The sequence below is a fragment of the Hemiscyllium ocellatum genome, chromosome 31 (assembly GCF_020745735.1).
Source record: "Hemiscyllium ocellatum isolate sHemOce1 chromosome 31, sHemOce1.pat.X.cur, whole genome shotgun sequence".
In the NCBI taxonomy this organism is placed as follows: Eukaryota; Metazoa; Chordata; class Chondrichthyes; order Orectolobiformes; family Hemiscylliidae; genus Hemiscyllium; species Hemiscyllium ocellatum.
Window position 1 is genome coordinate 20,956,735 of NC_083431.1, and position 144,179 is coordinate 21,100,913.

At 40.4% G+C, this 144,179-nt stretch overlaps 2 protein-coding genes across 2 annotated transcripts; both read right to left on the reverse strand.

The window, feature by feature from the left end:
• Positions 1 to 8,101: 8,101 nt before the first annotated feature.
• blmh (bleomycin hydrolase) lies at positions 8,102 to 103,444 on the reverse strand. Its single transcript, XM_060848091.1, has 12 exons — positions 103,270 to 103,444; positions 99,638 to 99,835; positions 92,055 to 92,164; positions 90,783 to 90,936; positions 87,251 to 87,339; positions 82,577 to 82,669; positions 61,216 to 61,371; positions 59,923 to 60,081; positions 52,199 to 52,266; positions 42,765 to 42,882; positions 38,895 to 38,964; positions 8,102 to 12,127 (listed from the first exon to the last, which is right to left on the reverse strand). The coding sequence occupies exons 1-12, from the start codon at positions 103,277 to 103,279 to the stop codon at positions 11,979 to 11,981; spliced, it is 1,374 nt and encodes a 457-aa protein (XP_060704074.1). The 5' UTR covers positions 103,280 to 103,444; the 3' UTR covers positions 8,102 to 11,978.
• A 22,590-nt stretch (positions 103,445 to 126,034) lies between these two features.
• Positions 126,035 to 142,686, reverse strand: tmigd1 (transmembrane and immunoglobulin domain containing 1). Its single transcript, XM_060847771.1, has 6 exons — positions 142,608 to 142,686; positions 135,416 to 135,694; positions 128,555 to 128,839; positions 127,302 to 127,405; positions 126,500 to 126,718; positions 126,035 to 126,115 (listed from the first exon to the last, which is right to left on the reverse strand). Exons 1-6 carry the CDS (start codon positions 142,684 to 142,686, stop codon positions 126,035 to 126,037), a joined length of 1,047 nt encoding a protein of 348 aa, XP_060703754.1.
• Between the last annotated feature and the right edge of the window lie 1,493 nt (positions 142,687 to 144,179).

Consider the following 144,179-nt stretch of genomic DNA (forward strand, 5'->3'; position numbering starts at 1 on the left):
CTATACAACTATTTCAAAGCCTGACCTTTTTTTTAGGAGTTGATACAAAAGTGTGAGGGTGGAGGTCAGGTTACGTATGAACTTTCCATAATAATGCACCAGCCCAAGGAAAGACCTGAGCTGCTGGACAGATGTGAGAGCCAGGGCACCTTTGATTGTCCTCATTTTATTTTTTAACAGGTGTCACCTGGTCTTGTTAACTCTGTAACCCAAGTAGGTCACTTGGTGGGGGAGCCTGGAACAAATATTTTCCAAGGCATACGACCATTGGGGTTGGTGTCAATCAGCCTATGAGGGTAAAATCAGAAACAAAGCACTTTCTCAGTAATGTGATCATTCAGCAGTCACAGCACCAACAAAAATAACATTTGAACAGAATTCTTCAAACATTGGCACATGGTAATTCCTGTAATGGAGGCCAATGGAATGTCTCTGTTAGGATTGTATCTATCATTGTCCTGATCCAGCTGCCCATTCAAGCTTTTTGAACATACAGTAGCAGATCGTGCATGTGGGAGCAATAATGAGAACCCCTCACCCAAACTCCCACAGTACCCAGGAAAGGCATCATTGAGCAGAGGTGAAAGGTGTGAGTGTTTTATGATCCCAGGTGAGAGATGGGCATCTCCTGCAGACTGTGGAACCTGGGAAAGTGATTGCTACATTCACAATGAAGGTGAATCTTTCTATCCCTCAAGACATTGCATGTAGGATTAATTTGTAATGTTGAGTGAGGTAGTCAAGAGTGCTTGAGGGCAAGATGTTTAACCAATTCTGTAAGATGCTGCATGAGGCTCAAAGACAGCATTCTGCGATAACAGATGCCCTTCATATTTACTGGGTTGGTGTCTATTTAATGCTATTTCCTGTTGAAGGGTCTCGAATTGCAGAAAGTAGAGCCCTGTCTCTCAGAAAAAGAAACACACTCTTCCCATTCCCAATGTGGTGGCAGACCATTCTTATTTTTATGGCTCATTTTGTGATTAGGATGAAGATGAATGACAACACCAGTAGTGTTTGACAGAGTGAATCTCAGGCTCAGCCTCTTAGGCTACACGTCCCTCTCCTCCCCAAACCTCCATGTAGCTTTCTTCCTTGCCCCATTGTTTGATCTTCCCAAGTTCTCACCCAACATATTTACTTAACTTCTCATCTTGCTTTTCACTATTGGAGCCCTGGGTGTAAAACTTAGTCATGTGCCACCCCAACCCCCTCCCCCACCCTGCCGCACTACAACAAAGCCAGGGTAGTGGTGACAATGACTTCTCTTGCTGTAACTTCTGTCATCCCATGATCTGTCATCATCTTCCTGTACATGTTGGGTTTCCTTCACCTTCACAATTATTATTCCCTCTGCATCCTAGCTTGCTGCCCCCAATTTCCACAAGTGAATTCTCCAATGTCCCCAATGTAGCAGTGAATCCTGTGAACCCCCTAGGGTTTCAACTCCCTGGATCAAGTGGGGCTCAGCCCAGCTCACCATCTGGGAAAGACAGCCTCAGCTAGTGACTGAACAGACCTGTACCACTAATCCAGACTGGTTGAACTGGACCTGCAGGACTGGCTGTGGACGACCCCCTGGACTGTAAACATTCAAACTCTGACCTTGAATGCCCCAATTGTCCAAGCTCTTGGGCTGAGATCAGTCAATGTCTTTGATGTACTGTGCCATTACTGTTGACGAAAGGCAGTTACTCATGACCTGACTGAAGACTGCTCCTCCGACACTTTGAGACATGGCCATTTGGTTGAAACACATTCTCAGTGTGTACTTGTCACATACACTGCTGGCACATGCTGGAGGTGTGACATTGACTTAGCATAGAGCCATACAGTAACATGTCCACCCTTTTGACTACTGATAACTATAACAAGCTGCCTGGCTTTGTGTCTGCGTTAAAAGGCAAGTGAAACTGTAGGAATGCAAGCCTGTAAGTTCCAAATGAGGCAACAAAGCGCAGGACAAGGCACGGTAGAGATGCTGTGAACATCCAAGTCACAGCTTAGTGAGTGAGCACTAAGAGAGGATGCTTGAGATGAACCTCAGTCATATTCATAAAACAGATGTCTCTCCCTGTGCACAAAGTTGTTTGACAGCAGCATTACAGTGAATGGTGCTGGTGCACTGCAAATGATAATATTGAGGTGGAGAACACCTGAGTGAGTTAAAGATATGCCATGAGGATGTAAATCAGATACCCTCCCTGGTTTCCACTTTGGAAATTGTGGCTGTCAAGATTCTGTCTGACAGGAGAGAGAATAGAAACTACATTTCAGTGATTAGGAGAGATTAGATATGAATAGCAATCACGTGCATACAAATAAGCCTTTCACTACAGGTAGGTCCCCTTATCCGGAAGTACAGCATTTCCAGGAAACATTTCGTAAGCCAGAAATGGCGTAAGGGGAAGGTGAATGATTTATATGGGGAAAAGTATCGCTGTTTTTTATAAAAGCGAAAATCCTCTTCAGATTTGCGAAAACAGGTGTTAATGTAGGTCTTTTGTAAAAGCGAAATTGCGTAAAGCAAACATTCAAAAAGTGGGGGATACCTGTACCGAGATTCACATCTCACCGCTTAAACCTTGGCAACACAATTATGTTACTTTCCTCGAGAATCTTATTTTCCCAAATTTCACAAAATTTTGCTATCCGACTCACCATCACACATGTTGCTCAGAGATGGACAAAGTTAAGCCTTGTATCTTATTTTATTGAAGGTAAAAAGAACAAGTCACTTCTTGAAAGTTTGACAAACCTTGCAAGCATTTCATACAGTTCGTGAAGCACTTTACAAACTTTTTTTTCCATTCCCGCTAACCTAATGCAGAAAAGGATGCGATAACGTGCTCTTTGACAAACAGGTCTCTTCATTTTGTTTTTACAACTTTTAATTATGAACCTGTAATTCAGCAGCAGGCGTACCTGCTGGTACCATGGTGCAGAGGCAAAGCTGATCAATAATAGATGCTGGCAGTGTATTTTTATTGCTTTGAATCACTTTGGCCACTTTGAAGAGCAAGCAACTTATTGCTTTCCTTTTCTCTGAAATGTAAAGAAAGTGGTGTTTGTAGTTTGGCTTCTTGTGTTTAACATTGTGCACATGTTTCAAAAGCTCATTTCTATGGAAGAGGTTTTATGAAAGTGACTTAATATTGGCACAGATAGTTGGAATGGAGCTCTTAAATTAAAAGCATGAGCTGGCACCCTTCCAAACATAAAAATAGTCTTACATTTTACGTTGCACCTTTCATGACCCCAAGACACCACTTTTATTTTAAATCCAGAAGTGCTCTTACACACAAGTGAACTGCTTATTCCCACCACCAAATCACTATGACCTAAAGCACTTGATCTTTATCCTATTTTTGGTTTTTATACTGTTTATAATCAGAAGTGTTCTTACACACAGCTGAATTTTTTTCTGGCCCCAGCACTGTGACTATTTTTTTACTATTAACCATTGCCAGTCAATTAAATACTTACATGTAAAGCCTGTTACAGGCAATGCTAACCATGAAAGGGGAGGGGGAAATTACTTTCCATTCTCTCCTTTTGGGCAAGGAAAAATATCTTCGTGAATTGGGTAGCTCAGGGCCCTCCAGGACTTTCGAATTGGCACAGGTTAATCACGGAATGTATTCCCCTTGACTTCCTTACAAATATGGTGCACCGAAAAACTGAATTATTCTATGAAATATGGCTGTCAAGGGCTTTTATCTGGTTGTGGTAGCGGTTCTGGCTGGTCCGGGGGCCCCCGGGGGGAGGAACCCCATATGAATGTGGGTTTATTATGACTTGATGTTAACTCATTCTGAGCATGTACTTCATTATTTAATTACTATGCTTTTTTGTGTAATGTAAGCTATTCTATTAAATGCTTTGGTTATTTGTAGGTTAGATTAGTACTCAGAAGTTTAAAGTAGGACTTTATGATCAGTAGGACTTTAAACTTCTGAGTTGGGGGGAGGGGAAAGTGAAAGCGACAGGGAGTATGGCGTTAAATGGAAAGATAAGCAGCAGGATAGCATGTGTCCAGGCGGATTTAAAATTGAGGCAAACTGGGAATGCAGAAAAAAGCAAGGATAACATAGGACATCTTATGACTTCCAATATCTCTAATGATAAGACAGTTAGCATTAAGGCACTTTACCTGAATGCTCACAGCATTCATAACAAAGCAGATGAACTAATGGCACAGATAATAGTGAATGATTATGATGTGGTAGGCATCACAGAGACTTGGTTACGGGGGGGGGGGGGGGGGTCAGGACTGGCAGTTAAACCTCCAAAGTTTTTCAACTTATCGAAAAGACAGGGAGGTGGGCAGAGGGGGTGGGGTTGCCTTGTTAGTTAAGAACAAAATTAAATCTATGGCACTGAATGACATAGCGTCGGATGATGTGGAGTCTGTGTGGGTGGAATTGAGGAACCACAAAGGCAAAAAAACCATAATTGGAGTTGTGTACAGACGTCCTAACAGTGGTCAGGACCAGGGACGCAACATGTACCGGGAAATAGAGAAGGCATGTCAGAAAAGCAAGGTCACATTGATCATGGGAGACTTCAATATGCAGGTGGACTGGGTAAATAATGTTGCTAGTGGATCCAAAGAAAGGGAATTCATGGAATGCTTACAGGATGGCTTTTTGGAACAGCTTGTCATGGAGCCCACAAGGGAGCAGGCTATTCTGGACCTAGTGCGTTGCAATGAACCAGACTCTATAAAAGATCTTAAAATAAGGGAACCCTTAGGAAGTAGCGATCATAATATGGTAGAGTTCAGTCTGGAGTTTGAAAGAGAGAAGGCAAAATCGGATGTAATGGTGTTACAGTTAAATAAAGGTAATTATGAGAGCATGAGAGAGGAACTGACAAAAATCGACTGGAAGCAGAGGCTAGCGGGGAAGACAGTAGAGCAAAAATGGCAGGAGTTTGTGGGTATAATTGAGGACAGTATACAGAGGTTCATTCCCAAGAAAAGAAAGATTATCTGGGGAGGGATTAGACAACCATGGCTGACAAAAGAAGTCAGGAAATGTATTAAAGAAAAAGAGAGATCCTATAAAGTGGCCAAGAACAGTGGGAAATCAGAAGATTGGGAAGGCTACAAAAACAAACAGAGGATAACAAAAAGAGTAATAAGAAATGAGAGGATCAAATATGAAGGTAGGCTAGCCAGTAATATTAGAAATGATAGTAAAAGTTTCTTTCAGTACATAAGAAACAAAAGACAGGCAAAAGTAGACATTGGGCCACTTCAAACTGATGCAGGAAGCCTAGTGATGGGAGATAAGGAAATAACAGGAGAACTTGTGGGCGGCACGGTGGCACAGTGGTTAGCACTGCTGCCTCACAGCGCCTGAAGACCCGGGTTCAATTCCCGACTCAGGCGACTGACTGTGTGGAGTTTGCACGTTCTCCCCGTGTCTGCGTGGGTTTCCTCCGGGTGCTCCGGTTTCCTCCCACAGTCCAAAGATGTGCGGGTCAGGTGAATTGGCCATGCTAAATTGCCTGTAGTGTTAGGTAAGGGGTAATGTAGGGGTATGGGTGGGTTTCGCTTCGGCGGGTCGGTGTGGACTTGTTGGGCCGAAGGGCCTGTTTCCACACTGTAAGTCTAATCTAATCTAAACTTAACAAGTACTTTGCGTCAGTTTTCACAGTGGAAGACATGAGTAATATCCCAACAATTAAAGGAAGTCAGGGGGCTGAGTTGAGTACGGTTGCCATTCCAAAAGAAATAGTGCGAGAAAAGGTAAAAAGTCTTAAAATTGATAAATCTCCTGGCCCCACTGGGATACACCCTAGAGTTGAGAGAGAGGTGGCTGAGGAAATAGCGGAGGCATTGGTTGAGATCTTTCAAGAGTCACTGAAGTCAGGAAAGATCCTGGATGATTGGAAGATGGCTGTTGTAACCCCCTTGTTCAAGAAAGGATCAAGACAAAAGATGGAAAATTATAGGCCAATTAGCCTAACCTCGGTTGTTGGTAAAATTCTAGAATCCATCATTAAGGATAAGGTTTCTAAATTCTTGGAAGAGCAGAGTCGGATTAGAGCAAGTCAACATGGATTTAGTAAGGGGAGGTCATGCCTGACAAACCTGCTGGAATTCTTTGAAGAGGTGACAAGTAGGTTAGACCAGGAAAACCCAGTGGATGTGGTCTATCTAGACTTTCAAAAGGCCTTTGATAAGGTGCCACACGGGAGGCTGCTGAGCAAGGTGAGGGCCCATGGTGTTCGAGGTGAGCTACTGGGATGGATTGAGGATTGGCTGTCTGACAGAAGGCAGAGAGTTGGGATAAAAGGTTCTTTTTTGGAATGGCAGCCAGTGACGAGCGGTGTCCCGCAGGGTTCAATGTTGAGGCCACAGCTGTTTGCATTATATATTAATGATTTGGATGAAGGGACGGGGGGCATTCTAGCGAAGTTTGCAGATGATATGAAGTTAGGTGGACAGGCAGGTAGTACTGAGGAAGTGGGGAGGCTACAGAAGGATCTAGACAGTTTGGGAGAGTGGTCCAGGAAATGGCTGATGAAATTCAACGTGAGCAAATGCGAGGTCTTGCACTTTGGCAAAAAGAATACAAGCATGGACTACTTTCTAAATGGTGAGAAAATTAGTAAAGCCAAAGTACAAAGGGATCTGGGAGTGCTAGTCGAGGATTCTCTAAAGGTAAACATGCAGGTTGAGTCCGTGATTAAGAAAGCGAATGCAATGTTGTCACTTATCTCAAAAGGGTTGGAATATAAAAGCAGAGATGTGCTACTGAGACTTTATAAAGCTCTAGTTAGGCCCCATTTGGAGTACTGTGTCCAGTTTTGGTCCCCACACCTCAGGAAGGACATACTGGCACTGGAACATGTCCAGCGGAGATTCACACGGATGATCCCTGGAATGGTAGGTCTAACATATGAGGAATGGCTGAGGATCCTGGGATTGTATTCATTGGAGTTTAGAAGATTAAGGGGAGACTTAATAGAGACGTACAAGATAATACATGGCTTGGAAAGGGTGGACGCTAGGAAATTGTTTCCATTAGGGGAGGAGACTATGACCCGTGGACACAGCCTTAGAATTAGAGGGGGTCAATTCAGAACAGAAATGCGGAGACATTTCTTCAGCCAGTGGGTGGTGGGCCTGTGGAATTCATTGCCATGGAGTGCAGTGGAGGCCGGGACTTCAAGGCAGAGATTGATAGATTCTTGTTGTCTCGAGGAATTAAGGGCTACGGGGAGAATGCTGGTAAGTGGAGTTGAAATGCCCATCAGCCATGATTGAATGGCGGAGTGGACTCGATGGGCCGAATGGCCTTACTTCCACTCCTATGTCTTATAGTCTTAGTTGAGTTTTTTTGTGGTTGTTGTGTTTTGGTTGTTATTTATTTAATAGCATATTAGTGTTTATATTTGTGTTATTTTGTAAGTTTGTAAAAAAAATGTTAAAAACATTTCCTTTTTCTTCAATATCTATATAAAAAAAAGGTTAGGGGGAAGTGGGGAGGGACTAAATCAAAATGGAGTTGGAAGGAGAAATAAATCACTGAACCCCCACGGTGCCCAGCACTAAAGGGATCGAGACCTTGATGGACACCACATGCTCCCTCTCCAAAGACACCCGGGTATGAACATAATTATGGAAGAGAAGCGGACAGTCCCAAAAGCATGTTCTTTCTTTCCTTCATACCCAAATGCATTTTACAGGTAGGTTTGTAACATGTTAAACCTGGCAGCCGTTTTGCCCAGATCAGTGTCCCACAAAGAGCAAATGATATAATAACCAAAACGTCTGGTTAATTGATGGTGGTTTGGTCTAACAATTGGCCAGGACACCATTGGCAACTTGTGCCTATTTTGTTGCCATGGGAACCTTTCATCCACCTGAGAGCACAGCATGGGGTTTGCTTTAGAAGTGCATTCAAAAGTGGTTACACAGACAACCTGTATTTTTCATCTATTTAATTGTCCTTTACCTTGTAAGTTGTAGTACATCTTAAATTGAAAATGTTTTTCAGTATATTGTTGATCTCTATAATTTAATTTGAAAACTGGTTAATTGCGATTTTTAACATTGCATTTCTCAACAATAAATGATCAAATGCTCTTTTATTCAACTTGCTCCATTTGTAAATTTAATTCAGCGAACTTGCAATTGAACAGTTGAAGCATGATAACAAAATAATCCAGGGGTTCTTGTGGTGCAATTGTAGTGTCCCTCTCTCTGAGCCAGGATTGCCAAGTTCAAGTCCTATTGCTCAAGGGGTATGTTTTCACATTTCTGAACAAGTTAAGACACCATAACATGGGATCTGTGCAGCTCATAACAGAATCACACAAATTTGATTTTAAAAAAAATTAGGGGTTCATGTGAGGCAGTCCCAGGTTCCAATTCCACCTGCCCCTGAGATGTATAATCATCTCTCCACGGGTTAATATATCTAAATACCTAACCAAATAACCACAAGGCAGCTATCTTGTCAGGTGGTGAGCGTTGGTTAAAAAAAAATTCGCACACAAGGCCAATTCAGTTATTATAGTACAGCCAACTTTGTTTTAATAGGCACCTCCATGAAATGGCACTCTTGATAAAGCGGCAAAACATAGAACTGTGATGTTTACTGTTTCATCGTTATCTCCACAAAGTCCAAATGGTCAGCTAAGAGTGCGATTGAGAAAGCTCTCTGCACTAAGTTTTATTTAAGGCAGAGTTGCATTATTATTTAAGTGATGTAGCTGTAAATAAACAGTAATGTGTATAACCATTGCATTACATTTCTATTACTGTTTTTACATTGATTATATGGGCTCTTGGCCAACTGGAATATTAGATCAATTGGCCTACTCCTGGATCTTGGATGTGCCAAGAGACTTGAGAGTTTAAGGTAAAGAGAAGAATTCCTTGTGACTAGTTAATGCTTCAGAAGAAGGCTTGCAGTTTTAAATGGCAACAAAATACCAAATAAAAACAGGTAGAAGTTGCTATGCCTAGCTTTCATCTTTATTCTAGTACTTCAATAGCAATGTCATGCTTCTCATCTTTGTCTCTACACACTCTAAACAGCACCAACATTTATACAAGCATGCACAGTATGGAACCTGCTAGTGTGGCAATCTGATTGTCAGATTTCCTATCTTGTTTCCCCAAACTCAGTTTCTAAGAACGGACTTTTATTTGCATCACATTAAAAGTAAACAAAGAATGACACTCTGCAATCCATTGGGACAACAAATAATTCCAAATGAAAGCAAAGGGCAATTCCCATGTCGTGAATTCCAGAATTCCTGTTGCACACTTCAAAGAGGATGTCAGGTAGAGGTAGGTAAGGAATTTGAAGGTGCATCATACACGATCATTTATAACCATCCAAGCAGTTGGCTTAATTACGGCCTTAGCAGTGACCAGGAACAAGATTTCTCACCCTCCCTGGGAGCTGAGAGTCATTGCCCTTGGAAGATTCAAGGAGAGGGGAAAGAACAATGACCAAAGAGTGAATAAATGGTGAAAATTGGTAGAAAATGGTTGTTTTTTTATATATAAAACATGTTTGACGGATTGGAACAAATTCTTTTGTTACAAGTTCAGACCAAGAGCAATACAAAATGTGGATGTGATAAGATATGAAACAGCATGGATGTGGGGGATTGCCAGTCAACTAGAGATAGGAACAACAGTTGGCTCTCCAGGGAATGTCCCACTAGTATTATATATGCCACTCAGCAATTAGGAGACCTCTAATAGAAGACGCTCCCAGGGCAGAAAAAGTGCTGTTGACAGGGAGCTGCCAGTCGATCAGAGGCCAGCAGCTTTTTGTGCTCAGCATTGTCAATGGGGGAAGCGTTCACGATGGTCAACAAAAACCCAGAATCCCAGAGCCATCCAGATCAGAGGTGAGTGATAGTGAGAAGGATTTTGCAGACTGGGCGTTGTGGAAGGTGGGGGGTGGTGTCCACAGTAAGATGTAGCATTCAGCAGGCCTTCTTCGCTTATAGATCCTTTGAGCAGGCAGCGAGTATCATTTGCACAAAGGACTTCTAAATGCACCCAGGAGGCCAGAGGCAGACTGCAACGGCTTGCTTCTTGTCCTTTCTGTCACTGGGTTAATAATAACAGTGGCAAGGTGAGGCCTTTAAGTAGTTGGTAAGTGCCCATTTATAGGCCTCACTTTGGCTGCAAGATGGGAAGTTGTCCATGGGTCTTCCCACCGAGACTTAATTTTGGCAGAGGTGGGAAGACAACAGAATGTTGCTATGCCACCCTCCCACCTCATAACATGTCCTTCCAGTTACAGACACACCATAAAGAGGGGAAAATGTTCCTCACCATGCACATTCTCTTTCGGGAATATTTACCAGAATGCAGTTACAAAAAAACAAGGCATGGTCATTACCTGACATAGACTTATCTCATGGTTTAGAATAGAGAAACACCAACTCAGACATAAAATGGCAGCTTTCATTGCATCTGCCTCACATTACACTTGATCAGAGATGACTTGATGCAGTCGCTGGGTGCTTGTTCTGAAACATCTTTGTTCCTTCTCTTGAGAAACATAACAAATCTAATTAACAAGCAAACAATACACTGGAGGCATATTTACTGAAAATATTGACCAGTTTTTGTCAAAGTTGTAAAAGGATGCAATCTATTGAATGACATTAAACATTAGGACAACAAAACAGGAATACAAATAGTCATGTGATGGTATGGAATTTGAGAAAAAAATACACATTTTGTCAGTCTTTCATTTTGCACTCATTAGGACCATTCACAAGAAATATCTGTGGAAAGGGAAAACAAGATTTAAACTTTAGGAGTGTGCTGACTGATTGACAAGGGGATTGGTACTTCCATGGGCAATGCACCAGTTAATGGTGACTAACAGCCAACTGCTGAGCTTTGTTTATATTTTACACCAAGAGGGTGCGTCTGACTGGTCAAGACACTGACAAGGAAACATAGAAACTCAGACCATTTGGCCTTTCAAGTCTGCTCTCCCATTCAATACAGTCGTGGCTAATCTTCTACCTCAATGCCATATTCTTGTTTCCTCCTCATATCACTTCACGCCTTTAGAATCCAAACATTTATTGATCTCTTTCTTAAATATATCTCAGAATTGTACCAGAGAATGGCTGCTATTTTTTTGAGTTGAAACCAATGAACCATATGCACGTGTTTTTGCTGTCTGCAAAGTGCAGAACCGTGTACATTAATATTTGTAGTTTCCAGCACGTAGCAACTACATTGCAGATCTGACTGACAATCCTAAATTTTAGGATTAATTCTTGCACACGCAATTATTTCATAAATGTTATCCAATCATATCTAGCATTGGAAACCATTTTGGGGTTTTGTAAGCACATGCTGGTCGGATGTGCTCAGTAGTTTGCTGGCAGTGAATGGCTGAAGGGTAGAGCTGCTCTGTTGCAACAGGCAAGGAACAATCGAGGATTGTCAATTAATTGTGCAGCGTGGTGCACTTGCGCAGGCTGAAACGTAGGTATATTAATATACAGGGTCTTGCATTTTGAATGTATAAATACATTGTATCTGTTTCAAAACAATTCTCTTGTTGAGTCAATGCCTTATCAGAGTAAACTTTCTTGGTTTAAAATGTAAATAAAGCGTGGCAGTTAACTGTCAATCATCATCAAAATAGTGCAATCCCCACGCTGTACAGTCAGAATCCACTTACCAATCGATCAGCATTCTCCTCTCAAACAGTTTATTGTTTTCCCTTTGCATTGGTATTTCTTGTAAATGATGCTGATGATGGCGAGATTAAGTAGTTTAGGCAAAATGTGTCTTTTTTCTGAGGAACACTTCTGTGAAAAGTCAACAATTTTGTTTCTTCCAACGATCGTTCACAGTAGTGAGAAGAAAGTTCCAGCTAAGTGTAAGAATGAATATATTTTTCTTCGTAACTTTAAAAGATTTGCTTGTGTAATGTAAAATCATCCTTGTACAACATCTTGGGTGTTCATGCCAGAGAGCCCATTGGATCCCAGGCTGGAAGAACTTTGGGTTCCTGCTCCATTATTTTCAAAATCTCTGTTGATACATATTTTTTGTCCACAACCACTTCGAAGACGTAGTCAGTGAACCAATCGTCCAATAAAACCAAGTAACCTTTCAAAACAAAAACAGGTTAATCAATCATCTGGCCTGAGAACTATTTGCTGTTGTGAGACAGCAGAGATTGTTGAAACTCATCTCATCATGTACACATCACGTTTACATATTATGGAATTTATTGACTGTTTCTTCTTGCTTTCTGATTTTCTGTTGTTACTTCTTGACTGATACTTTTTCACCTGAGATACCACTTATCAATTGCTCATTTATATAAATTCTTTTAATTTAAAAACCCTAAGTATGTGCATATTCTGTTGCTCTCCTGTCATCACCCAGAATTAATTAGAAGGTAATAGTGTGGAAATTACTGTGACTGAAGTTTGGTGCCCCTGGACTTCATAATCTACATCACAGGGTGGTGAAAGAGTTGGCTGTAAGACAGTGAATGCATTGGTGGTCATCTTCCAAAATTCCAATGGTTTCTGAAGATTGGAAGGATACACATGGAATCACACTATTTTTGAAAGAAAGCAGAAAGAAAACTGGGTTGACAGTCCAATAACCTTGACATCAATGACTGGGAAAGTGCTTAAATCTCAATATTTCTATGTTGAGATGTGTTGTGATACACATATGGAGCAAGTAGGACTTGAACCAAAGCTTCCTGGTTCAGGGCTAAGGACACTACTAATGCACCACAAGAGCCCTTATATATCAGAATCTATTTACAAAGCATGTGATAACTGGACATTTTTAAAAATGACAAAATTCGGCAGGGTCAATATGGATGAATGGAAAGAAATCCTGTTTAATAGACATTGGAGTTTGATGGATTTGTAACTATCGGAACAGATAAGGAGGAGTCAGTGGATATGGCATGTTAGGATTTTCAGAATTCTTTTGATAGGGCCCACACAACTGAAGCATGATATTAGGCGTACATACTTGCATGGATTGAGTATTGCTTAATGGAAGGCAAGTGCAAGAATAAATGGGTAATATCTAAATTGACAGGGAGCCCCAGCATTTTGCAGTCAATACCAATGACTTATTGGAATGTGGGAACCAACTGTAATATTTCCAAGTTTGTTGACAACACAATACTGGGTGGGAATGTGAGTTGCGTGGAGGATGTAAAGATGCTTCAAGGGGATTTACACAGACTAATTGCGCAAAAACAAGATGGAAATTGAATATAATATACTTGGACGCTCCGATTCATGAGTTATGAAAAGACAACACTAAAGTGCAGTAAACAGTTAGGAAAGGAAATGGTATATTGCTCTTTATTGTTAGAAGATTTGAGAACAGGAGTTATAGTGTTTGCTGCAGTTGGATCAAGCCTTGACGAGACTGCAGCTGGATTAGATTCTTACAGTGTGGAAACAGGCCCTTCAGCCCAACAAGTCCACACCAACCCGCCGAAGAATAAACCACCCAGACCCAACTACCTCTGACTAATGCACCTAGCACTGTGGACAATTTAGCATGGCCAATCCACCTAACCTGCAAGTCTTTGGATTGTGGGAGGAAACTGGAGAAAACCCACACAGACACAGAGAGAATATACAAACTCCACACAGACAGTCACCAGAGGCTGGAATTGAACCTGGATCCCTGGCTCTGTGAGGCAGCAGTGCTAACCATTGAGCCACCGTGCCACCCACAGTTATTGTGTCCACTTTTGTTCTCCTTGCCTAAAGGAGGAGATAATTGCCATAGAGGAATTGCAACAAAAGTTCATGAGACTGACTGACTTCTGATTCTATTTAACAATTTTGCAGGTTTCAATGAGATCATCTTCCGTTCTTCAATACTTTAAGAGAATACAAGTCCAATTCTCCCAATTTCTCTTTATAGGATATTCTCACCATCCTGGGAAAAGGTCTGATGAACATTTGATGCACTCACTCTATTGCAATATCTTTTCTGAGATAAAGGGACCAAAACTGCACACAGTGCTCCAGATGTGATCTAATCAAGCTCCTATATAACTGAAGTAAGACTTCGCTACTCATACTCAAATCTTCTCGCAATCAAAGCTACCATCCCATTAGCCTTCTTAATAGTGTGCTGCATCTCCTTTTTTTTAGCCTTCAGTGAATTACTGACAAGGACACTTAGGTCTTTTGTACATCTACACTTGCCAGCCTCTTACCATTTAGGAAATACTTTGTGCATCTGCTTCTCTTATCAGAGTGGATACCCTCACATTTTTTCCACATTACATGCCATGTTCTTGCTCCACTAAACATGCCCAAATCTACCAGAAGCCAGCTCACATCTTCCTCACAACTAATATTCCCACTTAGCTTTAGGTCATCTATGCATTTGACACACTACATTTGGTCCCTATCTCCAACTCACTGATATAAATAAATGAATGAATTTAATGGGAAATTTAATATGGTTCCTTTTTTTTCCTAAAAGGCATTGCAATCCTCAAAAATAAAAAGGAGAATTTTAATTTTTAATACCACATTCACATGCTGTAGAATTTAATATTACCTCCGAAAGGCAGGCTGCAGCCTTTTGTCATGTTTCATAGTTTTTCATCGCAAACACAAATTATCAATTGCCTATTGACCACTGTGCTTTAAAACTGAGGTACAAAACTACTTTCGAGTTTTGGACTCCCCTACTATTGGAAAATACCTTGGGCTATTCACCTTATGTATGCCATCATGATTTTATAAACCTGTATAATGTCACCCCTTAGCATCCTGCATCCAGGGAAAAAAGTCCCAGCCTATCCAGCCTCTCCTTATGACTCAAACTTTCCAGTCCAGGTGACATCCTTGTAAATCTTTTTTTGCATCCTTTGCAGCTTAATAACACCCTTCCTATATTATTCTATTAGTGAAGAAAATAACTGCATTCTACATGAATATTTCTAAAATCAATTTTTAAAAAGTGACCATCTGAGCAGCCATTTTGAAATAGGAAAATATTTTTTATCAAAACTTAACAGCAGTTCATTATTAGCAAACCAATAGTTTGCTATATTAGTTCCAGGGCACAGTTAAGATTTTTCCACGACAGAGAAAATGTAATTTTGAGAGTTTCTAAAAACAGAGTAGTTCTCATCTGGAACTTGGCTTTTGTTGTCAATTCCTATGTAGGTTTGCCAAAAATTGAAAACAGGGTCAGTTGTGATACTGAAGTCAACATTCCTGCATCTGTTCTCTCAGTTAATATTCCAGCTATGTAAACGACACACATTTATTATACAATAGGTGTCAGCTTTTACAGTGCAATGTGAACAAAATGTATTATATATTGTTAAATAAAATCTTCCAGTTTTCCAGCAGTTACAGTTTATTCACACACAACTACTACTGTATCATGGAATCCATTCAGAACAGCTTCTGTTGGTTTTACTGTTGGCTCCATGTATTTATTTTACTGTGTTTTTTCTACTTAGAACACTCTTGACTGCAAAAGGAATATTTTAAAATATTGCATATTTTCAAAACTTTGTTACAGCACCTGTTAGAATCTAATTCAATATAATTTTTACTGCTAATTATCAAATCACTTTACAAAAAATAATTAAACAGTGCCTGTTTGCAAATCTGTAGAGCCTATTTTTCAATTACAAGACTGATTTGTTTCTCATTTGTTTTATGCTTGTGATATTATCAGTGAAATATAACTCAGAATACATTTAGTTTGTACAGTTAGGAGAGTTCTGAACAATACTTGAGTAAGAAAGTAAAGTTTCCCACAACATCATGGGTATGCATATGTTTGCAGAGAAAGTAGTTAATTGAAGCATAATCACACCTTTGAAAAGAAGTCGGATTGGTAGCTATTTACAGAGATTTGGAGAAGAAAATTAGCATTCCCTTAAGTATGAGATCAATATTAAAAAAATCTTCCATTTATATACCTTTCATAAGTACAGCCAGTAGAACAGCTTGAAGTGTAGTCAATGCTGTAAGGTAGGAAATGCAGCAGCCAATTTGCACATAGCAAAGTCCCACAAATAGCAATGTGTTAATAGTCAAGCTGTTTTTGAATAATATTAATTCATGTTGAAATAGTAGCCAAGCAACTAAGAATAACTTCTCTTCTTTAAAATGATGCAATGGGACTGCGCTGAAAGATAACATTACCAGTGTACTTTGATTCTTGTGTTCAAATTCTAGAGTGGGATTTGAAGCCTTGACTTTCCTTGCTCAGAGCGCTGAGAAAAATTATCAACTGAGCTACAGCAAGCACCTAATTAAATCACAAACACTGAGAGCCCATGTTAGCATAATCTGGCACTGGCTAGAGAGGTCTTTGTAGATTAAATGGGCTTTTTGCACGATTGATGTTAGAGCTGGAAAATGCACCATTTTAAATGTAAACATTACCTATTGACTCTAAGCTGTAATATTTTTAAGCCAAAGCACTGGGTTCAAAGAGTCCAACTGAGACACTTGCAAAACTTTTTGGATTTTTATAATATTATTTTAAACTTGTGAAATAGTTTGTAACAAATTACTTGTTAGTTATCATTTTTAACTGATGTTCGAAACTTAATTTGAAGTCTATTTGGAAGTAACAGTTCTATTTTTGCTAGGACTGCGAACCATCACTCTGTCAAAAGTTATTTATGGGAAAAAAGCAAGAGTTTTTGCACAAATTCTCCAGCATTTGGATTTCCTCCATATTGTAATTAGATAACTTAATGGAAGAACATTTATCAAGTTTGACAGTAACGATTCACTCTACTTCAACATACAAATAAACTAATTCCCAGACTAAACAATTGACTATCTACTGTTTAAGATCTAGCTCCTCCATGATGCAACAGAATATGAACCTAATGAAGAAAATGTCAGAAATAACAAATTGGTTATAAATCATAGCTGTTACCACTGATCTGATATCATTGTCAACAATTGTATTTGGTGACATTAGTGTACTTGGGGAGCTGAAATAATCAATGCAATAATGAAATAATGCAACCTGGTGTCAGATAAACTATAGGCATACTTCAGCCATTTTATTATGATTGGAGAATTTTTTTTTGTAGTGGATCAGTAGTGCAAACAATTTCAACGCACTCAATATTATTTTCTTCGGAGCAGCGGCCCCATCTATTACTGCTAACATCACCACATCCCGTTGGGACATGTGGAAGTCCTAGTGCAGCTATGTCGCTATGCAGCTGACTCTGTGCAAATCTCCTGAGAAGTTGAAACTTGCTGATGGGTGATTCTATGCCATCAGGAACCATCTTGAAGTAGTGCCCAACTCTGGAGATATTGTAAAGTTCTGATTTACTTCCCTTAAAGGGTGCTTCTGAGGGATTACTTTTAATCTGAAAAATTTCCCTGACTGCTTGTAGAGAGAAACTATCAAACATTTATTCATTGTTTCAGGACTGCGTCCCTATCCTGGTGCTTGGTAATCTAATGTCAGATTCCCTGATAAGGTTCATGTCTGAGCTGGTCGTGGGGGTGATGTATTGGTTTCAGGATTCCGTGGTGATCTTTGGGCCTCTTCTGTTCCTTGGGAAACTGAGCTGCAAGTTTTAGGCAGGAATAGGAGCAGACAAAAGCCTGGAGGTGGGGCTGGTGGCTGGAGGGGAGAGGTTTGGAATCTGTGTTTAATTCAGAGATACTTACGCTTGAACTGTCCTAGTGGCAGTTATAGAGTCATACAGCATGGAGACAGACCCTTTGGTCCAACTATTCCATGCTGACCATAATCCCAAACCAAACTAGTCCCACTTGCAGCCCCATCCCTCCAAACCTTTCCTATCCATGTACTGATCCAAATATCTTCCTAAATGTTGTAACAGTACCTGCATCCATCACTTCCTCCAGCAGTTCATTCCACATACAAACCACTCTACATTAAAAAAAAGTTGCCTCTCATGTCCTTTTTCAAATCTTTCTCCTCAACTTAAAAAATATGCACCATAGTTTTGGACTTACCCACCCTAGGGAAAAGAACTAGGAAAACATTGTTGGTGTGGCTGAACCTCAGTACAGTTAACTTTCTATTTCCTGTGGCTTTGGAGAGAAATTAGGACACTACTGTCCTCATGTGACTGTCCTGTCCCTGTTGTAATCCATTACAGGTTTTCAACCAAGTTAGTCATCTCTCACTCTCCCCTCGTCTATGTGAATGTTCTGGTTACCTTGACTACTCATTGGGCCATTAAGGAAATTGGCTTCTTTTCATCCTTCATCAGGTTGTTGTGGAGGAGCAGCGCTCCGAAAGCTAGTGCTTCCAATTAAATCTGTTGGACTATAACCTAGAGTTGCGTGATTTTTTTACTTTGTACATCCCAGTCCAACACTGACATCTCCAAATCAAGAATGGGTCCGAACAGCTAACCTAAAGAACCAGATGGATTTTGACAACAGTTAACAATGTTCACATTGTCATCATCAGGATTCCACAGTGTGTTAAGAGTTCTGCATACCCCCTCCATTGAAATAATACGCTGCTTTTCTATTTTATTATAGTTACAGTATACTCCATTATACTACAAGCTTTTGCCCACTCTGAACATATCAGATACATTTACAGATTCCTTATGTCCTCTTCATAACCTACGTTCCCACTTCTCTTTGTGTCATTAGCAAACTTAGCAAGAATACATTTAGTCCCTTCATCCAAGTCATTAACGTGAATTGTAGATAGTTCTGGTTCCCTGGCACTCCACCAGTAGCAACTTGCCAACCCAAAACCAAGCCCTTTATGTTTACTCTCTTTTTCCTGACAGCTAACTAAGTCTCCATCCACAGCATTATGTTATCAACTGCAGCATCAACTTATTTTACATAGTAACCTTTGTGGTACTGTATCAAATACTTTCTGGAAATCTAAGTACAGCAGATCCATAAGTTCCCACTGCCCACGCTGCTGGTTAATTCCTCAAAAAGTAAAACTTCATTAAGTTCATCAAATTTCACAAAACCATCAAAACAAAACAAAATCAGCTGCTGCCACATTACACTAAGATTTTCCAAGTGTCCTGCTATATCCTCATTAATAAAAGATTCCAGTATTTTCCCTAGGACAGAGCTTGAGCCAATTGACTTGTGTTTTTCTGATTTCTGTCTCCCCCCACTTTCATGAAGGAGGAGTTGTATTTGCTATTTTCCAAAATGTAAGAATTTTACAGAATATAGAACATTTTGAAAAATTCAAACCAATGCATCCACCTATTTTACAAACTGCGAATGAAGCCCATCAAGGCCTGGGAATTTATAGTTCGAATAATCTTCCTCAGCAGTGGCAAAAAGGGTTTAATGCAGAAAAGTGTGAGGTGATTCACTTTGAAAGAAGTAACAGGAATACAGAGTACTGGGCTAATGGTAAGATTCTTGGTAGCATGGATAAGTAGAGAGATCTTGGTGTCCATGTACATAGATCCCTGAAAGTTGCTACCCAGGTTGATAATATTGTTAAGAAGGGATATGGTGTGTTGGTTTTATTGGTAGAAGGATTGAGTTTCAGAGCCATGAGGTCATGTTGCAACTGTACAAATCTGTGGTGTGGCCACATTTGAAGTATTGCATAGAGTTTGGTCACCGCATTATAGGAAGGATATGGAAACATTGGAAAGACTGCAGAGGTGATTTAAGACCATCAGACATAGGAGTGGAAGTAAGGCCATTCGGCCCATCGAGTCCACTCCGCCATTTAATCATGGCTGATGGGCATTTCAATTCCAATTACCAGAATTCTCCCCGTAGCCCTTAATTCCTTGTGAGATCAAGAATTTATCAATCTCGACCTTGAAGACATTTAGCGTCCCGGCCTCCACTGCACTCTGCGGCAATGAATTCCACAGGCCCACCACTCTCTGGCTGAAGAAATGTCTCCGCATTTCTGTTCTGAATTGACCCCCTCTAATTCGAAGGCTGTGCCCTCGCCTAACGGAAACAATTCCTTAGTGTCCACCCTTTCCAAGCCATGTATTATCTTGTAAGTTTCTATTAGATCTCACCTTAACTTTCTAAACTCCAATGAATACAATCCCAGGATCCTCAGCCGTTCCTCGTATGTTAGACCTACCATTCCAGGGATCATCCGTGTGAATCTCCGCCGGACACGCTCCAGTGCCAGTATGTCCCTTCTGAGGTGTGGGGCCCAAAACTGGACACAGTACTCCAAATAGGGCCTAACCAGAGCTTTATAAAGGGTCAGTAGCACATCACTGCTTTTATATTCCAACCCTCTTGAGATAACTGACAACATTGCATTTGCTTTCTTAATCACGGACTCAACCTGCATGTTTACCTTTAGAGAATCCTCGACTAGCACTACCAGAGCCCTTTGGACCTTGGCTTTATGAATTTTCTCACCATTTAGAAAGTAGTCCATGCTTGTATTCTTTTTTCGAAAAAGTGCAAGACCTCACATTTGCTCAAGTTGAATTTCATCAGCAATTTCCTGGACCACTCTCCCAAACTGTCTAGATCCTTCTGCAGCCTCCCCACTTCTTCAGTACTACCTGCCTGTCCACCTAACTTCGCTAGAATGCCCCCAGTCCCTTCATCCAGATCATTAATATATAATGTGAACAGCTGCGGCCCAACACTACGGGCAATTTGCATGGCCAATTCACCTGACCTACAAATTTTTGGATTGTGGGAGGAAACCAGAGCACTCAGAGGAAACCCACGCAGACACGGGGAGAATGTGCAAACTCCACACAGAGAGTCGCCTGATGCGGGAATTGAACCCAGGTCTCTGGTGCTGTGAGGCAGCAGTGCTAACCACTGTGCCACCGTGCCGCCCACTAATCTTGATCCTTCCTTGAACAAGGGGGTTACAACAGTGATCTTCCAATCATCTGGGACTTTCCCTGACTCCAGTGACTTTTGAAAGATCAACCAACGCCTCCGCTATTTCCTCAGCCACCTCCCTCAGAACTCCAGGATGTAGTTCATCGGGGCCAGGAGATTTGTCAATTTTAAGACCTTTTAGCTTTTCTAGCACTATCTCTTTTGTAATAGCAACCATACTCAACTCAGCCCCCTGACTCCCTTTAATTGTTGGGATATTACTCATGTTTTCCACTGTGAAGACTGACACAAAGTACTTAAGTTCTCCAGCTATTTCCTTATCTCCCATCACGAGCCTTCCAGCATCAGTTTGAAGTGGCCCAATGTCTACTTTTGCCTGTCGTTTGTTTCTTATGTATTGAAAGGAACTTTTACTATCACTTCTAATATTACTGGCTAGCCTACCTTCATATTTGATCCTCTCCTTCCTTATTTCTCTTTTTGTTATCCTCCGTTTGTTTTTGTAGCTTTCCCAATCTTCTGATTTCCCAGTGCTCCTGGCCACTTTATAGGATCTCTCTTTTTCTTTGATACATTTCCTGACTTCCTTTGTCAGCCATGGCTGTCTAATCCCTCCCCATATAATCTCTTTTCTTGGGGATGAACCTCGGTATACTGTCCTCAAATTATATCTGCAAACTCCTGCCATTTTTGCTCTACTGTCTTCCCCGCTAGGCTCTGCTTCCAGTCAATTTTCGTCAGTTCCTCTCTCATGCCCTCATAATTACCTTTAACCATAACACCATTACATCCAATTTTGCCTTCTCTCTTTCAAACTGCAGACTGAACTCTACTATATTATGATCGCTACTTCCTAAGTGTTCCCTTACTTGAAGATCTTTTATAAAGTCTAGTTCATTACATAGCTCGAGATCCAGAATAGCCTGCTCCCTTGTGGGCTCCATGACAAACTGTTCCAAAAAGCCATCCTGTAAGCATTCCATGAATTCCTTTTCTTTGGATCCACTGGCTACATTATTTACCCAGTCCACCTGCATATTGAAGTCCCCCATGATCACCGTGACCTTGCCTTTCTGACATACCTTTTCTATTTACATGTTGCGCCCCTGGTCCTGATCACTGTTAGGAAGTCTGTACATAATTCCCATTATGGTTTTTTGCCTTTGTGGTTCCTCAATTCCACCCACACAGACTCCACATCATCCAACCCTATGTCGTTCAATGCCTTGGATTTAATTTTGTTCTTCACTAACAAAGCCACCCCGTCCCCTCTGCCCACCTCCCTGTCTTTTACCAGGATGTTGCATGGTATGGAGGGAAAGTCTTACAAGGACAGGCTGAGGGACTTGAAGCTGTTTTCATTAGAAAAAGGTTGAGAAGTAACTTATTAGAGACATACAAAATGATCAGAGAATTAGGATGGACAGTGAGAGCCTTTTTCCACGATGGAGATGGCTAGCACAAGGGAACATAGCTTTAAATTGAGGGGTGATAGATATAGAACATATGTCAGAGGTAGGTTCTTTACTCAGAGTAGTCTGTGCAACACCCTGTCTGCAACAGTAGTTGACTTACCAACTTTAAGAGCATTTAAATGGTCATTGGATAAACATATGGATGATAATGGAATAGATGAGCTTCAGATTAGTTTCACTGGTCAACGCAACATCGAGGGCCAAAGGGCCTGTACTGTGCTGTAATGTTCTACGTTCTACTCTTTCTCTTGTTTATTTGTTTTATTCTGCACTCTCTCGCCTCCTGAACCACCTTTATTTCTGGGATGTTATTTGAATCCTCAACAATGATGACAAATGTAAACTATTCACCATTTCCTTATTTTCCAGTATTAATTACCACACACTCTCTACCCATAATGGAAATTGGCTTTATACAACTGTCATATCCGGGTTACATCCTGCCATTGGAAGCATTACAGTACCAATGACAGTGAATGTAATTGCAGCATGAGAAGTTCACTTAAACAATTTCCATTATTAGTGTGGACAATGTAATTTACAATGTGAATGTAAAAATACACAATGTATAATTCTAAAATGGAGTTTGACTTATGCCTCCTTACCCTGACCAAATTATCTCAACCTCTAATCTTTATTCACTTAAAGCCTACATTCGGTGTTAAATCACAATGACAGATGGATTTATTTCCAAAAAACCTCAAAATACTAAGGCTATTTGGATCATTTTAATTCAGCTGTTAACTACAAACGTATGCTTCCCATTTAATTGACTAATTGATCCAGGGACATTTGTTCCTATTACTTTGCCCGGAAGCCTCTTTCAAGGACTGATGCTGCACATTATGAAGAACCTCCTGAAATCAGTCCTAAGGTTACTGCTATTAATTTATTTTGCTCTCCCTTTATCCTACATTCATGGTATTGATTGTTGCAAGCCTCTATAGGATCCCTTCTCAGATGCTTACTGCTCAGGGTGTAAAGCCCATGCCTCTTGCTATCCAGGGCAGAAAGCCCATGTCTCTTATCTTTTCTCGTAACTCAAACTTGTTACTAGGAATCAACTTTGAAATTCTGCCAGCACTTGAATATTTCCTTGTTTCTCAGTGACTAGAACTGTACACAGTGCTCAAAATTTAGTTTGACTAGAGTGCGGTACAGTTTGATCGTGACCTCCCTTGGCTTATATTCTCATGTTTTGGCTATGTTGCTTAACATTCTACAGTCTCAGTGTGAAATTTCCTAATAAACCACACATACACTAGTAATCTGATAGTTGATAGAATGGCAAATATTTGCAAAAGCGTCCAAAATGATTTGTAATTTTAATGGGCTGTCACAGTCCTACAGGTTAATTATAAACACCCCAGCACAATGAGAATTGACAATGATTGCTCTGAATCTGGAATAACTACTTTGGTTTTAAAGCGTGTTTGTTTCAAGTAATATCATTGTCCTGCCATCCTTTCCTGCCTTTCATCCCCACTCCTGGCCCCCAGCAAGTGTTTGAAGGTCCTCTTATGCATGCACGTAAAAGGGATAAACAGCAATATGGCTGTGTGAACACAGGCTCACAGCTCTTCCCACAAGGCCAGAACAAGACTTTGACTTCATTTGAAAGGCAACTTTCAAACAGAGTGATTACAAAACAAGTTAATACCAGAAATCAAATTCTACAGATGTCCAAAAAGTAATAATCTAAAAGAACAAAGTCAATCAGCTTTAATTTAAATTGTGCCAAGAGTAGTCTATAATTTTTTTTTAAAATGGATCAGTGATTTTTATCATTAATGATTGCAACATTGTCAACACTTTAATTTCCTGAATACATTGAAAATAATTTAATCAAGCCCCTGCAGGATTAATTGAACACATTTACATTCTTCTTGAACTGAATGGTCAGCATTACAGAGGAGGAAGTACTAGAAGTCTTATAAACGAAGTGGGAATAATCTCCTGGACCTGATCAAGCATATCAAAGGATGTTGTGGGAAGTTAGGGAAGAAAATTGCAGTGCCCCTAGTGGAGATATTTGTGTCATCTACAGCCACGGTGAGGTGCTGGAGGACTGGAGTTTGGCTAATGTTGGGCCTATGTGGAAGAAAGGCTGTAAGGAGAAGCCTGGCACAATAGATCAGTCAGTCTGGCATCAGTGGTGTTGGAGGGGATTCTGACAGAAAGGATTTCCATGCGTTTGGAAAGGGATAGTCAGCATGGCTTTGTACATGGGAAGTCATGTCTCACAATCCTGATTTTTTTTAAGGACAGGATCAAAACAATAGATGAGGGCACAGCGGTAGAAGTTGTCTACATGAACTATAGTAAAGCCTTTGGCAAGGTTTCACATGATGACTGGTTCGTAAAGTTAGATCACATAGGATTCAGGGACAGCTTGCTAATTGGATACAAAATTGGCTTGAAGTTAGCAGATGGTGGGTGGTTCTGGAGGGTTGGCTTTCAGACTGGAGAGCTATGACCAGTAGTGGTCTGTAAGGATCGGTGCTAGATCCCACTGTTGTTTGTCATTTAAACAACCAATTTGGATGAGAATTTAAGAGGCATGGTTAGTACGTTTGCAGCGACACCAAACTTGGTGGTATAGTGAAGAAAGTTAACCAAGATTACAAAGGGATCTCAATCTATTGGGCCATGAACTGAGGAGTAGCAGATGGAGTTTAATTTGGGATAAATAATGAGGTATTGCATTTTAGTAAGATGAACAAGGGCAAGAATAATATAGTTAATGGTATGGCCCTGGGTAGTGTTGTCAAAAAAAATACCTAGGGCTTTAGGAACACAGTTCTTTGCAAGTTGTATCACAAGTAGGCAGGGTGGGTTAGCACACTTGTCTTTATTGCTCAGACCAATAAGTATAGGAGCTCAACATCATGTTGAGGTTTTACAGGATGTTGGTAAGGCCACCTTTGGAGTACTATGCACAGTTCTGGTTGCCCTGCTATTGGAAGGATATGAGTAAATTGGAGACGGCTCAGAAGACTTTACAAGAATATTGCCAGGACTGGAGGGTTTGAGTTTATAAGGATAGGCTGTGGAAGCAGACAATTGAGGTTACACTTGCCCTCTAAAGAGCATCTCACTGTCCTCACTCTATCCTTATAATCCTGTATTTCCCATGGCTCATCCACTCAACCTGTACATCCCTGGACACTTTGGCCACCCATCTGACCAGCATGTCCTTGGATTTTGGAAGGAAACTGGAGCACCTGATGGAAACCGGCAGTCATAGGGAGAATGTGCAACTCCACACAGACATTACCTAAGGCTGGAACCAAACCTGGGTCCCTGGTGTTGTGAGGCTGTAGTGCTAACCACTAAGCTACTTGTGCTGTTTAGGACCTTTTACACTGAAGCATGGGAGATTGAGGGGTGACCTTATAGAGCTTTATAACATCATGAGGGGCACAGATAAGGTGAATATCAAAAGGTCTTTTCCCTAATGTGAGGGAGTTCAAAATCAGACAGGCAGCACTGTGGCACAGTGGTTAGCACTGCTGCCTCACAGCGCCAAAGCCCTGGGTTCAATCCCTGCCCCAGGCGACTGACTGTGCACATTCTCCCCGTGTCTGCGTGGATTTCCTCTGGTTTCCTCCCACAGTCCAAAAATGTGCAGGTCAGGTGAATTGGCCATGCTAAATTGCCTGTAGTGTTAGGTGAAGGGGTAAACATAGGGGAATGGGTCTGGCTGGGTTGTGCTTCAGCGAGTCAGTGTAGACCTGTTGGGCCAAAGGGCCTGTTTCCACACTGTAAGTAATCTAATTTAATCATATTTTTAAGGTGGGAGGAGAAAGATTGAACAGGGACCTGAAGGGTTACTTTTTCTCAGAGGGTTAGTTTGTATGCAAAATGAACTGACAGAGGAAGTGGTGTACGCAGGTACTATTATAACATTTAGAAGACATTTGGACAAGTAAATGAATAAGAAAGGTTGAGCGGGATATGAGCCACATGTAGGCAAATAGGACTAGTTTAGTTTGGGAAATTTGGTTGACATGGACTAGTCAGACCGAAGGGTCTGTTTCTGTGCTGTATGATTCTATGACTGTATGACAATAGCTTTGTCATTATCAGTTTGAATGATTAAGATGGTGGTAGAATGTGGTTACAATAATAGTTTAAAAAGTTGTATTTATTTTGTACTTGTTGGTCTCAGGAGAACGCAAGACACTTCAAAGTCAGTGATTTTTTTTAAGTGTAGCGACTGCTGCAGTATCTGGAAACACAAGTCAATTTGCACATAGGTCCATTAAAAACATTGAATGTTCCAATGATTGGTGTGGGAGAAATGGGTTAGAATTCATGTGAAATTGGCACCAGGACTGGGGATGGAGGGAGTTGTCCCAATGGACAGGTTCCACCTGAATCATGCTGGGTCCGGAGTTCTGGAAAATTTCATAGCTAGAGCTGTGGATAGGTCTATAAACTAAATAGTTAGGCTCAGTTGTATGAAAAATTGTGGAAAACGTTGAAGTGGGGGAAGGGGTCAGCAGAGGCGATCAAATTTTCCAGTACAAGTAATAGGAGAGAGAGTATGGAAGACTTAGGAATCTAACTTCAGGCACAGCAGATAAAGGGACAACTATGAGAAGTGGGGCCATCAACGTAGGACTGAGGGTGTTGTATTTAAATGCAGGCAGAACAGAGATGTGGCTACAAGAGGATCAAGGGAATTGACGTTTCAGTCATAAGCCCTTCATCAGGAAACGATGCCAGAAGCATCGATTCTCCTGCACCTCGGATGCTGCCTGACCGGCTGTGCTTTTCCAGCAACAGGCTCTCAACTCTGATTTCCAGCATCTGCAGTCCTCACTTTCTCCTGCAAGAGGATCAAGGCAGGGAACTAAATACCCAATCTAGGAGTTCTATGGAAATGGGGCAAAGTTGCTTTGTTAGTCAACAAACATGAAATTAAATCAATTGCAAGAAGCAATACAGAGTTGGAAGATGTAGAATCTGCCTGAATGGAGTTGAGAGACCACAAAGGAAAAAAAAGAGCTTGACAGGAGTTATGCACAAGCCTCCTAGCAATACTCAGGACGTGCAACAGAAAATAAACCAGGAGGTAGAAAAGGCATGTATGAACAACACTAGTACAAAAATCATGCAGTACTTCAATATGCAGGTGAACCGAGAAAATCAGGTTGGGAGTGAATCTCAAGAAAAGGAATTTTGGGATGTCTATAAAATGTTTTTTTGGAGCAGCTTGTGGTAGAGCCCACTAGGGAACAGGCAATTTTGGATTTGGGGATGTGTAATGAAGCAGACTTGATTAGGGACTTCAGGTGAAGGAAGCCCTAGCAGGCAGTGACCACAATATGATAGAATTTACCCTGTGGTTTGAGAAGGGGAAGATTCAATCAGATATAATGGTATTACATTTGAGTAAAGGTGACTACAAAGACGTGAAGGAAGAGCTGGCCAGAGTTGATTGGAAGGACAGAGAATCCTGAACTCGGACTTGTAAGTCTTTTTGTACTTCAGATTTCCAAACCTTTTCCCTCTATTCTTCCCACCAAACTGCATAAGCTCACACTTTCCCACATTGTACTTCATCTGTTGGAAGTCTAGCCAGGAAGACAGTGAAGCAGCAATGGCAGGAGTTTCTGGGGGTCATGGCAGGCACAGCAGAAATTCATCCCAAGCAAACAGAAACACACTCAGAGGATAAGGTAACCATGACTGACATGGGGACTCAGGGACAGCATAAAAGCAAAAGAAAAAGCAAACAATGTGGTGAAAATCATTGGGAAGCCAGAGGAATGAGATAGCAACAAGGGAAAGAAGAAGGTGAAATATTAAGTTAAGCTAACTAATAATGTAAAAGAATATTGCAAGAGTTTTTTTAGATACATGAAAAGGGAGAGGCAAGAGTGGACATTGGACCATTGGAAAATGAGCTGGAAAATTAATCACAAAGAAATGATGGAGAAACTGAATAGGTATTTTGCATCAGTTTTTGCAGTGGAAGACACCAGAACTTTAAGAGAATTGGGGACAGAGATGAGTGTAGTGGTCATCACTAAGGAGAAGGTGCTGGAGAAACTGAAAGATCTGATAAATCACCTGGATCAGATGGATCACACCCAAGAGTTCTGAAGGAGATAGCTGAGGAGATGGTGGAGATCTTTCAGGAATGAAGCACCCCTTTTTAAGAAGGGAGGGAGACAGAAGACAGGTTGGCCCGACCTCAGTCATTGGTAAGATTTGAGTCTATTATTAAAGATGTGATTGCTGAGTACTTGGAAGTGCATGGGAAAATAGGGTGAGTCAACACAACTTTGTCAAGGGACGGTCATGCCTGATAAACCTGTTCAAATTCTTTGAGGAAGTAACAATCAAGTTAGAAAAGGAGAGCAACACGACATGATCTGTTTCGATTTCCAGAAGGTGTTAATAAAGTGTTGCACAGGAGGCTGCTAAATAAGGTAAGGTGTTTGGGGCAAGGTACAGCATGGATAGAAGCTGACTGGCAGAAGGCAGACAGTGAAGCTAAAGGGGTCTTTTTCATGATGGAAGTAGGGGACTTGTGGAGTTCCAGAAGGGTCAATGTTAGGACCACAAATATTCACATTATATATTAACAATCTGGAAGAAGGAATTGAGGGCATTGTTGCTACGTTTGTAGATGATACAAAGATAGGTGGAGGGACAGATAATGTTGCAAAAGTGGGGAGGCTGCAGAAGGACTTTGACAGGCCAGGATAGCAGGCAAAGTAGTAACAAATGAAACACAATGTGGGAAAGTGTGAGGTTATGCATTTTGGTGGGAAGAATGGAGGTAAAAGTTTTGGAAATCTGAAGTACAACGAGACTTAGAATTCCTAATTCAGGATTCTCTTAAAGTTAGCATGCGGGTTCAGTTGGCAGTTAGGATGGCAAATGCAATGTTAGCATTCATTTCAAGAGCTGCAAATGTGTTGCTGGTCAAAGTACAGCAGGCCAGACAGCATCTCAGGAATAGAGAATTCGACGTTTCGAGCATAAGCCCTTCATCAGGAATAAGAGAGAGTAGCCAAGCAGGCTAAGATAAAAGGTAGGGAGGAGGGACTAGGGGGAGGGGCGATGGAGGTGGGATAGGTGGAAGGAGGTCAAGGTGAGGGTGATAGGCCGGAGTGGGGTGGGGGCGGAGACGTCAGGAAGAGGATTGCAGGTTAGGAGGGCGGTGCTGAGTTGAGGGAACCGACTGAGACAAGGTGGGGGGAGGGGAAATGAGGAAACTGGAGAAATCTGAATTCATACCTTGTGGTTGGAGGGTTCCCAGGCGGAAGATGAGAGGGCTAGATGTTCAAAGTTTGTGAGAAGATTTGTAGCTCGGGTGCTCGTTGTGGTTCTGTTCGCCGAGTTGGGAATTTGTGTTGCAGACGTCTTGTCCCCTGTCTAGGTGACATCCTCAGTGCTTGGGAGCCTCCTGTGAAGTGCTTTTGTGATGCTCCTCCGGCATTTATAGCGATTTGTATCTGCCGCTTCCGGTCGTCAGTTCCAGCTGTCCGCTGCAGTGGTCGGTATATTGGGTCCAGGTCGATGTGCTTATTGATTGAATCTGTGGATGAATGCCATGCCTCTAGGAATTCCCTGGTGCTTCTCTGTTTGGCTTGTCCTATAATAGTAGTGTTGTCCCAGTCGAATTCATGTTGCTTGTCATCTGAGTGTGTGGCTACTAAGGATAGCTGGTCGTGTTGTTTTGTGGCTAGTTGGTGTTCATGGATGCGGATCATTAGCTGTCTTTCTGTTTGTCCTATGTAGTGTCCTATGCATGGGACTTTGTACACTATATTGGTTTTGCTCAGACAACAAACTCACCAGGACGAATGACCCGATACCCAGCATGAGCAAAACCAATCTAGTGTACAAAATCCGGCCATTGCAGCGGACAGCTGGAACTGACAACCGGAAGCGGCAGATTCAAACCACTACAAATACCAGAGGAAACATCACAAAAGCGCTTCACGGGAGACTCCCAAGCACTGAGGATGTCACCTAGGCAGGGGACTAAACGTCTGCAACACAAATTCCCAGCTCGGCGAACAGAACCACAACAGGGCTAGATATATTACTGAATGTATATAATAAGGCTCTGGTCAGATTGCATTTGGAACATCGAGAGTAGTTTTCAGCCCTGTATCTAAGGAATGATGCACTGACATTGAAAGGAGTCCAGAGGAGATTTACAAAATTAATACTGGGCATGTATGGTTAGTCATATGAGGATTTTGGGTCTGTACTCGATGGAGTTTAGAAGGATGAGGGGAGAATCTCATTGAAGCTTACTGAATACTGAGAGGTGTAGAATAGAGTGGACAAGGAGGAGATGCTTCCACCAGTAGGACAGACTAGGTCCTGAGTGCACAGCCTTTGAGTGAAGGGATGAGGAGGAATTTCTTCAGCCAAGGGAGGTTAATCTGGGAAACTCATTGCTGCAGAGGACTGTGGAGGCCACGTCAATTGACCGTCTTTCTGACAGAGATAGAAAGGTTTTTGATTAGTAAGGGTTACGGGAGAAGGCAGGAGAATGAGGTCGAGAAACATATCAGCCAGGATGTGATCAGACCCAATGGGCCCAAAGACCTATTCTGCTCCTATTTCGTATGGACTTCAGGAATTTAGAAGATTAAGAACCAAACATTTTGAAACATACAAGGTTCTTGGGGACTTGACAGGGTAGATATGGCGAGGCGGACCAAATGACATAGCCTCAGAGTAAGGGGCGCACATTTAAGACAAAGATGACGAAGCATTTTCACAGTTGGGTAGTGAATTTGTGAAGTCCTTTATAACAGGAGGCTGTCAGGCTGAGTTGTTAAGTGTAGTCAAGACTGAGATAGATAGAGTTTTGATCAATAATGGCATCAAGGGTTATAGGGAAAAGGCAGAGAAATGGAGTTAAGGACTATCAGATCTCATTGAATGGTGCAGCAGATTTAATGGGCTGAATGGCCTACTTCTGCTCCCACATCTTCAGATCGGTTTGTCACGTTGGGAGGGGTGAGAAATAAAAAACTCAAAGCTCTGTTTAAACTATAGACAAAGGAAAACTTTCAAAGAGTCAGCAGACACAATGAGCCAAATTTCAGCTTTCAATCCTATAAGATCAGAATAAATATTCATGTAAGATCAGGAATTAAAAAAAAATCATTTTATACTGTTCCATTTGTAACCACTGACTATATCAGAGTGCTTTATAGACAGTGAAGTCCTTGCCTAGCATAGTCTAAGTTGTAATGTAGCAAATCCGCCACCAATATGAACACTGCTCATTCCCACAAACAGCAACGTGATAATGATCAGATACTATCATGATTCTTGTTTGAAATCATACCACAGAACCTTTTATGCCTACCTGAGAGACAGGGCCTTGGCTTAACAACTCATCCAAAGGAAATTTCTTCTGACAGGGCTGTACTCCATCTGTACGCACATCAATGCCTGCCTCAATTGTTGTGCTCTAGTTCTAGTATGGAGCCTGAAGTGGGAATTCTCAGATTTAGCAAGAGCCACACAAGACACTTCCAATGTGATCAACATGTTTTACTACTAGTATGCCCTTAAAATTTTCCTCCAGACATCTGCCAATGCTAACATTATCTCAAATCTTAATTGCTTTCCTTTCCATTCCCTCACTGGAAATTAGGACAAGAGAAACACAGTGCAGTGCTGAAGCCTCGATAAAGGTCTCACAGTCACGAGAGAGACACAGTGCAGTGCTGCAGCCTTGATAAGGTCTCTCAGTGACAAGGGAGCAACAGGACAGTGCTGAAGCTTTAATAAGGTCTCACAATCACAAGCTCCATCATGTGGTAGCATGTCCAACCAGTCTAACAGCTTGAAGGAGTAAGGTTGACAGAGGCTGCTTTAAGTCCAAGGTTCCACTGTAATTTTGCAATTAGACCATAAGAAATGGGAACTCCCAATCCTGCTCTGCTAATCAACAGAATCAGGGCTGATCTGATACGCCTCATGACCACTTGCTTGCGTTTTCCCCATAACTCCTGACTGATCCAGAGTCTATCTCAGCCTTAAATGTACACAAAAAGACTCTATTCACATAGCTGCCTGGAGCAAGGAGTTCCAAAAACTCAACATTCAGAGAAGAAATTCCTCCTTATCTCAAACCTTAAATTGGCACCCCTTCATTCTAAGACAATTACAGTTAGGTCAAACTATTTTCATTTCATTGGTGAATCTTCATCTGCAATGATAAATATTTGAACAGATTCCAAATCATGCATCAAGGTATTTTTAAAATATAACAAAGGTCTACAGCCACAAGCTCAAGGGTTGTAAGGGGAGATCAAGCCCAACATCTAAAGTGGTATCAGACATCTGCCAGCCGGCAATTATAACTCTGCAGCAACTTTGACACAAAATGTGCCATGGCCTCAAACAAAATCTTTTCACTTGCAAGATTATTTACTATTTTCTATTTACATTTTTAAATAGAACCCATCCTTTCCATTTCCTAAAACACAGCATGCCAGTGAGCAATCAGAGCGTTTTGGAATTGAAACAGTGAACAGATTCCAAAATTCTAACTAAACAAGCAATGGGGGCAGACAGATGCCTCCATTAATACTTCCAATGGGCTGCAGTTCCATTACTGGATGTCAAACTATAAGCAGTACACATTTCTGCTCTTCAAAAAATCATACGATAATTCAGTTTGCCAATAATGATATGATGCGCCTACATTTTCTGTCTATGCGAGAACGAAGTGGGCTTTTAACATTGTTCTGTTCGGTCCTGCATTGTCCAAATGCTCCAAACTAAAACAAGCTATTCTTTACTTTTCAAAATCTACCCCTTGAGAAATAATTTCTACAGTCAACTACTGGGGCGGTGATGGCTAGTGGTATTACCATGAGACTATTTGTCCAAAGACCCTGATAATGTTCTGGGGACCTGGGTTTGAATCCTGCCATGGCAGATGGTGGAATCTGAATTCAATATATATCTGGAATTAGGAGTCCAAAGATGATCATGAAACATGTCAGTTATTGGAAAAACATGTTCACTCATGCCCTTTAGAGAAGGAAACTGCTGACATGTGACCCCAGAGCCCACAGAAATGTGGTTGACACTTAATTGTCTCTGTGGAATTAGGGATGGCCAGTGACACATCTTGGGAATTAAATTTTTTAAAAAACCTTGCAACCTAACTAGTAATCTGTTCAGAAAGTGTTTGAGATACCTGGTTTTACAAAATGGGGGAGACTAGTGCAAAAATCACAAAATCATTCTAAAACCTTATAACTGACTGGTTAATCCTCACCTGGGCACCACACTTTAGGGGAGATTTCAAGGCTCTGGAGGTGAAACTGAGGAGCTGTACCAGGAATGAGGGACTTCAGCTATATGGAGAGAGTAGCAAAATTGGCAGAATTCGTTTTACATCAGAGATGGTTAAATGGAGACTGCATGGGTTTTAAAGATTGAGGGATTTTGATAGAGCTGTCTAAAAAAACCAAATGTGCTCTAGTAAATTCACAAACGTCATAGCTTTAAGCTAATGGGTAGACAAAACTGGAAGGAAAGCCTGGGGAAATATTTTCACACAGCGAATTAAGACCTAGAGTCCTCTATTTGAATTGCTGTTGGGATCAGATTCTATCAAAACATTCAAAAAGCAAGTGCGTGTTCATCGCGGACTAACTTGCATAATCATGGGGAAGAACCGGAGATGTGCAACTAAAAGTGACAGTTCTTTCAAAAGCATGGGATAATGGGCTGAACAGGAGAAAGCCAGGACTGCTGATGCTGGAGATCAGAGTTGAGAGTGTGGTGCTGGAAAAGCACAGCAGGTCAGGCAGCATCCGAGGAAACTGATGAAGGGCTTATACCCGAACCATCGATTCTCCTGCTCCTCAGATGCTGCCTGACCTGCTGTGCTTTTCCAGTACCACACTCTCGATAATGGGCTGAATGCTGTGCATTTATAAAACAGAGATGTATATTGATACAGTGCCTTTCATGGTCTAATATCCAAGTTCAAATACTCTTAAGTTTTGTGACATCCAATGTATGTGTTGCAAGGTCCCATAAACAGCAACATGATACTACACACAATCTATCCTTACAATGTTGATTGTGAGATAAATATTGACCAGGATTCCAGTGATAAGCCCCATTTTACTTTGAAATGGTGCCACAACATATTTGTTGTCCATTCAAGAAGGCAGGCAAAATCTCAGTTTAATATTTTATTGAATGCTCTCTGACAATGCAGGATGGACGGTCAGTCAAGATTTTTGTGCTCAAGTCCAGGTCCACAAGTATCCAATTCAGCAGCAAGTGCAATGGAGTTAGGATTCCCAACTAAGAAACTGACAAAATATGGGGCAATACATAAAGTGAACATCAGTGGATCCTTGTGCTTCTCAGTGAATTGCAGTATGAGCTCTTTATGGTCTCACAAGATGAATGTATCAAAATGACAGTGGTTCTTATAATGCAGCTGCAAATGTGTTGCTGGTCAAAGCACAGCAGGTTAGGCAGCATCTCAGGAATAGAGAATTCGACGTTTCGAGCATAAGCCCTTCATCAGGATGCTCGAAACGTCGAATTCTCTATTCCTGAGATGCTGCCTAACCTGCTGTGCTTTGACCAGCAACACATTTGCAGCTGTGATCTCCAGCATCTGCAGATCTCATTTTTTACTTCTTATAATGCAACATTCCCTCAGTACATTACTGTAGCTTCACACTAAATACCATTCTCAAAACCTCAAGTAGGGCTTAAAAAGCCCAAGTTTTAGACATGAGCTATCAACTGATCCAAATGCACTCCAGAACAATGAAGGAGGAATAACTTACATCAAGTCTTAGTTCCAACCTCAGAAGGGCAGTTTCAAGAAAATTCAGTGACTATGCTGTTCTGAATGGTTTCTATTCTGTAAGAGTTAATTAAACTGTAAGAGTTAAATAGGAATTTCTATGCTCACAGTAAATTTAAAAGAGCAGACTTCTCCTTCCAAACTATGTACACCATAAAGTCTAAGAACAGTGGGAATCTTTGGGAAAGGCTTTGGGAACCATATAGGAATAGCTGGTTAGAAGAAGAAGTGGGGAGATGGGAGAACAGGTTAAACAGATAAAGATTGAAACAAGCAATTCCAGGGACAACCAAGCTAGGACACAATTACAACGTCCCAGACTGGGTGAAGGAGATTTCAAGCTGGGACTAGAATATACAGCAGTTTTTTTATGTTTGCATGAACAAAGATTGCAATTTCAACAATGAAATGTCTACCTGACCCAAAATGATATAAAGATACTGCAATTTTCTTTATTCCTTCGAGTTATTCTGGCTAGTTTAGAGTATACGCCCATACCAAATAAAAAAGAAAAATACTGCAGAGACCAGAAATCTTACATAAAAATAAATGCTAGAGAAAGCCAAGGGGTCTGTCAGCATCTGCAGAGAGAAAAACAATGTCCTCATTGTGTGTTTTGTTGTCCCAGCTGCGAGCAAGACACTTGTATTTCAGTGCTTTAATTAGTGAGAAGAAAGTGGAGCTTTCTCATTCCACAATTCCTGCTAATTTTATTTACTTTGGTTTAAAGAGAGAAATCTAGCTGTACCAGTAATGGAACATTGATGTACTGTCAGCAAGATGAAAGAGCTGAGAATGAAATAGGCATCATTATCTAACCTTGCAAAGTGCAATGGAGACACATGTAAGCGGTCAACTTTACCTCATGACTTGGAGGTGCTGGTATAGGACTAGGGTGGACAAAGTTAAAACTCATGCAATACCAGGTTATAGGCCAACAGGTTTATTTGAAAGCATTAGATTGCGGAGCACTGCTCCTTCATCAGGTGGTTCTGGAGGTTAAGATCATGCTCACAGAATTTATAGCCAAAGGAGTCCAGTGTCACGGAGATGTGACACAGTAAACAATCTTCGAAGAAAGTTTTAATCTAATTTACTGTATCACATCTCCATGAAGTGTCATGGACAGCCCCCATTTTCTGTTTCATAATAGTATATACTCTCCCTGTGTTCGCTTGAATAAAAAATTGTAATCTTGTTCTCAGATCCCTGTGGTTAAATTTTAAAGAAGTTAACAACCATTATTTCAGTTGTTTTGAGGAATTTAGTAAATAGCCATTTCATACTCTGTCCATTGTATTTTCCATTATGTTCTATCCCTTCTACACTGAATGTTATTTTTACCCTATCAGGTGAACGTTTAAATTATGCCACCAAATTCCAATCTTCTGCTGGTAAAATAAACTAGTTAATGCCTTTGTTATCATTGTAATTTGAATCATGCAATTGTTTAATTTACAATGAACTCTTTGCGTTGTGTTTTGAAATTGCCAAACTGCTTGCACATTTGAAGCAATGTTTAAGTAGTGAAAATGTTTGAAGTTTATTTAAGAATTGGAGTTACAGTCTTCATCTCCCATGACAAGCATTCTACCGTTTTGTTGTGCCAATTAGTAGTGCATTGAGGCAGGAATGTCTAATCTTTACGAGCAGAGGGCACATGGTGATATATACACTGAGTGGAATTAAATTGTTTGCAAGTCTTGTAGAATTAATTAAACAACATAATGTTTGAAAGAGAGGTAATTCATTCTAAAGCAAAAAAGGTGTTAAATTTGAATAAGGGAAATACATCATGAAAACAAATTGGCTGAGGTGAATTCGGAAAATGCATTAAAAAAATATAGTTACTTAAATACTATCCACTGCCTTATTACGTGACTTAACAGCAACTATACATTCCATCAAGGTACAAAATCTCAACAAAAAAGCTCAGTGAACCTAGCTTACAAAGGAAGTTCAGCATTGTATGAAACTAAAAGCCAATACATTTGCCAAATACAATAGCAATTGGGTGTTTTATAGAATACTACAAAGGAGGACCAAGAAACGACTGAGGAAAGGGAGAATAGAATGTTAACTGCAATTTAACAAAAAACATAAACATGGACTGTAAAAGCTTTTGCAAATACATTCAGAGGAAATGTTTGGTTAAAACAAATGTGGATTCATGACAAGCAGAGTCAGGATAATTTATAAATGGGAATAGAGAAATGGAAGAGACTGTAACAATTACTTTCTGTCTTTTTTTACTGAGGAAGGTACAAGAAATTTCCTGATCCAAGTGGTTAGGGAGAATGAGGAGAAGAAAGATTGTATAAGTAGGAAAATCATATTGGAGAAATTTATGAAGCTAAAAGTTGTTAAATCCCCTGGAATGGATGGTCTACATCCCAGAGTATTGATAAAGGTAGCTATAGAGATAGTCAATACATTGATGATTATCTTTCAAAATTCTATAGATTCTAGAATGATTCCTGTGGATTGAAAGCTAGCAAATGTCACCCCTAATATTTAAGAAGGGAACAACAGAAAACAGGGAACTTGAGAGTCGTTAGCCAGTTATGTTACCTTCCTCAAAAATAGACATATACTACTGTACAGGACGAGAAAACAAAACTTTATTGAAATTTGTTTTTAACAGCTTCTTGTAATGAAAATAAACTATTAAACTTCCAAATCCTCAAACTCAAGTTGTTCAGAAAACATCTTCTAAATATGTGACTTATATTTACAAAGTTTTGAATTGTAACTAAACTTTCAGAAATAAATAAAACGCAGAGCTGCTATGTTGAAAACTAATTGGTGCATGTACAATAAACATTTGAGTATATAAGATTAAAGGGTGATCGATTCAAGGTACTTAAAACATTAACAAGGGGTGTAAAGGGAAAATAGAGAAATTATCATTTTTGGTGGAAGAACCAGAATAGGGCACAACGTTAGAATTAGAGCTTGTTCATTCAGAACTGATGCCAGGAAATCTGAAACTTTAATCCCCAAAACCTACGGAAGCTCAGCCAATCAAGAATTTCAAATTGGGGGATTGGTAAATGCTTATTAAACAAGAATATTAAAGATTGCAGAAACAAGGCAGGTAGATGGAATTAAGATACAGGGCGAAAGCGAGGACAGTAGATGCTGGAGATTAGAGTCAAGAGTGTGGTGACGGAAAAGCAAACCAGGTCAGGTAGCATCCAAGGAGCAGGCAAATCAACGTTTTGGGCAAAAGCCCTTCATCAGAAAGGGCTTTTGCCCAAAAAGTTGATTTTCCTGCTTCTCGGGTGCTGCCTGACCTGCTGTGCTTTTTCAGCACCACACCCTTGACTGGAGTTAAGATACAGAGTAGCCATATTCCTATTTTGTGGAGACTAGAGGGCTGAATGATCTATTACTGTTCCTATGTTAATTAAAAAAAAAGAAAGAGATCAATGTGGACACATTTAATTTGTAATGTTCAACCTTGCTTTCACTGCTCCTTATGTGGTTTTTGAAGATTTATTTGTGGTATATAAATCTCACAAAAATAACAAATTGCAAACATTTATTTAGCATTCTACAGAGCCATATTCCTGATTACAGTATACATTTCCAATCATTCAAAACTACATAAAATGTTTGCTTTTGATCTGATTATCCTGATCCAAGCACAACATTTATTTTAACAGCCATACTTTCATCAGGATTCATACCGAGTGATATGAGTCAATCTTTTATATACATATTTTCTTTAAACTTACCTTTGTTCCCACTTTCCTCTCCCCATGAATTTTCCACTCTCCACTTTTCAAATTCGGCTTCACTTTCAACCTGTATGCCAAAGTATGCAATAACAGAATGTCAACAAGATTTCAGTTCTAACGTTCAATATATATTAATTTAATGAAAAAGTGTTTTGGGAGATAGGCTACTGCATTACACTTTCTCCACAAATTGTAGAGTATTCTAAGTTACAAACAACTGGGCACATAGATTTTAGGGTGCTTAGCCCTCAAATAATTTTCTGGTTGAGATGGCAATCTATATTCGCTCTGGACTGATACCATCTGGTGTCCCTGTGGCTCTATTAGCAATGACAACACACATGATTTCACGAGTGATTAATTTTAAATCCTACTTGGATTTTGTTTTCTGTACATTAAGAACAAATCTAATTCTGTATGAATTTTCCAAAATGTTGATTATTTCTCCTTGAAATCTCTTATTTTTACATCAGTATCATTTTCATTTCAGATTGCTTTACATGACAACTCTGGAACCTAAACTGCACTTTCACAACACAGTTCGCCTGACTTCAATCTCAAATTACAAGGGCTAATGGTAAAATTAATTTTCCAAGGTGGATTGTGGCCAAAAGCTTGTCTGGTGCAGGGGAGAATTTTTAAAGATGGTTGACAGTGTTGGAAAGAAGTTACAAGTTAATTGATGTGAGTTTTGACTCTAACATGGTATTTTACCTGATGCGGCAATGCTTGTTATCTTCCATAACATAAGAAACTAGGAGTGGTTATCATGATATTGAAAAGTCCAAAATACGTTTATTATGGCTAGCTATCATACAATGCAAATCATTCACACATGTCTAGGAGTGTTGGGTTAATGTTAAAACTACTGAAATTGAAAAAAAACATTCTCCAAGTGATCGCACAGTGAAACCAAGTAAGCGATTGCTATGGTCTTGGATCACATACAGTGACAATATCTTGAGCACGACTCCTGCCTTAATGGCTGAGAGATATAACACAACAATAATGAGTGGTTTTGACAGAAGAACAGGGTCCAAATGTGCTTAATAAGGTCAATGATTAAACCAACAGTACGATGGAAGTGTTCAAATCTGCATGCCGTGGATGGGAGGAAAAAAAAGATTGAGGGCCTATGGCGGAGAATGACCACGATAGGAGTCAGTAAGGTGACTTACAATTTTGCAACAAGAGGGCCCCGAAACCACAGCTGTTTAGTTTATTACATTCATAAACTCTATTCAACATGTTGGTTTTATTGTACAATTAGCCAGATGGTCACTAACAAAGATGATTTCCAGTAAAATTCAGCCCCAAGTATCTATTTTGGCGAGTTTCACAAATTCGGTAAGCTCCAATTGGTTTGTCTATGCTAGCTTTCTAAACTTGTCTCATCACCTATGTACGATGCTCCTATGATGCCCCACTCATCATATTCTACCATTCATCTCAGGCAAATGTACTGCCACTGCCAAGACCTCCTGGGATTCCTAGCACTGACACCATCTTAAAAGCCCAGTCACGCACCCAGTCAAGCGTTGCAAGATGCAGTTGCCCCACACAGTTCCTGTCATTTGTTCCAGACCTGTTGGCGCAAGGGGAAATTAGCATCCCGCTTTACTGACTTGAACATCCATGGAGCGTGCTTTGAGATCTTGGTAGGTGACGGAGGTCAAGAGGAGTAAGAGATGAGCTGGAGTCACCAGATTACTGCTCCAATTCTCCCGTTGGGAACTGTCACGGTCTAATTTTTGTGGCAGGTGGGAAACTGCATCTGAATACGCATCTCACTGCTCACTAGTAAGATTATCGTCTCACCACTTAACCTTTAGTTGAAAAATGGGACTTCTTGCTTTTGATGTTGGGAAACTCCTCTGACTAGTGAGAAGGACTATTTTCTTTCTTCATATGTTTCAACTAACAATTTCAGATGACCATTCCAATTCATTGCCTTGAATATATTTTCATAATCATTAAGTTGTGGAGTACATCACAGGACACAATAAGAGCAATTGGCTCATTAACAGCGTGTTGGACTTCATTTCTTTTTAATAGTGTAACCAATTGAAAATGTATGATTTCATTTAGTTAACGGTGTCAGTATAAGCAGACCTCATTTCTCTTTTCAGATTCACTAAAATCTGGCTACAATTCCATCTTCGAGAAAAAGGGACTTGCTTTGGAAATGTAGATGCAAATGGGAATACCATAGATACTATCCTCTGGGAACCTGACATATAGAAGTATCAAAGATTAGATTAGATTCCCTACAGTGTGGAAACAGGCCCTTCGGCCCAACCAGTCCACACCAGCCCTCCGAAGAGTAACGCACCCAGACCCATTTCCCTCTGACTAATGCACCTAACACTATGGGCAGTTTAGCATGGCCAATTCACTTAACCTGCACACCTTTGGACTATGGGAGGAAACTGGAGCACCCGGAGGAAACCCACACAGACACAGAGAGAATGTGCAAACTCCACACAGTCACGAGAGGCTGGAATCGAACCTGAGACCCTGGTGCTGTGAGGCAGCAGTGCTAACCACTGAGCCACCGTGCTGTCCCAAGGATTTTAGTCCATTGCCTTAACCACTCTGGCCCTGACTACAGCTCTAAAAAAAATCAACCTGATCAGAGAAGTTATTATATTTGAAGCCAGGCCTCCTGGTTTAGGAGTAAGGACACTAACATTGTGTCAAACCAGCCCCCTTTTATAAAGTATCTGCAATGTTGGCTAAAGAAGAATGGTGCAGCAATACGACAATTCACTCCTAGGATCTCCTTAAAAGCATCTCAGAATTTGTTGCAAGGAGCTTTGGGTGTGTTGAAGTATTTAAACTGAAGCTACATCAGAAAGAAATGGAACTGGGCTCTATCCCGTTTCAAGAATTAGGGACTGAAAAATTCCAAGAAAATGGAGATTCTGAAAGTTATCAGTGAAAACGTGCAACAGATTTAAAACATGCTGTAACAGGTTTAAGAAGTTTTATTGAAATGGACACGAGCAACATTTTATACTCAGCATCATTCAAATGGTAAAACAGAGAGTGATATTTATAAATTGAGATGGGTTTATGAATGGGCATTAAAAATTTATTGCACTCTTATACTTAAGTGGTTTAATGGAAAGCAGCCAGTGTTTTAACTTTGCCAATTTGTTGACAACATCCAGTCTTTTATTTTAAAAATACCTTCCCTTTTGCTTGCCTCTCTCCAATTTCGTTGCCTTCATGAGCTTTAGATCCATGCCTGTTTGGCATTGTATGCTTGCGGCCAAATTAGATGCTGTATTAAAGGAGTTTACAATTTCAAAACATTTTTTCAGTGGATTCAGTTTATGTAAACAGAGTAAAAGGGGATACAAGGTCCAATCAAATTTTTTAAAAGAAGTCAATTTATTGATTTCAATTGAAGCAGAACGCAAAGGCAATGATGAAACAACAACAAAGTGTAAAATGCAATGACATGTTGAGGAATTTTGTATACACTGGTAAAACTTAAAAAGCACAAGACTTTTGGCAGTACCAGATTTAAAGAGAACACTCAATTGTCAGCCTGTTGTTTATGCAGTTTTATTATGGGCAAATCCAAAGTTTGCAAGTTCATGACACCACCCTGCCTTCTTTGAAGCTGAAAGTACACAACAGCAATGTGTTCCAGTCAGATTTCAAAACTAATGTATTCACTTTTGGTAGAACAATGGGCATGATTGTGAATGAAATAGTGGCTATACACAGTTACTCTCCCTTGCTCTAGAAAACATTGCTACAAATCAAATGGCTCTGGACGGATCCAATCACCTGCGCAAACAAAGCTGGGGTGTGGAGTGAGGGGAGGGGAACTGTTGACTGTTGAGTGTGAATTACCTTTTCAGAGAAGCCAGTTAGAACCATGGCATGAGTCATCTGTGATTCACCAAACATCAGTCTTTCTGCTTTGCCCAAGTTACCCAGAGAGACTCCAAACACCAGCTCTCGGTTAAATCTGCAGCAAGTACAAACTTGTATGAATAACCAGTATGTTTTGATGTTTGCATTCTGTTATCATTTGGTCATGTTTATATGCTCATTTGCATTTAGTAAGCATTGCCTCTATTCTCTGTGACAAGATATATTTGCGCATACTCCACAATATATGTTAAACAATCTTTGCAGTTGTGACATGTACATGAAGAGTATGTACCATAATAACAGATACATTGGTTAAAACCTAGTACATTTGTCACAAGTATTAAGCTATCGTCATTTAACAAAAAACAGCACAAATAACTGCAAACTATAAGTTGCGCTTTTAACTAAACAGCTTTGATGGCTTTAGATTATTACAAGCACACCTTCTGAAGTTATACAATCCATATATTTTGCATTATTGATTGCATGCTTCCAGTAATAAAGTTCTGGGTTACAACTTACAAATATTTAAAATGCACCCAAGAATTGCTGTTAGTTCTTGGATTCTCTCAGAAAATGGAATCCATGTTAGTGATAGAAATTCACATGCAGTAAACTTTGTATTATGCACCATGCCACCAACCAAAGTCTCTAATAACTGGACGTTCTTTGTTTAAAAAAATGCCAGCCTCTTTTAGTGTTCAGATAATACTGTTTTTAAAAATGATTCTAATTAATAACAGGGCAGCGTGCATTTGGGAAGCTGTTCTAAGGCTGTATATTGAAATGATTAAATTATTATGTCAGTTTGGTTACAATGTCTGAATAAAAATATGGAGAAAGTTAAGGACTTGCAGGTGCTGGATAGTCAAAGTCAAAGAGAGGGCTGATGCCTGAAACATCGACTCTCCTGCTCCTCAGATGCTGCCTGACCTGCGGAGCCTTTTCAACGCCACACGTTTAGACTCTGAATAAAAACATACCATTCAGAACAACTGTCAGCTTAAATTGTTTTAAAAAGCCGTTCCAAAGGTTGTGGTTTCAGTCTCGTCCTCGATTATGAGGATTTTACGGTGTCACTGGGGCTTTGATTATCCATTTACTGCTCCTCTTCCCTCAACCCCTCAGAGACATCTTGTGTGCCCAGGAAATTGCAAGATTGTCTTTTTGATTAACTGGCAGCACCCATGCTCTGGCCATGCCAATTGACTGTATCATTTAAAAAAATAGATCAGGCAGATTTCTTTTTCCCTACTTGAAGCAAGCACTGACAATACACACTTCCTTCTCTTTAAGCGCACTCCATGGTGAGACTCAGAGACCACCCAGTGTACCCAATACGTACAATTATGGAGTGTACATTTTCAGCAGAATAGCACTGACATTTCAACAGTTCATTGATTCAGTTAACTATCCTTTTTAATTTGTTCATGGGATGCCAGCATTGCTGGCTGGGTCAGCATTTATTGCTCATCCCTAACTGCTCTTATGAAGTTGCTGATGACCTGCCTTCCTGAGCTGCTAGTGTCCTCAGGGAATAAGGACACCCACAAGGGAGTTCCAGGATTTTAATCCAGTGAGAATAAAGGAATGGCGATATAGTTCTACATGAAGATGCTGTGTAGGGGATTCTGTAGGTGGTGGTGTTCTCTCGCATCTCTGCCCTTAACCTTCTTGAAAACCCGTGATTTCTATCACCTAGTTGTTATCAAAGGAGCCTTGGGGAGTATCCGGTTTCATTTACATTGCAAAAATATATGTTACTCATAAGTTATTTATAACCACATACAAAGGTCTATAAAACAGTTCTGGGTGCAGACTTTGCAGAAAAAGAACATTGAAATTTTACATTCCTCAGCACTTCCATCCAATTGCAACAAAAAACATTTTCTTATTGTGCAAGCAAACTATTACCATCCCGTTAAGGCAATGAGGGTATCTTGGATCTTAAATAGCCCTTACTATCCCCTTTTCTTCTTATCTCAAAAATATATTTTATTCATAGAAAGTAAATATTTGATACATGGACAGTTAATGAACCTGCTCACATCTGTACTCTTTTTATTTACAGAAGACAAATTAAGTCTTTGATGGCCACCATTCTCTATATTTACAGACAACCTCTTGGTCTACAGATGAGGCAACAGCAGGGCCCAATTATTGAATGGGCCCGGCTTATTCTGCAGCAGAGGGACTTTACACAATGGTCTTTACCCACCCCACCTTGGCAGCAGCTGCCCCAAGCTTCAGCGCATCCCTCAGCACATAGTCCTGGACCCTGGAATGTGCCAGTCTGCAACACTCAGTTGTGGTTAACTCCTTCAACTGGAAGATCAGCAAGCTTTGGGCAGACCAAAGAGCGTCTTTGACTGAGTTGATGATCCTCCGGGCACAGATGATGTTCATCTTGGTGTGTCCCAGGGAACAGATTGCAGAGCACCGGAGTCCCGTGTCAAGAGCTGCTCGGGACGAACCTCGACAAACACCACTGCACTCCTCTCCAGACTTCCTTTGCACAGGCATATTTCAGAAGGTGGCGTGTGACAGCCTTGTCCCCTCCACAGCCACTTCGATGACAGCGTGCAGTGGCACAGAGTGTCCAGGCATGCATGAAGGATCTCACAGGCAGAGCCTTTCTCTCACCACCAGCCAAGCCATGTCTTGGTGCTTGTTTGAAAGTTCTGGTGATGAGGCATTCTGCCAAATGACTTTGACAGTCTGCCCAGGGAACTGCTCAACAGAATCCGCTCTCTCCTTTTTCCGAAGGGTCTCAAGGACACTACATGCTGACCACTTCCTGATGGAGTTGTGGTCAAAGATGCTTTTCTTCATGAATTTCTCCATGAGGTACAGGGGATACAGAACAGTCCAACTACTTGGAGTGTTCCGCGGCAGTGAGGCCAGGCCCATCCCTCGCAACACGGAGGACAGGTAGAACCTCAGTACGTAGTAACAGTTGATGTTTGCATACCGGGGATCCACTCACAGCTTGATGCAGCCACACACAAAGGGCTAGGGTGGTACTGGATGGGTGTTTTCCCCCATTGCCCAGATCTTTATACATGGCATCTCTTCGGACCCGATCCATCTTTGATCTCCGCATGAAGTGCAAATGGATAGGGTGACTGCAGTGGCACAGGTTCGGGGAATAGACCAGACCTGTGCCACGTATGACAACACTAAGAGTACCTCACACCAGATGACCAGGTTTTTACCTGCGATGTAGAGCGACTATTGCTCCCATCTGCCCAGTTTCTGCCTTGCTTTGGTGACATGCTCCTCCCAAGTCTTGGTGCAGCCCCTCCAAACCAAATACCCAGCACCTTCAGGTGTTCTGTCCTGACTGTGAAGGGGATATAGAGGATTGGTTGGCCCAGTTTCCGAAAAGCATGGCCTCGCTCTTGCCTCGATTTACTTTGGCCCCAGAGGCCCGTTCAAACTGGTGACAGATGCACACGAGTCTGCACACGGACAGCGTATCTGAACAGAAAATGGCAACGTCATCCATATGCAGGGAGGCCATTACCTGTAGACGCCTGCTGCCAGAAATAGTCACCCCTTTCAGGCTCATATCCTTCCTGTCAGAAATCGGTAAATGGCTCTGTACAGGACACAAACAAGGCAGAAGAGTGGGCAGCCCTGCCTGACTCCAGATTTGATGGGTGAGAATCAGACAGCTTTCCACCCATTGATTGTGACTGCACTGAATGTTGGTGTAGAGCAGTCAGATCCAATTACAGATTCCCTCCCCAAAACTCATTTTGGACAGAACATCTCTCTTGTATGTGTGCGATATCCTGTCCAAGGCTTTCTCCTGGTCCAGGCTGATAAAGGCAGGTATCCACCCCTCTGTCCTGCACATAGGCGATCGTATCCCTGAAAAGTGAGAGATTCTCAGTGATCTTCTTGCCCAGTATTGTACAGGTTTGGTCGGGTTGAATCACTGATCCCAGAGCAGACCTGACCCAGTTAGCCATGACCTTTGACACGATCTTTTAGTCCACAAGGCGAGGAACAGGGACCGGGCGCAGCTTAACACGTGGCTGCGCAGCTGGTGTAGGAGGGAGGGCTTCAGATATGTAGATAATTGGGATGTATTCTGGGGAAGGTGGGATCTGTACAAGAAGGACAGGTTGCATCTGAACTGGAAGGGGACCAATGTCCTGGGTGGAAGGCTTGCTCAAGTAGTTCGAGAGGGTTTAAACTAGTATGGCGGGGGGGTGGGAACCTGAGCTGTATACCGGAGGAGAGAGTTGATGCAGATGAGGCAATAGCAAGAGGTAGACCAGCTAGTGGGAAGGATTTTCCTGAGAAGGAACCAAGGGATCAGTTAAAGTGTGTTTGCTTTAACGCAAGGAGTAACAGGAATAAAAGTGATGAACTTAAAGCATGGATCAGTACCTGGTGCTGTGATGTTGTGGCCATAACACAGACTTGGGTTTCTCAGGGACAGGAATGGTTGCTGGATATTCCAGGGTTTAGAGCATTTAAAAAGAATTGGGAGGGGAGAAAAAGAGGTGGGGGTGTAGCGCTACTAATCAGAGAGGGTATCACAGCTACAGAAGCTTCCATTTTCGAGGAAGATCTGCCTACCGAGTCGGTATGGGTGGAAATTAGGAACAGCAAGGGAGCAGTCACCTCATTAAGGGTTTACTACAGGTCCTCCAATAGCAGCAGGGAGATGGAAGAAAGCATAGGTCGGCAGATTTTGGAAAAGTGTGGATATAGTAGGGTTGTTGTAATGGGTGACTTTAACTTTCCCAATATTGATTGGAACCTCCTTCGAGCAGAAGATTTGTATGGAGCTGTTTTTGTAAGGTGTTCAGGAGGGTTTCCTAACTCAGTATGTTGACAGGCCGACGAGGGGAGAGGCCATTCTAGACTTAGTGCTCAGAAACAAGCCGGGGCAGGTATTAGAGCTTGTGGTGGAAGGGAATTTTGGTGATAGTGAGGCAGTTGTGGTCACTTTCTATATAGCTGTGGAGAAGGAGAGGATTAGGCAAAATGGGAGGATATTTAATTAGGGAAGAGGAAACTATGATGTGATTAGACATTAGCTAGGAAGCATGGACTGGGAGCAATTGTTCCATGGTAAAGGCACTATAGACATGTGGAGACTGTTTAAGGAACAGTTGTTGCAAGTGATGAATAAATATGTCCCTCTGAGACAGGCAAAAAAAGGGATAAAATAAAGGAACCTTGGATGACGAGAGTGGTGGAGGTTCTCGTCAAAAGGAAGAAGGGAGCTTACATAAGGTGGAGGGAGCTAGGGTCAAGCTCAGCTCTAGAGGATTACAGGCAGGCAAGGAAGGAGCTCAAAAATGGTCTGAGGAGAGCCAGGAGGGGGCACGAGAAAGGCTTGGCAGAACGGATGAGGGAGAACACAAAGGCATTTTACACGTATGTGAGGAATAAGAGAATGGTCAAAGAGAGAGTAGGGCCGCTCAGGGATAGCATAGGGAATTTGTGTGTGGAGTCTGAGGAGATAGGGGAAGCCCTAAATGAGTTTTTTGCTTCTGTCTTTACGAAAGAAACGAACTTTGTAGTGAATGAAACCTTTGAAGAGCAGGTGTGCATGCTGGAATGGATAGAGATAGAGGAAGCTGATGTGTTGAAAATTTTGTCAAACACTAAGATTGACAAGTCGCCAGGCCCGTACCAGATTTGTCCTCAGGCTGCTTTGGGAAACGAGAAATGCAATTGTTTTGCCACTTGCGAAGACCTTTGCATCCTTGCTCTCCACTGGGGTCGTACCTGAGGACTGGAGAGAGGCAAATGTAATTCCTCTCTTCAAGAAAGGAAATAGGGAAATCCCTGGCAATTACAGACCAGACAGTCTCACGTCTGTCGTCTGCAAGGTGTTAGAAAGGATTCTGAGGGATAGGATTTATGACCATCTGGAAGATCATGGCTTGATTAAATGCAGTCAACACGGCTTTGAGAGGGGCAGGTCATGCCTCACAAACCTTATCGAGTTCTTTGAGAATGGTGACTAGAAAGGTTGAGGAGGGTCGAGCTGTGGATGTGGTGTATATGGACTTCAGCAAGACATCTGATAAGGATCCCCATGGTAGGCTCATTCAGAAGGTCAGGAGGAATGGGATACAGGGGAACTTAGCTGTCTGGATACAGAATTGGCTGGCCAACAGAAGACAGCGAGTGGTAGTAGAAGGAAAATATTCTGCCTGGAAGTCTGTGGTGAGTGGTGTTCCACAGGGTTTTATCCTTGGGCCTCTACAGTTTGTAATTTTTACTAATGACTTGGATGAGGGGATTGAAGGATGGGTCAGCAAGTTTGCAGATGACACAGGTTGGAGTGTTGACAGTATAGAGGGCTGTTGTAGGCTGCAGCAGGACATTGACAAGATGCAGAGATGGGCTGAGAGGTGGCAGATGGAGTTCAACCTGGATAAATGCGAGGTGATGCATTTTGGAAGGTCGAATTTGAAAGCTGAGGACAGGATTAAGGATAGGATTCTTGGCAGTGTGGAGGAACAGAGGGATCTTGGTGAGCAGGTACATAGATCCCTTAAAATGGCCACCCAAGTGGACAGGGTTGTTAAGAAAGATATGGTGTTTTAGCTTTCATTAACAGGGGGATTGAGTTTAAGAGTCCTGAGATCTTGTTGCAGCTCTATAAAACTTTGGTTAGACCGGACTTGGAATACTGCATCCAGTTCTGGTTGCTCTATTATAGGAAAGATGTGGATGCTTTGGAGAGGGTTCAGAGGAGGTTTACCAGGATGCTGTCTGGACTGGAGGGCTTACCTTATGAAGAGAGGTTGACTGCGTTCGGACTTTTTTCAGTGGAGAAAAGGAGGAGGAGAGGGGCCCTAATTGAGGTACACAAGATAATGAGAGGCATAGATAGAGTCGATAGCCAGAGACTATTTCCCAGGGCAGAAATGGCTAACACGGGGTCATAGTTTTAAGGTTGGAGGAAAGTAGAGGGGATGTCAGAGGCAGGTTCTTTACAGAGTTGAGAGAGCGTGGAATGCGTTGCCAGCAGTTGTGGAAGCAAGGTCATTGGGGACATTTAAGAGACTACTGGACATGCATATGGTCACAGAAATTTGAGGGTGCATACATGAGGATCAGTGGTCGGCACAACATCATGGGCTGAAGGGCCTGTTCTGTGCTGTACTGTTCTATGTTCTATTTAACAATGAGATTGGTCACAAATTTCTAATTTCCTCCCTCTCCCCCTCCAGCTTGTAGGTGAGGGTGATGCCTTTCCTCACGGATTAATTCATGGTACCTGCCAGAAGCATACTGACATACACCTCCAGCAGGTCCTGGCCAATCAGGTCCCACAGAGCAGAATAGAACTGTCGGTAAGCCACCATTTCCAGGGTTTTAGTCTTTTCAAAGGACTCGAGGGCCTTGGTCAGCTCATCCTGTTTATGCCACTATTGCTGAACATCAATTTTCAGCATCGGCTGCTGAGTGAACACAAGAGCATGCAATAGTTAATCATACAACTAGCATTTGTTTACATGAAGACTGCAACTGAAGTGAGCTATCAAACCTTCCTTTGACTGGGGTTAAGGAAAAATGAAGAAAAATTTTTAAAAACTATGAATGCAAAAATACTTGCATTGAAGAAAGAATTTAATAATATCAGTGAGGAACAAAATAGTGATCTTATTTGAATAAAATAAATAAGTATAAAAATTAAGTCCTCTCTTTGGTTACTTTTCTTAAAACCTTGGTTCAATTTTGAATCCACTCAATTCTTTTTTTCAGGGAAAAATAACCCAGAACGTCATTTGACTATGAGATTAAAATGGAGATGAATTATGTGCAGAAGTGGGTAGGGGAGAGGCTATTTACCTGTGCTGTATGTGGAAAAGGATTCACTTGCTTATTTAACCTGTAAGTGCAGAGAAGCAATTTCCAGTGATGTTATTGCTGGACTGTTAATCCAGAGACCCAGATAAGGTTCTGGATTCAAATCCTGCCACAGCTGATGGTGAAATTGGAATTCAGTTAAAAAAGGAATCTGGTATTAGGAGTCTAATAATGACTATAAATCCATTGTTGATGTTGGAAAAAAACTTCCTTTAGGGAAGAAGACTGCCATCGTTACTGAAGGCAACAAATGCTAGGAGACCGCAGTGGGTCAGACAGCATCCATGGAGAGACAGCAAACTAATGTTTAGAGTCAAGATGACTCTTCAGAGCCGAAGTGAAGTGTGGAGGGTTTAGCATTCATGCTATTGTTTGGGAGGAGGGGGTTAATGGGTGCAGGGTGCTGATGGAGAAAAGATGTTGATAGTTCAGATTAAATGATCAGTATCTGAGAATGGCAGAACAATCGTGCGTCTCCTGCCAGACTTGAAAGGACAGACAGACCGACGGTGAGGGGGAAAATATGATAACAAGGTAGAAGAAATGGGAGCTAGTTCACAACTTAAAAAGGTGCTGAACTCAATATTAAGTCCAGAAGGCTGTAAAGTGCCTAGTCTGAGGATAAGACGTTGGTCCTCCAGTTTACGCTGTGATTCACTGGAACTCTGCAGCATGTCGAAGATAGTCATGCGGGCTTGCGAGCAGGGACACCACCCACAACCTGTTAGCTCATTTAGCCAGAAGGTTAACACATTCTCAGTGCAGGGTTCAATCCTTACTCTGGCTAAGGTAAACTTGGGGCCTGCCCTACGGTCAAATCAACAGCATATTAAATAATGATAATAAATAATTGCAAATGCTATCTGGAAAAGAAGATTTTTTTCGTTTCAAAAAAACTGAAATTGCTAGAGAAACTCAGCAGTTCTGGCAGGTTCTGTGGAGAGACAGCAGACTTAACATTTTGGGTCCGGTGACCCTCCTTCAGAAGACTTTTGTTTTATTCATTCATGGGATGTTAGTATCACTGGCTGATTTATTCCTCATCCTGAATTGCCCTGCACAAGTTGATTGTGTGCTATCTTCTTGGACTGTTGCACTGTACTGCTGTAAGGGAGTTCCTGCATGGTGACCCCGAATGGGAAGGAGACCCGCACCAAGGGAGGTATCATCAAGCAGTTTTATTTTGGGGTGCAAGGGTCCTCAGTAGCTGCACAATCCAGAGGTGTACGGGCACACAGCTACCTCAGTAAAGAACAGGGACCATAAAATCTGACTGACTTGATCTTAAGGACATTAAGCATTTTATCGTTGCTCATCTCTTGGATTTTTTATGCTGCAAAATTCCTAACAGTGATTCTCAGTAAAATCACTTCTCACTTGAGGGTCTAAATGAAACCATTTCAAAATAATGAAATTCCATAAAGCAAGGGTAGAATTAGGGCAACTAAAGTAGATAGGTATTAAATAGGTCTATTATCTTGACCAATATCTTGTAACGTATCACTGTGGTTTATCACACTTTTAATCTCTCCATCACAACTTCATTGCGAGGCACTTACATTTTGGGATCATTAATCCCCAGCTTGCTGCAGAAGTCCTTCCCCACATCGCATCCGAACCAGACTGCCTAAACAGTAAAGACAATGAACAATCTCAGAAAGAAGCCCAGGAAACAATTCAGGACAAATGTTAAATGCACTAAACCAAACTCATTGGCTGTCAAGTCTAATCGCGATTGTAACGCAGAGAACATGGCAGCCAATCACTGCACAGCAAGGAATTATAACAAAGTAATGTATTTTTGTGATGTCGGGTGTGGGGTAAGTACTAGGGAGAACTCCTCTGTTTGTCTTTACAATAGTACTGTCCTATAGAATCTGAGAGGACTGACAGGCTCTTTGTTTAGTAGCTCATCTGAGCAACAGCACACCTAATAATACACCCTCCCCCGATACTGATGCGTCAACGTAAACTTTGTCCTCAAGACTCTGGAGAAAGACTGAACCCACAATCTGAGAGACAAGAGTGTTAATCCAAGGCTGGTGCTCATTTATAATCAGTGATCAACTACTCATTATTATACAAATGAGAAATGTCACATTTGCAGAAGGGAATTAAAACACAGGATTCACAGAGACCACATTCACCCAGAGAGGCTCTCTCTCACGGTCAAAACGGCCCTGCACCAGGGGATTTACTTGCAGCGTTTCCAGAAAAAAGGATCAGTCCACACAAACAAGGTAAGGGTTCTTGTGGCACAATGGTAGCTTCCCTACCTGTGAGGCAGGAGGTCTGGATTCAAATCCCACCTGTTCCAGCAATATCTAATATATCTCTAAACAAGTTGACACAGGAAATACCTGACAGCAGGAACAGGAGCTAGAGATGTTGGGTCTATAGTTCTGCAAGCACTTGTCCCTGTACAGGGACACTGCCTGGTTGGTATGAAAACCGCAGGAGCTAGCATATAAAGCAATAGCAGGTTACACTTAGAGCACAGAGAGGAATCCACAGCGGTCAGCAAGCGTCAGCTCCAGCTTTCCAGACTTGTACAATCTGTCAATGTGGATACAATGACATCGATCCAAATAAACTTTTAATGTGTTCTTCAGGAAAAGGAGACATTGCTGTGATGACAAAGAAACTGTATGGAAGTGGAGAAATTTTCTGCAATGAAACAAAAAAATCTTTTCAAGCAACAAATTCAAAGCAATGGGCTGAATTTTACCAAAGATTGGCCAAGCCTCAATTTTGTGGAGTTTCACACAGGGTTTCTCTCCACAAGTGCATGTTCTTGAGCAATTCTCCACAGGTTACCTCATTATCTAAACACTAAGCCTCTAAAGCCCAAATCATGTTACTGTGCGTGCAATCAATGTGGACGTACTCACCAGTACCACGTCCTCCCAGGATCCCAGTGCCATGTATAACATATGGCCAAGTTCTAGCTCAAAAGGCACCAATCAGAAGCTTCCCCTTCACTGTTGCTGTGTGTGAAACATTGGCCCAGAAACAGCCATTCCCCTCTTTGCCGACAGGGACCTGGAAATTCTGAGGATGGGGTGATGGAGAGGAAGGCCATCTGCTGTCCTCAGGTCCACTAGTGGTGACCATGACAATGGAACTTGCTCCAAGGATGTCACCCAGCTCAGTGCAAAGTCCATGGAGTAGAGGCAGTGACCTTTCCCACTCTGCCCAGGGTAAGTGCCACCACCTTCTCTCCAATACCTCACACTCAGTCGCTCTGTGACTGCACCAAGGTTCATACTCTCCCCTGCCTGCAAGATCACTCCTCACTTGCTGTCAATCTCCAATCCTACCTTGCCTTTGCAATGGGGCACCTGATAACCTTTCCCCATCTGCAACAGCACTAACAGCTATGTCAATCACTTTCAGCTCAGTCAGTCTCCCCTATACCCCTCATTTGTCTTATTCTAGTAGAAAGTATCTCACAAGAGGACAGACAGAGACAAGACAGGTGATGGTGTGCCTTGACTATATGGTCGATTGACTGTCCAATCCCGTGCACTGAGATTAGATTAGACTACTTAGTGTGGAAACAGGCCCTTCTGCCCAACAAATCCACATCGACCCACTGAAGAGCAACTCACCCAGACTCATTCCCCTACATTTACCCATAACTTATGCACCCAACACTACAGGCAATTTAGCATGGCCAATTCACCTAACCTGCACATCTTGGGAGGAAACCCATGCAGATACGGGGAGAATGTGCAAACTCTACACAGGTAGTTGCCAGAGATGGGAATTGAACCTGGGTCCCTGGTGCTGTGAGGCAGCAGTGCTAACCACTGAGCCACCCCGAGATCAGATATGTTCTTGACTAACTGCGCTATTACCTCCAACTGAAGGCTAACTCCCTTGACCTGACTTGAGGACTACTCCCCTTAGACATTGAGACACAGGCAGTTGGTTGGAACACCCGGAGTCTCTTTGCTGCACAAGTTCCTGGCATATGCTGTAGGTGTGAGGTTAATGTAGCATTGTGCCATACGATGACACATCCACCCCTTGACTGATCACTGCGGACAAACATAATAAATTGCCTGGGTTTGTGTCTGTGCAAGACAGAGGACTGAGAGACATTAAACTCTGAATGAGGTATCATGGCATTAAAAAAAAGGCAAGGCAGATATTCCAGGTGCAGAGTGAGTGAAGGGGTCTAATGATTTTCAACTGGTTAAGTGTTCAGTCAGGAATATTTACAGTAAAAGCAGAAGAGGAGCCACAGATGGGCGGCACGGTGGTAGTGGGTGGCACAGTGGTTAGCACTGCTGCCTCACAGCGCCTGAGACCCGGGTTCAATTCCCGACTCGGGCGATTGACTGTGTGGAGTTTGCATGTTCTCCCCGTGTCTGCGTGGGTTTCCTCTGGGTGCTCCTGTTTCCTCCCACAGTCCAAAGATGTGCGGGTCAGGTGAATTGGTCGTGCTAAATTGCCCATAGAGTTAGGTAAGGGGTAAATATAAGGGTATGGGGGGTTGCGCTTCGGCGGGTCGGTGTGGACTTGTTGGACCGAAGGGCCTGTTTCCACACTAAGTAATCTAATCTAATCAGATATAGAAGGTCACAGAAATACAAAGCCAGGAATGTAGGCAGTGTGACAATCCACAAAGAAAAATGAGGCTTTATGTAAAATACAGACAATATCTGGTGTATACACAGTGGGAAATGAACATGTAATATGGAGACCAGATGGCAAACTGGTCAGGTCACTAATATCTGACCCGTAACATATAAAAGATGACAAGTTTGCAGAGTTAGTTGTATATATTTATGTACACAGACAAGAATGACTTTGTCAACATGGGCTTGAATAAAGTACTTTTACGGTGATTTTGCTTTTCCTGGCAGGTTGCCAAGTCAAACAACAAGTGAGCGAGCACTGAGAGGGTGAGCGAGGAGTCCTGAGATGCAACCTGGTCCAGTCTAGGTGATTGGTGCCCAATACTATGTGCAAAGTTGCCTGGCAGCAGCACTACTGTGAAAAGTGCCAGCATACACCAAATTGCACTATTGATATGGAGAACCACATTTTAAGTGAATGTGCCATGATAATGTAATGAGGGTGCTGCGTATCTGATACAAATCTCCGTGGACAGAGTGTACCAACAGTTGTTGGCCATAGAGAGTTGCTGGAGATGTTGGGTACTGCTGTTAAATGTTGCAGGCCAAAAGCAGAAAGTCGTGCGTTGGAGCAGAGAGGAACCTGCACTGACTTTAATGTTGGGAACTGTCACCATCTTTTTCAGTCTGACCAATAGCAGTAAGGAAAACTGCATATCGAACAGGTGATATTAGCTACTAATAATATGCTAATGTGTGCAAACAGGCCTCTCACAGCTCACCAAGATTCTTGTCACACTGTTCAAAACCTCACTGTAGAATTGGCCTTTCTGTACTCAATTTTGCAAATCTCACTTTTTCTGTTCTCACCATATTTTCCCTGACTGACTCGCCATTGCAGTGTTATTCAGAAGCTGGAAAATTCAGCCAATGTTTTAACAAAACCCAGAAAAGGTTTTGTTGAGTTTTCATTGCAAGTGTTGGGGGATATTTGTAGTGCTGACTATTAATAGATGACCACATTCCAGAGAAAGGTCTATTCTGGTCATGAGATCTTTACAATCTCACAGTGCCAACTTCTGGACCAGGAAATGACGTCAACAAAGAGGAGAAGGCTGGAACAAACTCCTGGTAGGACTGACGGGCCACATTCGCAAACAAAAAGGTTATGATCCTGGTTTGAGAGTGAGAGAGAGAAGGCGAGAGAGAGAGACTGATTAGATTAGATTACTTAGTGTGGAAACAGGCCTTCGGCCCAACAAGTCCACACCGACCTGCCGAAGCGCAACCCACCCATACCCCTACCCCTACATGGGCAAGTTAGCATGACCAATTCACCTGACCTGCACATCTTTGGACTGTGGGAGGAAACCCACGCAAACACAGGGAGAACGTGCAAACTCCACACAGTCACCTGAGGCGGGAATTGAACCTGGGTCTCTGGCGCTGTGAGGCAGCAGTGCTAACCACTGTGCTACCTTGCCACCCACAAACAGATGTATAGCATAGAAACAGACCCTTTTGTCCAACCCGTCCATGCTGATCAGATATCAGCCCAATCTAGTCTCACCTGCCAGCACCCGGCTCATATCCCTCCAAACCCTTCCTACTCATATACCCATCCAAATGCCTCTTAAATGTTGCAATTGTACCAGCCTCCACCACATCCTCTGGCAGTTCATTCCATACACATACCACTCTCTGCGGGAAAACATTGCCCCTTGGGTCTCTTTTACGTCTTTCCCCTCTCACACTAAACCTATGCCCTTTAGTTCTGGACTCCCTGACCCCAGGGCAAAGACTTTGTCTATTCATCCTATCCATGCCCCTCATAATTTCGTAAATTATAAGGTCACCCCTCAGCATCTGAAGCTCCAGGGAAAACAGCTCCAGCCTGTTCAGTCTCTCCCTATAGCTCAAATCCTCCAACTCTGGCAATATCCTTGTAAATCTTTTCTGAACCCTTTCAATTTTCACAAATCTTTCAGATAGGAAGACCAGAATTGCACGCAATATTCCAACAGTGGCCTAATCAATGTCCTGAACAGCCGCAACATGACCTCCCAACTCCTGTATTCAATACTCTGACCAATAAAGGAAAGCATACCAAACGCCTTCTTCGTTATCCTATCTACCTGCGATTCCACTTTCAAGGAGCTATGAACCTGCACCCCAAGGTCTCATGGTTCAGCAACACTCCCTAGGACCTTACCATGATGTGTACAACTCCTGCTAAGATTTGCTTTCCCAAAATGCAGCACCTCGCATTTATCTGAATTAAACTACATCTGCCACTTCTCAGCCCATTAGCCCATCTGGTCCAGATCCTGTTGTAATCGGAGGCAACCTTCTTCACTGTCCACTACACCTCCAATTTTGATGTCATCTGCAAACTTACTAACTCTTATGCTCGCATCCAAATCATTTATGTAAATGACAAAAATTAGAGGACCCAGCACCAATCCTTGTGGCACTCCACTGATCACAAGCCTCCAGTCTGAAAAACAACTCTCCACCACCACCACCCTCTGTCTTCTACTTTTGAGCCAGTTCTGTATCCAAATGGCTAGTTCTCACTGTATTCCATGAGATCTAACCTTGCTAATCAGCCTCCCATGGGGAACCTTGTCGAACACCTTACTGAAGTCCATATAGATCACATCTACTGCTCTGCCCTCAATCTTCTTTGTTACTTCTTCCTAAAACTCAATCAAGTTTGTGAGACATGATTTCCCACGCACATAGCCATGTTGACTATCCCTAATCAGTCCTTGCCTTTCCAAATACATGTACATCCTGTCCCTCAGGATTCCCTCCAACAACTTGCCCACCACCGAGGACAAGCTCACCAGCCTATAGTTCCCTGGCTTGTCTTTACTGCTCTTCTTAAAACACAGTGAGAGAAGGAGAGAGAGAGAGGGGGAGGCAACAAGAGAGTGAAAGAAAAAGAAATAAGACGAGAGAATCGGTGATCTTTCTGAAAATAAAGGCAGGCTCTAATTAATTTATCACAAATTATTTGAAGGGATCAATTGTCTCAGGTGATTGGACAGCAGCTTTGCAATGTAGAGCAACACTAACAGCATGTGTTCAATTCCTACACCCGCTGAGGTTACCATGAAGGACTCTCCTTCTCTACCTCGCTCTTCGCCCAAGCCATGGTGACCCTCAACTTAAAACACAGTCACTGGTCATCTCTCAGATGAGACAGCAGCCCTATGGTCCAGGAAGACTATGGTGACTTTACATTTATTTTCAGGTTGCAAGGAGGAGAGTTATTTTCTAAACAAAATTGCCCTGGGTACTACCATGGAAGACAGAATGGAGTCGAAATAATATTTCAGAGCAATGACACTCATTTCCACATAAGTTGTGCTCCACAAGTGGAGTTACAATTATACTTGAAACAATGTGCGTATCCTATATGGTCCACACTGTGATGTTTAATTTGGAAGACAGAACTTCAATAAACCTGGCCTTGCTCATTAAGATTATAGCTCCACTGCTGTTTGAGAGAGGCAGGTGCAGTTTAACTATGTGGATCCTGAAGGTTCCAGGCTTCTGGAAGATATCACCATTGGTTGTAGATTTGTAGGGTGTTCCTTGGAGAGGGATTTGAGGTATCGGTGCTGGAATGTGAGGGGAAGCCATTGAAGACGCAAGAATGGAATCACACAGGGAAGAAACCCTGACCATTTGGGAATTTGGGAGAGATTGCAGAGAGTATGAGGAAGGTTAGTGGAGTTCAGTCACAGTCAGAGGATGGAGACATTAACTGTGCATCCTCACAGCTCGATTCAAGTCAGACGGACGGGGCTGCAGGAAACCGGTTTAATGAAGCTTGGCAGGGAAGCAGCAGGCTCTTTCTAAAAAGTTCAAACCCTTCGTTGTGGGGCCAGCATTCTGACTCAGGTTCCACGCTCTTTTTTACTACCCAACTGGGATGAACTCATCCCAGGATCCCCACACACTTCTTCTGAGAAATAAAGTTCAAAATCACACAACACCAGGTTATGGTCCAACAGGTTTATTTGGAACCACCAGCTTTCGGAGAGCTGGTGTTGTGGGATTTTTAACTTTGTGCATCCCAGTCCAACACCGGCACCTCCAAATTCTGAGAAACAATTCAGCTCTTTTCACTCCCAAATCCTCAATGTGTACTCCAGCATTAATGGGCAAAGACGGAAATGCTATGACTGATTTGCGCTATAAAACTCTAAGGCTGACAGAACACTCCTGTAATCTCACCAACTTGGTTGAGGAATTCCTTCCTATTTTTCGTCGTTTTATCTTCTTGTCCTCCTTGCACTTGTTCGCTTACTGCAGCTGAACATACAGGTTGGTGAACTGCTCTCCAGAGGAGACTCACATGGTAAGAAATCCATACAAGAAGATTACGACATGTGCAGCCCTCCAATTGTGTTCCCTCTCTCCCCCAGAGGTGGAAATGGTCTTTGGTCATGGTCGGTTTCAAACACCAGCAGGATTGAAAGGTATTCGTGCAAAACAATAGGTGGCTGAGGAACATTGCCCGGAATTTCCTCACTTCAGTGTATAAACTATGTTTATAGTCAATAATTCAGAGCAAATGGGGATTGTAGAAATTTGCTACCTCCTCTCTGCTCCCATAGATATCCACCGTACTTTGGATAATGTTTTAATTTAACTACAAATTAATTATAGAAAGGAACACAAACCTCGCCATCTTTGATGGAAGCAGCAGCTGACTCCTTTAACACCTCAATTGGCTGATTGATGTACAAGGTTGTCCTTCCATTCACCATGTTATTCAGAAAGTCAACAGTGTATAGCTTTCCATAGGGATTGAAAGATCTGGGATCATTAACCAAGCACACCTACAAAAAATAAACAAAACAGCAATAATGCTTCTTCACAATAGGACAAACAAACATTATCTGGACAATTTAAATCACACACAGCAGCCATCTTAATTGTAACTGACTACAAATTACACTTTCCCATCAGTTCTTTTATGCCCAGCATCATTAACAGGATTGAGCTGCACCTTTGTTTTTGATGGCAAAACTAATGAACATCAAGGAATGTTAGTCAATGTTGAAAGCCATTTTAAAATATCTGTCATAAAGTAGTAGCTTTTCCCATTATTGTCTTTGCAGTAAGACTTATAGAGCACTGGAATTCATTGTCACAGAGCACAGTGGAGGCCGGGACGTTAAATGTCTTCAAGGCAGAGATTGATAAATTCTTGATCGCTCAAGGAATTAAGGGATATGGGGACATTGCGTGTAAGTGGAGTTGAAATGCCCATCGAGTAAAAAATGAGGTCTGCAGATGCTGGAGATCACAGCTGCAAATGTGTTGCTGGTCAAAGCACAGCAGGCCAGGCAGCATCTCAGGAATAGAGAATTCGACGTTTCGAGCATAAGCCCTTCATCAGGAAGGCTTATGCTCGAAACGTCGAATTCTCTATTCCTGAGATGCTGCCTGGCCTGCTGTGCTTTGACCAGCAACACATTTGCAGTTGAAATGCCCATCAGCCATGATTCAAAGGTAGAGTGGACTTGATGGGCCGAATGGCCTTACTTCCACTCCTATAGCTTATGGAAGCACATCATGGGAACATCTGACTGAATCCAAAAGCTCATGCCAGATCCACTTTACTGCTCAAAGGCTTATTTTGGAGCACGTGAAATCAACAGATTTTAAATGCAACAGAGAAAGATGCTAGATGATGTACATGACAGAGGAAGGAATAGATGGATACTCTGAAAAACTGAAAGAAGTTGGGAGAATGCTCATATGGAGCACAGACACCAGCTTTGATCGTATTAAAGCTAAATGGCATACTCTGGAGCTGTGAATTCTGCTTAATTCAGAACATTATTTCTATTTGGTCAATAATAGAGTTTAACTGTCAATAAACTGGATAAGACAGTGCCACATTATAGCCATTAACAGAAAGCACAGCTGGTCTACTCAACAAGGCCAAAAGGTCCCTGCTCCTATACCTTGTCTTCCATGTTGAAAACTGGCTTCACATGCTCGGTGTAAAATTGAAGGGGTGTTAGTGGTCCGATGTTCTGGTAGTTCTTTTCTTTGTCTCGAAATTCCCAGGTAAAAGTTTTAGGCGGTGTGCCCAGGCAAATATTAACTATTCTGAAGACCTATAAAAAGATATTAAACAACTAACTTATTAGCAAATAATGGGAATACTTAGGACGAATTGCTAAAATAGGAAGAATTTTTTCCTTTTATTCTAGGGGAAAAGTTCTGCATTAACAACACATTGAGATAAGGCTACAACATGCGCAAAGTCTCAACAGAAACAACGCTGCTTAAAAACAGTTATACTAAACATTTTACAACACAAAGGCCTCATTTAAGTCATTTTCTGTGAATGCCCTGCATCTTAATTTCTTTGATTTTTACTTTGTTGGGGATGCACATGCTGTTGTTTCAGCATTGCCCCTTAATTAAAATCCAGGGATTTCCTGCTGAACATCAACACAGAAACACCATTGATCAGTTACTGCAGTGGTTCAAAGAAAAAGCTCACCATCACCATCTCCTGAGGACAAGTGGGGAACTAAATTCAGTTCAGTCAGCTTCACATCATTCAAATATTTTTTTAAAAATTGGAAAATGAGCAAAAATCATTCAAAATCATAATGCTTCCTTAACTAGAAGAAATGCACTGTGCAAAATAAAATATACAAGTCAATCAATCTCACTGAGCTATTTTGGTTACAATAGTTTGAAAGTGTTACCAATGACCTTACATTTCTCATAAGAACAACGTGAGGTGATAATTTGCCCAAATGTGGTTGCATTTAAGTCATTTAAAGTTTTATGATTCTGGTTCCTTAGCCTTTGCTGGAAAGGAATCTGTGTTTAGTGGTAATGTGACACTGCATTGCAGATGTAGGCTCCTGACCAGAACAAAATGATTTTGAAGCACCCACTACCATTCTCCTACCCCTGGTCCAATACTTATTTCCAGACCAACACCACCTCTACCGCCCTGCCTAGTACTGGTAAACTCTTAAAGTTAGATTAGATTACTTACAGTGTGGAAACAGGCCCTTCAGCCCAACAAGTCCACACCAACCCTCCGAAGAGCAACCCACCCAGACCCATCCCCCTACATTTACCCCTTCACCTAACATTATGGGCAATTTAGCAAGGCCAATTCACGTAATCTGCACATTTGTGTGTGTGGGAGGAAACCGGAGCACACCCACACAGACACAGGGGGAATGTGCAAACTCCACACAGACAGTTGCCTGAGATAGGAATGGAACCCGGGTCTCTGGCACTGTGAGGCAGCAGTGCTAACCACTGAGCCACCGTACCGTTAGCATGCTTAGGTCTCTATTCTACCTGTGGAAGTATGGAACAGAAACAAATATACCCTTTAATTCCCTCTGCTTCATTAGTTAAATAAAGTTATCAAAGTCTCAGATATAAATGAGTATTTCATAAATACATATCCTTATATTGTTTTTTCTATTACCCTACTACACTTTGTATGGTATAATTGCCTGTGCTGTATGTAAAACAAAAAAAAGAGTTTCGCTATACATAGGTACATGTAGCAATAATAAATCACATCAAATATATAAAACATTTCATCAATACAGTCAGTATTTGCCTACTGACGGAAGGTTAGAACATGAACGAGAGCGCAAAATTTACCAGCAGCCAAATTTGCTTTCTTTCCGGAAAGTGAGAATTGAAACAATACACATCAGAAGTAAAAAAAATCTGCAAAACTTAATTAATGTTCAAGACACAAAACACTTCTGGACTGGTACACAGAGTTTAAAGATCCTCTCCCCATAATTCAGAGATCACATTACACTTCAATGGAGAGTATTCCCTTTCTCAAAAGCACTCTCTTGTAATATTTAGTAAACTGAGAGCAGCTGTTTGGACACCCTGTTACCTCTGACAACCTCGGCTTCTACTGGCTTCTTTTACTAATCCAACTCAGCAGCAGGTAAAATAGTGACAGAGGCATTTATATTTTCTTTAAAAGAGATAGATCACAATCTGCAGAATCACAAGCATCTTAACCACTGTCATTTGCACATAACTCCTTTTGAAGGCAAATTTTGCTATGAAAAACAAACAGGTCTTCAGATTTGGTCAAGTCTCAAGTTGTGATAAAATGTAAATTGAACTTTAAACTTTCAATATCCTTGCTGATTACGATTTTTTTTTGTAACAAAATGACCAATTTTCATTTCCATTGGGATCAGCGTTAGTGCAACGCTCAGACTGTAAATTGAAAAATCCGTTCTATTTCCTTCTGTGGACTTACAGATGAATGGCCGAATGAAGAAAATTTTTTAATGTGCATTGTGCTATTCACCTCAATTTAGATTTAGAATTGGAATTGTCACATGTACTCAAATATAGGAATAAACAAGTACCAGTGAAAACAGAAGTGTCCAAAGTCCCCATTCTCCAGCGCCATCTTGGTTACAAAACCAAAATTTTTTTAAAAAGTCAGAAATAAAAGAAAGCCAAAAGTAAGAAAAACATCCAGATCTTAAAGTTTAAGCCTTGAGAAACAATTTAGAAACAAATCCATTGGCAAAGAGATAAGAAAAAGTCATTATTCCATCTCTACAATATAACCTCACACATCACATGGATGCCATAGTGGCTCAGTGGTTAGTACTGCTGTCTCTCAGCACCAGGGACCTGGGTTTCATTCTAGCCTCGGGCTGTGCTAACTCCACACATTCTCCTGGTCTCTGCGTGGGTTTCCAATGGGTGCTCTGGTTTCCTCCCACAGTCCAAGGATATGCCGGCTAGGTGAATTGGACATGCTATTTTGCCTATAATGTTCAGGGATGTGTAGGTTGAGTGCATTACTCAGGGATAAATGTAGGGAAATGGGTCTGGGTAGGTTATTCTACAGAAGGCCGGTGTGAACTTGTTGGGTTGAATGGCCTGTTTCGACACTGTAGGGATTCTATCAATGATCCTCTGAGGCAAGGTAAACAAAAACGATCCTATTGAGAGAAAAAGAAATGCAAACTTTTTTTTCCTGCTTCATCAACAAAGACAGACTTTGGGAGGCTTTAGCAGCTCAGCATCTCTCAAAATTCCAACTAACTCCCCTACTACAATTGGAAACGTTCTCTGACAAGCTTGCTCCCTATTGAAAGGAAGGACACAGTCACATGACCTCAAACTATGCCAAAGTACTTTGGATATAAAGATGACTTTTTGAAGCATTGTCATTGATGTAACATCAGCAAATGTAACAGGAAACACCAAAAACCCCCACACAGTGATGACATTTTATCGAGTTATTTTACAGAATTTGAAGCCAATTACAGAATAGAAAATAATAATAATTTGCAGCAATAGGCAGAAGCTATTCCAAACTTTCAATAAGCTCAGTTATTTCCCATAAACTGTCCAATCCAGCCTGGAGGATTCCATTTCATGAATGGAAAATGGTTTGATGAGAAAAGAGATTTTTAAACTAAAATTTGGAACAAAGCGCATAATATCGCAGTAAAATGATAGTCTGTAGAATTTCTAATCTCCTGTCACATATCTAATTATAGAAAAATGTTCATTAACATTTCAAGGAGAGCAGACAGTTCTTCACCACGTCTTTAACCTTTTAGTATAGGGAGTTCTTGCCAAGGCTGCTATATGATATCAGTCTTCAAAACAGCCCATTGGTGATCCTGCAAGCCGTAGTGAATTAAAGGTAATAAAAATAATCCATTTATAGGAAGATGCAATCAACAATAATGATCGAATGAACTTTACTACAATCTTAGCATCTAACTGGAATACTTTACGTTGCGGATTTATATTCTCTGGGGGAAGAGATTCTTGTGAATTCATAGAACTGCAGTAGTATCATTTTCTTGCAGTTTGGATGCATGGATTTTCTGAGCTCGATGAGACTAGCAAGGCTATGTATGCAGTTGACTTACCAGAAAATTGTAGATGCTTTGAAAACAAAAATGCACTCATGACTTTGTGCAATTTATCGCACTGTTTCTGAGGCCTAAGGGATTGGATGCTACTTTGCAAAGATCCACCTCAAATCTCTAACAACTTCCTCATGGAACAGTGTATGGAAAACACTGATATTTCCCCCAACTCTGCCTCAATAAGCTGATTTTACAGGCTGTTAAGAGACCCCTCCTTCACTGTTCTTGGACGTATGACTATTTTTCTGGTCCTTTGAACTAACAACATCCATCGGAGAGTTCTCTGAAAGGCTCAGGTGCCTGAGAAAAACAATTTGGTACAAAAGAGGATCAATTATATTAAAGATAATTTGATACAATATAGTAATATTGATGTAATTGTCTTTGGTGGGAAAGATCTTTCATTTGCCTAGTGTCATCTTATCGCTCGTTATTGATACATTTTCAACAATTCAGTGTTCGAGTAGAGTTGTTGGAATAATAATGATCCTTACTAACTGGCATTTTTCTTTTCTATTTTGAAACAGGTAATACATTGAGGGACAGATCTTTAGTTAGTCAATCATTTCAAGAATACACAACACAGAGCATTTGGCCATTTTCACCATTTTCCAACTTTACTAAATGGACAAGTTATAAAATATGAAACTTCTAAACAGAGATCCCAACACCCATGGCCACTCATTTCAAGATCATAACTATGGAATCCAGCCTTCTCAGGAGTGAGAGATCAAAATACAAAGAAAGTGCCAGACTGTGCCTATTGCTGGAGCATCAGTGGGCACTCAAATTTCTTGCTTCTTGAAAGAAGTCTTCTTTCTTTCCTGGTGATAAAAACACAGCCATCGCAGCCTTCATTAAAAACATGTGTTTACTCATGTTTCTAAACTATTTCTAAAGACTTACACTTTAATATCTGGTCATCTTTCTTACCTTTTGGCTTTCTTTCATTTATGCTGTTTTTTTAAAATTCTGATATTGTGGCCAAGATGGTGCTACAGAATGGTGACTTCTACACTGGAATATACATGACAATTTTAATTCTAATTCTTCTTACATGCCTCAAGCTCAGCAGAATTTTAATCATTTCTATCTCTCCTAGATACAGATTCACACTCACTTTGACACAGCAACTAGCTGAAAACCTAGGCTGAATCTTATTCTCTTGCACCTGGCCCAGAAGTTGTGCTTGCTACATATGCATTTCAATTATCTCCAAGCCCTTTCTTTGCTGTGGGCTACATTTCACTCAGTGATGGTTTGACATTAATTTGAAATCATTCATTGATTGATTAGTCAGGTTGCTGAACTATTATAAATCATTTCTTCAACCTACTGAAGCCCCAGTAAGAGAAATACTTTTTCAACACTTGCGGAAAGGTAGTTGCTTACATTTCATCAAACTAAGGACTTACACAGGAATAAAAGCAGCAATTTCTTAGTGACAATCATATCTTGTGAACAGTCTCTCCTTGTACGATGGAATGTGTTCCTGGTTAAGGGAAACAGTATTAAATATCAAGCCAAACATGGTGTTTTTGTACCAAATAGCAGAGATGTTGAATAAGGAATGGTCTTAATGTAAATACCAATTGGTGAATCAACTCGGATAAAGTGAAGACTGCAGATGCTGGAGATTAGAGTCGTGTGTGGTGCTGGAAAAGCACAGTAGGTCAGGCAACATCTGAGGAGTAGGAGAGTCAACGTTTTGGGCAAAAACCATTCCTGATGAACGGCTTTTGCCCAAAATGTTAATTCTACTGCTGTTCAGATGCTGCCTGACCTGCTGTGCTTTTCCAGCAGCATGTCCTCAACCATTAGGTGAATACCAGCCAAGTTTGCATTTCTGATATTCAAGGGTACCTGTTAATGTTTCTTTGAGTGGGGTTTTTTTAAAAAAAAAAAGTAGTCTTCACAATGTCATAATATGAAAGTGGAATTTGCAGGATTTCATTTGCTGGCTACATTCAGCTATCTTTCCAAACATTATTCAGGTACTTGATTAGATCAACTTGTAAAAGGCAGGCGATGGTATAGTGTTAATGTTCTGAGGATATGGCTTCAAAATCCATGATGGCAGATGGTGAAATTTGAACTCAAAAATCTGGAAAAAAAAAAGTCTACTGGTAATTAGTGTAAAATCTTCTGTGTGACTAATATTCTTCAGTGAAGGAAATCTGCCATCCATCTCTGGCCTGGTCAACAGGTGACTCCAGACTCCTCAGGACATTAAGGTCAGGCAATAAACACTGACTCACATTCTATGAATGAAAAAGCAAACAAACCACCTGGGATATGACTTAAAAATCCCTGCCACAAAAACCAGGACATATCTAAACTGTGCCTGTAAGAAAGTTAATGGATGTAAATATTAGTTATGGTTGTACCAGTTTTCTGGATGAAAATGAGGACACAAATAGCAAGTTTTGCAGGTTGATTTCTTAGGGAAGCCTGAAAAACATCCACCAATATACCAAGTTGAGTGGAGATTGGATATGCATGTGGCCTGGCAACACTGCTGCCAAACAGGAAAACATGAAGTTTCTATAAATATTGCGTGCAGCACTCTTGGTGATCGTGATTAAGATATGTCCCACAATTCACCTCTACTCCTGCAACCAAAGACTTAGCTGAGGGTTGTTCTTGGTACAGCAAGTGGCCTGAAATTATATCTGAACAAACTGTGACCCCGATGTGAAGATAGGCTGAAGGTTCAGCTGAAGAAGATTCTATTTCACTTCATCCTGCCACGATACAAAGTCTAATAAGCCAGATTCCACCTTTCGTTATGGCAACCTGCTTCAATTGTTAACTACAAATCATTCATGGTAGCTACTCTGAAAAGAGACCGCTCCAACAAACAGGTTTCATAAGAAGCAACTGCTGAGGCCCTGCCTGATTCAATTATAAACCTCCTCATCACCCTCCCCAACGTTCAGCATTGATGTGGGATATTCCTGTTCTTCATTGCTCAATTATATACCAAGTTATTCAGAAAGTAAGACAACCATTCAACTGATTATACGTGAAAGCAAAACCAGTTTATCATAAAACTTAAAATGGAAAATGCTCCCAAATTTTAAAAAAGGATTCCCATTGTGATACCACCACATTAATAAGCTAAATTCACAATTAACACTATTTTCGTAAAGCTATGGCTCACTGAATAAATTGGGTTTCATGCCAGTTACGGTCATCTGTGAACTCAAGAGATGCCATCGTATATGAGTAATCTTTTGCCATCCAGCAATAGATGGTACTTTGAAGGTGACCACACTGGTAAGTGCATGGCACACAACCAAAACAAATGAAGAGAAAGACTTGCAACAGCACTGACGTTTGCACAGCAGGGATGCAGTACTTACTAATAGAGAGACTGAAAACTACAGGATTTACTTGAAACTAAACTACACAAAGTTTTAACTCAAAAGAATATTCCATGACATTCAAATCAAGTTTGTGAAAACGTTTCATGGGGTATAATAATTACCTGTGCTTTGTCTAGCTAGAAATCACTGACACCACACTGGACTTTGTGCAGTGGGAGCTTTTCAAGTCTGCCTATCTGCTACTTCTTTCACGTATGACTACACAGCCAGAGACACAAAACAACTAATGTCTTGTTAATGTCATCCTAAATCTGATTTTGACAAATAACATCAACCTATTTAGCAAAAGTACACAGTAGTTAAACTATTCCAGAGGGATTCTGATATCAATTAATGTCATTCTCAATACTGACATAGAATCACTGATCCTACTCAATTTTCACCCACACAAAAATGGACTCAAAATATAATCCTTTTAATCCTCAAATATTCATTGCTTTCATGTTATTTATTACAAATCCAGGGAGATATAATTCTACATGAGGTCAAAAATTCAATTTTGGCTCTGCATGGGAAACATCGACTATGAAGTGACAATATCTATAAAAGTGGATGGACAACAGGTGACTCCGATCCAAAGCAGAGTCATTGGCTTTAATCTTGTAAACTCTTTCTATTTCTGAAGTAACTGTTGGCAGCTCCAAGTCACAGGTGGCTGGGTTGCCCCAATGGTAAATACTCCATTGAGTGATGAGCTGAACGAAACAAACCAAAAATTTGAACCGTTATTTAAAATAATAAAAATAAATACACAGAAGAAACACTAAACAGGTCTGTAGCTGTGGGGAGAACAAGTTATTTTTTCAGATGCAAAAATCATCCATGGTTTATGTTGATTGATCTGATCTCACCCAGAATGGCACAGCAGATGGCCTAAATGATGGGACTGTGGAAATGTTGGGTGAAGAATTACAGCCTGCTCCCTGCTCAGTATCCTGTAACTTCCACTGGAGAATACACATGTCTGGATATTGGATCAAGTCCGCAGTAATACACCCCCAAAGCTCAGCAACTTGTCCAGCCTCCCTGACAGCTTAAGCAAGATGCTAAGCCACCTGCCGAACTTCACTAGAACATGATTTGGTGATGGTTAGAAACTGAAGTAACAAACAAACAAACAAACAAACTTATGGGCAGAAAACATGCTGAGGTATTGGTTAGATTACTTTTTTCAATGTAAGTTGAAGCACTAAAATTGAAAAATGAGAGTTGAAATAAATAAAAAGTAGTTACATTAAGCAACTGGGATGTTATTAAGTAAGAGTGCTGCCAAGCTATTACTCCAATAGTAGATAAATCTCACCAGTTAATACCTAAGCTGTTTGACATCAAGTGCTTAAGAGCATAGCCGCTCAATACTTTTCGCTGATTCTACTGTGAAAAATGAAGCAAGTTAGAATCCACAACTTAGTGGACAAGCACTAAAGGGCCTTTTTCTTACAGCAGTAACTGTTTAGAGACTTAATGAAAACATATAAACTGTCAGAAAAATGCCGTAACTTGTTAAAGCAGCACATCTTTATTCTTGAGAAAAACAACTGAAGATTTTCAAATATACATGCAGTTAATATATTTATCATTGACATACATACAAAAAAAAAAGTTTTTTGCAAAATGCCACAGAGAACAGTATTTTGTTCTTATTGAATGTACTCTTACCTAGTAAATCAGGATCTATGCCTTTAACAGTGCAGTGCTAAAGAGTGCTGAAGACTTATGAATCAAAAATAAGTTTACTGCAAAATTCAGAGTGTGCACATGTTTAAAAGGTGTTTGCCAAAATGTGGCTCTGGTTAAAACATTTAGCTCATTGCAATTAAAAAACTGAAACTTATTTGTAGGTTATGTCCCAGCATGCATCAGTAGCTACTCAGGTTACATTTTCCTTACCCGTAAGACAAGTCTGGCTTAAAAGTGACAGAAAGAAACTAAGGACTGCAGATGTTGGAGATCAGAATCGAAAAGCATGGCGCTGGAAAAGCACAGCCGGTCAGACAGCATCCGAGGATCAAGACGGTCAATGTATGGGTCTTATTAGAGCCCTAGCTAATTTCCCCTCTTCAACCAAAAATATCACAGCAGCGAGTTAGATTCTCAGCATCATGGCAACTATATCGGCACAAGCTGGGGATTAATTTCATTGATTTCCTTGACTGCATAATTCAGTTGTTCATTGCAAGAATTGAGAAGCTCACATCCAACATAAAAGCAGGATTTTGCGGTCTTTTTTCAACCAATGATGAAAAACGACATTTTTTTGAAAGTTCAGTTGCGTAAATGGAAATAGGAAAATCAAATGTAAGTCTTTACTCAGTATTGTATTACTTAAAGATTTCCACAGAACACTTCAGTCGTGGTGTATTTGGAGAGAGCAGCTGTGATTGTACAAGTAGCTATAACTGGAACCTTGCAAGCAATAAAGAAACCAATAAAAATCAAAATTCTGCAGATGCAATAAATCTGAACCAAAAACAGAATGCTAGAAACCCATAATGTGCGTCATTACAAGTATAGAGTACAAGTAAGCATCTGTTTCAAATAAAGACCTTTCTTCAGTTTGAAGAGTGGACTGGATCCAAAACATTAACCTGTCTGTTCTCTCCACAGATGCTTACTGACCTAATGAGGGCAGTTAGGTTAAACTACTTTAAAAGAAAAACTGAAGTGCCTATAGTGTTTCACTTCACAGGGTTTCTTTTTCTGAAAAGCAGAAGAGAAAATAGTCACCAACTGTGCAAATCTGAAACACAAACAGAAAACTCTTGAAAAAAAAAGTGTCACTCAGCAACTGGGAAAAGCGAACTTGTTGGTTATTAATCGGTCAGACGTAGGTTTCTAGAATGTTTCTGGATACGTTATTTTTGCAGATTAGTTATTTGCATTACTTTACATGCACAGCATTTTAGACACATTTATTTGCCGTTTCGGTATCCATCTGCAATTTAAAAGAAGAGATGTGATATTTTTTAGGCTACCTATGGTAGATATTGCAAATTAGTTCCAAGTCAGAAAATGTCAGTTGCTGTTAACATACTTGTATTCGGATACTTGCTATACACCTCTAAGGTGTAGAGGTCCCTCATTTTAGATAGTAGGCTATTTATGGCATCTCCAGCGGGTGTATTTGAGGCAGTGGGTGAAACAATAAAATGGGTGGTTAGCTCATTGGTTTCCCTCCAATGCACCTGGAGCTGTTTCATGTCATACAGTGGGTGGCGAAGGCATCAGCCCACTCTTAGGCGTACTCAGGCCCTTAAGGACTTGCTTGCACCCCCACTGCAGTAGTACGCATGGCCATGGAAAATGAAACAAAGGAAGCCAGGCAGCTCCCAAACCAGCTCAGGTGGAAGGGCATTTGGGTGGAGTAGACGACCAGGGACAGGAGGTGGTAGCAGCTCTGGGGATTCTCCAAACCCATCAGGGGCACTCCCCCCTCCCCAGCTTAGGGACTCTTCTCTGCCAACCTCTCTGCAACAGCCACCCCAGTAAAATCTGCCCCACACTGAACTGCATGCACACTGCAGACAGGAAGACAGGAACCAATGTCAAACCAAAACAGCATGTTCAGTTTAAGTCCAGGTCTCGAATTTGTTTTGTAGTTTCACTGCAACTGAAGAGAAGTAGCTTCACACTTACAACACAAACATCATGTAAGTTCATCATCTGACAAGTTTTAAGTTTGTCATATATTGATCAATCTATCATTTTATCCTTGAATTAACCCATTTTACTTTGTGTGTTGTTAGTTACATAACAACTAAAGCATGGCAAACTTCATTATCCATGCATTTTGTATTGGAGCAAAGACTTTTCTAAAATGCATCTGCATTACAATTGTAATATTATACTAATTTGTACTGATTCCATAGTTGCGTGTAAATACAGCCTAAATATCTTCAGTAAAAATATGCAAGAACAGGGAAAGTTGGAAATTTTCCAGCTTTTTCTTCCATTCAGTGGTAGTCAAATAAAGCTTTAAAAGGTAGCTTCAAAAACCATTAGTTTTCACCGACCATTTACTCCAGGCTCAAAAAGCTTTCTTTGCTACAAACCTTTCAATACCATTGCTTTCAAACAGAGCTACTTGGTACCTCATTAAGCAAACAGCCTAAAAAAAAATCCAACAATTAAAACTTTGGGATGTTTTTGTCTATTAAAGGTACTACAAAAACAGCAGCTGTTGTTTACTTATCCAACTACTGAATGAAATCCTTACATTGTTGAGATGCCCAATTTAGGTCCCTTTAAATGAAAGCTAATACTCAGACAGGTTTTCATCTTCAGACAACAGTTGTTATTCTGCCTAAAGTTCACCACATTTCGAAAAATCTTGTCTGCTTTGTTCAATTTTGTGTTCGAGGTAATGGACTCCAGTGAAGAGAGATTTTCCCATTTCAGGAATCTTCATGGAATGAATTGCTCTCACACACAATTCCAGAACAGCACTTCCTAATAGCATAGGAATTGCTGCATGAATAAAAATCATAATCTATTTAATATTGCTTCCATTGTCTTGATAGATACAACAGGAAACAATAATGGAGTTGCTGACTGATCACTGCAGCCAATGTATGAACATAGGGTAAGGATGTAGGGCATTCGGCCCCTCTACTGTTTTTCAATAATGATCAGATTTGGCCTCAATTCCAAGAAACTGTTGCCTTCTGCCTTAAAAACATCCAATGACCCCAGTCTCTACTGGAGAAGCATGTTCCAAAGACGAAACAGAACTAAAGAGAGAAAAAAACCCTCTCTGACATTAATTTACAAGGGCAAAGCTTGATATTTCAATCGTGCTGCCTATTTCTAGGCTCTGTGACAAGCATGTAATCTTACAGCATGCAACCTGTCAAGTCCACCTCAGGATCTTCATTTTTCTTGTCCCTCTAAACTGATGGATACAGGCCCAGTCTGTCTAACTTGCCCTAATACCCCATCCTAGTTGGATGAACTTTCTTGGAGCGGTTTCTAGTTAAACAATATTTTTGAATAAAATAGGTGATTATTGGACAAAATGATCTAGATGTGGCTTTGCCAACATTCTGTACAATGGTAGCAACACACCCTTATTTTCCTCTCGCAATAAATGGCAAAATTCCATCTGCCTTCCTAATCATTTGTTGCACCTACACAGTAACTTTCTGAAATCCTTGCACCACTACACCCAGAACCCTCTGTACCTCAGAATTCTGCAATCTCTCTCCCTTTAAATAATATCCTGCTCTTGTATTCTTCCTGCCAAAGTGGTCAAGTTCACATCTTCCTACATTACAGTACATCGGCCAATTTTTTTTGTCCATTCAGGAAACTATTCATAATGCTTTGTGGACCTGTGCTTTTCATAAATTAGTTTCTTACTGATTTCTCATCAACAAATTCATCCAAGTTATTTATGCAGATTGTAGATAATTATGGCCCTAACACTGACACACCACTTGTCACATCCTGCCTCTGACAATGACCCTGTTTCCCCACTCTTTCCATTAGCCAAAAAACAATCCTCTATCAATGTGAATGTATTAGCCTCTACATCATGAGCTCGTAGTTTGTTCAGTAACTTGTGATGTGATATATTTTCAGAAGTAATTTGACAAGTATAGCACATCCACTGATTTCCCTTTAACTACATATAAAACTCTATCAATTATTCTACATGTATTTAGCAAATTCCCAAAAGGTGAAAAGTTTAGGAATCATAAGTAATTTTGTACTTGGCATGTTTCAAATTACTTATACTATATAGTAAAATATTATTTTCAAAAACAATCCTGAATTAGTTATTTGCATCTATTATCTCCTAAGAGAGACTTTTCCAGAAATATAGCATGTGTTCACAGAAATGTTTCTGCAGATTGGTTTTGAATTCAAAACCAATGCCCTGACTCAACTGTACAGAATGAAAATAAAACAGCCCATTGTTGTCTGCATTATCAAGTCACTTTATAATCCTAAAACAGCAAATAAATCAATGCTCAACCTTTTTTGAAAGCATGCTCATATAATCACTCCACAAAATCCAATTCCTCCATCCTCTCAAATCACAGAATTGTTATGGTGCAGGAGGCCATTCTAGCCAGTGTGTCTGTACTGACTCTCCAAATGAGCAGCATGACTGAATGCCAATCATCCATCCAATCCTGTAGCTCTGTACATCATTTCTTTTTTAATGAATCAAACTCCCTTTTGAATGCCTCAAAAATCAGCTGGCTCCCACCATCGAGATTTAGCCCATTAATAGAAATCAGGGAAAGGAAAAAAGGTCCTCAGACTAATTCTTCAGCAATACCACTACATAGCATCCTCAAGCATGAAAAGTATCCACTAACCATTACTTGGTTTCCTGACAGACAGGTAGTTTGCGATGTGCCTATGCAATATTCTCAATTGCTCCAATATCATTGTGATAAAGGTGTGACCAGAACAGTGGATGAATTCTATGTGCAGTCACTCCATTGATATAGAAAAAGGTGGCAAGATGATCACATTACATCAGCTGGATTTTGTGCTTTTACTACTACCCGAAATTGGTTCACTCATTGCAACTTATGTCGACCATGACATTTTTCTACAGACTCCATTTCAAGTAGCAGCTTTTCCAGAGGAATTGTATGAAGGCCTTTGATGAGATTTATCCGCATCGTCATTTTTTAAAAAAAGAAAACCAGTAAATCAGATCCCAAGACATCCATTTCATTGTACCTGTGGACATTTTCCACTTTCCCACAGCAGAGTCAAATGGCCTTCAGGTGAAAGTGCCAACTGCCAGCTTTACACTGTGATTCCAACTGTACTAATAACGTCACTGGAACTAAGCAAACTCATTCTGCTTAGAACTCTGAAGTAAACAAAGAATCTTTCATCCCATCAGCCCCAGACTGGATTGTAAACCACATCCCTGTGATAAAAGGCCAATGTGTAAACCCACTTTAAGACTATGCACAGAGTACTAGAGTCCAAAAGTACATTCGGAAGGACATAAGTGCCAGTGCTTGAACACAGCAGGGAGATCCAAGAGTCCAGAGAAAGCACATAAAGTCCTGATGTTTTATTTCAAGTGTGTATGGCAGCTGCAGCACAGCTGTGCTTACCAAGTGCACTGTTCAAACACTGACAGAATGCAGGTCATCCACAAAGAAACCACAACCTGCAGTCTTTTATTTTTCCCTTTCAGGTTTAATTTTTCACTCCTAACAACGGAAACATTCCCTTTTGCCACCATCTCTTCAAAGCCAAGAAAAAGAGCAACAAGGCATTATCCCTAATTAAACATGCCCATGTCCATGATATGAAATGGTCAATTACCCCCTTGGATATTAGCCATGACCACCAGTAAATTGTTAACAGCCTGCAGTGCATAGTTGTAATATTTTCCTACTAAGAGTCACTTGTTAATTAAGTTATGCATGAATTCTACAAAGAAAACAATAAAATGTGCAATAGTTTTTTAAAAAATTCATACATCAGCCTTGGTAGGATTTTTAATTCAAAGTTATGCATACAAACTTCATTGCAGAGGTTTGATGTAGGCTGGCATTTCAGCTCAATGTCAAGAGCATTTTGCAGTGCCTTGGATAAGATACTGAATCATAGCTCAGTCTATGCTCTCAAGACAGTGGCAAAAGATCCTGTAGCACTATTTAGGGAGAAGCTGGGAGGCTGTCTCAGGGACCTGACCAATACCTGAACACTCAGCCAAAAGCAAAAGTGATTATCTAGTCACTGATTATTTGTGCGAACTTGCTGTGCTCAAATTACTTGCTACATTTGCTTAATTACAACAGAGAGTAACCTTTAACCTAGTGAGTGCATTCTTTGAAGGGCTGGGGACAAAGGCTGTGCATGAATGTAAAATTTCTTTCACTTCTGTTACCTCCAAGATCATGTCCTTTGGCACATTGGGTAGCATTCCTGATTCTGGACTAGAAGCTCGAGGCTAGAGTCCCATGCCAGGATTTGTTGACCACGGAACATGTGTTTGTAACTTAGCTGAAACAGGCTAACCATCAGTCTGGAAATCCTTCCAATTTGCCTACAGTAGATGATAAGAGTAAGAGAGATTCCTAATCAGCCTTCCTGCAGAAGGCAACAGCAAATCATTGGAGTACTTTGCCCATCGGCAAGGATCGAACCAATGGGAGACCAACCTTTGGAAAGGATCAAGATAACAAATGATAAAAGAGCAGATTCGAAAAGGCTATCGAGCTCACTTAGCCTATCATGCAGACCTACAGACCTCCCTTACTCCCAACATGGTACCTTGACTGAGTTGATGACACAAAAGGAAATTCTATTCTGGGTACATAATATTGTCAGGATTGCAATGATTAAAGCTATAAGAACCGCATCTCAGAGCCAAGGTTTTGAAAAATCTCAAAGAAACATCTTGAATCTTCACTTCATTCCAGAATACACATGCACTTAGAAATCTTGTGAATATGGTTACCTGGTTATCATAATAGTGAGACACGCTTTTCTACTCAAATGTTACCTGCTAATGCAAAAAGGGCAATTCTGGAAGTGAATCACCTGCCTGCCATAAGGTTGCTGCAGGCCCCAGCTGGTCAACCACATTTTTAAAAGTATATCCTAACTCTGTTGCTATTCTTTTTATTTGCACAAGGGATGTGGGCGTTGTTGGCTAGCCCTGGAGAAGGTGGTGATGAGCTGCCTTCTTGAACCACTGCAGACCATTAGGTGTAGGGATGCTGTTGTGGAGTTCCAGGATTTTGACCCAGTGAGCGTGAAGGAACAGTGAAGTCAGGATGGGCTAGGGCTTGGAAGAAAACGTGATGGTGTTTCCATGCACCTGCTGCTGTTGTAACCTCCATCATCTGGAAAGACATGTTCAAAGGATGCTGCCTAAGGAACCATGGTGAGTAACTGCAGTCTGTCTTGTAGATGGTACACACTGTTACCAATGTGTGCGGGGTGGTGGAGGGAGTGAACGTTGAAGGTGCTGAATGGAGTGTCAATCAAGCAGGTTGCTTTGCCTTGGATGGTAATTCGCTCCGATTGTTGTTGGGAATTGCACTCATCCAGACAAGTGGAGAGTATTCCACCTGACTTTTGCCTTTTAGATGATAGTGGACAGACTTTGGGTTGACAGGAGGCAGGTTATTCACTGCAGAATTCATTGTAATCAACAGGCTGTTGAAGAAATGTTTTAAAATATAGATACTGGGGTTTAAATGGGAGTCTCCTCAGTTTTAATACAATCCAAAACAATCCTTACAGAGTCCCAAAAATGCCCCGTTCTGAGGAAGGGTCACTGGATCCGAAACATGAACTCTGATTTCTCTTCACATATGCTGCCAGACTTGCAAAGCTATTCCAGCTATTTCAGTGTTTGTCTTCTCCATCTCCTTTTACAATGGATTTAAAGCAATTCTCAATTGCTGTCACGTGTAGAGAAAATATTCTGCCTGAAATACTTGAGGACTGCAAGTGTGAGATGTAACTAATCCAATCCAGTATTCAATTTTCACCAAAGATGTTGTATCACTAAGCCTCTAAATTGTTAAGGTCAATCTTGAAAAGGTTTGCTTTGAAAAGGGAAGTTTGGGAGAAATAGTTTTGTTAAATACAGGAGTTTGTCATTTTACCACTCTAGCGTAGAACATATAAATGTGAGATTAAACTAGTTGCATATTACAAGAGGCTGTCATTCAAAATTTTCGACAGAGTTGTTGGGAGAAGTAAAATCTCTCAAAGCTTTACAGCCATCAAGAATTACTATTTGTGATGTGTTCAGTATAATTTGACTTTATCCTTCTATTTGTGAAGCATCTAGGTACATTTTGTCACTAGATTTTAGCCCAGACAGAGTGGCTGAGCATAGGCAAAAGATTAAACTCAAGCCGGCAATTTAAAGTGATTGTAGTTAATGCTAAAGGATTGAGCTGTAATAACTCCTTAGGTCAGAGGATAAAAAGATGCAGATTTTAGTTTTAAGAAAATAGTCATCAAAAAGAAAAGATAAAACAATAGGCTACTTTCACCAATGCACAAGGACAGCATTATAAAAGGGGAAATTCAATGGCAGCATCGAAATACACACGAACCATATTCAAACCATCGTGCCAAGAGTGTAATTTAGTTTCGAGGGCTGCAGTAACGTTGCTTCAATGCCACAAAGACAAGGTTTTTGTATCTCTTTGTAATAAATCTGAAAATCTCAGATTTGGTTCTGTACACATCTCTAACTCAGCTGAACTGAAGAATTTACTTTGATAAACAAGTCAGCATTGTGCAAGTTGAAATGCATTTAAGATTTAGAGAAGCAATAGTTTTATCCATTGTTCACAGGAACCACCTTTACAAGTCTCTCTGAATAAACTAGTCCAATTAGTGTCAAATTGTGATTGGTTTTGTGATGCATTGGTCCCTCAAACCCTCACCACCCCCTCCCCATTCTCCTGCCGAAAGAGCTATTAAATAAAAAGTACTTTTTCATTCTAGTCAGTTGAAGTGGATTCCAAGTCAAAAGCAACAGCTTCATTCTACCCAGTCCGTTCTCAAATGACATCTTAAATTGTACTTTAAAGTGTTCCATCATTCAAGGAAATGGTTCCCCCTATAAAACAAGTTAGTTCATAAGTATGAGGGGAATTCAGTTGCCAAGATCCTATGGGTCTGTGCTACCATTCCAGCTTCATTTCACTGTATCGCTTGTGCAGCAGAAAAACGTCTAAGCACTTTAATGAACTGAGCACCATCTGTCTTATCATTTAAAGCAAAGCATCACAGTACACAGCATTTGATAGACTACATCAGTCTTCCTACATTCTCTACAAACCCAAAAGTGGAATGCAATCTTTATCTCCTTCAGGTTCAGTATTACCTTAGAGATAAATTTCACATGTCAAGTGCAACACTATGGCTAGATTTGCAATCAATCAATCTCCATTTGATGCATAAAATGCTTAACTAAATACCCATTACAGGTTTAAATTGGTTGTTCTTGTACTATATGCTCATAGCCAAGTGACATTGGGGAGACCTATTCCAAGTATTCCTATGATAGCAATGAATTTGCTTTGCACATGAATAGCTTTTTAAGCTGGGGAAAAAATCAAATGGAATCTGCTGCCAGTGGGGAGAAAACAGGCATTAGGAAGCCAATGAGTCTTTATGACAATCCAGTAAAGTTTCAAGTTCAAAAACCCTAAATTTCAAAAAAAAGTTTACAAACCATCAAATGTATTGAATTTAATTTCACGTCTTGTCAGGATGGGATATGGACTTGTAAGCTTTCAATTGGAAGTACTGCAACCATTACACTACAATACTGCAGTGCATGCAGTTTTACATACTGCTGACTATGAAAATAGTTTGTATATAAAATATAGAAAATATGCAAATTAACAAGATTCCCCTGCAATCCTGCTATTTTTCAATAAGATCACTTTTCTGAGATTACCAACATGGTCATAGGGTTTTGTATCTTTGTGCTAACAGCCAACAACAACTCCTAACACAATTCCTTCCTCTTACTGCTCCCATCGTTTTGTGCAACAGTGATATACTAGTATTGCTCCACGGAACCACTTGATGGGAACTGACCACCAGATAAAGCTGTCCAACTTTTCCCAAAAGGTGAAAATGCCCCCTGTCCTCGTAATGGACCTTTTAAAGAACGGGTGAAGTTACAGGCAGTGTTTACTGGTACCAGCTTTTGGAACTCACTCTAAGTTAGAATCAAAAGAAACAATAAATACCTGTAATACCTACGTAATGTATTCCAATGACATACACATACTATTTAGTGAAAGTAACCTGGACTGATAAACCTCACTTGTTGCAGTCATACTGTATGAAAGATTCAATATTTGCTACACACAACAGGCTGCAAATTTTACAGCTGCATTCACAAATATGCATAACATTAGTTTGAAGTCATAATCGTTCTTCATTCATTGTTTTTTTTTCTTACTGCATCAAGGACAACATTCTTTTTCCACTCACCATGTTGGACCTTCTTTGCTTAATTAGGTAAATAAAATACACCACATAATACAGCTGAAACAGCTGGGGCAGCTCACAAAAATAACGGTTATAGGAACCAAAGTGTAGATATAGGTGGGCCCCTGGAGCTTCATCTACTATTCATTCAAATAGCCCATTTGTACCAAAATGCAATTTGCCTACACTTTAGCTCCATATCCTATAAATGTTGAAAGAGGATTAAGTCATTACAGACCATTACCCTATTTCTACATTTCGCATTTCAACACAATATGTTGACTGATAATGATTATATTATTTATCTCACTGTGCCACCTACTGGTTCCTTTGAAAGCTACAGCATAAAAAAACAATTCACATCATTGCCTATGGAGTTCCCGTTAATAGATAGGAGAAATAACTAGCTGAAAAGATATGATCCCACTTTATCCTGATACTTATTCAAATCTATTTAAATGCATCACTAGATTGTGTTCATGTTCTTGGTTGGCTGTGTATTCCAAACGCAGTACAGTATCAGTCCTCATTCTCTGTAAAACTACCTGTCTGTATGAAGTGACTTCACATCTGAATGCATGTTATGCACCTTGTCCCAGAAAATAAAAACCTACTTAAAATTGGGGAAGTATAACTGTGCAGCAAAATGCTAGCAGCCTCATCTGAAAAAGCGGCTGATCTATCTCCTTGGAGCCAATGGATTCTACACCCTTAAAAAGAGGCAAAGGAAAGAATTTAAAGCCAGTGCTTGGCACGGTGGAATGCTGCAATTTAGTTCTGTCAGGAACAAAAAACTCCCATACAAGCGGTCACCTAATTTTTTTGTTGAGTTCATCAAATTCCACCGCTTTATTAGCCAACGTTAACTACGGACGTATTGTTGGCCGACATTGAAAATTGGATAAAATATCAATGAGCTGTAGCATGCCAGGAAACAAGACTGTACCCTGATTGGTGAGAAAGCCATCATTGTAGAGACAATTGCCTGTAAGAAGCTACAGGACAGCAGTTGTTCCATACTGTAAGGAAAAAGGCACAAAATTAAAGTTGATGTTGATATTCAAGTGCAAAACATCTCCAAAGAGAAATATTAGAAAGGAGTGGTCATTCTTGCTCAAGACAGGCTTGAGGGTGGCACAGTTGCTCATTTACTGCCTCACAGCACCAGGGACCCAGGTTCAATTCCCACCTGGGGCAACTGTGGAATTTGTACATTCTCCCAGTGTCTGCATGAGTTTCCGCTGGGTGCTCCAGTTTCCTCCCACAGTCCAAAAATGTGCAGATTAGTGGTTTGGTCATGCAAAGCTGCCCATATAGTCTACGAATGTGTAGGCTAAGTAGAATGGCCATGGGCAATGTGGTGTTATGGGGATAGGTTGCTTTTGCTTTATTCCATTGTAATGTTCAATTTTGGGCCTACATCAGGTTTACATATCAATCCCACAAAGCAAAACTTTACCAGTGTTTAGACATGCCTCATGAATTCAGCCTCAAAGACAAATTTATACAGTAACACCTGATAATTCATGAATATATTGCCTACTATTGTGCCGATTGGTGCACAAATTCTGCAGGTACAGGAGCAAGGCAAATCCAAGAATTAGACGAAGCACAATATTTACATAAAGTTTACTCATACACATCTTGAATGGTGGCGAACCCAACAAATTATGATATCACTTCACAAAAACGGTAGGCTTTGTCACCATTAGTAAGTAACTGATTCTTTCTCAACATTAAGCTGTGGAATGGATTCCAACACATGGTGGATAACAGCTGTGGAAGACCACATCTTAAAAAACATATTATTCATATAATAATGTTATAAATATAGCTGCCCTCACATAGGTGGCGGTGAATTTCTTCTTGAATCACTGGAATCCATACAGCAGTGGATACATTGGACGATATCCAATATTGCTTGCAATAGGTCAGATCTACAGCAGCAATGTCACATTCTTTTCTTCTACACGTTGCCCTAAATTTGCTTCAAACTCACATGTTCAAAATAAGTGAAAGGAAATTCAACATATTTATCAAGAGAAGCTCACCTCTTCAATCATATTGTCCTTTTCAGCAGAGAGCTCCTCATCAGATGATCCATTTTTCACCATTTTTCTGAGACGGTAACAGTACTCCCGTAGCTGGCCACCGGAAAAAGAAATGAAACAGTGCAATTTAAAAGGAGGTAATGTCCTGATGAACCGAGCAGCCAAATGATTGAGCAGGTGCTACAGGAATAATCACTTACCCTGTACCTGGAAACTGGTACAGGGTAAATAAAAATCTAAGAGTTAAATGTGTGGCTCAAGGATCAGGGTGGGATGAATGAGTTTCCATTCATGAGGCACTGTCTCCGGTATTTGGATGGAAGGGAGCTGTTCCAGGGGATGGGCTTTACTTGAACAATGATGGGACCAGCATCCTGGAAAAATTGAATAACCAGCATTGTCACGACAGGTTTCAGCTAAACTGGAGGGTCTGGAGAGGGAGTACATAGGCTTAAAACACAAGAGGATATGGGGGCATTGCAGACCAGCTTTTAAGTCAATGAAACCTCACAGTGCAACCAGAAAGGACAGAGTAGACAAACATGAAAAAAAGTATATAGGTTGTGGGCAGCACAGTGGCTAGCATTGCTGCCTCACAGTGCCAGAGACCCAGGTTCAATTCCCACCTCAGGCAACTGTGTGTGGAATTTGCACATTCTCCCAGTGTCTGTGTGGGTTTCCTCTGGGTGCTCCGCTTTCCTCCCTCAGTCCAAAAATGTGCAGGTCAGGTGAATTGGCCATGCTAAATTGCCCGTAGTGTTAGGTGAAGGAGTAAATGTAGGGGAATGGGTCTGGGTGGGTGAGTGGTTCTTCGGAGGGTCAGTGTGGACTTGCTGGGCTGAAGGGCCTGTTTCCACACTAAGTAATCTAATCTTCAACAGGGTAAAATGGTGAAGGGCAAATTAATGGCCCTTTACTGAACTGCACATGATATTTGGAACAAATTTAACAATTAGTGCACAAATTGGGGTTAGTGGTTAGGTCTTACACCTCCTGTTCACATCTGGTTAAAAGAAAATCAGGGGTAAGGGGGCCTTTCAAAAGGACAGGCAGGACAGAAACGGTGATAGGGCAACCTTGCTAATATGAGATAGAAGAACAGCAAGAAATTATCTTGGATCAAAATATCTAGAATCCATCTGGATGGAGGTACAAAATAAAAAAGGGAAGTAGATACTTGTGACAGTAGTCTATAGGCCCCTTAACAGTAGTTATCCTGAAAGAGACTAGGAGGGCATGCAAAAAAAAAAACAGGCAGTAGGTCAATCATGGGTGATTTTAATTGTCATGGAGATTGGGAATATCAAATTCAAAAAGGTAGCTACAAGGAAAAATTCATTAAGCGTATCACAGGCATTTTCCTAGAACATGTTGTGAATCCAGACAGGGATCACTTTAATTTGAATCTTGTAATATGTAGTGAGGCACGTTTAATATATGATCTCCAAGTAAAAGATCCCCTGGTTAAGAGACCAGGATGTGGCAGAATTTAGCCTTCAGTTGGAGAGTGAGGAATGTAGGTTGGAAACAACTGTGCTAAACATAAATAAGATTAATTACAAAGGAATGAGAGCAGAGTTGGCTGCAATAGAGTGGGAAAAGGGTTTAGCAGCTGGACGAAGAACAATGGCAGGCATCGAAGAAAATAGTTCATGATGCACAGCAAAGATATATCCCAGTGAGGAAGTAGGCAGGGTATAAGCCTACTATGGTTAAGTAAGAAAGTTAAAGGACAACATCAAATTCAAAGAACAAAATACATTGTGGCAAAGATTAGGGGATAAACCAGATGATTGAAAGTGTTAAAAAACAAAGGATGACAAAAGAAATTACAAAAGGCGGAAATTAAACCACAAGGAGGGTTTAGCAAATTATATGAAACAGGTTATAACAGCATCTTTAAATATATAACAAGGAAGAGAAGCAGAAGTGAAACAGGCCCCAGGCATGCGAAAGACACTCAAAATTAAAATAGGGAACTAGGAAATTGTAGAGAAGTTGAATAAATACTTTGCAGTTTTCATATTAGAGAATACAAAACAGCATTTCAAAATTACGAAACAATCAAGGGTTAAATACTGAGACACGGAGGGGAAAGAAATAAATATAATAGCTATCACTCGAGAAAATCTTCTAGGGAAACCATTGAGTTTGAAAGACCAATAACTCCCTGGATTTAATGGGTTGTATCCTATTAATTTAGAAATTTATATTTCTTAATCAATTGGCATTTACAACTAATTATGTTAAGCTACAATCTTTTGTGCTATTCCTCTCTGGTTACAACATTTAAAAAGACTTTTGAATACGTACATGAATAGGAAAGGTTTGTTGGGATATGGGCCAGATACAGCCAGGTGGAACTAGTTTGGTTTGGGAACATGGTCGGTATGGAGTAGTTGGATCGAAGGGTCTGTTTCCATGCTGTATGACTTTATGTTCTATAAATCTGTAAGTAGCTACAGAGAGAGCAATGAACTGTAATCTTCTAAGCATCCTGGGAAAGTCATGATAATTGGAAAACTGTCAATGTTATCTAAAAAAAGAGGAGAGGGACAAAAGAAATGGGCCAGTTAGCTTAATAGCTATCAGGGGGAATTGGTGAGAATCTATTACAACAGATTTAAAAGCACAGCATTGAGAGATACATTAAAACAATGTAGCTTCTTCATGAAGGGGAAATCAAGCATGACAAATTAGAATTTTTTGGGGATGGAAGAGGAGGATAGATAAATGGGAACCAATAGTTGCAATATATATAGATTTCCAAAAGATGTTTGATAAGGTTTTGCGCACAAGGCTACTAAATTAGATGATGTTAAGGATAATATATTAAGCATAGGTAGAGGGTTAGCTAAGCAACAGAAGAGTGTTGGATTAAGGGTTGTATTTTTAGGATGGCAACCTGTAACTAGTGGAGTGCCACGGTAAATGGAACAACAATTGTTTACTGAGACTTGGATGGTGGAAGTGAACATGAATGACAAAAATTAGGTGAGAAGGCAAGTAGTGAGGATGGTACAAAGAGTCGATATGAGGTGAAATAAGTGGGAAAATATCTGGCAGTTGGAATATACTGTGAGGAAAACATGAGGTTATGCACTTTGGCAAGAAGACTAGAAGAGCTGAATATTATTGAAGTGGAGAAAGTGTCCAGAAAGTTGCAGCACAGGGGGATTTGGGAGTCCTTATGCATAAGTTTCAAATAACTAGCACACAAGTTCAGCAGGCAACAGGAAAGCAAATATAATGTCGGCCTTTATTTCAAAGGAATGAGGGATGGAAAATATTGAAGTTTTACTAAATCTATACCAGGCACCAGTTGGAGCACAGCTGGAATAGTTTTAGTCTCCTTATCCAAACAGGGATATACTGGCATTGAAAGCAGTCCAAAAAAAGATTCACAAGGTTGATTTTGTGTGGGGAGGAGTTTACTTAGGACAGATGGAGTAGGTTGGACTTGTACTCAGAGTTTAGAAGAATCAGAGACAGCTTTACTGAAATGCAAGATTCTCAGGGGACTTGACAGATCGATGTTGAGAGATTGTTGCCTGTTGAGATTGCTGCCTGTTGAGAGTGTATGTCTGGAATCAAGGGTCAGAATCTCAGAGTAAAAAGGTCAGCCATTTAAGCCCAGTTGGTAAAGAATTTCTTCCATGAGGATTGAGAGTCTGTAGCACTTTTACCAAGGCTGGGTTTTTAAATATATTCAAGCCTGCAATTGATAGGTTTGTAGACAGTATGAGAATCAAAGGATACAGGGTAAAGACAGGAAAGAAGAGTTGAAGATTATCAGATCAGCCATAATCTGATTGAATGAGGGAGCAGGTTCTATGGGCAGATGAGGTTCTGTTTTAACATCTCAGCTCTTCTAGAATACCCCACTGGAGTACTGGCTTTGATTTAATGTGCTCTAGCACTGGAGTGGGCCTTGAACCTGGAGACTACTGACTTGGAAACAAAAATAGTACCATCTGTACCCAGGATGAGAAACTAGACTGTCAGTGTTGAGTTTGCACGTTCTTCCCATGTCTATGTGGGTTTCCTTCAGTTTCCTCCCACAATCCAAAAATGTGCAGGTCAAATGAACTGGTCATGCTAAATTGCCCATAGTGTTAGGGGTGTTAGTCAGTGGTAAATATAGGGTAGGGGAATGGGTCTGGATGAGCTATTCTTTGGAGGGTCAGTATGGTCTTGTTGGGCTGAAGAACCTGTTTCCATACTGTAAGGAATCAGATTTTAATCTAATCAAGATTCAGATGATCTCTGCATTTCTTCTGATATCCATTTAAGAACATGATGAATAGAGTAGGCTATTCAGTTCCTCTAAGGTCTCCTCTTCCAATGCCTTCCTACACCCTTCTGGTCTTATCCAATTGGGTCGCACTAAAAAAGTAATCATCTCTCTGCAGTTTGTTCTTTAATCTCCTCTCTAACTGTAATTAGACAATCCTCTGAATACTCTCCCCTCTTGAGATAAGACTTTCTGCAATATGATAATTTGAAGTTTTATGTTCGCAAGAGGAAAACTTCACCTGTTCTCACAGTTTTCTGCTCTCGGTCTCAGACATTTGTACAACGCCCCAAGATTTCTGTTTGGAATGCAATTTATAAAAGAAAATGCTGGAAAACCAGTCTGACTATATTTCAGCAATCACTTTAACTTATTCATACCTTGTGATTCAGAACATCATTCATGGCCTTGCTGGCTTCTGAACTGTACGATTCAGGAAAACACTTCTTAGGCATGACTCCATATTTTTCTACAAGGCAGAGATGAAAAGTTTTTTTAAAAGTCTTGAAATATGTTTGTTTCGAAATAAGAAGCTTCCTGTATCAATTTTACTTGCTCTTTTCACTTCAAGAAGTTCAAAATCCTGTTCACAAGTCCATTCTCTTTTGGCTCTAGTTGCTTTCTTAAATTCCCTCCTGTACTTCCTGTATCCCTCCAAGGCCACAGCTGAAATGTTCACTTTGGACTAGCTAAAATCCCTGCTCTTTTCCCTCATCCAGGGTTCTCTGAACTTATTGCTCCCACAAAACCCTTTAAAAAGGGCAATTGTAGGGCCTGTACGTTCCTTTTTGAATGCTTTCCCCCCCAACCCCATTGCTCTGCTGTAGACCTGCCCATAAGAAGCTGCTCCCAGTCTAGTGTGGCCAGATCCTGCTTTATTTTAATGAAATCTGCCTTCTCCAAACCCAAATCCATCTTTTTCAGGCCCAGAACAAATTTGAACCATATAATGTTGTGGTCACTATCGTTAAAATGTTCCCCCACTGCTACATCACCACCCTTTTTACACCTTCCTCTGTAGCACCTAAAGATCCGAAAGACTCTTTAGATTAGATTAGATGATTAGATTCCCTACAGTGTGGAAACAGGCCCTTCGGCCCAACAAGTCCACACCGACCCTCTCCGAAGAGTAACCCACCCAGACCCATTCCCTCTGACTAACGTACCTAACTGTTGGGGAAAAGTTAACATGGTTTGCCTGGAAGCCATTTTCCTCATCCAGCTGAGAAACCATTTTGTGCCCCCAGAATTTTGCTGGCTGTGCATTCCTTACTATGAGGTAATGTGAAAGGTAGGCCTTATCTTCCCAAGGTGTCAAGATAGTGTTTCCTCCCTTTGATGAATGATCAGTGCAAGCTGTAGAACCAGTCAAGCTGACACAGACTTGTCAATTAGTCCCACTTCCTTCACGAGTTATTGCCACTTCACAGTCATTCAGCTAATTAGGGACATCTCTGCTTAGTGTAAGCAATCTGTGTAACTAGAACAAATGGTGATACCATTTGTTCTGTCCACTTGTGGAATGCATAATAGTGCTTTAGTTTTGACCTTAATGTCGAACCTCTAATTTAGTACCAACTTGTAAGCATACCAAACTGTGTAATCAAAGATCAGCTCCTATCTGCTTTCTCTGTATAATCCTGTGGTATCCTGATGTACTTTGGAATAACACTGAGCCACAGTTAGGACGGTAAATTCCCCATGATATATCGTGTAATAAACTAATCAGTTCAAGGTTTGAGTCTTGAGAGTTTTCTTCAACACTAACACTTATGGGCAATTTTGCACGGCCGATTCACCTGACCTGCACATCTTTGGATCGTTAATTCCAGATTTTTATTGAAATCATATTCTATCATCTGATATTGTGGGATTTGAACCCCAGTCCTCAGAACATTACTTAGATTGCTAGATTAATAGTCCAGCATTAATACCACTATGCTTTCTGATACAGACCATTAACAGTTAAAATCACACAATAGGAGTTTTCATCACTGGTCAGTAACAACGAAGTTGAGTTTGCTCAAATTGATTTAAAAGAGGACCTCCAAGGTAAGCAGAGGGACAACTTTAGCTCTGCAGGTCCAGGTTGCATCCTGATACATATTCAGAATGAAAGGACAGTCTTCTAACCTACTGTTTGCCAGACTTACATCATTCTGAAGATTGCATGGTCTTGGAGTGTAGTCTTAACATTTCTGAACACATGACTTTGTTGTCTCATATCCTGTACCCATCCTAACAAATCTCGTTATTGTACCATCTGTACAGCAGATATAACAAGCAGAGGACATCTTTGCAATGTCAGCACTCTTGCATTCCATAGATCCAAGCCAATACTTAACAAGATCACACATAAGAGCTTTTGGCAAAGAGATGAGAAATGAAACTATAAAAACGTAAAATGAGAGAGAAAATACTGTTGCCTTCTCCAATCTCATGACATGTGTTATCAAGGAAATGCAATGTTTAATTTGCTGACTAAGTAAACACTGGGTAAATGGCCTTCAATATTATTTACATGCAAATGCCACAGCAACTTTGGATGAGGAACAGATGCACAAGTCAACATGGAAACCTAAAAGTTGTTGTTGCAGCTGAGCCACACCACTGTTAAGTTGTGGGCGGCACGGTGGCACAGTGGTTAGCACTGCTGCCTCACAGCGCTCGAGACCCGGGTTCAATTCCCGACTCAGGCGACTGACTGTGTGGAGTTTGCACGTTCTCCCCGTGACTGCGTGGGTTTCCTCTGGGTGCTCCGGTTTCCTCCCACAGTCACAAAGATGTGCGGGTCAGGTGAATTGGCCATGCTAAATTGCCCGTAGTGTTAGGTAAGGGGTAAATGTAGGGGTATGGGTGGGTTGCGCTTTGGCAGGTCGGTGTGGACTTGTTGGGCCGAAGGGCCTGTTTCCACACTAAATAATCTAATCTAAGAAAAAACTATTCTTGCAAAAATATCTGATTCACACTGAATTACAGTAAATTGCGTAAGGTTGCTGTATTTGTGTAGTGGATATAAAGTAAACTTGCCACAGAAAGTCAAGTTTTGTCCACTGTTAACAATTTGATAAACATTAATTATTGCTGTCAATGTTCAACATCAATTATGCTGACCATTACAAGTATGGAGTCTCATTCTTGGAGATTTTTTTTTAAAAAAAGTTAAAAGTTTTTTTCCTTTTTCTCTAAATTCAATCAATCATTCTTTCTCATCTCTACTATGTGCGGATGCACAAACCTGAAATATTAATTTTTTTGATGATTTGCTGAGCACATCCAGCATTTTCTGCTTTTATTTTAGATTTTCAGTCTATACAATATTTTGCTCCTTGGCTCTCAGTGCAGATAATGTACATTTCCTTAAAAAATTAGACTGAAGCAATCACTTGCCTGTTGACCCAAATCCCAGAGTTCCCTTACTGCGTCAATATCAGCTCCCGTGTTCAGTAACTTATAGGGACATCAGTTGGCCACTTTTCCCCTTCAGCCAACCAGTGTTAATCTGGGACCCAACTTCATATATGTTCCATGAACATAAACATCATTGGCAAGCAAAACTCTACCATTTAGTTCTCAGGAACTGATCTGGCATGAATTGGTGATTGCAGAAGAGAATTCCAAATTTCTATTATCACTTAAATGTGGAAGTTTTAAAAAAAATTTACTCCAGAAAGGTCTGGTTCTAGTTTGCAGTCTATGTCTCCGGTGCTAGAATTCCCAAGTTTCAGAACTAGATGCTCTCTACCAACCCTGCCTGTTCACCTTAGTAATATGTTATTGTAGGTCTTACTGCAGTTAAATGATCAAGTCTAAAGTGCAAGTCATTTATTGCTGAGGTGGAGGAGCCTCTGTCCTATTACAAGATAATAATTACTTCAGTTTTAAAAACAAGAAAAATAAAATGGGCCTTACCAATGAGGTTGACAAGCATATCCCACTGGCCTCCATCATTTGCAGGATGCATTAGCAAATATTGCAAAAGTCTACCATCGAAAGGTTCTTCCTTCTCACCGGTCCTCTGAGCAACCTCAATGAATGCATTCAAGAAGTAGTAGCAACGCTCAATCTGTGAAGAAGGAAATATTTACTTATGTTCAAAAATGCAGCAATGGCTCAACATCACAGATTTTTACAATGGCCAAGAATATTACTGTAGTGGGCAGCACGGTGGCAGTGGTTGGCACTGCTGCCTCACAGCGCCAGAGACCCGGGTTCAATTCCCACCTCAGGCAACTGGCTGTGTGGAGTTTGCACATTCTCCCTGTGTCTGCGTGGGTTTCTGCCGGATGCTCCTGTTTCCTCCCACAGTCCAGTGTTAGGTGTTGGGGTAAATGTAGGGGAATAGGTCTGGGTGGGTTGCGCTTCGGTGTGGACTTGTTGGGCCAAAGGGCTTGTTTCCACACTAAGTAATCTAATCTAAGAAACACTACCTCAAACCTTCCCCATCTGTTGTGCACTCACTTGACTCCTACTCTCACTGTACTGTTTCCCAGAGGCTAGATAGTACCAGCTCAATGTGGTAGACTGCAAGTTGAAGCTTCTACCATCATTCTTCAGGCTGTAGTACATGTGCAAGATCACGTGTTACCATACCAACCCAGACTCCCTACACCAACTCATGTGAATCTTTGCACGGATTCTCTAAAGCATGCAAAAATTAGTAGTTGTACAACGTGCAAAATCTTTGCAAGAATGTGATCCCACCCAAAACAAAAACAACAGTTCATAAATAAACCTACAGAATTTTAAATGGTAAATGATACTCAATGACACATAATTCAAACCCTGAGACAGACAGAAGAAAATGTTTAAAATTGAGGACCCCAGAGTTTATAGAATAAAACTTGTAATTCTCGCAATTTTCAAAGGATTTTGTGTAAATACATACAATATAAAATCAAAGAACCTGAATTGCAATCTTAACTTGATACCACTGTAACGTATCTGAAAAATCTGCATTGGGTTACTTCTTTATTCTCAAGTACTTGCAAGGTTTAACATTAAATAGATAGTTAAACATAAAAAAAAGACAGACAAGTCAGTGAGCTTCCACATATCACTTGTCATATCTTCATGGTTACTTTATACTGATTCTAGGAATGTTAACAATACACTATACAAATTACACAAGATTATATTGCCTCTTTCCAAAGCATTTTATGCATACAATGATTTTTAGGGTACCTTATCCCAGAAGAACAAGTAGGATTGACTGAACTCAAACTCTTCAATGTTAAATTTCTTCATCAATGGAAGCCGCATCACATTGAGGCAAGAGAAAATCCAACACCGCCCTAAAAAAAGGTTAATAGGAATAATCAGAATCTGGCAGAATAATGGAGGGTGAAGAGTGAGGAAAACAATGAAAAATTGATCAGTGTGAGCATCCTTACTCGGATAGGTTGTATTTTATTTATCAAAGACAGGAAAGTGTCAATCAACAACTCTGCTTTTTCAGAAAGAAAGCGAGGATAGAATTCAAAGGGAAACCCATCACCAAACCATTCATGCCCATGTCTGGGTGGGTGGTTTCAAAGAGCTATCAGTATGAATCACATGTTGACCTCTTCAATCAAGTTAGTTTGAGTTAAAATGACAGATTTTTTTTAAATTCAAAAAATATATAAAGCTCCAAAATCTAACAAAAAAAGGAATTGCTGTATCATCCAAAAGATATTGCAGAACATGACACTAAGTCCAAAGAAAAATCAGCCGGAAACTTCCCATTTTGGGCTGAGGTATTTTGTCGAGTGAGTTTCATGGAGCCTGGATGGCTGTGACTCACAGCAACCTTGTACTTCCACGGCTCACCTCATTAATTATGCAGCTGGACTCTTCAGTGCCTCCTCATGGAATCAGATGTGCTTTACTGAGCAGAAGGTGCAAGTGCTCACCATTGCCAGGACCCAGTGGTGTGCACCATATTAATATTATGTTAAAAACAAACTGCACACCACTTCCAAGGTTACAAGTCAGAAGCTGGCCTATACACTGCAGTGCTTGACCATTATCTCAGAGATAGGGCTTGGAAAGGAAAACCTAGATTAGATTAGATTACTTACAGCATGGAAACAGGCCCTTCGGCCCAACAAGTTCACACCGACCCGCCGAAGCGCTACCCACCCATACTCCTAAATTTACCCCTTATCTAACACTAGGGCAATTTAGCATGGCCAAATCACCTGACCTGCACATCTTTGAACTGTGGGAGGAAACCGGAGCACCTGGAGGAAACCCACGCAGACACAGGGAGAATGTGCAAACTCCACACAGTCAGTCGCCTGAGTCGGGAATTGAACCCGGGTCTCTGGTGCTGTGAGGCAGCAGTGCTAACCACTGTGCCACCGTGCTGCCCACTTTGTTGCATGGAGAGGGTCCTGGAGTCTCTGATGGATGGTATGGTGTAGAGGATGACAATAATTTTCCTACTGACTGTCACAGGAGGCCACACACTGTCTGCAGCCAGATAATGGCTCAAATCAGTGCTGTGTCCCTGTTGGACAAGGATTCTGACTAGTGTCGGAAGATCTCATCTTCTCTCTGCTACCTCTCCCTCACAGGGCTATCACTCACTTGAGGTGTACTACTGCTCACACATCCCATCAAGGCTCAAAACCGACAACTCTCACTACTATATGCATCATGAACTCTTCATTAAACTACTAACCCTACCTGCCAACTGCATTCCCCACTCTCTCACTGGGGACAATTCCCCATCTCTCCTGCTCATGCATCACCAAAAACTGCTCTTCAGTCCTTTTCCATCATAATTAATTCCACTCAATCTCACTGCAAGAAAAAAAATGTTCATCCAGAAAGCACCCCAAATGACCTTCCTATAGTTCTGATCTGGTAGCACTTGGTCTGCAAGATTGACCATGGCCCGAACCCCAGATGGCAAGGGCACAGATCCCCAGACTCTGGTGAGACTGAGCCCCTGACTGAATGTGGCCAACTCACTGAACTGAATTCAGATGAACTCCCTGACTGACCGGTGGAGGTACCCCCTAGCTGACCAGAGTCCTTTATCCCACCAAGGACAGCTCCTCTTCAACTTTCAGACATAGCCAATTGCCTTGAATGAACCTGCTTCAAACATGCTCTCAGAGGAATGATTGAGATTCCAAATCGCTCTCTGTATAAACACTTCACCAATCTATCTCAATGAAACTTCTTGTGACTCCTCTCTGGACATTCCCAAGTGTCTTGTCATCTATAAAGAAAATGTAGTGCTGGAAACTGCACAATCTGCCAAGAGGCCAAGCCAGAGTTCCATACAAATTCAACTTAACTGTCTTGCATTTGTACTACATGCCCTTAAAATAGGATACAGTTTGCTTTATTAAAATCATACTCAGCCATATTTAATGACTTATGTACTCATATACCTAGGTCATTCTATTCCTGAACCCTCTTTAGAAAATTGTTCTGCCATGTTCTTCACAATTCTTTGCATTAAATTTTATCTGCACTTGCTTGCCCACTCTGCCAACCTATCCAATGTTCTTTTGAAGTTCTACACCATCTTCCTCACTGTTCACATTGCTTCCAAATTTCATATAAATTCACAAGTTTTGAAATGGTGTAAACTGGGTTGAAGTCATTTATCGACATCAGTAAGATTAAAACATCAACCCTGAGGAACTTCACTATCGACCTTCCTCTAGTCATACACCCATTCACTGACCATCTTCCTGTCACTCAGCAAATCTCAGATCCATTTTGCTACTGTACCTTTTATTTGTGACAATACTGTGGTTTTCAAGAAGTTATTTTGTCCTAGCTTCTTTTGAAGACAGTTTGTAGGGCAGAGACAACTTTAGTTTCTTTAAGGTCTTGCGTACGGTTTTTTTTAAAAAAAAAGATGGAGCAATGGAAGCAGCCTGGGTGTGGCCAGCTCTCACATACCAACAGAAGATATTGGGGTCTCAGTGTTGGAAGCTTCAGTGAATGTCTCTTAGCTGCTACTCTGAATTTTCCCTTGATGTTTCTTCTTCCTGGATTGCAGAATTGCAAGTGAGAATGGGACTCTGAATTTTCCGTTTTTTGGGCCAAGAGGTGTTTACAGGATGTTATTACATTGGCACAGTTAGTATATATCTATTATTCTGTAAAGTTTCCAACAGAGTTAGGTTATTCTAAATTCCTTTCTTTGGTTGTATTTTAACTACATAAATTGTGGTTTGCATAACATCGAGTAGTTTGATCAGTCACATCGCATCGGGAACAGACACTTCATGTTTGACTTTAAAATAAGAAAAACAAGTTAGGGTTGAGGCTACCTTCTTTGTATATTTTGAAAGATTCTGATCTGGTCCATAACATAGTCCCATAAGATGTAACTGACTCTAATTAAAAGTGTTATTGCATTCAATTTTGGAAGGGAGAGGAATCAACTGGACAAGTCTTTTGTATTTTGTAACTTTATAGAGAGTATTCACCCCTGTGAGCTGTTAGTTTACTATCTGAGAAACAAAAGCGTTAGCAGATTTCACTTCCTGTATTTCAGTGGTGAATCCCTGTCTCATTCTTCAAATAACCCAAAGTGCATTCCTGACATACTCACATGCATAAAAAGTTCATGAGACACTTTAGCTGATTCACACAGATCACATAGCAAACTTTTCTACTCATAATCCACAATATCACATCCTCAGAAAAGCTATGAGTGCTGCCATAGGATCTTTGCTTAAGGACTAGACAAGGCAACAAGTTCAGGTAACTCAAAATCCTTCAAGCTTCATTCGCCTGTTTGGCATAATGTGTGCCCAGCATAAGGATAATGCTTGAAGTGGAACTTCGATTTGAACAATGCCAACATGAACATGGCCACCGTAGCCACCACAGTGACTAAGGTTAGAGACATAAAATCACAGAAAATCCCTATGTTGAGATAACAGGGTAAAAGGCTAAATCCACACAGACAATATGTTTGCTGAGCATTTCTAATACAAAAATCTCAAATAACAAATTCTGATGGGCTGTAACCTGGGTGATTAAAATCAGTTTTAACAAAACATAGACCATTCAACCAAGTGATTCAATTAGTAAATGCTCATTGTCTGTAACTGGGTTAGGGACAAAAAAAAAACTGCAGATGCTGGAATCCAAAATAGACAGACCGGAGACTGGAAGAACAGTAAGCCAGGCAGCATCAGGAGATGGAGATGCCCATGTTTCAGGCGTAACCCTTCTTCAGAACTGGGGATGTGCCCCATTGCTACAATGAAGCACACCGCAAATTAGAGGAACACCACTTCATCTTCAGTCTGGGCAGCCTGTAGCCCAGAGGACTCAATATTGAGTTCTTCAACTTTGAATTCCCTTCTCATTCTCTGACTCCCTTCCCAGCACCTCCCCCTCTCTTCCACCAATCGGATTCATTCCTCCCAATGACCGACCAGGTCATACCATCAACCTGTCTTCACCTATTCCCGCTTCAACACTCTACCCCATACCCCTTTTATCTGCAGCTCCCTCTACACCCTCCCCCAATCCTGAAGAAGGGTTACATCTAAAATGTTGACTTCTCCACCTCTTGATGCTGCCTGGCTTGCTGTGTTCAACCAGGCTCCTGCCTGTCTGTAACTAACGGCGAAAACTTCAAATTGACGGGCAAGCTAAAGTGGTGAATTTGAAGAACAAATTTAGTGAATTATTGTCAGCATTAGATCGGACGCTTATTAATTTGTCTACCAGCATGCAAGGTGATCCTTAAAAGGTAAATTAAAGCTTTGCTGATGAATTATTACCCTTTATCAAAATCACAAGATATCAATGCTTTAGCACCTGAGCAGAAGTCTTAAAATGACCTCACACCATGAAATGAAACCCAATAGAGACCTCAAGATTAATTGCCGAAAGGCAGTTAGGAAAACATTGTGCCAATAGGTAGCAGTAAATGGTAGCCCAACCACTGCATTGGCTACTTTCAGCCAACACCCTCCTCCCATCGCTTGGGAAGTCTAATCAGTGTGACCAGCAAAATGTGTTGAGGTAGCTGCTCTCAAATGACAATAACAGAGCTACAATTAGCCCCATCACCTGAAAAATGACATGGGAATGAAAATGGCCACTGCTTCCTGTATGTCACAGTATACTAACTCCACAGAAACTGGGTTCATAACCTATCATTATTTTCTTCACATGCGCCATTTAGTATCAACTCTTTATTTCACACACTTCTAGTCTCCTTGAATATTCCATTTAATTACCTTTCAAAAATATTAATTGCCCCCGTGCTAACAATGGGCATGTGGCATTGTACTTTGCAATCTCATCATCCGGTAGGAAAGACTTTATCTAATCTCTCCCATTTAATTCCTCAGTGAATGTACACATTTGCAGCCTTTATTATCAGCTTGTTGACCATGTGATTATCTTCTATTATCTGCCATAACATAGCCCTTAACGATCTCAATGCTTTCCTGGTCACTTCCAGTGTAAAGGTGGTGTGTGTGCGTGCGTGTGCGCGCAAAATGAAAGCTCTCATTGTGAGTAACACATTTTATAACCTATTACACATTTTCTCCATTGTTTCTGCAAACATACAGAGGTGTTGCACAAGTCCAGAGCAAATAAAGTGACACTACCTTGCTTGTGCTTTCACTAACCAAACACAAGTTTGCATAGCTTTGGTGGGCAGAACTGAGATTAATTACTAATTACTTATTTTATTGGTCACCATCCTGACCTGGAAAGATATCACCATTCCCTGTGTTGCTGGATCAAAATCCTGGAATTCCCTCCATAACAGCATTGGTCTACAACAGCACATGGACTGCAGCAGTTCAAGAAGGTAGCATCCGATCTCAAGAGCAACTAGGGATGGATAACAAATGCTGCCCAGCCAGCAATGGCCACATCCCATTACTGAATAAAAAAGGGAAACATGGAAATATCTGCAAAATGCTTCATCCCTCACACAATCCTGTCCTTATTCCTACAACTGGGGCATTGACTCCGGAGGTTTGCAATCATGCTGGTTCAAAAAAAAAGGCAAGTATTTGATGCTATTTAAACAAAAGTTCCCCAAGTAAGTTACAATAAAGGTTTTCTGTTTAGCATCAAGAATATTTGCAACTGAAGCTAAAAATAATGAGAACATAGGAAAAAAAGAGCCGGGGGTGCGGAGGAGCGTTCAACCCATTGAACTTGCTCTGCCATTCAACAGATCATGGTTGATCTTCTACCACAAAGCATTTTCCCAGGCTATCTTGATTTTTTTTGGGGTTGTAGGGAAAAAAAAAGCCTGAATATTAAGAGATGACAAATTGTTGAAGGCTGAGCTAATTGAAGATGTGACAAAGCCCTGTACAGCTTCAGCACAAGCATTTTGGACAAGATTCAGATGGGGTTGAACAGAGTTCACTACATTTTAAAAATATTTCATAAAGGATGCAAATAGTCATTATTACATTAAAAGCCAAATGCTGCTGAAATATTGAAATAACAGGAGATTCTTGAAATACCAGCAGTAACTACAGACAGAGAAACTAAAATTTAACTTTCCAGGTCAAGAACCTCAATCAGGTGCAGTTGGCAAACACAGACACCTCCTTTTGATAACACTGGATACAGAGGTATAATCTTTTCTCCCAGAGCACTTATATAAACCAAGGCCACAGCTGACTTCAGCACTCATTGCTAATCATTTGTCAGTGGTTGGGGAGGTCTATGTTAATTAAAATCAACATATTAACTTTAGAATTCTTTCCCAGACAGTAAACAGCATTAGGGAACTAGAGATCTACAAGTGTTGGAAAGAAGTTCAGCAGTACACGTAGGATCATAGAGATGTACAGCACGGAAACAGACCTTTCGGTCCAACCCATTCATGCCTACCAGGTATCCCAACACAATCTAGTCCCACCTGCCAGCACTCGGCACATATCCCTCCAAACCCTTTCTATTTATATACCCATCCAAATGTCTTAAATGTTGTAATTGTACCAGCTTCCACCACTTCCTCTGGCAGCTCACTCCACACACGTACCACCCTCTGTGAAAAAGTTGCCCCGTAGGTCTCTTTTATATCTTTCCCCTCTCACCCTAAACCTATGCCCTCTAGTTCTGGACTCCCTCACTCCAGAGAAAAGACTTTGTCTATTTTTCCCATCCATCCCCCTCAATTTTGTAAGCCTCTATGAGATCACCCCTCAGCCGCCGATGCTCCAGGGAAAACAGCCCCAGCCTGTTCAGCCTCTCCCCATAGCTCAAATCCTCCAACCCAGGCAACATCCTTGTAAATCTTTCTGAACCCTTTCAAGTTTCACAACATCTTTCCGATAGGAAGGAGACCAGAATTGCACGCAATATTCCAACAGTGGCCTAACCAATGTCCTGTAGAGCCGCAACATGACCTCCCAACTCCTGTACTCAATACTCTGACCAATAAAAAAAGCATACCAAATGCCTTCTTCATTATCCTGTCTACCTGCAACTCCACTTTCAAGGAGCTATGAACCTGCACGCCAAGGTCCCTTTGTTCAGCAACACTCCCTAGGAACTTACCATAAAGTGTACAACTCCTGCTAAGATTGCTTTCCCAAAATGGAGCACCTTGCATTTATCTGAACTAACCTCCATCTGCTACTTCTCAGCATACTTGTGTTGCATACTTAGTATGATTTAGGATATACTTACAATAAATATCAACTCATTATTATCACAAAGTATTTATTGGACATAAACTTAAATATTCCAAGTAAGAGGTTCAGGTTTCTGTGTCTACCTATTGCAGAATGAATTAATTAAATGATAGTTACCTGTATTTTTCTGGTTTGTAACTGGCTTTCCTTCAGCAGGAATGACATGTTTGAACACTTGCAATGTTTCCTGAACAACCTTTCTCTGAAGGTAAGCTTGCAAAAGATCACCGCTGGTTGCAATATTCTGCGCGAGGTTATAATGTGGCACATCATTGAAGTTTTTGGTGAAAGCCACCAACTTCTCTGGACAAAGACCTATGATAAGTATCAAAAATGACAGTCAGGTTAGATGTCTTGCAGAAAAATGCATAAAAGTTCTTTCCAACACTAGTTAACAAGTATTGGATTTTTGGTTAGATTGTCACTTAACTATAGCAAGCATGGAACTATGCTCTGAATGTCATGCTAAGACCGCACAATGATTTTGGATCTTGGAATGATGGAAACCAGATTAAAGTTGCTTGAAATGGATGGGCAATTCTTTTGCAATTTTAAGCATTTAGTACAGACCTAGGTCTACCAGGATGGCATACTGTGAAACAAAGTGCTTGAGAAATTCAACAGATTTTGAAGCATCTGCAGGGAGAGAAACAGAGCTAATGTTTCAAATCTCATCACAGTTCTTTGAAATAAACTTATATTTGGAAGTTTGGATCAAGAGGTTGCCTGTGCCAAAATTTCCACCATATGCTGACAGAATTCTATCACAATGTGAATGTGTTTGGACCCATAGATAGATCGACTGTAGCTAGCTTCGAACTTAACTCACACATAATAACCAAATGCAACAACATTTAGATCCGATTTAACTTGAACCATTCATTCAGATTTTAAAAAGGCTGGTACCAGATGACTGAAAAAAATTACATTTACTTATAAATCTTTCATTAGCATCTCAATAAACTACTTTTTTTCATGATGTAGCTGATATATATTTCCAGGGTCTGCCTTTTATTGCTAGGTCACCTGAAAGCACAGTGACCTGCAGTGACTTACTGCTGACCATAAACTTCACATGATGTTTCAGGTTTTTTTATAGTCAGATGTACAGCACAGGAACAGACCCTTCGGACCAACTCGTCCTTGCCAACCAGATACACTATCCTAAATTAATCTAGTCCCATTTGCCAGCACTTGGCCCATATCTAAATTCTAATCTCTTCCTATTAATATACCTATCCAGATGCCTTTCAAATGTTGTAATTGTACCACCCACCATCATTTCCTCTGGTAGCTCATTCCATACACGCACCACACTCTGCATCAAAAAGTTGCCCATAAGGTCCCTTTTAAATATTTCCCCTCTCATGTTAAACCTATGCCCTGTAGTTCTGGACTCCTCCACCCCAAGAGTTATAAAATAAATACTTCGTTCTAAATAAAACAAAAAATATTTGTTGTCAGAAAACTTTGGATTTAATTAGCAACAAATTTTGGAATGAGCAACACCTTACAAGAACCATCACAATATACAAAGGAAAAATTTGCAGTGCTTGCAATGTTGCTAGATGGAAACAGAAGGTTCCAGAATCAGCCCTATAGCCTTATCTTGGGCCACAATCTCACCCAGGACTGCTTTTTCAGGAACAGTGCCTTGCAAACTGTTGTTGCACATTCATAACTATAGCTGCAAATGTGTTGCTGGTCAAAGCACAGCAGGCCAGGCAGCATCTCAGGAATAGAGAATTCGACGTTTCGAGCATAAGCCCTTCTCTCCCACTAAGACAACACTCATCTGTCAGTGCACAATAAATACATTCAATTGTCCATGTGTCTGTCATGAATTCTATAGAATGGTGGTGTCTTCTGCAAAGCCAAATAAACAAACAACAGCATTTCTTAGCACACAGAATTCCTCCACATTTTGGAAATGATCAATGGTTGGGGAAGGAGGTGCGGAAGACGTATCAAATTTTATTAGACTACGTTTTTACATCTAACAAAATAAATGACTCAGAGTCAAATGACCTGGAACATCATATGAAGAGCGTGGCCAGCAGGTCACTATGATCTCAGGTGACCTAATAATAAGTCAGCCATAGTTTGGAAATATTCAACTGCAAAAAAAATTTATCAAGTAGCACGATGAGACATTAAAGTTTTTTTTATATAATTAATTACTTGTTGTGCAAGGAACATTTGAGAATTAAGAGGTAAGTAAACTAGTTTTTTTTAAAAAATCTAGTTGCTACGAGTATATTTTTTATTTTAGTCACAGGTCACACAATAGTTTATAAGGACTACACCAATGTTAAATTGCGAGCATGCATTGCCATTTGACAACCAGATTGTAACACTGCGATTTGAGATTGATGTGATATTCCCTACAATGAGATGCAAACAAGCATGCAAGTGTCTATCCCCTTAGCTGATCAGACTGACAAAAGTATCAATATGCATTGCAGTTTGGAGCAGAAAGTCAACATTACGACATTTAATTCAATGTCAAGTTATACACGGAGAACAAAAAAGGAAAAAATGAGATTACGAAGCAGATAAAAAAGGAAAAGCACCTCTAAACATTATAAATTAAAATAAACAGACTCCACACATCCGAAAGTTATTTTGTGTTTGCAGAGGTTGCTGGGCAATAATGAAGATTTACCACACGGTTAAATGTTTGCTTGCACGGGAACAGGCAGGCTGTAACTTGTTCTGACAAATTTAAGGGATTAAGAGAAGCTGATAAATTCTTAAAAATTGGAAACTAGTATGTCTAACCAGAATCTCACATCATTCATTACTCAACTAGTCAGGTACAGCGCTTGGGGAAATCTCGGAAACACGTCTGAAGAAAGCTCCAGCATTTTGTTTCTGAAAGCGGGATTCTTTCAAACCTCCCGGAACGCCAAGATCGATGAGTGTACAACACCTTCATACTCTCCAATGTATCAGAACACCCGGGCCCGCAGAGATTCCAGTTCGAACACAACTTCACAGTGCCTCTGATTGAAAGCAACTTTTCCTCATGTCTGCACTGAATGCTGTTGCCTCGCTGTTAATTCTAAATCTGGCCTGACCCATTGTGCATCACATGGAGAACCACATCCTGAAGAGAATGTTCCTCGCTCCTATTCTTTGTCCTCAGATGACCCCACATCAGAACACTTCCACTCCCCCACTCCCCCAACTTCAAACGACCCTGATAACAGCGTTGTAAATTGACCAGCTGAAAGGAAGCACCGCCGAAAACTAACTTGTTCCATACCCCACCTCTCTTTATTGCTCTTTTTTTGCTCTTCCCCTAGCGTTATCCCTTTGAAAGCTAACGCCACTGCCCGTTGCGAAAAAAAAACGAGAGCGATGCAGGTTCGAGAAGCAACAATGCCCCGGGAATTCAATACAAAGAAAATGATGTATCCCCCTACAAATCTGAGAAATGCTTACTACTGCCTGCAGGCCTTAATTATGACTCAGCATTTGCCGAGCTCCATTTGCAACAGAAGCAGCCGGTCTGCCGGGGTAAAGGAAAGCAACATTTGCAGCAGGAGCTGCCATTGACACAAGCACATCTCCACACACAGACAGACAGAGACAGGCACACACAGAGACATACACAAACAAGAGACACACACAGACACAGGGAGCAGGATCAGAGATGACACAAAGGGATGCCTCAGTTCCTGCTGTCTAACACAGACGGGCTGCGGACAGGGACTGCTACTTGGGCTCGGAGAAGGGGTTCACACCTGCCGGCATCCTATAGGGAGAGCAACTCAAAAGATGCCTTCTTGCAGTAGACGCTGATTTCCTCAACTTTAAGGAGTCCGACCGGCTGCAGCGTTTTACTGGAATAACCGGAAACAGGAAACTGAGACAACTTGAGGCACTGGAGAGGCTTGAGAGTAGCCTGGTATCTGTCAGGAGCTGGCTGAGCCCCGGAGTCTATTTAACTGCGAGGTGGGGACCACCTACCCCGCCTTTACTTTGGAAATTGAGCTCCAATCATTTCGCTGAAATAGCAAAGAATGAAAATAGCCAACACTGTGGCACACCCTCACGACAGAATGTATTCTGTTTGTGTAGAGGCTGCATGCACTTTGCCTACGGGAGATAACATAAAACTTTAACAATTCAATGTTACTTTAACACAAATAAACCTTTATCCATAACTAATTGCAAGATCGACAAAAAGTAGGCATTTATTTGATCATTTTGAATGCTTTTGAAGGATATTCCCATAATAGGAAGGGCGGACTGGAGCTTCTCAAATTTCAAAATTTTCCAAGAATCATTTCCATTTCATGGAAAGCATATTTCAAACCCAGCTGAGTATTAGGTCAAACACTGGTGACCGGGAATAACCCTTCACAATGCAGGTAGTAGGAGGGGAAAGGAAAAGCTGAGGCCACAAGATAGTAATTGGAACTCGACTCACATTTGATAAATACATTAACAATTTGCATCATCGCCAGTAGGACTATTACTGTAACTGCAGCTACAAGCATGAAGCCATGGAGGTGATCCATGCTGAGCGCCACTGCTCCTTCCCTAACACCGAGTTTCGCACAACATCTTCCCATGGGGCTATCACGTGCTGTAAAGCTTAAAAAGAGGCTGTATAATAAATGTTAATATTAACCATGGGAAAACCGAAGAAAGAGCAAAGAAATACCCTGCAATTGTTGCTGAGACTAAACAAAGGCTGCTTACCCTTCCAGGAACATATTTACAGTCAATGAATGATGAATTCATCCAACTCAGAGCTAATAAATACTCTCTGGCTTGTTGTGCCTGACACTACATTGATCTTATATTAGGTTAGAAATCACACAACACCAAGTTATAGTCCAACAGGTTTAATTGGAAGCACACTAGCTTACAGAGCGACGCTCCTTCATCAGGTGATTGTGCAGGGCTCGATCGTAACAGAATTTATAGCAAAAATTTGCAGTGTGATGTAACTGAAATTATACATTGAAAAATTGATTATCTGTTAAGCTTTTCATCTGTTAGAATACAGTGATGGTTTCACTTCTTTCATGTGTAAATCACAAAACCCTTCTTTTTAAAGTTGCATTCTCGGGTTAGCTGCTAAAAATGGTGATAGCTAGACAATATGTTGAAGGTGTTAGCCCCCTGTGTTCTCTGTCTATGACCTGATGTTTAGATTGGTTCTAATTTAAAAAGTGAGATAACAGTGTTTTACATAAATTCTTGCAGTTTTTGAGCTCAGAGTTCTACATGAATGTATGCAGTTTTTGAGCAAATTGCAATGTAACTCTGCAATACAAATTCACCACACTTAGATTAGATTACTTATAGTGTGAAAGCAGATCCTTTGGCCCAACATGTTCACATCGGCCCTCTGAAGAGCAACCCACCCATGAAGGACAAAAGGGTAACTAGGGAGAAAATAGGGCCCCTCAAAGATCAGCAAGGCGGCCTTTGTGTGAAGCTACAGAAAATGGGGGAGATACTAAATGAATTTCTTTTAGATTACTTAGAGTGTGGAAACAGGCCCTTCAGCCCAACAAGTCCACACTGACCCACCAAAACACAACCCACCCAGACCCGTTCCCCTACATTTATCCCTGTCCCTAACACTACGGCAATTTAGCATGGTCAATTCACCTAACCTGCACATTTTTGGATTGTGGGAGGAAACCGGAGTACACCCATGCAGAGATGGAGAGAATGTGCAAACTCCACACAGTCAGTCGCCTGAGGTGGGAATTGAACCCGGGCCTCTGGCGCTGTGAGGCAGCAGTGCTAACCACTGTGCTATTGTGCCATCCACATTTTGCATCAATATTTATTGTGGAAAAGGTAATGGAAGATATAGACTATAGGGAAATAGATGGTGACCTCTTGCAAAATGTCCAGATTACAGAGGAGGAAGTGCTGGATGTCTTGAAACGATTAAAGGTGGATAAATCCCCAGGACCTGATCAGGTGTACCTGAGAACTCTGTGGGAAGCTAGAGAGGTGATTGCTGGGCCTCTTGCTGAGATATTTGTATCATTGATAGTCACAGGTGAGGTGCCGGAAGTCTGGAGGTGCCACTGATTAAGACGGGTGGTAAAGACAAGCCAGGGAACTATAGACCGGTGGGCCTGACCTCAGTGGTGGGCAAGTTGTTGGAGGGAATCCTGAGGGACAGGATTTACATGTATTTGGAAAGGCAAGGACTGATTAGGGATAGTCAACATGATGAGGGCAGAGCAGTAGATGTGATCTATATGGATTTCAGTGAGGTGTTCGACAAGGTTCCCCATGGGAGACTGATTAGCAAGGTTAGATCTCATGGAAAACAGGGAGAACTAGCCATTTGGATACAGAACTGGCTCAAAGGTAGAAGACAGAGGGTGGTGGTGGAGGGTTGTTTTTCGGACTTGAGGCCTGTGACCAGTGGAGTGCCACAAGGATTGGTGCTGGGCCCTCTACTTTTTGACATTTACTAAAGGATTTGGATGCAAATATAAGAGGTACAGTTAGTAAGTTTGCAGATGACACCAAAATTGGAGGTGTAGTGGACAGTGAAGAGAGTACCCTCAGATTACAACAGGATCTGGACCAGGTGGGCCATTGGGTTGAGAAGTGGCAGATGGAGTTTAATTCAGATAAATGTGAGGAGCTGCATTTTGGGAAAGCAAATCTTAGCAGGACATATACACTTAATGGTAGGTTCCTAGGGAGTGTTGCTGAACAAAGGGACCTTAGAGTGCAGGTTCATAGCTCCTTGAAAGTGGAGTCGCAGGTAGATAGGATAGTGAAAAAGGCATTGGTATGCTTTCCTTTATTGGTCAGAGTATTGAGTACAAGAGTTGGGAGGTCATGTTGTGGCTGTACAGGACATTGGTTAGGCCACTGTTGGAATATTGCATGCAATTCTGATCTCCTTCCTATCGGAAAGATGTTGTGAAACTTGAAATGGTTCAGAAAGATTTACAAGGATGTTGCCAGGGTTGGAGGATTTGAGCTAGAGGGAAAGGCTGAACAGGTTGGGGCTGTTTTTCCTGGAGCGTCGGAGACTGAGGGGTGACCTTATAGAGGTTTACAAAATTTGAGGGGAATGAATTGGATAAATAGACAAAGTTTTTTTTCCCTGGGGTTGGGGAGTCCAGAACTAGAGGGCATAGGTTTAGGGTGAGAGGGGAAAGATATAAAAGAGACCTAAGGGGCAACGTTTTCACGCAGAGGGTGATATGTGTATGGAATGAGCTGCCAGAGGATGTGGTGGAGACTGTTACAATTGCAACATTTAAAAGGCATTTGGATGGGTATATGAATAGGAAGGGTTTGGAGGGATATGGGCCGGATGCTGGCAGGTGGGACTAGATTGGGTTGGGATATCTGGTCGTCATGGACAGGTTGAACTGAAGGGTCTGTTTCCATGCTGTACATCTCTATGACTCTATGACCTACAGGAAGATGCCTGAGGGTAAACAGATTTCATGTAGGGCCATGGTTTTTAGATTTGGCATGGAGATGTTATTGGGAAAAATATACCATCAAAAAAGGTTCTTGTGGATGTGGATGGTCACTGACTAACAGGAAAAATTGGGCATTGGGTCTGATGGTGCTTGAAAGCACCAATGTTTGAAATGACTCCTTTAGGATTTGTATAAGGCCTGTTTTGGTACATGGAGTAGGAAGTAGCTACATGCAAATTAATTTATAAATTAGGTTTGAAGTACAGATATAAGGGAAGATTAATATTAAAATGTTTGAACATTTTAAGTACTGTTGTTATATGGGCCTCTTTGTCCATGATCAAATACCTGACCAAAGGTGGTCCAGTGGTACTAGCTCAACAGGTGTAACAATAATAGTTTTATAACAGCCAGCATAATCTTGTTATTAATTGTTACATAGCAGAAGGAGATAAGTGGAACTAAAGGTCAAAAAAGATGATTGATCCATTGGAATTAGCAAGTTGAAAGTTGAGGTAACAGCAATCATGTGCTGGATCTGCAAAGCTCAGATGACAGATCGAGGTTGTAAAATTCATCATGTGATGCATGTGCTGGAATAACTTGGTCCATAGTAAATAGCTATTGTAAAACATTGTAGCAAAACTATAAAGTTATGAACTATAAGTATCTGCTGTCCTCTTGTATCACTGGGGAGATTTTCTGGTGACTGAGATCTCCTCCCTTGCATATGCTTGAATAAAGATCTTTGCTTGTTTGACTAGCAAGACTTGAGAATGGTACATTTTGCCCATGACATGATGTCACTACATCATTGATTGGATTTAAGTGGATTTATAAGGGTCTTGTTTGCTTCATCTGGGAGCTGTGATCACTAGTGTACATTTGCCCAGGAAAATCCAGCAAGTTGTTAAAGCAGCCATTCGTGGATTGGAGGAATATATGTTTTATTCTATATCTGCAATTAATAACAACTTGCATTTGCATCAACAAAGCAAAACTTCCCAATGTGCTTGACAGGATGTTATCAAGCAAAATTAGACATCAGTTCACAAAAGGAGGTATTAAATTATGTGCATAAAAAGGTAAGTTTAAAAGATTCTCTTAATGAAGAAAACAAATCAAGAAGTAGAGAGGTTCAGGGAGGGAATTCACAGAATCCCTACAGTATGGAAACAGGCCCTTTGGCCCAACAAGTCTACACTGGCCCTCTGAAGAGTAACCCACCCAGACCCATTCCCCTACCCTATATTTACTCCTGACTAATGCACCTAACCTACATATCCCTGAACACTAAGGGATGTTTATCTCAGCCAATCCACCTGACCTGCACATCTTTCAACTATGGGAAGAAACCCACGCAGACATGGGGAAGATGTGCAAACTCCACACAGACAGTCACCTGAGGCTGGAATCGAGCCCAGGTCCCTGCCGCTGTGAGGTAGCAGTGCCAACTATTGAGCCATCATACCGCCCCACAGAATTCCAGAGCTTAAGGCCCTTGATTGTCGAAGACATGGCAGTGAACAAAGTTAAAAGTCACCAAGTTATAGTCCAACAGGTTTAGCGGCACATCATGACTAAATGTGAAGTGATTAAAATCAGGATTATGCAAGAGACAATCCCATTTCAGAGTGCAAATGAGGATAAGATGAAAAACATTGTGTTTTCAAAGTTTCTAAGTGCTGCTGTATTATTAAATATTTATAAGTATTTATCTAAGCTTGTTAAGTCATGTGAATAAGAACTTAAGTAAGGCATTTGATAAGGTTCCTCATGGAAAACTGGTCAGCAAGTTTAGGTCTAGTGGAATACAGGGAGAACTAGCCATTTGGAAATAGAACTGACTCGAATGTAGAAGACAGAGGGTGGTGGTGGAGGGCTGCTTTTCAGACTGGAGGCCTGTGACCAGTAGTATGCCATAAAAATCGGTGCTAGATCCAATGCTTTTCGCCACTAATGTAAATGATTTGGATGTGAACGTAGGAGGTATGGTTAGTAAGTTTGCAAATGACAGCAAAATTGGAGGTGTAATGGACAGCGAAGAAGTTTACCTCAGAGCACAATGGGGTCTTGATCAGATGGACCAATGGGCTGAGGAGTGGCAGATGGAGTTTAATTTAGATAAATATGAGGAGCTGCATTTTGGAAAGGCAAATCAAGGCAGGACTACATGCTTAATGGTAAAATCCTGAAGAGTGTTGCTGAACAAAGAGACCGTAGAGTGCAAGTTCATAGTTCCTTGAAGCTGGAGTTGCAGGTAGACAGGATAGTGAAGAAGTGTTTGGTATGCTTGCCTTTATTGGTCAGTGCATTGGTTACAGGAGTTGGGAGGTCATATTGCGGCTGTACAGGGCATTGGTTAGGCCACTATTGGAATACAGTATGCAATTCTGGTCTCTCTGCTGTAGGAAGGGTGTTGTGAACTTGAAAATGTTCACAAAAAAATTACAAGGATGTTTCCAAGGTTAGAGGGTTTGAGCTTTAGGAAAAGGCAGAATAGCTTGGAGCTTTATTCCCTGGAGCGTCGGGTGACCTTATAAAGGTTTATAAAATCACGGAGGGGCATTGGTAAGGTGAATAGACAAGGTCTTTTCCCTGGGTTGGGGGTGGGGGGGGGAGGGAGGGGGGAGGAGGGGGGAGAGTCCAAAACTAGAGGGCATACTTTTAAGAGGAGAGGGGAAAGATTTAAAAATGACTTAAGAGGTAACCTTTTCACGCAGAGGGTGGTACGTGTATGGAATGAGCTGCCAGCGGAAGTGGTGGAGGCTGGTACAATTGCAACATTTCAAAGGAATCTGGATGGGTATATGAATTGGAAGGGTTTAGAGGGAACTGGTCCAAATGCTGGAAAATATGACTAGATTAATTTAGGATATCTGGTCGGCATGGATGAGCTAAACCGAAGGGTCTGTTTTCGAGCTGGACATCTAAATCAATCAAATATGTCAATCATACATATGATTTATAGAAAAATAAAATCCTGTGATCAAGAATGCAGTTGTTTTTACTTGAAGTCAATTATGATTTCACTATTCCGTAAACAACCTTTAGGAAATAGGCATCACTAGGTAAAGTTATTCACTTTATGAATAGTTGTTCATATTAATTTAGCAGCCCCTAAAATGGTTTATACTCTTAATTTACCAAAGCTTCAAATGTGTTTGACCTAACTGTGAGGGGATGACATATCCATTTCATGAAGCAGGTCTAAAATTCCTCTTTGAAATAATCCACTGCTATGCCTTGTTTGCTTATTGCCTTTTCAAATTTATCATCAGCCCTTTGCCCTGAAGCAGCTACGTGGTCTGCAAAATGATCATCAGCTGTTGTACCTTTAAGAAATCAGAAAGTACTTCATTTGCTTTAAATTTATTACAATGATAACAACTATAATATAAACTCAACCATGATTACTTAATTTTAAATACCACATTCTGTGAGTATATTGTGTTTATTTTAAAATCCAGAACTGATGAGTCTGAAGAAACAGACAACCCTTTTACGTATGAATTTGTTTATTCTGATTGTCAATGTACAGGAAGACACAAGCAAGCTATGTTACTTAAAGATAAATCAATCATAAAAGATATCATTCACCTTCATTCATTATATATGATATTTGTATGTAAATAAATGCAATACTTATTTTTTTTCTGTGCAGTTGTTGTTATTGTTATTCTAATTTACAAAAACGGAGAAATGACGTTTTCTGTCAAAAAAGTTCTGGGTTCTATGATCCTGCCCCACTAGCTACCTGATGAATACTTCCAAATAAATCTGTTGGTATATAAACCTGGTGTTGTGTGATTTTTAACACAGAAAATTGCTGACACTGCTCAGCCAGCAACACCTGGAAGATTGGGAAATGAATACAAGATAGATTGAAAGAAAGTATTTGAGTTTACCCCACCCCTCAGAATGCTCTAAAGGTTTTCACATATAATCAAGTCTTCTGAATCTCAGTCTTGGTTCAATGAACGCATTCCGGTCTAACTGTTTGTTTTGTTGGTGCCTTCAGTCCGATTAGCAAAGTAAAGACAGGAGTAGCTTGCTTAATTACCCACACTGGAATCCTCAGTGTGTTTAACAATTCCGGAGCAAATTCAATTGCTGTCTAATCAGGTAGGCCTACATGGTGAACAAACAGGGATGTATAAACACAGTTCCTTTCTACATGTTATTCAGTGATGAATTCTTCTGTTTATCCAATAGGATAAATTACAGCAGACATAAAATAATACCTTATAAGTAAAATTTCATAATCAAAAAATCTAAATTATGATTTTCTTTAGCGGTTTGGTGTACTTCACTTTCATATTTCAAAAGGTAGTTCAGAGTCAACTACATTTTTGTGAATAGAGAAACAGATGTATGGCAACTGGGCAAGAGTGTCATTAGTGAGCGGACTGATTTTTATTACAATCCTGTAGTTTCCAATGTATTGAATTGATGGTAAATTCATGTAGCTGCTTTAGTTAAATTTGAACTCATGTTTCTGGACTATTAGTCTGGGTCTCTAGGTTACTGGGAGACAGTGTGGTCTGCAGATGCTGGAGATCAGAGTTGAGAGTGTGCTGCTGGAAAAGCGCAGCAGGTCAGGCAGCATCCAAGGAGCAGGAGAATCAATGTTTCGAGTCAGAGCACTTCTCTAGGTTACAAATCCAGTAGAAGTACCACAATGCTTCTGTCTCCCATAAACCATCCTGACCTAGAGCCATGTCACCGTGCCTTTGCTGTCGCTGGTTTATAATCCTGAAATTTCTCTTCTAACAACATTGTGGATGCCTTATAAATTTTTAATGGTTTAAGAAGGCAGCTCAATACCACTTTCTCAAAGTATTTTAAAATAGACAGTAAATGCTGGCCTTGTCAATGATGCTCATAATTAAGTTAAAAAATTTTCCTTCCTTCACCTACAGTGAGCAATCTCTTGCTACAACTGACATGCATGACAAGGAAAGCTCAGTGGGTAATTAAGCAAGCTACTCCTGTCTTTACTTTGCTAATCGGACTGAAGGCACCAACAAAACAAACAGTTAGACCGGAATGCATTCATTGAACCAAGACTGAGATTCAGAAGACTTGATTGTATGTGAAAACCTTTAGAGCATTCTGAGGGGTGGGGTAAACTCAAATACTTTCTTTCAATCTGTCATTCATTTCCCAATCTTCCAGGTGTTACTGGCCGAGCAGTGTCAGCAATTTTCTGTGTTAAAAATCACACAACACCAGGTTTATATACCAACAGGTTTATTTGGAAGTATTCATCAGGTAGCTAGTGGGGCAGGATCATAGAACCCAGAATTCATAGTAAAATATCAAAATGTCATACAACTTACGCAATGTATTAACAAACCTAGATTGCTGTTAAATCTCAATCACTTAGAATGGGGAATGCAAGTTTCGATTCATTTATATGTAAATCCCAGAACATCTTTTTAATAACATTCCTGAGATAACTTAAGGTTTTATCAAAAAAAGGGTGACATCTCAGCTCAGACAATACATTAAAGGTTTGAAGTTAGAGTCTGTCTGTATTCCAGTCTTGAGTCAGACTGGTTCTATTGCCAAAGTAGAAATTTGTAAAATGTCACATGGACTGACTGCCTACAGATTGTGTGTTTTTTGAACAAAATAAAATGTCTCTGCAAATACAAATTCATCCTATAGACTTAGAAATGTGTGTGCGTGTGCATGTGTATGCACATTGAGGGAGAGAGAGAGAGAGAGAGACTCTGTGTGTGTGTGTGTGTGTGTGTCTGTCTGAGAGAGGGTCTGCATGAGTGTGTGATTGTGTGCTTGTGTGAGTATGTGTGTGAGAGAGTGTATAGTGTAATGTAGTCACCTGTAGTGTGACATGAACCCAAAATCCTGGTTGAGGCCATTCTCATGGATACTGAACTTCGCTATCAGCTTCTGCTCTGCGACTCTGTGTTGTTTAGTGGTTACATTAAAGCTGCCTTTGTGATGCCGGTATTGAACTGCGTACTGCAAATTGTACTGCACTTTCCTAACAGCTCTGACATATTTCCTCACTTCCTTTTTGAAGTGAGTATGATAACAGTAGTGTGGTGGTAATGTTAGTAAACTAGTTATTCAGAGGCCTGGAAAAATGATCTCGAGAGATGACTTCAAATCCATTGTAGGAACTGGGAAATTATGGTCGGGAATTGAAAAGGAATGATGAACAGCACAATGTGAGATTGTTGTAAATCTACCCATTATCCTAGCTGGATAATGATGACTGTGCTCACAGTGATGTGATTGACTCATAACTAACCTCTGAAATGGCAAGGAGACCTCTCAGGTATATCAAACTGCTGCAGAAAATTAGTAAATTTTGGTTCCTTGTTTAGAGAATTTTACTTATTATAATTTATTATTCTGAGTGGTTGACTTTGAAATGCAACTCCAATTTTTGGTCTCAGTGTCACATGTTACCTCACTTGTTACCACCTCCCACTCTGAAATGACCCATTTATTCCTACTTTCTGTTTCGTGTCTGCTAACCAATTCTCAATCCATGTCAATACATTACCACGTGCCTTGATTTTGTACAATCACCAATTTTTGTATCAAACGTTTTCCAAAAATCCATATACACTACATCCAATGCTTCTCCCTCATCTACTCCACTAGTTAGAGCAAATGTTTGATTAACTGACTGCTCCTCTTGATCCTCAATGCTGCCTGACCTGCTGTGCTTTTCCAGCACCACTCTAATCTAGACTCTGGTTTCCAGCATCTGCAGTCCTCAATTTTGCCTTTTTGATTAACTGACACCTATTGGACCAGGAGTGTGAGAGTTGATCAAATATCCCAGTTGATGAAAAGGTCCACATAATCAATTTAAAAACACGCACTAAGTAATAGAAGTGTAATGCGGGTGGCATACTCATCACTATTATACTTTATTCACAACATAAAAAAAATTCATAACAATGCAACTTTACCTTAAATAAAACCTTCTGGCAGAGACCCTTCTCACTTGTGCACTCAGTTGACTACTAGGATGTCATACAGATCAAGATAATACACTAAACTTCTGGTATTGGAGACATATAATTTTTGCCAATTTATCAAGAGAGCTGGTTCATAAGGTGCTGGTGAAGTTTGCTATATAACCTCAAAAAATCTCCAGAAGATTTGTCAAATGCAATTTCCCTTTTATAAATCCATGCTGATTTTGTATGATACTATTAGTGTTTCCAGTGTGTGCTATCACATCCTTTATTTAGACTTTACCCTTTGTCCTACTAATGATGTTTGGTCATCTGACCTCTATATTCCACTTTTCTCACTTCCTCCTTTTTTAAACAGTGGGGCTAGTTATGTGACCCTCCAATCTGCCAGGACTGTTCCAGAATTTTGGAAGATGACAACCAATACATCTAATATTTCCAAGGCCATCTCCATTGTAGATGATCAATCCCAAGGATTTATTGCCTTTCAATTCCACTAATTTTTCTACCACTTTTTATTTACTAATACTAATTTCCTTCAATTCCTCCTTCCCAAAAGATCCTTACTTCTTCAGCCCTTCAGAAACATTTTTTTGAATCTTCTTCGGTGAAGATAGAATGAAAGTAGTTGTTTAATTGCTCTGCCATTTCCTTGTTCTCCATTATCTAAGCTGTTGCCTCAGACTGTATAAGGCCTATATCTTTCTTCACTAATCTTTATTCTTTTTACACACTCATTGATGCTCTTACAATCTATTTTTACATTCTTTGCAAGTTTGCACTTTTCTCCTCTTAATCAACCCCTTAATTCTCCTTCACTGAATCCTAAACTGCACCCCATCCTCAGGCTTGCTACTTTTTCTAACAACTTTATTTGACTCCTGTTTGGATCTGATGCTACCCTTAATTTTTTTGTTAATCACGATTGCATCACTTTTCCTGTTGTGTTCTTTCATCCAAAAGAAATGTATAACTGCTGTAGTCCATGCATTCATTCCTTAAATATTAAGCATTGCCTGTCCACTGTCAGGCCTTTTAATGAACTTACACAGTCTCTCTGATGCAGTTCACAGCTCATACCTTCATCTTTTCCTTTGTTTCGATATAGGATCCTGGTTTTGGGTCGGAGTATTAGATTAGATTAGATTACTTACAGTGTGGAAACAGGCCCTTCGGCCCAACAAGTCCACACCGACCCGCCGAAGCGCAACCCACCCACACCCCTACATATACCCCTTACCGAACACTACTGGCAATTTAGCATGGCCAATTCACCTGACCCACACATCTTTGGACTGTGGGAGGAAACCGGAGCACCCGGAGGAAACCCACGCAGACACGGGGAGAACGTGGAGTACTTCACTTTCTATCCCAATGAAGAATTCTATTATGTTATGTACAAGTTTTCATCCAGGACATATTAAAACAAGATTTTTAATTCACCCCTTCTCATTGCAGAAAACCAAATCTAGGATAACTTGCCCCTGAGTTGATTTTTCAACATACTGGTCTAAAATCCATTTTGTATGTACTCAAAAATTCCTCCACCATATTATTAATGTAAATGTTCTTTACCTAGTCTATATGTAGCTTAATTAATTACTGTTGCACCCTTGTTACATGCATCTCTAATTTCCTGCTAAATGCCATCCCCTACCTTACTGTTATCACTAGGAGGGAAAAGATATCTTCCTCTGATGTTTTTCATTTCTTCTTAACTCCACCAAGACTGATTCCACATCTCGATTTCCTGCACCAATATTCCTTCTCACTAGTGCATTGATTGCATCTTTTACTAACACCATCCCACCTCTGTTTCCATTTTGTATGATACCCTTGGGTGTTCAGTTCCCAGCTTTGATCATCCTGCAGCCATGTTTGTATTCACAATCATATTATACGCATGTACCACTATCAGCACTGTTATTTCATTTACCTTATTGCAAATTCTCCATGCATTCAAATATTGTACCCTTAGACATTTTATACATTTATTTTGTGCTCCAATATATGATCCTCTAACAAGTGAGAACAATTTACCAGTCCCAGATCACATGTAGGGACAGATAAAACTAGGTAAATATTGATCTACTTAACTGGTCAGTGAAATAACTCCATGAAGGCTGGTATCCCATCATCAAGTCACCCTTTATATACATGTGCATGGTACATGACACTGACCCAGCTAGCTCAGAGCCATCTCCTAGGGTGAACAGAATCTCTGAACTCCTGTGTTCACATCTGTCTGCTAGGACTCCCTGATTGGAGCTGTTATTCTGGTTGGTTGAGGGAACTCGTATTCTGTGAAGTCCACCAACCTGACCTTCTTATAATCATTACATTGCCAAAGTTAATATCTTCAAATCCATGAGAGAAAACACTTTCTGGTTCAATTAAGGAGAATCCCAAAGCCTTTTATTCTTATATAAGAAGCAAGCGGGTAACTAGAGAAAAGATTGGTCCACTAAAGGATACGGAAGAAAGGCTGTGTGTCGAACCTGGGAAAATGGATGAGATTCTGAATGATTACTTTGCTTCAGTGTTCACTGAGGAGAGGGGCATGATGAATGTTGAGATTAGAGATAGAAGTTTGATTCCTCTGGATCTCATTGATGTAAATAGGGAAGATGTGTTGGGTAAGCTAGAGGTTATTAAGGTGGACAAATCCCCAGGACCAGATGGGATATATACCAGGTTGCTGAGGGAGGTGAGAGAGGAAATAGCTGGGGCCCTGATATCTTTGTAGCATTGTTAAACACAGGTGAGGTGCTGGAGGACTGGAGGGTTGCTCTTGTTATCCCCCTGTACAAAAAGGGTAGTAGGGATACTCTGGATAACTACAGACCAGTGAGCCTGACATCAGTGGTGGGTAAGTTGCTGGAGAAAGTACTGAGGGATAAAATCTATTTATATTTGGAAAAGAATGGGCTTATCAGTGATAGGCAAAATGGTTTTGTGCAGGGGAGATCATGCCTTACCAACATAGAGTTCTTTGAGGAAGTGACCAAGTTGATAGATGAAGGAAGGGTTGTAGATGTCATATACATGGAGTTTGGTAAGGCATTTGATATGTTTCCCCATGGTAAACAAATGGAGAAAGTGAAGTCACATGGTGTGCAAGGTGTTCTAGCTAGGAGGATAAAGAACTGGTTGAGCAACAGGAGACAGAGAGTAGTAGCTGAAAGGAGTTTCTCAAATAGAGAAAGGTGGCCAGTGGTGTTCCATAGGGGTCAGTGCTGGGGCCACTGTTGTTTGTGATATACATAAATGATCTGGAAGAGGGCACTGTTGGTATGATCAGCAAGTTTGGAGATGACACGAAGATTGGTGGAGTAGCAGAAAGCATAGAGGACTGTCAAAGAATACAGGAGAATATAGGTAGATTGGAGAACTGGGTGGAGAAGTGGCAGATGGAGTTCAATCCAGGCAAATGTGAGGTGATGCATTTTGGAAAGTCTAATTTTAGAGTGAATTATACAGTAAATGGAAGAACCTTGGGAAAAGTTGATGAGCAGAGAGATCTGGGAGTTCAGTCCCTTGTACCCTGAAGGTTGCTGCACAGATGGACAGAGTGATCAAGAAGGCATATGGTATGCTTGCCTTCATCAGACGGGGTATTGAGTGGCAGGTCATGTTAAAGTTATACAAGACATTGGTTCGGCCACAGTTAGAATACTGTGTACAGTTCTTGTTGCCACATTACCAAAAGGATGTGGACACTTTGGAGAGGGTGCAGAGAAGGTTTATGAGGATGTTGCCTGGTATGGAAGGTGCTAGCTATGAAGAGAGGCTAAGTAGGTTAGATTGTTTTCATTAGAAAAAAGGAGATTGAGGGGGTCCTGATTGAGGTTTACAAAATCATGAAGGGTATAGACAGGGTAGATAGAGATAAGCTTTTTTCCCAGGGTGAAGGATTCAATAACGAGAGGTCACACTTTCAAGGTGAGAGGATTCACGCAGCAAGTAATTTACACAGAGGTTGGTAGGTGCCTGAAATGCGTTGCCAGCAGAAGTAGTAGAGGCAGGCACAGTAGATTCATTTAAGATGCATCTGGACAGATGCTTGAGTAGGTGGGGAGCAGAGGTATACAGATGCTTAGGAATTGGGTGACAGATTTAGTCAGTGGATTCGGATTGGCTCCAGCTTGGAGGGTTGAAGGACCTTCCTGGGTTGCAAATTTTCTTTGTTCTTTCTTTGTTCTTTGTATTAGTTCCCTCCCCGAGTACACTTATTTTTAAGTTTGCCATCGCTTCCACAAGATTCTGTGCGAGGTATACATTTCCTGTGCAGCAAAGAGTTGAATGATCAATGGAAAGGTTTAGGCATTTTAGGCAATGGAAGGAGGAACTTTGGGCAACATATGGGGTGAATTTGTGTTCTTCCATAAGACTATAAATGTCCACCTGAACCAAAAGACTCAGCGTAATGTGTTACCCAAGAGATACACTTTCAACAATACTGCAGTGTCAGCCTAGGTTATCTGCCTGGACCCAGAATGGGGTTTGATTCTAAGACAGGTTAACTCAGAAGCTAGAATGTGAACATGTGAATCAAACTACCAAATAGCAACAACACAGAGATTTTCCTAACTGGATATGAACAAATAGGTCGATGACACTGTCAATAGAAGAATCAAACATTGAATTAAATGACAAGCACACAATCTTCACTGGAGAAGTTGATCAATTTATGGATGTATAAATATTTCACAAATTTTAACAACAAATAAAATATTTAGAAGTATTTTTTTTCCCAAGGCATATTTTTGGCCTTTTTAAAAGTACAGCACTGAAAAACACGCTTAAAATATTTTATCTCAATTAAAACAGAAATGAGTTAAAAGCAAATATCAAGTCAATGAATAAAAATAAAAAATCAGAAAATTTATCACGAAGTTTACTGAAGAAGCAACTTATTTAACATGGCAAATCATGGCTTCTAACAACAAAATTGTGAAAATATTTGATTTTTAATTCATATACGCAATGCCATGGAGAAGATTATAGACACATTTAATCAAAGTAAATAGTTTGATGCAAACAATTGAGAGGGAGAGAGTATTTGAAATTATATGTGCACAAAAAGGCACGATGAAATCAGTACATTTCTTCTTCTTACACTGCTTTATACTTTAATGATTTTCTTCATTATCTCTGTCTTTGTTCCTTTGACATTCCACAGGAAAATGAAATTCTATCTTGGATTAAATTTCTTTTGAGGAAGTTGTGGTTTCTGCCAAGCTACACTGTAATAAATGTGTAAAACATAATTAAGATGTGTGTGTGTAGCTTGTCTTGAATTTAATATGAAATTCAATAGAGGATTATACTTACAGTCATGCTTTCCTATTGAGTATCATACTCAATATATCTATTGCTGTTGGTTTTCTTTTTACAGGCCTGAAAAAGAATTTCCATCAAGTGAACTTTTCTGTGAATGTCGCAGTATTTTGCTCACTAAATCTGATTTGACATTGCCTAAAGTACAACAGAAGGATCCCACAAGTCTTTTGCAACACTAGTTCATTCATCATAACTGTTGGAGAAATTTGCCCAATAGGTTAGAGATCACAAAGCGCAGCTCGAAGTGAAATTGACAAACAATTTATTGCAAGTGATATTGCTGGAAGAGAAACTGACTAGACTGACATAGAACTGACAGTCTGTACAGGTCGATCAGAATTTCTCTCCCAAGAGCTGAGGATGAGACCAGTTTTTATAATAATGCTGTACAATAAGGCTGATTAAGAAATGGGGAAAATACAATGTATCTGGAAATGGAGCAATCTAGTTATAAGGATGCTAATTGGAAAACAGTTATCAGGTGTAACATCCTGACAGTATCGTTGGTTCTATTCCTCTTCACAGGTAGGTGTTAATGTCTTTTCTGAAGTGGTGAGGTGCTTCCATTGTCTTGCTCTGGGAGCAATCCCCTTACTGGTGCCTCTATGTCTGACCTGCTCTTTGTGTGGCTTTGGTATTGCTGGGTTGCAAAAGTGCCCTTGGGGCTTTGAGATATCTGTGGTACTCTGTCATTGTTAGTGAGCTTGAAATGTATTCCTTTGTCTACGTGGGCTGTGTGGTTTGGTTTGTGAGCTTGGGCATTCTGGGTGTTTTTGGTACAATGGCTGATTTTGCTTTTGTGGGCCTATCGTGGCTTGGCAGGGTGGGAGATCTTTTCCCACAATAACAAACAGACACAAATTTGTGGTTAATGTCCAGTTTATACATATGATTGAAACATAAAATTCACTTTCCGTTAGGGCAGCATAAAACTCACTTTCCAGTATGGCTCAGTGGTTAGCACTGCTGCCTCACTGTGCTCGCTACCTGGGTTCAATTTCAGCATTGGGCAACTATCTGCGTGGAGTTTGCACATTCTCTGTATGGGGATGCTCTGGTTTCCTCCCATAATCCATAGATATGCAGGTTAGGTGAATTGGCAATGCTAAATTGTCCACGATGTTCAGGAATGTGTAGGTTGGGCACATTAGTCAGTAGTTAAATGTAGGTTTCTGGGCGAGTTACTCTTCGAAGGATCAGTGTGGACTCGTTGAGCTGAAGGACCTATTTCCACACTGTAGATATTCTATAGTTGTACATCAAAGCAATGAATTGTTTTCACGGTCTCTGTAAGTGTCAACTTTGAAATTAACTGGAAAACATGACCTAAAAGGATTTTCGAGACAGTTCTGATTTTACCAGATTTTTACCATTTCTAATGGGAGAATACATTTCTTGATAATTAATAACCTAATTAAAGATGTTATGGTCTAAATTGTCAGCAAAAAAATAAAATCTGATGCATTTACCTTTCATCAAAAAACAAATTTCCTTCTCATCATGTTGGATTTGCGAACATGTTGAGATGAGGAGGATCTTTGATCCTAATCTTCTTTTATAAATGCAATAAATGTGTGCATTTCAACAGCTTTGAGCAAGATCCATGGATTATTTTGGCTCTGAGTTAATCTTGAGCAATAGATGTTAGTTACATTTAACTTAATAACACTATAAGTAACAAACTGACCTTAAGTTCATGAACTTTAAGAGCATTGCTCGACACAATGCAAATCCCCATTGCTGGGAATGTAACATAATTGACACTGTAGTTCCCAGAGTGGGGTATCTGGTATAAGTTATTAATTCTATGTAATATTCAGAATATCATAGAAAAATCCTGTGTTTGAATCTCACATGTTACAAATAAATTCTTCCAAACAATAATTAAGTGCATACCTCAGACAGCTTTGCCACTGATTTTGCTGAATCATCTTCAGCCAGACTTCAACTATATCTCTTTACAGAGACATAGAGTCATTGAGCCATACAGCACAGAAAAAACCTTTTGGCCCAAGCAGTCTATGCCGAATACAATCCCAAACTAAACTAGTCCTACCTGCCTGCTCCTGGCCCATAGCCCTCCAACCTTTCCTATTTATATATCTATCTAAATGTCTTTTAAACGTAATTGTACTCACATCCACCACTTTCTCAGGAAGTTCATTCCACAAGCAAACCACTCTCTGTGTAAATAGTTTGCCTCATGTCTTTTTTATATCTTTGTCCTCTCATCTTAAAAGTGTGCCCCCATGTCTTGAAATCTTAGGGAAAAGACAAATACCTTCAACTCAATATATATAGCCCTCATTATTTTATAAACTTCTATCTTAACATCCTACCCTCCAGTGAAAAAAGTTCCTGACTTTCCAGCCTTTCTTTGTAATTCATAACTTCCGTACCTGGCAATATTCTGGTAAATCTTTTCTGAACCCTCTCCAGATTGATAATATCCTTCCTTTAACGAGGCCACCAGAACTGGACACAATAATCCAGAAGAGGCCTCACTAATGTCCTGTTTAACATCAACATAACTTCCTAACTCCTATACTCAAAGGACTGAGCAATGAAGGCAAACGTGCCAAAAGCCTTTTTAACCATCCTGTCCATTCGTGATGCAAACTTCAAAGAATTATGTACCTGCACCCCTCGGTCACCCTGTTCCATAACACTACACAAGGCCCTACCATTAATTGTATAAGCCCTATCATTGTTTGTTGTACCAAAATGCAATACCTTGCATTTAACCAGATTGAATTCCATCTGCCATATTTCAGCCCAATGTCCCATTTGATCAAGATCCCTTTGTAATCTTAGTAAACCTTCTTCACTGTCCACTATGCCACCAATTTTGGTCTTGACAGCAAACAGACTAACTGTGCCTTCTATATTCTCATCCAAATCATTTATATAAATGACAACAAAAGAGGACCCAGAACCAAGCCCTATGGAACACCACTGGCCATCACCATAAAACATTCCTAAAGTTCTTTTATATTCAGTGTTTTTGCAATGACTCCAATGCGTGTCTGGATACACAGTTGAATTGCAGGTTTTTATGTGACTTCTGAAAGGTAATCACCTGAACAAATTCCAAACTTGTGACGAGGGGTAGGAATTGAGTCATTTTAATGACCCAACCGTAGTAACAAAGTAAAGATAAAGTTTATTCCAATTGATAGTTTCAAATATTCTGCACTTCCTAGCATTCAAACCATTTTGTTCATTTTGCTTCAGAGCTGGGTACATCTTCTAAATATATTTGAGAGAGAGAATTATTCCTTTTTCAGCTTTGCAAATGTAAATCCCAAAATCCAATTTTACCATCTTAACATTGTGCCAAATGGTTCCATATTTGTTGAGGACAAAAGCCACACTTGACTTATGCTCCTCAGTAAAGCTGATTACATTTATAAGATGTAAAACAAAACACACCTTAGACATTAAAATTTATCCATAACATTGAAGCATCAAGAAAATATTGAAAACATGGAGGTATTGTAACTGTGGGATTAGGATGTGCTTTATTGCTCACAATAGCAAAGATATATTTTAATGTGTTAAACTTTTCCAAAAGTCACGGTGCACAGTTTGTTATAAATTCTACCATAAAAATGTAGAACCAATTTTGTACTTTATAAACCAGGGTGAAAGACAGTTTACAATAGTATGTAAACCACACCTTAGGGTTAGGTGCTCATAAAACTTATTGTAATAGCAGGAAATTATCATGCTTCATTTCATGCCATGCTCTATAATTTAGTATAGGAATTGTTAGAAACATTTAAAATATCAGTTTCTTCCTGGAATGACTACTTTTCTGAAATGAAAAAAATCCCCATCTCAAATATTTTACGAGTACTTCTGTAGAGTTGTCTAATGTAAGCTGGATTCTCCCATCATTCAAGACTTCCATTGTACAGTCCATTGGGATTCAGCTATCAGTTTCTATGTTTTGTTTAGGATTAGGGCAGGAATTGTGACTTTTCTATGTTTGCTGCAGAAGGTCAGGGTTAGGGCGGTGCAACGATGCAACTTGAAGAGTTGGGCATGCTCATCAGCCAGGAACAAGGAGGTGGACTAGGTAAGGATTGCATCATGCAAATATAAGGCTGTGTAATTACGTTTTACTGTAACTCCAAATTCTGTAATCAATCTGCTTGATCAGTAAATCTACTTCAGATCTTCAAAGAAACTGAGCCTACATCATTTACATGTCCTTTGTAAGATGGGTAATTTTTGCATGAGGAAAATGCAAGAATATAACAGGAAAAACCCCAGAAATTGCTGGAAAATCTCAGCAGGTCTGACAGCATATGTGGAGTGAAATCAGAATTAACATTTCAGGTCCAGTGACCCTTCTTCAGAACAAAATATAACAGACATTGGTGATTAATGTGGTAAAAATGTGAAATCTGAACCTGATCCATCACAAATATGTTGATGTTCAATTTGACTGTGCTAAGTTTGGGAGAGTCTGAGTGTAATATTTAACAAGGCTACTCTCCTCAGAAGCATCTGAAATCAACTGCTGCAGTCTGGATTTCCTAACAACTTGAAGGGAAGTAGATGTTAACAAATCTTAGTAGATAAGTCATTTTCCAGTCTGGTATGGGGAGAAGGAGAAAGATGAGTGCATATTGCCAGTTCCTCAAGCAAACATTTCACTGTGATCTTTCCCTACCTTTGTTCAGTCGAACCTTCCCATCAGATCTTAGCACCTTTCCTTCAGAGACTCAATTCCCTCCTTCCTCCAGTAATCCCAACTCCACCAACTGTACCCACGCCCCTACCCCAACCCCCAAACACTCTGCCTCATCACCATAGAGTCATAGAGATGTACAACACAGACGCAGACCCTTCAGTCCAACGCATCCATGCCGACCAGATATCCTAATCTAATCTAGTCCCATTTGCCAGCACTTGGCCCATATCCCTCTAAACCTTTTCTATTCATATACCCATCCAGATGCCTTTTAAATGTTACAATTGTACCAGCATCCACCACTTCTTCTGGCAGCTCATTCCATACATGTACCACCCTCTGTGTGAAAAAGTTGTCCCGTAGGTTCCTTTTATATCTTTCCCCTCTCACCCTAAATCTATGCCCTCTAGTTCTGGACTCCCCCACCCCAGGGAAAAAAAACCTTGTCTTTTTATCTTATCCACACCCCTCATGATTTTGTAAACCTTTATAAGGTCACCCTTAAGTCTCTGACGCTCCAGGGAAAACAGTCTACTCAGCCTCTCAGTATAGCTCAAATCCTCCAACCCTGGCAACATCCTTGTAAATCTTTTCTGAACCCTTTCAAGTTTCTCAACATTCCTCCAATAGAAAGGAAACCAGAATTGCACACTATATTCCAAAAGTGACCAAACCACCGTCCTGTACAGCCGCAACATGACCTCCCAACTCCTATACTCAATGGTCTGACCAAAAAGGGAATGAATACCAAACAGCTTTTTCACTATCCTATCAACCTGCAACTCTATTTTCAAGGAACTATGAACCTGCATTCCAAGGTCTCTTTGTTCAGCAACACTGTCCAGAACCTTACCATTAAATGTAAAAGTCCTGCTCTGACTTGCTTTTCCAAAATGCAGTTAAGTTGCATTTACCTAAATTAAACTCCATATGTCATTCCTCTGCCCATTGGCCTATCTGATCAAAATCCTGTTGTAATCTGAGGTAACCTTTTTCGCTGTCCACTACACCTCCAATTTGGTATCATCTGCAAATTTACTAACTATACCTCTTATGCTTACATCCAAATCATTTATATAAATGATGAAAAGTAATGGATCCAGCACTGATTGTCGTTGCACACCACTGGTCACAGGCCTCCAGTCTGAAAAACAACCCTCCACTACCACCCAGTCTTCTATCTACTAGCCAGTTCAGTATCCAAATGGCTAGTTCTCCCTCTATTCCATGAGATCAAACCTTGCTAACTAGTCTTCCATGAGGAACCTGGTCAAATGTTTTATTGAAGTTCACATAGATCACGTCTATCGCTCTGGCCTCATCAATCCTCTTTGTTACTTCTTCAAAAAACTCAATCAAGTTTGTGAGATATGATTTCCCACATACAAAGCCATGTTGACTATCCCTAATCAGTCCTTGCCCTTCCAAATATATGTACATCCTATCCCTCAGGATTCCCTCCAACAACTTGCCCACCACCGACGTCAGCCTCACTGGTCTATAGTTCCCTGGCTTGTCCTTACCACCTTGTTTAAATAGTGGCACAATGTTAGTCAACTCCAATCTTCCGGCACCTCACTTGTGACTATCAATGATACAAATAATTCAGTAAGGGGTCCAGCAATCACTTTCCTAGCTTCCCACAGAGTTCTAGGGTACACCTGATCAAGTCCTGGGATTTTTCCACCTTTATGCATTTCAAGACATCCAGCACCTCCTCCTCTGTAATATAGATATTTTTCAAGATGTCACCATATATTTCCCCACATTCTATATCTTCCATGTCCTTCTCCACAGTAAACACTGATGCAAAAAACTTGTTTAATATCTCCATCATCTCTTGCGTTTCCACACATAGGCTGCCTTGCTGATCTTTGAGAGACTCTATTTTCTCCCTAGTAACCCTTTTATCCTTAATGTATTTATAAAATCCCTTTGGATTCTCTTTAACCCATTTGCCAAAGCTATCTCATGTCCCTTTTTGCCCTCCTGATTTCCCTCTTAAGTATACTCCTACTGCCTTATACTCTCACAGCCTCACTATTTCAATCTCAATACACTCCCTTCACTAATCCCCTATCTTCTCCAGCTGCTGGGTACTGTCCTTAAATCTAATCCTCTCCAGCAGGCTTTCCCAGATCGCAGCCAGCTTGGAAAGAGAGTAACAACAGGAATTGATGAGATTCTGCCATTACATTCAAAGGAACCTCTCCCTTTGTAGTAGATCATGGTTTTCTGATCACATATTATACATATACCCTCTCACTCTCTGCCTCCCCATGAATATATTTGTCAGGAAAAGCCATCATGTAGCCTCTTTGGATGTCATTTTGGTTGACGTGTCTAATGGTGAAAGAAATCTTTCTCTTTTGTCTTCCAGGCCATATACTGAAGCAGAGAGCTACTGGTTTTGCTAATTAAATCTACAACTAGATTCCCACATCAAGCTTTGTGGACTTCTGCTTTGACTACAGCACATAACTGCTGGTGAAATTTAATGATATCAGTCCAAGGATTTAAAAAAAAGCAGTACCTTAGTGAAATACGAGAACTCAAATACCTGGATTTTTACAGCCATTAATAAAGTTTCCCACCTGCCACCTACTTCTCTGACTGCTACCCATGGATCTTTGACTGGTTCCTTGCTGCCATCAAGCATCTGACCTAGTACTGCACTCTTTACAGGGGATCTGGGTGTCCATAGATAAGCACCAGGAGGCTTTTTAACAAACTGAAGAATCTTCTCTGAGCACTGTAATGTTTAATTCAGGGAGAATGAAATAGTGACATAAATTAGACTTTACTGAAATATCATAATCAGAATTAAAGATAAGGGAAGGACCACGGGGTTGAAGGATGAAACAGAGAAAAAAAAACATTTTTAATAATCTCCAGTATAAACAAAACCTGAAGAAATGGGACTCCACACTTGTAAAATTACATTTCAGTCCTAGAGAGGTGTAGTTTGGGAGTACTTATGACTGATCACACTGCTTACATGTTCACTTTTTTCTGAATGCTCCAGGTCTGAAATTTTCTGCCAGGCTTAGTGGGTAGTACAGCAACTGTTTAAAAATAAGGAGTTGAGTAGACACTCTTAGAGTCATGGAAGTGCATTGCATAGTTTTAAGGCAGGAGTAGAGAGATTCTTGATATTTTTAATTGATTCTTTCACCTCGATGGCATGATAAACATTCACTGTATTGGAATTTTTCTCCATTATTCTAAATGCTACGGCTTTATCTTAGAACACAAACCACTCCATATCTTGGTCTGCATTTTTCTAACTGCTCCTCACCGTTTCTTCCAGAAGTTTCCATTTTTCACATACTCACCTGAATAATTATTTTTCTCCGTGAAAAGATTCCGAAAAAAGCAGTCAGCAAAACAACTGTCAGCCCAGCAACAATTGGTTCAAATGGAACTACATATGGTTTATCTGCCAAATAAAATAACAATTATGGTTTGACAGGCTGCAGCAATTCATAACAAAATACTTAAAGATAGCTTTATTGGTGGATGGATGGATGATCTCAAAGAACTTTACTGCCAATGATATACACCTGAGGTTTAGGCCCTGCTGTAAAGTTGGACATACGGCAGTTAATTCACTCACAAGTTTCCACAAGCAGCAATATGATAAAGATCAAGATCATTCACTTCAGATATTGACCATGACACCAGGGATATCTTCCCCAATTCTATTCAAAATATTGCTTTGGAAGCTTAATGTCCACCTGAGAGGCATTGTTTGTTATTTGTTCATTGGCCCAGCATTTATTGTCCACAGCCAGTTAGAAATCAATCATAGGCAAGACAAGATGTGTATTTCCTTCCCTTCAGGACATTAGGAAACTAGATGGGTTTTTGAGATAATTGACAGTGGTCACATGGTTGTCATTAGCTTCTTATTGCAAATTTTATTGAATGCAAAATATGCACCATAGTAGGCTTTGAACCTATGTGCTGAGAACATCTGACAACATTATCACTTCTTACTCCACCTCCCCTCAAGATCTCCAGTATCTCATCTGAAAGACACCACCTTCAATGGTGCAGCACTCCCCCCAGCATTGAAGTGATGTGTCAAGCAAGATTATTGTGCTCATGTTCAGGGATGGGACTTGAAGCCAGAATCTTGCATTTCAAGTGAAAGTGCTCCAAACAGAGCCACATCTAATACCCCAGCTCAGCCATATCTGACACCTCATGAATAATATTCTGCCAATACATCCTTGAAAACAAAAGCAGAAATTGCTGGAGGAACTTAGCAAGACTGGCAGCATTTGTGGAGAGAAAGTAGAGTTTTGCATCCAGTGACCTTTCTTCCTTAGAAGCAGTTGACCATTGACTAATAGCAAGCATTTTTAATTTATCCATTTCTATTATGGACCAGTGATATCTGCGCATTCTATCCTCTATGTATACTTTATATACTGTAACTGCCAAGGGAGAAGAGCCAGTATTTTAGAAAAGAAAAATAATTATTTATATTTGGAATAAACACAAGGCAACACGTATTAAAATGGAATGCAAAATAGGAGATAATATATTTGCTTATTTTAATTTGCTTTTTGTTCATTCTTACCTTTCACATTTAGATGGAAGGTCAAATTGTTGCTTCCAAGTGCAGAGTCAGCCACACAGACATACGTCCCATTGTCTATGTTCTCTACTTTTTTAATGGATAGAGTAAAAACACCACTGTCCCAGTACACACTCTGTTTGCCTGTCACCATCTTTAGGACACCGTTATCTTTGTGCCAGGACATCGCAGCTGGTGGATTAGACTTCACATTGCATTGTAGCTTTACACTGTATCCTACATACACGTCTATTTGACCATCACCATCCCTGTTCAAAATCGGCATAACTGAAACAAGTTAAGAACAGAATTCTCATCACAAGTATGAAGTCATTCATAACTTGTCACTTTATGAACTATTTTTAAATAGAAAAACAGGTCCAGTCAACATAGTTTAGTAAAAGAAAACTCTTATTTGACTAATTAGAGTTCCTTGAGGAAATAACAAACAATACGTGAATGTGTATTTAGATTGTATTTTAGATTCTATTGTACTTAGATTTCCAGAAGGCATTTGACAAGATGCCACATCAATGGCCACCATATACATATGAGCTAATAATGTAGGAGTACATTACCATGGATAGAAGATTGGTCAGAGAGTAGGAAACAGACAGTAGGCATAAATAATATCTTTTAGGTTAGCAATTTGGAACGAGTCATGTATCATAGGGATTGGGGCTGGGGCCTCAACTATTTACAATCTTTATCAATGACTTGGATGGGGAGACCAAACGTATTGTTTCTATATTTGCTGGTAACACAAAGATAGACAGAAGAGTAAACTGAAATGGAGGTACAGAGACTCCAAAAAGATATAGATAGATCAAGTAAATGGGCAAATATATTATTGGTGGAATATGGTGCAGGAAAATGCAAATTTTTCCACTTTGACAAGATGAATAGAAACACAGTGTGTTAATTAAATGAGGTGAGAAAAAGCTAGTATGCAGTTTTATAGAAAAGCAAAGGAAATATTAGTGCTAACTGTAAAGGAATGGAATATAGAAGTTGAGATGTTTTGCTACAGTTGTATAGCATATTGGTGAGATCATTTTTAAAGCACTGTATTCATTTCTAGTCTCCACAGTGGCACAGTGATTAGCACTACTGCCTCACATCGCCAGATACCCGGGTTCAATTCCCACCTTGGGCAACTGTCTGTGTGGAGTTTGCACATTCTCCCTGTGTCTGTGTGGGTATTCTCCAGGTGCTCCAGTTTCCTCCCACAGTCCAAAGATGTGCAGCTTAGGTGAATTGGCCATGCTAAATTGCCTGTAGTGTTAGGTGTAGGGCAATGGGTCTGGGTGGGTTGCTTTTCGGAGGGTTGGTGTGGACTTGTTGGGCCGAAGGGCCTGTTTCCACATTGTAAGTAACTTAATCTAAATTTCTACATATTAAATAGTTTAATTGTATTGCAAACAGTTTTGAGAAGGTTCAATCGACTAATTCCTGGATGTGGGGGGAGGGGCAGCGGAGGTGTGGTGGTGGGGAGGGAGCTGCAGTCTATAACAAATACCATAATTGTTTTGGAAGCAATTTAGAGAATGTTCACTCAACTAATTCGTGGGTTTGGGAGGAGTTATCCTGTGCGGAAAAGTTGGACAGGGAATTTCATTTGGAAGAATGAAACTCATGAGGTCCTGAGACTTGTGTGGCTGGATGAAATAAGAACGTTTCACTCATGGGAGAGGCTAGAAGTAGGGGACATAATTTAAAAATAAGGGATCTCTCATTTGCAATGAACATGATGATAATTTTTTCTTTCAAAAGGTCAACATTCTTTAATAAATCAATGTCCATTTTTTGAACTAGGCAGCAAGAGAGAATTCCAGAGAATTACAGAGGTTTAGCACAAATAGTTGAACACAAATACCTTTCCCTTTGCAGAACTCAAGTCACCACTGGAGAAGAATACAGGTTTTTTTTATATCTTTTATTCAAACACAACCAAACGGATTTTTGTTTCATCCACCACCACTAAAACACCCTTGTTTCCAATTTATCAAATTATATTAAATTTCTGCAAGGGCAATGCAGACCACGAAAGGTGAGGGAGAGGTAGGGAGAGAGGGAGGGGAGCTAGAAGAATGCACATCATAAATACAAAGGCAATATCATCATCTGCTCTCAACCACCTCTGGAAGTTTCCTCATTGAGCCTTAAATAAATTGGCATTTCCAACACTAACGTGGAATACCCCAAGAACAGAGAAGGCAGAGTCTTTTAATATTTTTAAGGCAGAGATAGATGTATTCTTGATGAACAGGGAAGTCATAGGTTATCAGTGATAGGCAGGAAAGTGTTGTGGTCATGATCAGATCACCTATTACCTTACTGAATGGCAGAACTGCCTCAGTGCTGCTCCTACTTTATATCTTCATATTTCCATCACATTAAAATGGCTATTCAAATGATCCCACATTGAAGATAGCAAAGTGTTTTTCTGAACATTAAATAACAAAGTGCTCATGTTGTTTCTAAGCTGCATATTGGATATTCAATAGACAACAACAGCACACAACCCTATTTTCTGATAAAGTTGTTTATAGGATGTGAGCACCATTTCTGATATGTAAACTGTTATGGAGTGAGTTCCTAGATTTTGACCCAGTGATTTGGACAAATTGCAGGATGGCAGGTGACTTTTAGAGGAGCGTGCCATTTGGATGTGTCAGACATCTGTTAACCTTGTCCTTTTTGGTGATAAAAGCCGTGGGTTTGGAAGATGCTGTTGAAGGAGCCTTGGCGAGTCACGACAATATATCTTATGCGATGAACAGAGGGAATATGTTGCCAATTGAATGGGCTGATTTGTCCTGAATGATATCAAACTTCTTGAGTATTTTTAGACTTGCAATCATGCAGGCAATTGGACAGCATTCCATTGTCCTGACTTGTAGTTGGTAGACAGGATTTAAGGAGCTAAGAAGTGAGTTATTCACCACAGAATACCTCTGACCAGTCATATGTATGTATATGGCTGGTCCAGTTTAGTTTCTAGTGAATGGTAACTACCAGGATATTGATAGTGAGGAGGTTCATCGAAGGTAATACCAGTGAATGTCAAGAAGAAGTGAAACAGAAATTGAACTGAGATTTACGTTTTCAATTCTAAATGAGTCACACATAAGCAGGATTTTGCAAGATCCCCACTGGAAGAGTGGTCTAAGTTAGATAAGTAAGAACAGCAGCTGAATCTGGTTTTCCTATAATTGGGGGTCAGCTAGTTCTTTTAATTCAGAAGCATTTAAAGTTAAGCATCTCTGCAACTTAGCAGAGGGTGATGTTGACGAACAGAGTGGTGCTGTTTAGACGAATCAGAACAAAGAGGTGCTCCTATAATTGTGGTTTTTTTGTAATTTATTTTTATCCTCACTTCTGATCTTACAATAGATAAGACCACAAGACAGAAGAGCAAAAATAAAGCCATTCAGCCCATCGAATCTGCTCTGCCATTAACTCACGGCTGGTAAGTTTCTCAAACCCATTCTCCCACTTTCTCCCCGTAACTTTTGTTCCTCTTGGCAATCAAGAACTTAAATATATTCAATGACCTGGCCACTACAGCCTCCTGTGGCAATGAATTCCATAGATTCACCACTCTCTGGCTGAAGAAGTTTCTCCTTATCTCCTTTCTAAAAGATCATCCCTTTACTCTAAGGCTGTACCCTCAGCTCCTATTCTCTCCTCCCAACATCTACTCTGTCCAGGCCATTCAGTGTTCTGTATGTTTCAATTAGATCCCCCTTCATCCTTCTAAACTCAATCAAGTATAAACTCAGAGTCCTCAAACGTTCCTCATACAATGAAATTTTCATTCCTGGGACCATTCTTGTTGAACCTCCTCTGAACACGGTCCAGGACTAGTACATCCTTCCTGAGATATGGGATCCAAAACTGCACACAATGCTCCAAATGTGACCTGGCCACAGCCTTATAGAGCCTCAGAAGTACATCCCTGCTTTTATATTCAAGTCCTCTCAAAATAAATTCCATCATTGCATTTGCCTTCCTAACTATGGATTCAACCCTTTATGTTTACCTTGAAAGACTCCTGGACTAGAACCCCCAAGTCTTTTAGCACTTCAGACTTTTTAATTTACTCCCCATTTAGAAAATAGTCACTGCCTGTATTCTTCCTACCAAAGTGCATAGCCTCACACTTTCCCATGTTGTACTCCATCTGCCACTTCTTTGCCCACTCTCCGAACCTGTCCAAATCCTTCTGCAGCCTCCCACCTCCTCAATGCGAGCTGTCCCCCTACCTATCATCAGCAAACTTAGCCAGAAAGGTTATTAATGAAGCAGCTAAAAATATGTACGACACTACCCTAAGGAACTTCTGCAGAGATATCCTGGGGCTTAGATGACTGAATTCCCACAAACATAACTGCCTTCCTTTGGGATAAGTATGACTCCAACCAGTGGAACGATGTTTTCCTGATTTCCATTTGCTCCAATTTTACTGGGACTCAGCCATGTGCAGTCAAACGCTGCCTCAATGTCAAAGGCAGACACCCTCAAGTGAACAATGAATCATTGATGGATTTTTTTTAAACTCTGAAATTAACTTTGCTAACCTGAGGAAATTTGCAGAACTGGAAAGATTTTGACCATAAGTATCCTCTGATATCAATCCATACAGGGTCTGAATAAATCAGTAACATCCCTAGCATCATCATAATGAAAAAGACTCTTTTAATCTGTACCGTTTATTGTAGAGTGGATAATATCATAAATTAAAGCATTATTTTAGAACAGAATTTAATTAGAAGATAATTCATTTTGTCAATCTGTGTTAACTAGTTATCCAATGTCCTTGACTATTGCTAGAATCTATTGGGATGGCCATATTGGGATTGCTGGGACCATCACACTAAGCTTAATATTGTGATTTACCTCCCATTCAGAATATGCAATGTAGCTTAAACCCTGAATAGACCACATGGGCCATGAACTCCTGCCATAAGTAAACTTGCCTCTTCTTCAGTGTAAAAGCGCCTGGGTAAGATCAATACGATTGATGAAAGCTAATTTTCACTATGGAGTTGTGATTGTATATATTTTAATTTGCTCATAATTTTACTTAATTATAATCATCAGTCCACTATGTTTTTTCTATAAGTAGTTTATGAAACCATTCTCATTTTTTACAGCCTACTAATTTCATTCACATCTTGCAAAACTTTGAGATATATTTTCTCCACTCCCCCCATTGCCTTTTCAACAAGACTTAATTTTATTCAGTTACTCTTCATAGCTAATTTGCTTAAGATTTGGCATCAAACTCATTTTCTACACGTGTACCTTACCAATACCTTTATTGCAATTTTTAATTCTAATTACTAAACGTGGATAACATGCCTCTAGTCTAATTCAGTGATTGTCTTTCATGATATCAATGCTGACTCAATGAAATTTCAAATTATTTATTAACTGATTCATTATGATGTTCAATTTGTGTTGTCAACTACTGCCATAGAATAAAGTAACACCAACATTTAGGCAAATCTGATTTTCTATCTTGATGCATGCTAGTTCAATTATGGGAAAAAGGTGGGGACTGCAGATGCTGGAGATCAGAGCTGAAAAATGTGTTGCTGGAAAAGCGCAACAGGTCAGGCAGCATCCAAGGAGCAGGAGAATCGATGTTTCGGACATAAGCCCTTCTTTAGGAATGAGGAGGGTGTGCCAAGCAGGCTAAGATAAAAGGTAGGGAAGAGGGACTTGGGGGAGGGGCTATGGGAATGCGATAGGTGGAAGGAGGTTAAAGTGAGGGTGATAGGCCGGAGAGGGGGTGGGGGCGGAGAGGTCGGGAAGAAGATTGCAGGTCAAGAAGGCGGTGCTGAGCCCGAGGGTTGGGACTGAAATAAGGTGGGGGGAGGGGAAATGAGGAAGCTGGAGAAATCTGCATTCATCCCTTGTGGTTGGAGGGTTCCTAGGCGGAAGATGAAACGCTCTTACTCCAGGTGTCGTGTTGCCATGGTCTGGCAATGGAGGAGGCCAAGGACCTGCATGTCCTTGGCGGAGTGGAGGGGGAGTTAAAGTGTTCAGCCACAGGGCGGTTGGGTTGGTTGGTGCGGGTGTCCCAGAGGTGTTCTCTGAAACATTCCGCAAGTAGGCGGCCTGTCTCCCCAATGTAGAGGAGGCCACATCGGGTGCAATGGATGCAGTAAATGATGTGTGTGGAGGTGCAGGTGAATTTGTGACAGATATGGAAGGATCCCTTGGGGCCTTGGAGGGAAGTGAGGGAGGAGGTGTGGGTGCAAGTTTTGCATTTCTTGCGGTTGCAGGGGAAGGTGCCGGGAGTGGAGGTTGGGTTGATGGGGGGTGTGGACCTGACGAGGGAGTCACGGAAGGAGTGGTCTTTCTGGAACATTGATAGGGGAAGGGAGGGAAATATATCCTTGGAGGTGGGGTCTGTTTGGAGGTGGCGAAGGATGATACTATGTATCTGGAGGTTGGTGGGGTGGTAGATGAGGACCAGTGGGGTTCTGTCCTGGTGGCAATTGGAGGGGGGGTTCAAGGGCGGAGGAGCAGGAAGTGGAGGAGATGCGGTGGAGAGCATTGTCAACCACATCTGAGGGGAAATTGCGATCTTTGAAGAAGGAGGCCATCTGGGTTGTTCGGTATTTGAATTGGTCCTCCTGTAATACATTTAATATAAACCGACCAACTCCCACAGCTACCTAGATTACACCTCCTCCCACCCTGCCTCCTGTAAAAATGCCATCCCATAGTCCCAATTCCTTTGCTTCCGCCGCATCTGCTCCCTGGATATCTTCTTAATTTCTTCATTGGCATTATCGCTCCCCCAACAATAATTTTGTTCTTCTGTCTTAAGTTTGGTAGCTTACTCACATTTGATGTCCAGGCGCACAGTTGTATTAATTTTATGGTCTTTGTTTAAATGGCAGCTGAACTTAGCTTCATCGTCATTTTCTGTAAGTGGATCAATGCAGACAGTACTAACATTGATCCGATTCATAGACTTCAAGTTAATTTGTCTGTCTCCACGAAACCAGACTAACTCTTCATCATGGGTGTTGTTGACTGCAGCGCATGTTAGTGAAATGAAATCTGAGATATTCCTGATGATAATGTAGTCAGTTGTGATGCCATTAATAGCGACGTCTACACCTGGATAAAGAAGACAGGCATTATTTTATCTGCACGCAACCATAAAAAATTTAACTTAGGAAATAATAAGCACAATAACCTCACAATAAGTTATATAATTGGGTAATGAAAAGGTTTTTCAACTGTTACAGGGGGTTAGCACAATAATTCCAGAATGAGATTTGTATTATGTGGAAACACATTACTATGAAAGGTTGCAGAACTGTTGCTACAGAACTGTTAATTCGATAATTTGGTTTAAGTAGCCAATCTTGAAAAGGAAAAGCATCTCCCCAATTATTTCTAATAGCAGTAGGATATCGGAAAGAAAACATTCTTTAAGTAAAGCCTATCTTTTACCACCCTCATAAAGGGAGACCCAATACACCCAAAAAGGTACCAGTGTAGAACATTGTGACTATTTTCTACATCAAGAGTTGAGGGAAAAATAGATGGATCTTGCAGGGTTTCAATGCCATGAAATATGCCCAAACTACTAGTCTTCTAAAGAGATGATTTCCCATACCAATAGGGATCATAATTCATCAAGGTGCCTTGCTGATTTCAGCTGCATTGAACAGTTCCCAACCCAGTCTGTTCAGCTTTTCTTGCCATGGATGTAAAGGTGGCACGGTGGCTCAGTGCGGAAGGAGGGGGGACAAGGGGAGCACGGCGCGGTGGCTCGGGGGGGATGTGGCACGGTGGCTCAGCGAGGGATGGGGCAAAGGGGGCTCAGTGGGGGATGGGGCAAGGGGGATCAGTGGGAGATGTGGCACTGTGGCTCGGTGGGGGATGGGCATGGGGGATCAATGGGGGGTGGGGAAAAGGGGCCTCAGTGTGGGATGAGGCACGGGGGCTCAGTGGGAGATGGGGCACAGTGATTCAGTGAGGGATGTGGCATGGGGCACATTGGGGGATGGGGCACGGGGGCTCAGTGGGAGGGGAATGTGGGGTATAGAGTCACAGAGTCAGAGTGATGTACAGCATGGAAACAGACCCTTCAGTCCAACCTGTCCATGCCAACCAGATATCCCAACCCAATCTAGTTCCACCTACCGGCACCCGGCCCATATCCCTCCAAACCCTTCCTATTCATATACCCATCCAGATGCAACTTCAATGTTGCAATTGTACCAGCCTCCACCACATCCTTTGGCAGCTCACGTACCACCCTCTGCGTGAAAAGTTGCCCTTTAGATCTCTTTTATATCTTTCCCCTGTCACCATAAACCTATGCCCTCTAGTTCTGGACTCTCCAAATCTAGGGAAATTACTTTGTCTATTTATCCTATCCATGCCCCTCATAATTTTGTAAACCTATATAAGGTCACCCTTAAGTCTCTGACGCTCCAGGGGAAACAGCCCCAGCCTGTTCAGCCTCTCCCTATAGCTCAAATCCTCCAACCCTGGCAACATCCTTGTAAATCTTTTCTGAACCCTTTCAAGTTGTATGTGGTATCGTAGCTCAGTGGGGGTTGGGGAGGTGGTGGGTGGACCGGCATAGTGGCTCAGTGGTTAGCACCAGGGACCTGACTTTTATTCCAGCCTCAGGTGACTGTCTGTGTGGAGTCTCCCTGTGTCTGTGTGGGTTTCCTCCGGGTGCTTTGGTTTCCTCCCACAGTCAGAAGATGTGCAGGTCAGGGGAATTAGCCATGGGAAATTGCCCATAGTGTACAGCAATATGTAGGGTATGTGAGTTAGCCATGGGAAATTTAGGGTTACAGGGATGGGCAGGGGAGTGGTTCTGGGTGAGATATTCTTCAGAGGGTCGGTGTGGACTTGATGGGCTGTATGGCCTGCTTCCACACTGTAGGGACTCTATGATACCCTCTTTCCCATTCTTTTTCCAACCCAGGGATTCTGCCAAAAAGGCAGACTGTCCAAAATAGAGATGCTGCAGTTTGCAATGGAAATTGTTTTTATAAATAAATTTGCTCATTTAATTTATTTGGAATTCAATGGCTGTGGGCACTCCAGATAAACAAGAAACTTAATGAAAATACTGTGATTTTCAAAGTATCTACAAATCTGGGATAACTTCGTGTTATACTTTTGGTAGATCTGATCTGTAACTTCTTTATTAAATTCATATCCAAAAACAAGGGGTTTCAGTTAGCAGGACAGTTGGTTTGTGGTGCAGATTAATGCCAACAGCATGGGCTCAATTTCACACCAGATGAAGCTGCCATGAATGACTGTCCTTCTCAAACTCTCCCCTCCTCTGAGGTGTGGTGCCCTCAGGTTAAACCACCACCAGTTGTCTCTCTCTATGGCCCGGTCAGAATATGACAATATTACCTTTTAGACTAGGCATTAGTCTCTCAAGCCCTTTTCCCATTCCCTTGCACATTGGTTCTATTGAATGCCCTGATTGAGTTTGCCTCCACCATCTTTCTATTCCAGGCCCAAATCACCCATTGTGTGAAAAGGCTTTTTTCTCCCTTTTAAAAAAAACTTTTGCTAATCACTTGTGCTCTCTTGTTTTTGATCCTTTAAAGAATGGGAACAGTTTCTCCCAATTTGCTCTATCCCAACCTCTTTTGATTTTTAAAACTTCTAACAAATTTTCCCTTAGCTTTTAACTTTCCAAGAAGTTTCAACCTTTCTACTCTGTCCTTACTACTGAATTACCTCAACCCTGGAATCATTCTGGTAAATGTCTCCTGCACTCTGCCAATGTATTTATATCCTTCCTATAGTATGGTGCCCAGAACAGTACACATTATTCCAGCTGAGGTCTAACAAGTATCATGTATTAGTTCAGCATACCCTCTTTGCTCTTCTATTTTATTCCCCAATTAATAAAGACCCTGATACTGTGAGCTTTATTAATGGCTGTCTTTACCTATCCTGCCACTTTCAATGCTGCACACATTTATATATCTTTAAGAACTGTATCACTTATTTTATATTCAGTCCAAGTCCTTCCTACCAAAATGCATCACTTCACACATCTCTGATTGAATTTAATCTATCATCCATCTGTCTACTCCACTATTTCATATCACCGCAATTTTGAAACTGCCTCATGTGTACCAAGGACTACATCATTAACATACATTAGGAAAAGCAACAATCTGAATATTGACCCTTGGGAACTGCATGGCATAACTTCCTCTAGCCTGAAAAACATTAATTGACCATTACTTTCTCTTTCCTATCACTCAGCCAATCATATATCCATGTTACTACTGTCCCTTTTATTCCATGGGCTATATATTTTTTTCGCAAGTCTATTGTTTGCACTGTATTAAATGTCTTTTGAAAATCCATATACACCCTATCAATCGCATTACACTCATTGACCCTTTCTAGTACCTCATCAATAAGCTCCAGAATTTTGCTGATGATTGAGAGGAGATGAGACTGATGGATCAGTAATTGGCCTGGATTGGATTTGTCAGCTTTTTAACAGGACAACAAGGGCTTTTTTCGACAATGTTGGATAGATGCTTGCATTGTAGTTTTTCTGGAACAGCTTGGCTAGGGGCATGTCAAGTTCTGAAGCACAATCTATTGAATTACTGAATGCTGTATCTATAAAGTCTACCGATTGAAGTTTAATTTCCTACTCGCTTTCCCTGCTTTGAGATATGGAAGAATTCCTGGTTCTATTTATAAAATACATATATCTTTTCCCCAGTGGCACACAGGCACTAGGTGAACAAGACATGTAGTCAGCTTCATACATCAAAAGGGATTACTTGAATTGCTTTTCAATTATCTTACCCAAAAATGATAAGCAATGGGGAGCAGTTACTTCAAAGTTGACAAATTAAAAGGAGAAAGGAAACTAAATTAAAACTCTAATGTGAAATGTCAATAAATATGTGACTGCCAAATGTTTTGAATTTGTCCACAAATTATTTTCTCAAAATCAGTCAGTTTCTGTCTTGAGGAAAATCTGAACATGTATAGACCACTGAACTCCTCAAGTCTGTTTCATCATTCACTTCGAGTATGTATCCACATCACAACTCTATTTATCCAATTTTGTCTATAATTCTCAATACTCTTGCCTCATAAAACATCGTCAATCTCATTCTTAATGTTTCAATTGATTACTGCATTCACAGCCTTTTTAGAACATAGAACATAGAACTGTACAGGCACTTCTGCCCATGAAGTTGTGCTGAATATGATGCCAAATTGAATTAATCTCTTCTGCCTGCCCTTGGTCCATATCCCCCAGTTCCTTACATATACGTGTGCTTCTTAAAAGTCTCTTAAACACCTCTGTCGTATCTGCCTCCACTATCACCCTGGCAGCACATTTCAGACTCCGACCACTCTCTGTGTAAAAATTAACCCCTTCACATCTCGTTGGAACTTCTCCCCTCTCATATTAATAGCATACTCCCTAGTATTAGATACATGTCCCCTAGTATTAGGAGGAGAAGGAATTCTAGAATTCGATTAGCAATCGAGTGAAACTGTATTTACTGATTTCACTCCTGGTTTCACTCTAATTGTTTTTTTAAAGGTAAAGACTGAAGACTTAAGTTTCACAAATTTATTGTATGCCAACTTATTTCATACAAGTATCATGTCACTAAGGACCTCTGCTCAGGCCTCAATTATTCACTTCATTTATTAATGACATGGAAAGTCATGTTTTTAAATTTGTTGATGACACAATGTTAGGCAGCATTGTAGACAGTATAGATGATTGCCTAAAATTACAAAGGGATGTTGATAGATTAGATGAATGAGCAAAACCATGGCAGATGGTTTTCAATGTAAGCAAGTGTGAAGTTATCAACTTTGGACTGAAAAAGGGTAAATCCGAGTATTTACTAGATGGCATGAAGTTTAATACAATCGATATTGAAAGAGACTTTGAGGTTCAGATGCATAGATCTATGAAATATCAGGGACCGAAAAAACTCTATGAAGGCTGTTATCCCAACACCAAATCACCCTTTATTTACACATGCATAGTACATGACACTGATCTGGCTTAAGTGAACAGAACCCTTGACACTCATGTTTATATCTATCAGCCAGGAATCCTGACTGCATCAGATTAAAAGCCCAATTCAGGGAATCATATTCTATGAAGTCCATCTGGCTGACCTCATTCGAGTCACTATGATCAGGTCCATGAAGTAATCAAGAAACAAAAACAGAAATTGCTGGAAAAGCTCAGCGGTCTGGCAACACCTGTGAAGAGAAACCAAAGTTACTGTTTCGGGTCAAATGAACAGCTCTGAGGAAAAGTCACTCAACCTGAAACATTAACTCTCATTTCTCTCCACAGATGTTGCCAGACTCACTGTGCTTTTCCAGCAATTTCAGTTTTTGTTTCTGATTTACAGCATCTGCAATTCTTTTGGGTTTTTTTCCGTAAGCTGGTCTTTAGATCTAGAGAACTGGAATATAAGGTGCAGAAGTTATACTGCAATTATACAAAATGCTGGTCAGAACTCACTTGGAGTACTATGAGCAGATCTGGGCACCACACCTTAGGAAGGATGTTGGTCTTGGAGGACATAATGTGGATTTACAAGAATGATACATGGTTTTCAGGGGTTAAATTATGAGAAAAGTTTTATAAATTAGCCTATTTTCTCTAGAATTTAGAAGTTTACAGATTTAAGTGTTTAAGATATTAACAGGCAAAGACTGAGCAGATAAAGGTAAACTATTTCCAGTGGGTGAGGATTCTAAAACTAGGGGACATAAGTTGAGAATTAGGGCCAGATGTTTGGAAGCATTTCTACATAAAAAGGGTGAGAGAGGTGTGCAACTCTTTTCCACAAATGGCAGTGAATACTGGAGCAGTGGTTAATTTTAAACCTGAGATAAATTTTTGTTAAGCAATGGTATTAAGGGATATGGGCCAAAGACAGGTATGTAGAGTTAGGCTACAGGTCAGCTGTGATCTTATTGATTAACGGAACAAGCTAGAAGGGCTGAATGAGCTTTTCTTGTTGCTATGTTCTTATTGATGAAATGCATCAGGCAACTGTGTTTGGTGATTCATTTATTTGACTGTTTAATATAGGAGCAACAAAGCCATTCTCAAACTGATAGCTATTGGAGAAAAATTGTTTATGAACAATCCAATAAATATTTTGTATAATCTACCCAGTAAGAGGAAACACAAGGATTCGGGCATTCAAAATATAGCTGCCCTCTACACTAACTGAGTTAGAGTGTAGGAATAATAATGAGCAAAGCGTAAATCAGCCTTTTCATCCTTGAATTTTTCAGATCTTCTTAGAAGTGAGTTATTCTAGTCATTGTAAAGACATGGGTTTGTTATAATCATGACATATATAATAATACCTAATAACGATTTTGTTGGTATCATAAAAGTATCATTGCTGTCAGGCACAAGTAAGTTCTGTGTTATTAATCTGTGAGGCAGAGATGTTATATAGCGATTAATGATCTGATCTGAAATCATGCTGTTCTTGCCATGTAGCTTTGATACTTACCAAGCCATAATATATGTAACATAGGTAACCAACAATATCATTATACCTTGACTTTACTATACACGACTTTAATCAACAGTTCTGGGGAGGGGAGTGGTGCAAATCACATTTTCAAAAAATCTATTAATCAAGCTTTTGCTATGTTGTTGAGTTAGTGAATTTATTTATTCCTATATTTATGAATTGTAGGTTTTTGTAAACCAGACTTGGCTGACTTTTACAAGCTAAATAAACATGGCACACTTTTAATACATATTCAAAGCAGTAGAAGAAACAATCTACTGCAACAGATTTTATTCAGCATGATATTACTAAGCTACATTCATAACTTCTATCAAGTTTTACACTGACCGTATCAATGCTACCTGTTTGCATTGATTGAAAATATGATTAGTGCCAAATGAATATTCACTGATGGATAGAGTAATTCACATTGTTAAGATGAGCTTAGAAACTGGACACTAAAAATAATTAATACGTCGTAAACATACCTGTATATCCAGGAACAAAATTTGTTGCCACAATAAGAACTAGTGTAAAAATTAGATTCTTAAAGATCCATGAAGCCATATTAAACAGATAAATGAAGAATTAGTAAAATTCCAAACAACCTTTGTATTCCTGATAAAATTATGAAGATATAACAAGCATCCAGAAAAAAATGCAAATCTATTTAAAATGATGTTAGTAGCTGAGTTGGCATTTTAGTAGGTTTGCCTCAGTACATGCACTAACAGAGGAATGTCTCAACAAAAGTGAACAATTTATTATGAGAAGCCAGTTATAAATGGTTAGATCATCTTTCATCTCCAAAGTTTATATGTAATCTTTTTAACAAAAATGTTTCTTGATTCATTTTTATAGTGCCAGTAAACTATATTTGAATTGCACAGTTTACATCTCCCCATTAATGTTTTATGGTTTTTATATGTGAGAGTCAATAAAGATTAACAACTCAGCAAGGTCATGAGATTTACATCTACTTAGATCCACCAAGACGTTCCATGTGACTGCAAGGCCACAGATACATTTATTTTCATTACGTGATTTTGTAATCTTGTGGAAGAATATTTACTCATCAAGAAAAACGTGAGGATTAGATTTTATCTAAACATTTTAAGGTAAATTGTTCTGCTCAACATATGTAATAAATAACATGTCCTGTTGAAAATTAATCTCAAATCAGGGCTTTCTGACTGAGACAACATCAAACTATCAACAAAATATTTAGGCTGTTATTTGTTTCAACATCTGCTGTTGCCTCCCTGCAGCAAAGTTTCTTGGAATTTGTGAAATCCTTTATCCTGAAAAATTAACTGTGATGCATATGGTAATCTTTGTAATTACTAGAAGAAAGTTTAAGAATTGAGAAAAATCTTGATTGCATGGTTTACAAACCGAAGTTCAACTTCCTGTAAATGTTAATTAAAAAGAGTAGAAATTTGGAACTGAAATTATAGACATCTCAATCTTATATTAAAGATCGTGGTACTAAACTGCCTTTAGTGAGATTAGTATCTATGTGGATGATTGAACTTTAAAAGCCTTGGATTGAGCAGCATAAAAAGCTTGAATTGTGGAACTGCTAATTTGCTGATTGAGGTTGCTTCTCTTAAAAGTCAATTTCTAATAACTTAAACTAAAGGGGAATTTAAATAAGCACATATAAGAAGAAAACATAAAAGGAAGACACTTCATGATAATCTATTATAGTGTACATTTCTTTAGAAACCACTGAAAATATAACTCACATGAAACTGAAAAAGCTGGATGTCTGGGACATTAAATGTTGTTTTATTTCTTGGTTTAATGTAAATGAGCAGACCTTTTAAATCTCTGAAATACCCTTCAAATGCACTTTTCTCTAAATTAGTAACTTAGTAATTTTAATTAGCTAGAAATGGAGTTAAGTTTGATTTTCAGAGAAGCAGCCCTTCAAATTGATATAGGGCATCATTTCCTCTGGTAATCTATTGATTAATATTAATTTAGAAGCCACTGTATAGGAGGTCGTATTCACAGCAGTCTGCAGGAAGTACTTCTCAATCCGCAATTTTACCAAG

What these genes read in the sequence shown, in the direction of transcription:
- blmh (XM_060848091.1), bottom strand. An exon ending in TTTTCAACATGGAAGACAAG is followed by an intron (nt 60,082 to 61,215) that starts GTATAGGAGCAG and finishes TATTTTTTGTAG; the next exon opens with GTGTGCTTGGTTAATGATCC. An exon ending in CTTCCATCAAAGATGGCGAG is followed by an intron (nt 52,267 to 59,922) that starts GTTTGTGTTCCT and finishes TTTACTGTTTAG; the next exon opens with GCAGTCTGGTTCGGATGCGA.
- tmigd1 (XM_060847771.1), bottom strand. Translation starts at nt 142,686, where the DNA reads ATGGCTTCATGGATCTTTAAGAATCTAATTTTTACACTAGTTCTTATT. An exon ending in TGTGCGCCTGGACATCAAAT is followed by an intron (nt 128,840 to 135,415) that starts GTGAGTAAGCTA and finishes AACTTGTTTCAG; the next exon opens with TTATGCCGATTTTGAACAGG. An exon ending in AGTTCTCGTATTTCACTAAG is followed by an intron (nt 126,116 to 126,499) that starts GTACTGCTTTTT and finishes TCTCTTTCCAAG; the next exon opens with CTGGCTGCGATCTGGGAAAG.